This window comes from Seriola lalandi, unplaced genomic scaffold (genome assembly GCF_002814215.2).
Source record: "Seriola lalandi dorsalis isolate HSWRI2012SDOR001 ecotype SW California unplaced genomic scaffold, Sedor1 jcf7180002054893, whole genome shotgun sequence".
In the NCBI taxonomy this organism is placed as follows: Eukaryota; Metazoa; Chordata; class Actinopteri; order Carangiformes; family Carangidae; genus Seriola; species Seriola lalandi.
In genome coordinates this window covers 335213-446048 of record NW_019525445.1, presented here as the reverse complement: position 1 = coordinate 446048, position 110836 = coordinate 335213, and the positions used below count along the sequence as shown (strand labels likewise).

At 39.6% G+C, this 110836-nt stretch overlaps 8 protein-coding genes across 12 annotated transcripts; 4 read left to right on the top strand and 4 right to left on the bottom strand.

Annotated features, from left to right (window-relative positions):
- Positions 1-6575: 6575 nt before the first annotated feature.
- Positions 6576-22952, top strand: LOC111672112 (cationic amino acid transporter 3-like). Of its 2 annotated transcripts, none has more exons than XM_023429409.2 (12): positions 6576-6702; positions 15050-15681; positions 15868-16029; positions 16614-16797; positions 16895-17010; positions 17661-17883; positions 17970-18109; positions 18502-18604; positions 18920-19149; positions 19337-19503; positions 19751-19859; positions 19952-22952. In XM_023429409.2, exons 2-12 carry the CDS (start codon positions 15315-15317, stop codon positions 20104-20106), a joined length of 1956 nt encoding a protein of 651 aa, XP_023285177.1. In that variant the 5' UTR covers positions 6576-6702; positions 15050-15314; the 3' UTR covers positions 20107-22952. The 2 variants fall into 2 exon arrangements, with proteins under 2 accessions (XP_023285177.1, XP_023285178.1); XM_023429410.2 differs by lacking the exon at positions 6576-6702 and adding an exon at positions 7626-7716.
- Positions 22953-23702: 750 nt separating this feature from the next.
- LOC111672066 (ras-related protein Rab-39B-like) lies at positions 23703-29050 on the bottom strand. Its single transcript, XM_023429351.2, has 4 exons — positions 28767-29050; positions 27542-27774; positions 26880-27150; positions 23703-26736 (listed from the first exon to the last, which is right to left on the bottom strand). Exons 2-4 carry the CDS (start codon positions 27754-27756, stop codon positions 26581-26583), a joined length of 642 nt encoding a protein of 213 aa, XP_023285119.1. The 5' UTR covers positions 27757-27774; positions 28767-29050; the 3' UTR covers positions 23703-26580.
- A 12254-nt stretch (positions 29051-41304) lies between these two features.
- Positions 41305-47795, top strand: rab38c (RAB38c, member of RAS oncogene family). The gene is made up of 4 exons (XM_023429350.2): positions 41305-41748; positions 42437-42567; positions 44005-44142; positions 45640-47795. The coding sequence occupies exons 1-4, from the start codon at positions 41556-41558 to the stop codon at positions 45799-45801; spliced, it is 624 nt and encodes a 207-aa protein (XP_023285118.1). The 5' UTR covers positions 41305-41555; the 3' UTR covers positions 45802-47795.
- Positions 47796-49513: 1718 nt separating this feature from the next.
- On the top strand, positions 49514-77073 carry LOC111672115 (phosphatidylinositol-binding clathrin assembly protein-like). 2 transcript variants are annotated; one of them, XM_023429414.2, is made up of 19 exons: positions 49514-50501; positions 58605-58747; positions 60532-60607; positions 61061-61163; positions 61836-61929; positions 62019-62130; positions 62661-62767; positions 64133-64174; positions 66009-66094; positions 66408-66510; positions 67059-67192; positions 67478-67575; positions 67846-67959; positions 68080-68110; positions 68255-68396; positions 69837-69860; positions 70264-70320; positions 70477-70596; positions 72399-77073. In XM_023429414.2, the coding sequence occupies exons 1-19, from the start codon at positions 50372-50374 to the stop codon at positions 72411-72413; spliced, it is 1731 nt and encodes a 576-aa protein (XP_023285182.1). In that variant the 5' UTR covers positions 49514-50371; the 3' UTR covers positions 72414-77073. The 2 variants fall into 2 exon arrangements, with proteins under 2 accessions (XP_023285182.1, XP_023285183.1); XM_023429415.2 differs by lacking the exon at positions 64133-64174.
- A 149-nt stretch (positions 77074-77222) lies between these two features.
- rbm14a (RNA binding motif protein 14a) lies at positions 77223-85614 on the bottom strand. 2 transcript variants are annotated; one of them, XM_023429401.2, is made up of 8 exons: positions 85522-85614; positions 84693-84872; positions 83506-83690; positions 83020-83202; positions 82790-82899; positions 82227-82529; positions 81908-82131; positions 77223-81622 (listed from the first exon to the last, which is right to left on the bottom strand). In XM_023429401.2, the coding sequence occupies exons 2-8, from the start codon at positions 84851-84853 to the stop codon at positions 81133-81135; spliced, it is 1656 nt and encodes a 551-aa protein (XP_023285169.1). In that variant the 5' UTR covers positions 84854-84872; positions 85522-85614; the 3' UTR covers positions 77223-81132. The 2 variants fall into 2 exon arrangements, with proteins under 2 accessions (XP_023285169.1, XP_023285170.1); XM_023429402.2 differs by having other exon boundaries at positions 81926-82131.
- A 362-nt stretch (positions 85615-85976) lies between these two features.
- LOC111672105 (uncharacterized) lies at positions 85977-90855 on the top strand. Its single transcript, XM_023429399.2, has 6 exons — positions 85977-86152; positions 87400-87603; positions 87749-87863; positions 88545-88617; positions 88830-88921; positions 89349-90855. The coding sequence occupies exons 2-6, from the start codon at positions 87400-87402 to the stop codon at positions 90626-90628; spliced, it is 1764 nt and encodes a 587-aa protein (XP_023285167.1). The 5' UTR covers positions 85977-86152; the 3' UTR covers positions 90629-90855.
- A 399-nt stretch (positions 90856-91254) lies between these two features.
- On the bottom strand, positions 91255-103155 carry dpp3 (dipeptidyl-peptidase 3). Of its 2 annotated transcripts, none has more exons than XM_023429396.2 (19): positions 102891-103155; positions 101061-101219; positions 100746-100890; positions 100530-100619; positions 100184-100321; positions 99726-99800; positions 99499-99589; positions 99107-99237; positions 98637-98767; positions 98195-98253; positions 96747-96941; positions 96474-96586; positions 96276-96368; positions 95889-95951; positions 95616-95740; positions 94593-94713; positions 93417-93596; positions 92941-93103; positions 91255-91991 (listed from the first exon to the last, which is right to left on the bottom strand). In XM_023429396.2, the coding sequence occupies exons 1-19, from the start codon at positions 103091-103093 to the stop codon at positions 91849-91851; spliced, it is 2418 nt and encodes an 805-aa protein (XP_023285164.1). In that variant the 5' UTR covers positions 103094-103155; the 3' UTR covers positions 91255-91848. The 2 variants fall into 2 exon arrangements, with proteins under 2 accessions (XP_023285164.1, XP_023285166.1); XM_023429398.2 differs by lacking the exon at positions 102891-103155 and adding an exon at positions 102603-102667.
- A 938-nt stretch (positions 103156-104093) lies between these two features.
- On the bottom strand, positions 104094-108497 carry LOC111672103 (uncharacterized). Its single transcript, XM_023429395.2, has 2 exons — positions 107407-108497; positions 104094-106091 (listed from the first exon to the last, which is right to left on the bottom strand). The coding sequence occupies exons 1-2, from the start codon at positions 107840-107842 to the stop codon at positions 104344-104346; spliced, it is 2184 nt and encodes a 727-aa protein (XP_023285163.1). The 5' UTR covers positions 107843-108497; the 3' UTR covers positions 104094-104343.
- Positions 108498-110836: the final 2339 nt, after the last annotated feature.

The window sequence follows — 110836 nt, the reverse complement described above, 5'->3', positions numbered from 1 at the left end:
GGGGGGTGCTGTGTTGCACAATATGCACCTACAGTCATTTCTCCTATTGTGATATTTTCTGTGATTATAATATTGTGCCATTACAGGAATCAGTGCATCAGTAAATTCTCTGCAAAGAGCATTATTCATATCCACTTATAGTTTTAACATGTGTGAAAACTGTTTCTCATGTTTACCATCTCTCTCTTTCTCTCTCTCTTGTTGCAAAGACAATACAGACTGCTGCACCTGCCCCGTGTACATTTATTTCTACATCACGTCATTATAAAGCTGGTGGAAATGTCAGAACTGATAAGTATCAACGGTGTAGGAAAAACACAACTATTGCTCCTGGATAAAGTTAAGAGATCCAATGTATAAAACCTTTGATGTTGTGTCTTCATTCAGTCATTCCACATACTATATGTGCATTATTTTTGATTCAGTAATCAGTGAAAAAGAAAACATGTTCCATATATCCTTTTGTCATTTTACCATAGCTAGATTTTTTTTACAATGATGGTTATGTTTTCTGAATGTCTTTTTAATTGATTTGATCAAGTTTAAAAAGGGGGTAATTTCTTGCTTTGATTCATGTTTTCTTTTGCTGGCAGAGATGTGATTTTGATGATAACCGCCCAAAATCAAGCAACATGTAGCATCATGAAAAAGACAGAAACATGTCATTCCAGTCAGTATATTTTCCCCTGAGTTTTATGTTCTGTACATGCTCTTAGTCAGGCTTGTTTCTCAATTACTTGTTTTAACTCTGCTGTTTTAGTTACATCATCATGCCTACATTTGGGCTGTGTGTTGTCAAATCAGCTATTGGGAATGTTAAGTTAGGTAAAATAACCATATCTAAGCACTGTGACAAGAGGTTCATTATATGAACAATATTCATTGTTTAAAGGCGTAATCAGCATCTGGTTTATTGATCTAAAATGAGGATTATTCTGCGCTTATTTTCAGCTGTTTTATTCTTTTTATCAATATTATTGTGAAGTGTATTAATACATGTTATCATTGCAGTTCCACTATGGGTGACGAGGAACTTCCTTGTTACTCCTGTCCTCCAATTAAATTTCCTGCTGCCTGCTGTGTCATGTCTACATGTCTCTTTTCAGTTTGGAGAGGAGAGATGGAAGCAAAATCACTAAAACTCAGCTTACAGTTAGTGATTAGTGCGTCACACAGAGAGGCAGTGAGACGGATCAAAAAGAGTCACGGGAGTTGGATGAACGGCTGCCGATTGGCAGGTGACCTAATTTAACAATGAAATGTAAAAAGAACACGAAGTTGGAAACAAATACAGTATTACACCTTGACCTAGGTAGGAAGGGACTGTGAAAATCACTGGTGTTGCAAGTGGGACCGAACTTTATATTTCACTTTGTAAAAAGGCTTCCCAGCATTGGTAGTGTTCTGGCGTTCTTTAAACCCATGCTCAGAAAAAACACAACATGTCAAAATAATGGTAAATTGGTGCAACAGGTTTAAACCTTATTATCTAAATGGAAGTTGAAATGTGTGGCACCAATGCACATTTTGATAAAAACCAATGAAGTAACACAACTTTTGTGCTTGGCATATGGTAAAATGTAGTGGTGGAAAGTAACTAAGTACATTTCCCCCAGCAATGTAATTCAGTATTAATTGGAAAAAATTTGAAATTTTTTCTATTTTGTGCAAGTTTTAAAATTGTAGTCTACAACATTTCAGAGGGGAGTAGTACTCTTTTTTTTTTTTTACTCCACTACATTTGTGTGAAACTTTTGGTGGAATTAATTCAGTAATTTCAGTATTTTCTTTTAAAGCAAAAATGCCAAACATTTTCTATTTCTAGCTTTCGAAATGTGAAGATTTAATGCTTTTCTATGTCATAGTATATGATTGTAAACTAAATTTGGATTGTTGTTTGAATGAAAAAGCAATTTGAAGAGCAGCTTTGGGCCTGAGAAACTAGAAGTGTTTTTCACTACTTTCTCACATTTTATAGACAAAAATAATTGAATTATCGAGAGATTAACGTACTGATTAATATATAATTAATTCATAATGAGCATCTTTTCACTGCAAAATGACAAAATGATGAATTCCTTGAAAATAACAGATACATTGCCAATGAAAATAATTTATTTTCAGTCTTACTATATTGAAAACTATGATTAAAATTATAAATTCAGGGTGAGAAAAAATAAAGACCTCTGATGTGTCTTTCAGACACCCTCTTATCCCCCTTAATAATTTTTTGTACAGTCAGTAATAAACCTGGAATATTTTGGCTGCTTTGACTGCCAGAACAATGCATCAGCTGACACCTAACATGCTCCACCTTCCTGCAGCAATGTGTTAAATAACTTTCTGAACTTTATTTGTGGCTCATGTAAACAAATCAATAAACAAAATAAAGCTTTTGTAGTGTGTAATTTGTGCATTACAATGTCAATTATTAATCCTTTAAACAAAAAGATTTAACCAGCCCACAATGCTAGTGCAGCAATTAAAAAACAGCTCATTAGTCTGGAAGGAGGTATCATAATAAGTACAGGTTTTGGCACTTAAGTGGCAACACTGGGTCTTTTTGTTTCACTAAACATGAATCTTAAATTCCTCTAATCTTTTTCTTGTTGTCGTTCACCCTCAGGAAATGCGGGGATTAACAGGGCAAGGGGAATTCTGGCCACAGGTGGATTAAAGTTGTCCCAGAATAGTGATCTTGTGATGTAGACCTTGACCTGCAGGTAATCCAAATTAGACAGAACTGTAATTGGACACAATTGTGGCTTCCACATGAATATGTCAAAAAGGGAATTATAGACAGTAGATTCATACAGTGCACAACCTGTGTTGCCCTGAACTACACAAGGTCCCATATAAGAAAAGAAGGCTTCAGAGCATGTACAACATTTTACATCCTTTACCTTTACACCCTGGATGGAGGAGACAAAAAATGAGAAACCCCTAGAGGAGCGACCGAGGAGGGTTCCCTCTGACACAAATATGCAATACATGTGTATGTATGAATAGAAAGAAGTAGAAAATGAATTAGAGATTTTTGTTTTTCTTCCTGAATACATTTTGAATGAGAAACAAAATAGGAAAATGCTGCAGTTCTGTGACTACACATTTAATACATCTTAAATTACAGCACACCATTCACAAATGTTATTGCGATGGTTATGAAGATTAATCTTCTGGTAAACTACAAGATAATATTGTTTTGATTCTCAGCGGCTATTTGAATCAATCATATATAGAGCACAACTATATCTTCAAATCTGGTGGAACAAGAACAGAATGAATAATGAAATCAGAAAGTCTGCGGGAAGCCTGGGATACATACACCGAGCCTGACCTTCCTCATCAGCAAGTAACTGTGACCTACAAAACTAGTGCGCTTTGATGTGCTGGCCTTGTCCTGAGTAATGAAAGTGGGCAGACAGGATGGGCACAGTGGGCCAAGGCAGAGATTAGGTGGTGTTTTGTTAGCAGTTCTAGCACTGGAGCCCAGTGTGCAGCCATGACGCTTGTTGTGTTTGCAGAGACACCCAGTTGGGTTAGCTTGATAAAGTGGAAGTAAATTGAAAGAGCAACCCAAAGCAGTGTGACTGGGCAAGGACAAAAGGTGAGACGAGTGGCTACTATAGTACCATTGGACAGAGAGTGATGGGTTGAAAGGGAGAAAATGAAATTTATAATTCCATTTCATTTAAAGTTACGTCTCTCGCTATTGTCAGTACATTCAGTCTTTCCCAGGAACAGATCCGATAAAAACAGTAATCCAGACCTTTACACATAACGAAGAAGACAAACACACATCCACTCACACAGAAGTCCCCATTCCTTAAGTCACTGCAGCCCTTGATTTCTCTTTTTAGTTCTATGTTATCAGCACAAACATGTGAGATACCTTATACAGTGGCCACCAGTGTGAACATGTTATAAGTAAAATTATTTGCTCAACAACAGTCACAATCACGTGTTCCCTTGCATGGCTGGATTACCCATCAGGCAAAGTGAGCAACTGTCCTTTGTTTGGAATATGCAACACTAAACCACAATATTAGTTAAGATGATGAAGAACTTTAAGGCAGGTTCATCACCGGTCTTATCTATCAGGTGTTGTAATTAGACACATTACAGAATGTTGAATTTTTTTTAAATTTGAGTAATTTATACATTTCACTCATTTTAACAATCCATTTCATTGCCTTGCAACACATTCAAAGTATGACAGCATGACTGCACAAGTTAATAATAATGTCTCATAATGTATGTCTGCTGGGTGGAGAAACTCCCTGTGCAGTGTTAGCAAGTCCAATATAAACATACCCAGTTCCACAACCTTTTCAGATTTCAGGCAAAACCATGTTTTCCATCTGTATAAATATTACAGCGTCGGCTATGTGACTGCGATCTGTGTGTTTATGTGTGTTTGATATTCCATAGCTCAAGTGTAAAAACATTACAATAATAAAAACGTATAGATTCTCTGATGTATTCTCAAACTCTTGTTTCAACATCTACTTGAATGTTAATATATTTTTAAGAAGTCAGTGAGTCAGTTGATACAAACTCATGCAGTTTGGCCAACCCACTGTTCAAAACAACACAACCTTATTTTAAATTCTGGTAGGCATCCCATTGTTTCCAAAGATACCAAATATTACTTTTTTGTTGTGGTAAATGTGTATAAAATGATGCGCAAGACATTTTGAATATATCCACTAGACAGAATGAAGAAATGAAGAGTTTTCAGAAGCTGATACAGAAGACACTGTGGACTAAGATTTGTCTACTTAAGGGGAAGTAAAAGAGGAAAACTGTATGATAAGGGAAGTTTTAAAAACTCCGAGGTCCACAGGAAGAGCAGGTTTTGTGTAATTCCATGGTTCAGCTGTAGAGCTGAACTGACCTGCAGCCAGCTCCATTTGCTGATACATCCACTATTTATCAAATCATAAAAATGAAAATTTTAGAAAATAAAAATCTTAATTTTTACTGCTACTAGTAAACTTAAGAATGAAAACCATTTATTCAACTTCTTTTGACTTAAAAACTCTTAAATTTGAGAGATCTCCAGAGGTCTCTTAAGCTGGTTAAGGGTAGATCCTCGATGACTGGAGCACAGAAAAAGATTTGTCTACCAAAAGCAGAATTTTATATGTTCTTGCAAAAATAACCACTGAATAAGATTATGTGTTTCTGCAAAAAAAAAAAAAAAGTCATTGTTATTCTCACAAATAATGGAGTCACCTTTAAGAGTCAAGTATTGGTCAGGCTATATTCAGCAGTGACATTTTGTTAACACTGTGAAGGCACTATTTATTATTAACTCTGATGCCATATAGTATTGCTGTTGCATCAGACAGGAGTATTTTGAACTGAGTCTCTCATTGTTGGGATTTGTGTGCATTTACATGCATGATGTCACAGAATTTCATCATACACAGGCCAGATTTTGGTGGTGGAACATAACTAAGTACATTTACTCAACTACTTTATGTTTCCAGCTTCTCAGATGTGAGCATTTGTGACTTGTACTTTTCATATTTGAATGAATTTTAATTAATATTTGATAACTTTGAGGTTTGGAATATGAGTTGGACAAAGCAGGCTTTGTGACACCATGTCTCTGGGCTCTGGGTAATTGAGATGGCATTTCTCATCATTTTCTGAATTTTTACAAATCAAACTATTAATTGATTAATCGAGAAAATGAGGAGACTAATCCATGAAGAAAATAATCCTTAGTTGCAGCCTTATATAAAATAGTTAATAATGAGCTTCCAACTACAACAGTAAAATTTTGCTTTACACAGTTACACACAATAATAACAATAGATAATATATTATTATTATTATATGATAATAATCTTGTGATGTATTAGCCAATATAAAAGTACAACACTGGGGTAATTTTTACTTTTAATATTTCAAGTACATTTTACTCATTATGAGTAACATTTTCAACATAAGACTTTTGCTTGCAATGTGGTATTTTTACAGTGTGGTATTAGTATTATTACTTTTTAAGTAAAAGATCTGAGCGCTTCTTCCATCACAGGCCAGATTTTGGATGAGATTTTGGATGGTGAGGCCTCAGTCAGTGGGTGACACAAGAATACAATTTTGAAAATCAAATTGTTTGGACACCACCACTGACCCTTCAGCATGCTCAGGTCACTGGGTGCATATACACATGAAAGAAAACGTTTAGTTTTTCCCTCCTGCTCTTTTAATCTGCAGGGACAAAGCAAGAGCGGATATAGAATAGAAGCTGGAGCCAGGTCCCATACATAGCTTTCACAGTGGGGGGGGTGGGGGACGCTGACGCTGACTGTCCATTTATGGTCATTTCTACTACGGGAAAACACACACACATACACACACGCACAGCACGCGTTGTTTTGCGCGCATTCACATTTTAGTTTTATCTTTCTCTTTGTCGTCCAAGCTCTCTTTTATATTGACTACTGTATATATTACTACAGCCTTATCAGAAACCTAAAGACTCTTACGCCTCATCCTTCCATTCATGAGTGGAGAGCTCCACCTCCGCTTGCGTCAGTTTGTTTATACACATCCCCGCCCCTCGCGGCTGATAAAACTCCGCACACACGCGCGACCGAGCGGGATATTTCATCAGCGACGACGGCAACAGCTTTCCTGTCTTTTTGTCTGTCTCCTTTCACTATTGTCAACAAGAAGACTATAAAGGTAATTCACTTCATCTTTCATTGATACAACAAATAATTTTCTTTATCTATGTCGTGTTGTAACGAAAGCTTTTTCCGGTTGTAACGTGTACTCACCTGGTCGTAGAAAGTGGACTGATGCAATCCTCCTCGTGTGTTGTCAGTTGTGTTGGCGCAATATTTCTTTAAAAGAACATAACGTCCCTCATATCCACCAGGTGTTTTATGGTAAAAGATAAAATAGCAATGTATCTATCGGAACGTTTTACTCACATTTTCCGTTTATTCGGTGTAGTTGACTGAGGCGACTTAATTTGTCTTTTGAGCGGGGAATCAAATGATTTAGCCGACCGCGCACACGGAAATAAATAGTAGAAACGGATAACTTGATGAGAGGTGGCCATTATGGGAAAACGTTTAAACCATTTTCTTATTTTTTGAACACATGACTGTACACGTTCCGTGTTATCACCGGAGGTTTCCATTCATTGTTTTGATCCTAGCCGGCTAGCATAAGGAGAGCTACCAAGGCGTGGGATGACCGTAGTGCTGCTTTCAAAGACCTCCGTAAAACGCCATTAATTATAATAGTTAAATTAATTTTCCTCAAGCAAAATAGCGTGTTTCAAAAGAAATCGATTTAATTGCATGTATTAATTGTGCATGTGTTCATATCAAGCACACACATAAGTACTCTGCAACTGAAAAGACTGATGCATTAAAACCCGCAGCAGTAGGTTAACTACTACGAGTGTGTGTGGTATTTAAAGCTACAACACTAACTACTGGTGCAACATTAGGTTTAAATACAGCCATTACATCATCTATTGATATTGTTCATAATGTAAGCAGTATAAAATACTGATGACTGTCGCTTGGTTATGTCGTGACACACAATTGGTGATTACATATTTCCGATAAATCTGAAGGCAACATTAGCACCACGCGAGAGCCGATCTGAGCCACGTAGCTGGCTGGTGTAGTTGTCCCTGACAGATGGACAGCTGAGCATCACCCAGTACGGTTGACACTGCTTGTGAGTAAGGATATTTTTTCAACTGTCGATTAATTTAACTTTTATATTAACCTTGACTTCCAACAAGCGCGGCGGTCGTCAAAGTGAGTTATCCTTCCGGGTAATGTCCACTAGCATGCTGTGCATTCAGGGTGTCACCCATGCTTCAGTTGCATCAGCCGGTTGAACGCTTATTCCACAATTTAAAAAATGCAGTGAAATTCTCGTGGGTAACACAAAAGTAGATATACGGAGTGTGCAATGTGCCTTAAACCTGCTAGCTGGAGTAGAAAGGTTGTTGGACTAACCAGGTAGACAAATGCCACGTTAGTTACTTTCTTAAATCCTGGCTTGCATTGCAGTAATTACAACCCAGGTCGACAGAGGACAAAACCTTAACTGTGAAGCTAGGTTCGTCAAGTTTTGTCTTTGGCTGTTACAGCCAGAAATTGTTAATGTCTTTACTATTGACAAGTTGGACAAGAGCAGCAGACTCAGATTCTCCATGGTATTTACATTTTGCACACGTTAAAACACACTCAGAGGGGAGTGCACATATACGCCCAGTTGCCAGGTTTTCAGGTACAAAAAATTATAATTATACAATCTTATACAAAAACCCTGCAATAAATCCTGTCTTTATGGTTGGAGGTTGTAATAGTAGTTTTTGAGAGGTGTTCATTCGACTTTATGGTAATTTTAATACAGTTGAAATCTGTTGCTTTATTCATAGAGCTGCAACAGCCGGTCTATGAATTGCTTAGTCAATTGACAGAAAAAAAATCTGCAACTATTTTGATAATTGAATAATCACATTTTTATTAATGTACTAAGAAAAATGGCAAATATGTCTTCACTGAAGCATTCTTCATACATGATAATAGACTGAATATCTTTTGAGTTTTAGACAGTTGCGCAGAAAAAAAATCTGTGAATTGTAGTTTTACATTACATTATGTTGTATAGTCAAACAAATACTCCAGGAAATACATGGCCAATTAATTCTCTAAATATTGTGACCATTACACCAGAAATACAATTAACCAGGAGTAGTGTCAGTTTCATAGCATGAATAGTATTGACTTTTTTTAATTGATTTGTCCTCAGTACATTATTGCATCAGCCATAACCAAGTGGATGAATCTGCCTTAACAATATAATGTTTTATAGGTGGAGGAGGAGGAGGTCTCTTATACTGAAATTGTAACATCCTCTTGAATATTCCCATCTATTTGAATTACTGATAGGGATGGCAGACCATTTCTTGTTAGTAAACAGAAACTTTGTGTGTGTGTCAGAACAGGAGGGATGTGCAGCAAACCCTTAATCACCACTCTACATCTTAGGGCTGATATGATCATGGTACATTTTCGCACGGACCGTCATAGATATTTGGGAGTGGCATATGGGGCAACCTGGTTTCAAATTAGTCACTTTTTCAAATTAGAGTGTAATTGCTTGACATAATTACATTGTGTAATTAAATAATTGCAAGTAAAACTGTTATCAAGTTTTTCTGCATATGTGGCCTCATCTTTTGTGCCCTGTGTTATAGTGATAATTGTATGTACACCAAGACAAAGCTGATGACTGGTTGTCCTCTCCATATAATGTATACCTCTGTTCTGGTAGCTGTTGCTGTTAGTGTTACAGTAGTGTTGGCATTGGTCATGGGAAAGTGAGCAGATTCTTAGTTTGTCACATTCCATTTCACAGCGAGAGCAGTTTCTTGGCAAGAGCAGTGGCATCCGGCCAGGTGACTTAAAGGGTCGTTCGGTTCGATCACAGTGGTCGGTCTGCCCACTCATACTTGCGCACAAGTTCATACACGTACATTAACAAAACACACACAGCGTCAGTGTTGAACTGCAGTAGTCTTTAAACATACAAACGCATATTTATGACTCACAAAACTTACTGTACATAACTGAAAAAACCCAGAAAACCATTATGTTGTTGATGCCTGAAGAATGATTCACTGACTCTCACTTTATGGTGAGACATGATACAGTGTTCCTTGCAGATTAATGCAAGGTTACATTTACACCTTTCAGCAGTTACATTATTAATATTAGGGATAAGCAGATAAAGGCTTTCAGTGAATCTACACTTGAAACAGTATTTCCACACACCTTTGGACACAACAAACAATAACATACAAAATTCCTTTTAGGTAAGGGCGTATTTGGATTTGAATATTTATTTTGGTACACACAAATATATATGTATAAATGCTATGTACACGTAAATATTTAGATATATCTATATATGGGAAAATATTTGTTGCAGTGCACAGCCAGGTGAGTTGAGGTCAGTTAGGATCATCCTTATTTAAGGGAAGAGTTTCAGTTTTTACTCTTGAAACAAAAGTTGATTATGTCTGGGATAAATAGCAGCAGGTACAAAAATTCCTTTGTCCCTCACATCAATACATTTGAGAATAATATCAGGATTTTTTTTTTTTTGCAGAATTTTAATAATAATTCCAGTTTCCATTTAGTGATGGATAATTAGAGATTTGACAGTGACCTATAGGAGATATAATGTCACTGGTCTGGTTATAGAACATGAGAGCTGCATTGTTGTTGTTGTGGTTGTTGTCAACAGTGGCAGTCAAAACAAACCCATGTGTTTATATGTACAGAACAAGAAGCAGCACCAAGCTATAATGAGGTTAGCAGGTTTGTTACTTCTCCAAATAATCCTCTTAGAGTCTATGGCAGCAGTTGGGAGCAATGCTAAGTCAAGCAGCAGGACCATTATCCCTGAAGCCTGTTGTAACCGGAGCACTTTTTGGCCCAAGTTGTTGGTCATAGTCCTCTAAAATAAAGAGCTCTTTAGTCACATGTTTAAAATTTGAATATACTCTGGTTGTGTTGTTGGTAAAGATGGTAGTAAGATAGTAAGAGACGGCAAAACAGAAATCAACTTATCTCCCTTTTTTACACTTAACCTTTTCTTCCTGTTTAAAGTTGTGCATTCATTTTTAATAACAGGAACAGAAAATGGCTGCAGGTAGTGCACTAGTCCTTTCATGTGGGTGTGTGTGTGTAGTTACGTAGTGGAGTTTGCAGACGGAACACTTGTGAGCTACACCTCTGTGCAAAATGAGCACCCGCGTGAAAACCACAAGGAAAAGATTAGCAGGCAGTTGATGTGACAGAGACATCGACTGACGTTAAGGTGCCTCTAGCATCGCTTTAATGAGACCACCCTTAAGTGAGGTCATACAGCAATCTGGTCAGCATTTTTCTAACTTTAAGTTGGGAACTGTGCCACAACTAGGAAAGAAAGACAATCTTATTTTGAAAGAAAAATTCCCATAGACATTTTCCAAAAAAATTAATATTCCTTTACATCTTTAGTTAAGAATAGACCTAACGTTGAGTTCTTTTGGTGTTTTACTTGCACAGTTTCAGTTGCACTTTTGTCCTACTTGACGAATGTATGTGCGGTGTTGGGCGAACCCCCGAGGAGATCACAGCCAGCTGGGCACAGTAGTTTAGTAATAAATGTTTATTGACACGACATTGACACTCTCAGATCTCAGTTCCTGGTGTGCAAGTGGAAAATGCTACTGGAATGTCACACCAAGTGGGGAGCGGGAGCATTTCCACCATGTACCAGTTTCCCATCAGTCTTCAGAGGACTAAATGTTTATTGTTGCAGTTGTTGAGTGCTCGGTGTTTTTTTTATTTCATTGTTTGACAGTGTTTGTCTTCTTCTTTCAACACTTAACTGTACTAGGCAGGATATTCTCTTTTGAAATGCTAAGACTAGAAGTGCTTTGATAAATAGGTTATGTTGCCTTTATGGTATTAATAGAATATTGTTATTGTACTGAAACATTGTGAGCGCTTGTATCCTGTGTGCTATGAAAAAGAACAGTCCAAAATGAGACCATAACATAATGTACAGCTGAATGACTTTTTTTCTCGTTTTTTTTAAGTTGCCTGAAATACTTTGTGACCTGAAACTTTGTATAAACTGAACTTGTGAACCTTTTGCTTCAAGGTTGTGGTGTTAGATGTTTCTTTGCTATTCTCTTTTACAAATGAGGAAGCTTCAGAAATACAAGCTGGTTAGTAACCCAAAACAGCCACTTTGTATTTTGCATATCACTCGCTGTGCATGTTGTTGTCTTTTGATAAACCTTTTTTTTTTTTTTTTTTTTTTTTTAATAATCTTGGTTTTCCTGACACTGTTGTGTGCCATATCCAATTTTACTGCAGTTTCCATTCAGTACTTTTCATATCTTAAACCTGATTCCAGCTCCATCTTTCACCACCGTCTGAAAGTACCTGGATCTGGAATTGGTGTCACCTCCCTGAGCACGGATGAAATTTAATTTTTCTAACGAGAAACACAATAGAAGGCTAACATAGGCTGAACTGGTGATAACTGCTTCATGTTAAATTATGCTTCATTAAATCCCTGAAATGGAAAAGGGATATTGTCATGTTCTGCTTGAAGCAGTACTTTTAACTTTGGCTTTAACTAGACACGAGGATGGAGAAAAACAGCACAACAGAAAACAGGCTCTTTGAAAAGTAAAAGTAGTCTTGCAAACGATACTCTTTGCCCCCTCATCTTTAGTTTCCCACTTGTAATAAGTTTGAAAGGGCATTTTCCCCCAACCTCTGATCCAAGTAGACAGCCACACTCGCACATCCACACAGTCGGCCTGGTCTGTGTTGCTGGTTTAGTGTTTCACATCTTCTCTTTGCTGCCTGACTGGTGAAGTGACTGATAGGCCTGAAATGTCCGTCTGCCTTCTCAGCATTCACACCAAGGAATCGGGTGTCATTGCATTAATAGCCCCAGACACTGTGCAACATTGCCTTAGACTCCGCCCCAAATCCTGACCTTAAGCCTCCCGGCAAAGCTAATCCTTTGCACTTTTACAAGTTTCAAGAGGAATACAACTTCATGCTGAGATAAATTCAGGGTACTGAATTTATGTAGTGAGGCATAAGAATAGAGATGAATGTTTGTTTTGTTTTTTGTTTTTCTAAAAATTGCTCCAAAGTGTTAGTTTGAGGATTGAAGACATAGATACTAGTCGTTCTGAGTTAAATCTTTTGATTGCTAAAAAGCTGATTCTTATGTATTTTCCACTTTGCAGGATAGTGGACTTATTTTATGACACACGATTGTAAGTCAACCATTGTCATGGTCTTTTTACCTAAACTGTTAATGGTTAGTCATGACAATGGTAGTGTAGTAGTAATAAAACTAGTGTAGCATTTACAGATAAGCTAAACTTGCCTCGCCCTTGACATTACAAGCATGGCTTTGCCTGCATGTACTAACAAGTGTATTACCTCAAATAACAATCAATTGCAACATTACCTTACATTACAAAGCTTTGTACTGTAGCTTTTCAGACAACTGAAAGTCCAAAAGTTATGAAGTCAACTTTATTCAGTAACATTTTCAACTTAATTTTAATCCTCCCTTAAAAAAAAAAAACCCAAATATATCCATGACATTAGCATGACGAGTTCTGGCTCCTGCTTTCTGTCAGAAGTGACTTACTCTGGAAAGTTAATTATTTATAAAACTAGGTTTACAGTACATAAAGAGGTGTACACAGTCTATTTTCATGGGTGTTAATCTCAGCGGGAGCAGCTGCATAACAGACGAAGTTGCATCAAAATCTTGGTTTAGCATTTCATGAAGGTAGAGTAAACCCACTGGCCTGACCTGTTTAAATGCCAGGATTTTTGTAGTCAAACCCCACAGCTTGAGGTAAAAAAAAGAAAAGAAGAAATCTTATGTAACGAGGTTTACAGATTAAAACTTTCCATATTACCTCTAACAAATCCAAATGTGGAAGTATTGATGGATAGTTTAATATCATAGAGCCAATTGCTTAAAATAACTTGGTCACTTTGACTGGTCCACATTTTATGCCTCTCTGGTTGTGCTGTGGCCTTTTGCCGTCACATTGCAGCATCATTCGATACACACTCTCCGTCCAGGAACCTAAACCTCCAACGTCAGATAGAAAAACAGTGTACCTGTCAGGTCAGATTTGCTTTGCTACGCGTCCTTGGCCTAGTATGACCTGTTCTCATGTGTCTATATGTTTGTGCACATGTGTTTTGCAGAAACTGATGTAATCATTATCATTTAAACCTTTGCTGAACTTGACAAGCTCATTACTATTGACGTAAATCACGTTGCTGTCGTCCTTGAGGATGGGTTTTGTCTGTGTGTTCTCTAAACCTGCGGCTTCAGATCATTGACAATGAATTGATCAATAATCTTTGGAACTATGTACTGCATTTTGATTAAGCAACAGTGACGATTAACACATCAACACAAGTTAATGCTACTTCGGGGAGAAATAGTTGGTTATTTGACATGTTGTAGTTTTTATACAGGGTAAGGGTCAGTTTTATTTTATCTGTGTATCAACCTTCTCCCAGTGCAGCTGGTTCACTTTATCGAGCTGCTGGTTCATGCTGTCCCCATCTCCCCTTGTTGATATTAGTTTGCAGAATTCAACCATATCGTCTCTTCACAGCCTCTGACTTTCCCAGGCTTCTCTCTGTCAGCCTGTATTTGCTAAAAAAGCAAAACAGTTTGTAGAGTGCCCTCTCTCGCAGTAAGGGAGTGGTTGGGAATTATGCTAGGTGTTCTTTTGTTTTTATAGGGCTGTGCATTTTGACGAGTTTATTTGTCAAGGCAAAATTAAGATTAGATTCAAGCCTGGTAGAATAGCTTTAGGCTTTCTTTCCTCATGGGGTCTCTCTGTGCCCCACTGCGTGTCATGATGTGTTACTAGGCCGTAAGAGGGTGAGGTATGAATTCCTGGAAGTTGTGTAACTGGTATTTATACAGGTTCTCATGTAGTGAAATGCGTTTTTTTTTAATTTTTTTTTTTATTGTCTCTCCAAACCTGCCAACTGATTGATTCTCTTTTTTGGTGAAGAGGAGAACAATATTCCAGGAAAGTTTCCAACATCTCTGGTGCCACCTGTGTTCACGTGAAATTTATCTAAAACCTGCTGAGACATTGTATGTGATATCAGACTACACAAATAAACTCTACAACTTATGCTACAAAGTTGTAGAGTTTATTTGTACAGCCCAGGTCGCAGAGAACACGTCCTACAATTTACGATTTCTGTGAGCATTTCAGTGTTTGTTTTTGTTTATTCTTTAAATCCCTGCCACAGTTTCCCTGCAGTTTGAACACCTTTCCCTGGAAAAAGTTCACTGTTGGAAAGAAAGGATAGAATAATCTCTCTGTGCAGTGCCAAACACAGAGCTTTGAGAAATGTAAGCTTTGGCAATTACTGAATAGTTCTCTGTTTTGAGGCCTTGTTTTCTTGTTTCTTCACAGGTCCTAATCTGCTGCTACAAAATACTGTGACCAAAGACCTTCCACTTCCTGTTCTGTCTGCTTGAGTAAACCTAAGTGTGAACACACCTACACCAGTGGAACAATAATAAACAAGTACTTGGTTTACAAACCCCATCTGCCCAAAGTACTTCTACTCTCAGTCTACTCACACCTGTTCTGTTTAAGCTGCGTCATTCACACACCCACACTAGAAGGATTTAAGACACATAGCCTGCTTCAGCGCCCACACACAGTCACAGCAAATATGGCCAGCAGGCTGTCCAACTTTGGCAAAACTCTGCTACGTCGCCGGGCATTAGACTGCTCTGGTGAAGAGACCAGATTCGCCCGCTGCCTGTCCACCCTGGACCTAATTGCCTTGGGGGTGGGCTCCACACTTGGTGCCGGTGTCTACGTTCTCGCTGGCGAGGTCGCCCGAGAGAAGGCAGGACCCGCTATTGTCCTCTGCTTCCTCATTGCCGCTCTGTCCTCCATGTTGGCCGGCCTGTGCTATGCTGAATTTGGCGCCCGTGTCCCCAAGACGGGTTCTGCATACCTTTACAGCTATGTGACCGTTGGAGAAATCTGGGCCTTCATCACAGGATGGAATCTCATCCTCTCCTATGTGATAGGTGAGCTTGTCTAAAGTGTCAGTGGAGGTATTACAGTACTTTTCATGTAGCAACAGAAATGATCCGTTTAATACAGTTTTAACTGTGCTAACATCCCCAGTAAGAATAAAGAGAACAATGGAAAGGACGAGTCATATCCGGTCACCACATTGTTGACACACCTTCATTTCTGTCCTTTCTTTTTAGGTACGGCCAGTGTGGCCAGGGCATGGAGCTCAACCTTTGACAGCCTGGTTGAACAAAAGATCTCTGGCTTCTTTAAAGCCTCCATGGCAATGAAGGTGCCTGGGGGCGTGCTGGCAGAGTACCCCGACCTATTTGCCCTCATCCTGGTCCTCCTGCTCACTGGTGAGTTATCCCCTGTCTTCTTCAGTGATTCCCAAACCTGGTGGATATAACATGATTAATACAAAGGAAAAGAGAGATTTTAAAAGATGTATTTCTTATTCAGAAATCTTTTTTTTTGGTTGACCTGCTCCCTCCTCACAGACAAACGCACCCTGTGACAATGTGACAAAGGGTTGGTAAACTCACATTGCTTAACTTTAATTAGTCATAAGCCAAAAAGGTTGGGAACCACTGATTTGATTGCTGTGAATAGAAACCCAGTGAAACTGCCTAAATTAAATCCACTTATATAAAACTGGGGCATCCGATTGATTATTGCAGTCCATGCAAACATAGCCATTGTTGGCATATCATTAAAAAAAACTTTGCATATCAGCCTGAACAGTTGTCACAGTAAAGCTGCAGCTAGTGTGGCATGCCAACAGCAGTGTTATGAGGAAATAATTGATGGATTGGTGTTGCTGACTGATGGTACGTTGGAAGTGATGAAGTACGAAAACATCCACCCACATAGCAGGACATGTTGTTATTGGAGTTGAAATATGAATTCTCTCTTCCTCTCCTCTTGAACTTTCTGCCTGCAGGACTTCTGGCGTTTGGCGTGAGCGAGTCGGCGCTGGTGAATAAGATCTTCACAGGCATCAACCTGGTGGTTCTGGGCTTCGTCATCATCTCTGGCTTTGTGAAGGGGGACGCAGCCAACTGGAATCTGACGGAAGACGACTACATCGGCTTTAGAAACCGCACCAACAGCAGCAAGCCGTTTCCGTCAGTATTTAAAATCAAAGTTTTACTCCTTCTTCTGTGTTTGATTGTTATTCCTGGCCATGAAACAAACTGCGTGTCTCTTCTACTGCCACTTCAGAGTTGAGGAGGAATTTGGCGAGGGTGGTTTTGCTCCATTTGGCCTCACTGGAGTTCTGTCTGGTGCTGCCACCTGCTTCTATGCGTTTGTGGGCTTTGACTGCATCGCCACAACAAGTGAGTTTTCTTTTAATATATATTTTCATGAGAAACAAAAGTGTCACTATAAACAGTGGACAGACAGTAAAATTCTTGCCTAGGTATTTCCAGTTGCTTCCCACTCTTTGCAAAAAAAACTGACACCTGTGTAGATCATTATGATAAACGATATATAAACGAGTCTTTGTTTGTACAACATGATCGTGGCCTTTAAGATTATGATCAATCACGCGCATGCAGAAAATCAGGATGTTGGGGTTGTTTTGTGGCTTATTTATTGTTTGTTGCTGAGCTTTTTATGCGACACCTGTTATCAGTGGGAATGTTTCCACAAATACTTGTGCACATGGGCACAAATGTTTGGATAGCACACACAAGAGTCAAAACTGCTTTTGATAATGGGTTCTCATTAGGTATTACGTAAATCGAGCAGGGGTATTTCCACATCATATTTGAACAGTGCTGGGCTGACGCAGCACCTGTTGCCCATATTGAATGGCCATGTTACGTAGCCTGAAGTGAGAGTGTGTCAAGACTCTCAATATTTTTCAGGTGCTGTGAAAACTGCAATGCATTAATGTGATTTATGACCTTTGAACAAGTATAAAATCTTGGTTGTCTGACCATCAAGTAATCTTTTTTTTTTTCTTCTTTTTTTTCCCCTTCAGGCGAAGAAGCAAAGAACCCCATGCGATCCATACCTATTGGCATCGTGGCCTCATTGCTGATCTGTTTTTTCGCTTACTTTGGTGTGTCTGCCGCTCTGACCCTGATGATGCCATACTACGAGCTGAACACCCAGAGTCCTCTGCCTGAGGCCTTCAGCCACGTGGGCTGGGCTCCCGCCAGATACATTGTGGCTGTGGGCTCTCTCTGTGCTCTGTCCACCAGGTAAGGAAGGACATTTTTTCTTGTCATGATGTGTTCCTTTGCATATCTCTGTAAATCTAACACAAAAACTGTTGCTCTTGTCTCAGTCTCCTTGGCTCTATGTTTCCCATGCCTCGAGTTATCTATGCCATGGCTGAGGATGGGCTGCTGTTCCGTGTTCTGTCCAGGATGAACACTCGCACAAAGACCCCTCTCCTGGCTACCATCGCTTCTGGTATTGTTGCAGGTAAGCTCACATTTTTCACTTTTTTGAGTGTGTTTATCTCTATCTTTCCGGTCATGCTTACTCACTGCTTTTGGCCGACAGACTGTTTTTGCTGTGTCTATCCCGTGCTGTCAAGTCTGTCGAGGGTGGTTGTTTATAGTTTTCCAGGGTCACAGCTCTGTCTCCTGCTTCAGCTCTCTCTGACAGCTTGTCCGTTCAAGATCAATAACACTTAACCCTTCAGAAAAAGTCTGTGAAAACCCCAGAAACTTCCAATGTTTTGTTTTTTTTTTGTCCATACTTTCATTGTGGGCAGTCTGAACTATTGAAGCATTACTTTCTTCCTCTTTCTGACTGTGAGACATGGGTTACACTATAAATTACAGAAAATCTTGTTTCATCTCTCCTTACAGCTCTCATGGCCTTCCTGTTTGACCTGGCTGCTCTGGTTGACCTCATGTCTATTGGAACTCTGCTAGCATACTCTTTAGTGGCCATCTGCGTCCTCATCCTCAGGTAAGCACTCTCTACCAACACAGCCCATCTAGCAGCTGCTGTACTAATGCCACTGCCAAGTACCAGTTCAAAAGCATAGTTATATCATAGTGTGTATGCAGCTAAAACACAAGGGGTCACAGATGCTTCACACTAGCTCTCATTCACATTAGTACTGGACTTAACTGGGAAAAAGAATGTTGCACAGAAATGTTTTTATAAATTTTTATGAGAGCTCATATTTGTACACAGCCAATGTTTCTAGCTATAGTGGTGATTTTTCAGTTAAGCCACTGTACATTTATTTTTAATTGACACACCTTCCTTCCTTCACAGGTACCAGCCAGGCTCCCTGGCTTCATCCAGCCAGATGGAGAAGCTGATGGAGCAGGTGGAGGGGGAGAAGGTGGCTGTAAGTGGAGTAGACAGTAGTGATGAGTACGGCATGGAGACGGAGGAGAGGCCGCTCAGAGAAACCTTTACCGTCAAACTGCTCTTCTGCCCGAGTGGAAAAACCCCAACGCAGACATCTGGGAACATCGTTTACGCTACCACTGCTATTATTTGTAAGTATGTCAAGGAGGAGGCTAAAGGTAGAGCTTGTGCTGACTCCTGTCAGCTAATGAGAATAATATATATACATACATACATTTGGAGCCAAAAGTCTACCCGACTTTTGGACCTGACTGTGTATATATAGTAATATGCAGCTGCAACTGGTATAACTAACTTTCTCTGCGCCTCTATTTGTAGCGGTTCTCATCACCATACTGTGTGTTATCCTGGCCAACTACCTGACAGAGCTGCTGTCCGGGCACGCAGGTGTCGTGGTGCCCTGTGTTATTTTGACTCTACTGTGTGTCGTCTGCCTCATCATCATCTGCAGGCAGCCTGAGAGCAAAGAGGCTCTCACCTTCAAGGTAAGCCCAGGGAGCACAAGCTTTTGCGTTGCAGAGAAGAGATTTCTTTGTTTTGTCTTTGTTTTGGGAAAACCACACTGTTGCATCAGCAACTATGACACTGATTTGGAAGAGAGGCTAAGATATCCACTTCTTATTTGCAATGTCATTTTGGCACACCATGTTCTCTCTCTGTCTCTGCTACCCAGAGAAGAACCAGGTCAAATTTGAAATATAATTATGCTGACTTTGTCTCTGTCCTCTCAAGGTCCCTCTTCTTCCCTGGTTGCCCCTCTTCAGTGTTTTCGTCAACATCTACCTCATGATGCAGCTGGACTGGGGTACATGGTGCCGCTTCACTGTTTGGATGATTATCGGTACGTTTGAACATAGTTCTGTTTTCATTACTTGTGCTACACATTCATGCAACTGGTTAGTAACTTCTCATTGCCTCTCTCCTCACCTATAGGTTTTGCCATCTACTTCTTGTATGGTATTAAGAACAGCAGTGAAGCTGCCAACAGGTCATCACCACGCAAATATGAGCCCGCCCTGCAGAGCAAGAGCCCGATTTACAAGGGCGCTCCTGACGACAGTGACGTGGAAGCAGGCAGCAGCCCCTGATACAGAGTGACATAGACCTGGGAAATGTTGCAGAGCATCTACACTCATTTTGGCAGTCTGGTTGTACTGGCAGCCAAATGCTGCAGTGTAGGCAGCCTGGAACACAGGCCTGGGTTTAAAGGGAGGAGAGGCAAGAAAACGCCACACACATCTTACCTCTGATTTGGAGGCTGATTAACTTGATGGCTAGACACTGTGACAAAGCCATTTTTTGGCCCATGTGTCGGTTTTAATCTGTCTGTTTGTACTTAGCCTTAGCCCTCTGGAGATATTTACCTGCCTATAACACATGCTATCAATGGACCGAACTAACAGATTCATGAATTTCTGTTTTGTTTTTTGTTATCTGAAGCCGTTAACTGGAAAAATGTTACTCTTGAGCTGTATTTCGTCAATGCTTCCCCTCTGTTATTATATCGGTGTGGCTGTGAGGAGCCACCCGGCCATTAGGGATGAAAAAGTACTACTGTGTACATCACTAAAAAATTATGACTTAAACCAGTGACTTTACAAAGGTCAAGACATTTGGATCAGTGAGCTAAACTTCAAGCTGTTTTAAGAAACATGATTATCATACGGACCAACACCACAAAGTGGCAGAGATAATGAGTTGCTTCTGGTGAAGTACAGTCGGCATGTCTAGTTCATTGGTCTTTGTTTATTGCACCAGCCTGTTTGTTTGTGTGTCAACAGGGTAGCACTGAAGCTGTGTGGTTTACAGTGTCAGTCAGGGCCTCAGTGCAGTTAGGTCAGTAGCACATGGTTGATGTTGGCGTCGTCTACGCTGCGCAGTTCGGTGTCTAAGGCTGAAGTACATGCTTTGCAGATTGGACCAATTTTAAATACACTATTGCCCTTTTGCCCCCATGCTCCTAGAGAACAGCCATAAAGTATGCGTACAGTATAATCTTAAAATAGTATGAAATGAGTCTCTTTTAATTAATTATGTTATGTTTTTATCTCACATGTAGACTCTGCTGAAATGGTATTTGTGGCCTTTGTTTCAACCAGAACCAGGTTACTAAAAGGATTTTGTTGAGGCCAAAACAGGCAACAAACTACTTCCTGAGCCATAAAGCCTTGAAATCCATAAACTGAAGTAAATGCAGCAAATGAAATCTCATATCTACTATACTGTCTGGTATTCACTGTATTGTAAACCCCATCCAACTGTTATTCCAAAACGGCCCTGCTGGACATGGAAATTTATATGTATGAATTTAAATCATCCATATAGTTTATTTGGTCATTCTAGATTACATCCATATACTATCTGTCTATTTCAAATGCTTTTAATAGCTGTAGCCAGATATTTCTGCAGATCTGAGGATAGATTTATATTTAGGAGGTACATTAATTGCATTGTTTTCTTCTAATAGGTCAAGGAACAGGGTGTTTTAAAAAAATCAGTTAATACACAATGACTAGTTTCTTCAACTGTCATATCCACTTCAGTCTGGGAGCTGGGGGTTTGTTTCTAAACAAGGGTCTGTCTTTCATCACCACTAAAATATCAACTGTATTTTTGTTTTACTTCCTTGTGAAAAGGCTCGGGGTTTTTTCACAAAGGTTCTTGTTTAGTTTCAATTGAAACTTGTTCTTGGCAGCTTTGTCTGTTGAGCTCCCATCACTTTTATTTTTACTACTGTATTTACTTTTTCTGATAGAACTGTTAATATTTAAGTGTTTATAGTATTGTTTGTTTGGGATAGCTTTGTTTTTTGTTTTGCCTTTTTCATATCATCTCAATATTCGAATTAGCTATTCATGTATTTTAATCGTTAACTGTACAGGTTTTAGAGTTGTTGTTTTTTTTGGTCTTTTTGTCCTGTTGCTTCCACAATATTGTTGTTTTTTTTGTTTTGTTTTGTTTTGTTTTTTTGTTTTTTTTCCCTTCTTTGTTGCAAATGTTTTGGTTCACCAAATGATTGAATTGTAATATTTTCTTTCTTTCCTGACCAAATGAACTACGCTTTGGAAACAAATAATGACCACTTAAAGTTGGTCTCTAAATTGTGTAATTTTAAATGTTTTTACCCCCCAATCCTCTGGACTCATTATGTTAACTTATTGTTAATAGCAGTTTTTGTTTGTCTAGAAAAGTGCTTTACTGTAGAGTGTACAGTATTTGTTTAAAACTATATCTTTATTTGTATAATGCTGTAAATTATACAATGACTTTAAGTATAATTTGGTAAGAGGTGGTCTTTGTAAATTACACTTGAAGGCATTTCATTTGACACTTGATGCTGCTGAAATCCAAGTCCCTTTTCAGATAAAAATGGTCCTGATGGAGGCAATATTGAAGCATTTCTGCATTAAAAAGATGTACCTAAACATCTTCACTATTGAGAAGTGCACTAAGGGAAGATTTGGATTCAGCCAGCGTTTCTAGATGATGTGAATCTACGATCTGGTGCCTATAAAACAAACTATTCTGCCTGAGAAAGGCACTGGGGCTGGTAAAATACCTGAGTCTGACTGTGTCTCAGGCTATTTAAGCAAAGTTCATGAGCTACTCTCAAGACTTTCTCTGCAGATTTCAGTGTAAAACTGTTATGTTTTCTTGAATGCCAGTCAATGATGAAGGGTGAATTTGTCATTATAACATTATGTGACGTGGCTGTGACTCATGCCGCACAGAGCTCTTTGTACACAGCCCTTGTGCCTTTCAAATATCAATGTGATCATCTCCCCAATCAATGCTTTCTCATTAACAGCAATGATCTATTTTTGTCTTTCTGTTTTATATCCTGTACATATGGCTGTCATGTATAAAATTAACTGTATTTTCAGTGTTTGTTTTTTTTCTTTTTTCTTTTTTAATAAAACATGATTCATGCTTATGGTGTTTTATCCACCACTTTTTTTTTTTTAAAGAAAGATGGCGGCATTTTCTCACTGAGCTGAATGCCACAGGCTGTTGTAGACACCACCTTTTACTGGTTTAGCAATGAGTCACCAGTGACGAACTAAATTATGTTAAGAATGTAATCTATGCAAGTTACAGCATGACTTTACCTTTGGGCTGTTTCACTATCTTTGCAACTTCCAGCAAATCCTGCAACCATGAGCCTAAAACTAATTAAATACTTACATTATTTCCTATACACATTTATCTGCATCCCATCTCTGTTTTATGTTGTCAATGAGTGGTTTAAGATTTAACATTTTTATGTTTTTTTTCAGGAATAGGCCACAATTTTAACACCTAAAAATACAAAACTGTTTTCTCAGGTGACTTTCCAATTGCATTTCTACAGAAGAGGATAAAAAAAATAACATTTTTCCACATTAGGGCCACACGTAAATGTTTTTTTGTTTTTTTTGTAGAATTCTGACATTAAACTCGAAATTCTGGGATTGAAATCAGAATTCAAAAAAAAAAAAAATTCACATGTGGCCCTAATCCTCTTCCGTACATTTCCCTAAACACTTAAGAGCAATCTGTTTTTACTGAGCAGCACAACACTTCATCACTCATCCCAATCAAAATAATTAACATGTCTTGGAAATACCTGCCTCCAAAATGACATCATTTTTTTAGTCAAGACAGTCAAATGTCAAAAGAGCTGTATCAGAAGTGACAGAAGACATTGAAAAGGTCTCAATTATCCTTTATAGCCAACTGTATAAACTGTGAAAACAGTGTGTTCACAGGTTTCTCACAGTCAGTGGTCACCATTCTTGCCCATATTCACAGTAAGAACCTTGTATGTAACAGCGGTGTAAAATACAAAAATAATGATACAGTGAAAACAAATCTCTCAATACAACAAATACATGTAAATTAGGAACTATTTACAAATCTGCCTTAACATGTCATTGGTGATCCAAAGCCTATCTGGTCACACCACATTGAAACTCATGTGATATTCAACCAAACAGTAAAACACACTCGGCACAAAAAGAAACAAAATATCAAAAACATAAAACATGATATGTTTAAACAGCTCCCCACCCTTCTACTGTAAATTCTCCACCCAGTGCAGCCATCTAGTGGTTACACAGAGTATTACATCAATTGTTTAACTGCACTTATGACCTTTTGCTAAAGTTTAATGGTAAAAAAAAAAAAGAGCAGTCCATTATTTGCACAAGGCAAATCTTTATTAATGTTTCCAGGCATTTATTATTGATGACACATTGAACAGTCAAATTTGTCAGGGTTTGGTTTTAAATAAATTATTTACAGGTTGTGTAATGTGATATCAATGTGTTTCCCACCACCTCACAGTTTAAATGTTAATATTCACAAGATAAATGCACAGTTGTAGCAATGGACAGGAAGCTGGCTGCATGTGCTTAGGCACCTTTCCTCCAAAAGGCACTCAAAAGAGACACTAACCCTCTGCAGTCAAAACAAATACTCACTCACTGCTGTTTCTAAACTGTTCAATGAATTAGTTAATAACATCATTCTGAACTGAAATCTGTGCAACTGTCTAGTTCAATATTCCTAATATGCTCACTTTTCGTGGTTAACATACACTGTCATGGTGCTTAAGATCATTTCACATCCCCAAGCAACAAATTAAACTTCATTCATTCTGCTCTCTCTGATCAGATTCCAAGTACCGAGTGAAACGGTTATTTACATTATATCAAAAATAAATGTTATTTTCTTTCTTTGGAAAATTTCAGTTAAAATGGAGGCATGCACTAATTATAAATATGGACACGATTGAATCTATAAATGGATTGTAGTGTGAGAAGAGCTGAAAGTGTGTAATATTTAAGAGCAGTCTCCATATTCAAATTCAGTTTTCAAAAATATGGAGTTCCAAAGTGTTCAATATTACACAAATAAATAAGTGATTATGAAGTAAATATTCACATGAATAAATTGTGTAAAATGTTTAGGCTAAATTACACAAGATTTTTTTTTTCCTAATTACAGTTTTATTTTATGTCATTTTTTATTTCATAATGGCACTTTTCAGTCAATCATGGCCCCTGCTTCTCTTAAGTTAGCTTAGCAACTTCTACCAAATTTAGCCATTTAGCACCTGTTAAAAAAACAACAAAACAACAACAACAACAAAAAAAACAGTATACAGACAAAGTAACATCAATTTAATTAGCTTGAAAAAGCTCTACATGGTTCCTACCTAGCTTGCTAACTAGCTAGGTGAGGTTAATGCTGTGTTCACATATCATTTAAACCGTAATAATGAACAGCTGAGTGTGACTTCTGAGTTGTAATTCAAAGGCAAAGATAACCACAGAGCTAGAGCGAGCATAGACAGTCTGTGCACGCTCTAGCTAAAAGGTGCTAACTGGCTAAATAACTGAATTAGGGAGCATGTAATTGACTGAAAGGTGAGGTATCTGCTTACAACTATACATGAAGACATGAAATAAAACATCATTTGAAATAAAAGAGCGAACATTCAGGACAAGAGGCACTGCCTTACGTCCCACCATGATCTCCACGACAAAAGACCACATGCTCACAGTACTAATTGTCTGTCATCAGGGATGTTAACAGAGGTTTTACATTTGTGTATTTCACACAATTTATTCATATGATTATTAATTTCTAATATATTTATTGACTCTTAAACACACCGGGGTTTCATACAAAAGGCTTTAAGGTTATATCTTACCTGTTCTCACCAGTAAACCAACACAAGTTAGTAAACATGAACTGGGTACTTAGCATTGTGATAAAACTCCTTGCTGTGAACTACCCATAATGGCTATCAGTGAGCAGCTACAGTGTGCTCTCCTTTCAGCAAACAGCAAATGTACCATTGAACGTTTTCACTGTGCAAACTCTTTCTCCAGCATTCAAACAAACAAAACGCTAACTTTGGTTCAATTTGATTCACGTTCATTATCCTCCACTCTCTCATGTGTTAAGCCACTTGGATTCATAGTGCAGTACAATCAGTGAAGATCTCTTTCTGTCTCATCCCTCTCACTGGATATAGTCTGTACAAGGTTGCAGTATATTCTGAGTATTATGCATGAAAACAAAGTGGCATGGCTCAGTTTTGGCATCACTGATTCAGATTTAAATGAACATAAGCATAAGCATAAGCATAAGCACGCTACGCTGACAGTCTCAGTCTTTCAGAGATGTGCAGCAAGAATATAACCGGCCACTGGAATATGACTGTACACATCAAGAAAGTGGAGTAAAGCTGAAGTGTTGGTAAGAGCTGAGGGTTAATACAATCACACACACATGCACACAAAACAGTGATGGGGTTAGGATGCTTCTTGTGCTTCTATGCCTGTTAGGATCATCAATAAAGTGTCCTAAGTTTGGACAGAGCCATAAACAGGCACCTGAAAGACAAAACAATGTCCTGTGTATAGAAGTAAAGTGTGTTAGCTCAGCAGGGAAGTATTACGAGTCCCACAAAACTGGCCTGAGTGCAGCCATGGCTAGAAAGAGATCTCCTACAGATGGAGTCCACTGAAGTATTTACCACCTGTCCTCCCCACATGCTACAGCCAGGAAAATCAGCAGTAACACTGCCGGCTGCCTTTGGTGACCTCCTCAGAGGAGTGGACGGTATTGGGAACAAATCCACTCTTGACGCCCTCCCAGCCGTCCTGGATCTTGATGTCCCCGCTCCGCACTAGGTCAAAGATGTCCCGCGTCAAATCCACAAAGGCCTGAAGTACATACCAGAAAATCAGAACTGGTGGATTCATAATTATGTAAATTAATTAATAATTTAATGAATGAATGAATTGATTCTATTAGACACTTAATTCTTAAAATCAAGTTTGACGCAAAAAGTGTTTTTTCTTCAAACCTTCTCCACGTTGATGGCGTCTCGTGCTGATGTTTCCACGTAGCGCATCCCGTAGGCCCCCGCCAGCTTCTCTGCCTCCTGCTGGGTCACCTGACGTTGGGCCTCCAGGTCGCACTTGTGACCGACCAGCAGGAATACAATGCTGTGCGGCTGGACGTGGCTCTGGGCCTCCTCCAACCAGATATGGACGTTCTGGAAGGATCTGCGATTTGTGATGTCAAAGAGTAAGAGCCCGCCCACCGAATTGCGGTAGTAGGCTCTGGTGATGGACCTGGATAGATAGATAGATAGATAGATAGCACATTTACTCCTACTTAACTGTACTTTCATTTATAAAAAAGACTAAATAATTATTAATAATTTCCAAAATCAGCTGGCACTGTAGTTTTTAGGAAATGTTATTCAAACAGGAGTAAATGATGCACTTGTCAGGGACTATTTTCAGCTACTGGGTTGGTGCTCTAGTGGATATTTACAGCAGTAAACCAGTGCACTTGACCTGAAATAAACTACAGTGCCCATGTTCATCATAATTAAGAACAGAGTGATAGATTATAGATTTGTAAAAAATCACACTTGAATAAATAAATCAAAGAACAGTGGAAGCAATGTGAGTTTCGCTAATAGGTCATAATGCCATTTTGTGAGAGCTCTATCTTTACCTGAACCTCTCCTGTCCTGCAGTGTCCCAGATCTGAAGTTTGATTCTTTTGCCCGGCTCTATTTCCACCAGACGGGAGAAGAAGTCCACCCCCACGGTGGGGTCTGACACCTGGGCGAAGCGGCCCTCAGTGAACCTCCGGATCAGACACGACTTGCCGACTGTGGAGTCTCCGATGACAATCAGGCGAAACTGATAAAGCCATATCGTCTCCATGTCTCATGAAAATAAAATCTTTGGCATAACAGAATGAATCACTCAGTCAGGGTCATCCATATAAGGGCTTCAAAGGTTTTGTCCAACCCGCAGTTCAAAACCCAAAGATATTTACGTTATTGATATATGACAAAAAAGCATCAAATGCTCACAATGAAAGGTTGGAACCAGCAGAAAAATAATTAAATCAGAAGAAAATGATTTAAAAGTCAAGTAAAATGGTCTTTAAGCTATATGAAATCTAAACATGGTCATAACCCTTAGTTTTATTTTTTCTCTGTAACAATAGCAGTCGTTTAAAGTCTATTGTAAATGTGAAAAAATATATTTCATTTGTAGAGCTTTTTCCACACATGGAATAGCAGGAAATGTGTCTATGTTATGTAAAATATTAAAATATCAATTAATGGGAAAACATCTAGGATTCAACCCATTTTAAAGCTTCTACTAACAGTAGAACAAACAATAAAATCACACTTCCCTCTTCAGAGACAGAGCATGTGTTTAAATAGATTCATGGATCAGATTAAACACAAATGTGCAATTAATCTACAGACTGTGTTGACCACATGTCTTAGACTGTCATGAGGAGAGAATAATAGGCTCAAATCATCTCAGTGTCTACATTTTCAGTGGGGTGATTTAATTTGAGGGGAAGGAGGGAGGGGGAGGCCACTCCTCTCCAACTCAATAAACATTGGCGTAATCATCCCCCATGTGGCTAGTAGACTGGTTGTTATACAGCAATATCACACAGTGAGGCCTTCAAGCTGGCCAAAAATGAGCTTAGTGAGCAGATAGCTGCTAAACATGACTGCTGCTACTTGATATGAGATATTTGCTACTGATTTCTTGAAGGCCTCCAGTGACAGCCATAACAAGAGCCCACCAACTTTACAACAAATAGTGAGGCCCAGCCCTCTTATTCTAATGCCAGTTATGAGCCTTCTTTACTTTAATAATTAACATTCAGGATAGCAATTAAGTAAAATCAATAGATGACTACCTACCTTGAAGTTAAGAGTTCAGTATCTGTAAAAAATAAACCCCATGTCGATGATTATGTCTTCCAAAAATGATACTTAAGACTAGCAGTGGTGGTGTTGTTGCTCACAGAAATAGCCCTCCGATAACATCATATTATTAAGCAGGGCTTTTCTCTCCCATCACTTTGAGCCGTTTTTAAAAAATAAAAAAAGCCTGTTGAGAATTAAAACAGCAGCTGCTGATTAATTTGAGCAAGACTACTGATATTTCCGTGATGATCCGCTGATGAAATGGCAGCAGGACACAACAGCAGCATCACACATCTCCTCCTCGCCCTCATCAGCACCATTACCGTAACTGCACACACAGCGGCTCGGCAGAAATCCCCCGGCTGCTGCCTTCAAAGGCTGTAGGAAAAGAAAAAGAAAACCAAAACTGCAGCCCGACTATGAGGTGAGCGCACATGAACATCATAACTTAATCAACATCGTTGATTTCAACATTTAAGATGACAGACTGCTAATTGCTGCTTAGCCTACTTCTTTTTGCAGGGGTCAACCCAAAAAAAGTCACACTTGGTTCCATAAGAAATAATAATCTGGAGACGGTGCGCACTCTCAAGCCAAGACCCGCTGTTCGCTCTATAGTATTTAAAGAATCAAGATCTAGATTGTATTCACTAAATAAAAGTGGCTGCGTCCGCATACATGGACTGGACGTGCTAACAAATGCGCAAGCTGACAGTGAGCTCTCATCCTGCATCCCCCATTTTTTATTACGTTTTTTGACATTTTTATGCCTTAGTAATTATACTATGAAGTTTTTTGAAAATTTTTATGACTTCCTAAATAATGACGTTTTAAGTCGTGCTATACTGTGAATTTTTTGGACATTGAGAGTGTTGCCTTACTATTAGAAGGTTCTGGGTTCAGACCTCAGAACAGGTACCTTTCTCTGTGGAGTTTGCATGTTCTTAATATTATTTTTTTTAATACTCACTATACTATGACGTTTTTTGACTATTTTATGCCTTCTCTGCTGAGAATGTTTTTTTGTACATTTTTATGCCTTATAATATATTATGACGTTTTTTGACGCTTTTATGCCTTACTATACTATGACTTTTTCAGACGATTTTATGCCTTACTATACAATTACGTTCTTGGGACGTTTTTATGCCTTATTATACCATGACGGTTTTTGACGTTCTTTTTACTTACTAATATGATGTTTTATACCTTATTATAGTATGACTTTTTATTGTGTTTTTTTTTTTTTTTTTTTACAGATTTTTGAGTTTTTTATGCCTCATTATTCAGTGATGTTTTATGCCTTACTATACTATGGAGTTTTTTGACATTTTTATGTCTTGTTATACTGTGACATTTTATGCCTTACTATACTATCACGTTTTCTGACATTTTTATGCCTTACTATACTGTGAAGTTTTTTGATGTTTTTATGCCTTAATACACTATGAGGTTTTTTGACGTTTTTATGCCTTACTATACTATGATGTTTCATGCCTTATTATACTTTGACTTTTTATGCCTTACTATACTATGATGTTTCATGCCTTATTATACTATGACTTTTTATGCCATACTATACTATGACGTTTTTTGACGTTTTTTTGTCTCACTATACTATGGCATTTTTTGACGTTTTCTGACGTTTTTATGCCTTATTATACTATGACGTTTTATGCCTTAACATCCAATGACGATTTTTGACGTTTCATGCCCTACTATACTATGATGTTTTTTTTTTACGTTTTTTGACGTTTTTGTACCTTACTATACTATGGTATTTTATGCCTTATTATACTATGACGTTTTATGCCTTAACATCCGATAACGTTCTTTGACGTTTTTATGCCTTACTATACTATGACGTTTTTTGACGTTTTTATGCCTTACTATACTACGATGTTTTTTTTTTTACGTTTTTTCACGTTTTTATGGCTTACTATACTATGATGTTTTATGGCTTATTATACTATGACTTTTAATGCTTTACTATACTATGATATTTTTTAATGGTTTTTTTTACAGTTTTTTGAGTTTTTTATGCCTCATTATTCAGTGATGTTTTATGCCTTACTATACGATGACATTTTTTGACATTTTTATGCCTTACTATACTATGATTTTTTGTGCCTTATTATACTATGATGTTTTATGCCTTAATATCTGATGACGTTTTCTGACATTTTCATGGCTTACTATATTATGACGTTTTTTGACGTTTTTATGCCTTACTATACAATGGCGTTTTTTGACATTTTTATGCCTTATTATACTCTGACGTTTTATGCCTTATTACAGTATGACTTTTTATGCCTTACTATACTATGACGTTTTTTGACATTTTTATGCCTTACTATACTATGACGTTTTTTGACGTTTTTATGCCTTACTATACTATGACGTTTTTTGATGTTTTTATGCCCTACTATACTATGATGTTTTTTTTTTACGTTTTTTGATGTTTTTATACCTTACTATACTATGGTATTTTATGCCTTATTATACTATGACGTTTTATGCCTTAACATCCGATAACGTTCTTTGGAGTTTTTATGCCTTACTATACTACGATGTTTTTCTTTTACGTTTTTTGAGGTTTTTATGCCTAACTATACGATGCTGTTTTTTGACATTTTTATGCCTTATTATACTATGACGTTTTATGCCTTAACATCCGATAACGTTCTTTGACATTTTTATGCCTTACTATACTATGACGTTTTTTGACGTTTTTATGCCTTATTATACTATGACGTTTTATGCCTTAACATCCGATGAAGTTCTTTGAGGTTTTTATGCCTTACTATAGTATGACATTTTTTGACGTTTTTATGCCTTACTATACTATGACGTTTTATGCCTTAATATCTGATGATGTTTTTTGACGTTTTCATGGCTTACTATACTATGGTATTTTATGCCTTATTATACTATGACGTTTTATGCCTTAACATCCGATAACGTTCTTTGACGTTTTTATGCCTTACTATACTATGGTATTTTATGCCTTATTATACTATGACGTTTTATGCCTTAACATCCGATAACGTTCTTTGACGTTTTTATGCCTTACTATGCTATGACGTTTTATGCCTTAACATCCGATAACGTTCTTTGACGTTTTTATGCCTTACTATGCTATGACGTTTTATGCCTTAATATCTGATGATGTTTTTTGACGTTTTCATGGCTTACTATACTATGACGTATTTTTTTTCACGTTTTTATGGCTTTCTATACTATGATGTTTTATGGCTTATTATACTATGACTTTTAATGCCTTACTATACCATGACATTTTTCGACATTTTTATGCCTTACTAAACTATGGCGTTTTTTGATGTTTTTTGACGTTTTTATGCCTTACTATACTATGATTTTTTGTGCCTTATTATACTATGAAGTTTTATGCCTTAATATCTGATGACGTTTTCTGACGTTTTCATGGCTTACTATACTATGACGTTTTTTGACGTTTTTATGCCTTATTATACTCTGACGTTTTATACCTTATTACAGTATGACTTTTTATGCCTTACTATACTATGACGTTTTTTGACATTTTTATGCCCTACTATACTATGATGGTTTTTTTTTTACGTTTTTTGACGTTTTTATACCTTACTATACTATGGTATTTTATGCCTTATTATACTATGACGTTTTATGCCTTAACATCCCATAACGTTCTTTGACGTTTTTATGCCTTACTATACTATGACGTTTTTTGACGTTTTTATGCCTTACTATGCTATGACGTTTTATGCCTTAATATCTGATGACGTTTTTTGACGTTTTCATGCCTTAACATCCGATGACGTTCTTTGAGGTTTTTATGCCTTACTATACTATGACATTTTTTGACGTTTTTATGCCTTACTATACTATGACGTTTTATGATGTTTTTATGCCCTACTATACTATGATGTTTTTTTTACGTTTTTTTACGTTTTTATACCTTAATATCTAATGATGTTTTTTGACATTTTCATGGCTTACTATACTATGACGTTTTTTTATGTTTTTATGCCTTACTATACTACGATGTTTTGTTTTTTTTACATTTTTTCACGTTTTTATGGCTTACTATACTATGATGTTTTATGGCTTATTATATTATGACGTTTTTTGACGTTTTTATGCCTTAATATCTGATGACGTTTTTTGACGTTTTCATGGCTTACTATACTATGACGTTTTTTGACGTTTTTATGCCTTACTATACTATGACGTTTTTTGACGTTTTTATGCCTTATTATACTATGATGTTTTATGCCTTATTATACTATGACTTTTTATGCTTTACTATACTATGATGTGTTTTAGACATTTTTGGACGTTTTTATGCCTTTATATACTATGATGTTTAATGCCTTATTATACGATGACGTTTTATGCCTTACTATACTATGACGTTTTTTGACGTTTTTATGCCTTACTATACTATGACGTTTTTTGACGTTTTCATGCCTTACTATACTATGGCGTTTTTTGACATTTTTATGCCTTATTATAGTATGACGTTTCATGCCTTGACATCTGATGACATTCTTTGACGTTTTTATGCCTTACTATACTATGACGTTTTTTGACGTTTTTATGGCTTACTATACTATTATATTTTTATGCCTTAATACACTATGACGTTTTATGACATTTTTATGCCTTGCTATACTATGACGTTTTTTGACGTTTTCATGCCTTACTATCCTATGACGTTTTTTGACGTTTTTATGGCTTACTATACTATGATGTTTAATGCCTTATTATAGTATGACATTTTATGCCTTAACATCCGATGACGTTTTTTGACGTTTCTATGCCTTACTATACTATGACGTTTTTTGACGTTTTTATGCCTTACTATACTATGATGTTTTATGCCTTATTATACTATGACTTTTTATGCTTTACTATACTATGATGTGTTTTAGACATTTTTGGACGTTTTTATGCCTTTATATACTATGATGTGTTTTAGACATTTTTGGACGTTTTTATGCCTTTATATACTATGATGTTTAATGCCTTATTATACGATGACGTTTTATGCCTTACTATACTATGGCGTTTTTTGACATTTTTATGCCTTATTATAGTATGACGTTTCATGCCTTATTATACTATGATGTTTTTTAGACATTTTTGGACGTTTTTATGCCTTTATATACTATGATGTTTAATGCCTTATTATTCTATGACGTTTTATGCCTTACTATACTATGACGTTTTTTGACATTTTTATGCCTTACTATACTATGACGTTTTTTGACGTTTTCATGCCTTACTATACTATGGCGTTTTTTGACATTTTTGTGCCTTATTATAGTATGACGTTTCATGCCTTAACATCTGATGACATTCTTTGACGTTTTTATGCCTTACTATACTATGGCGTTTTTTGACATTTTTGTGCCTTATTATAGTATGACGTTTCATGCCTTAACATCTGATGACATTCTTTGACGTTTTTATGCCTTACTATACTATGATGTTTTATGCGTTATTATACTATGACTTTTTATGCCTTACTATACTATGATGCTTTTTAGACATTTTTGGACGTTTTTATGCCTTTATATACTATGATTTTTAATGCCTTATTATACTATGACATTTTATGCCTTACTATACTATGACGTTTTTTGACATTTTTATGCCTTACTATACTATGGCGTTTTTTGACATTTTTATGCCTTATTATAGTATGACGTTTCATGCCTTAACATCTGATGACATTCTTTGACGTTTTTATGCCTTACTATCCTATGACGTTTTTGACGTTTTTATGGCTTACTATCCTATGACGTTTTTGACGTTTTTATGGCTTACTATACTATTATATTTTTATGCCTTAATACACTATGACGTTTTATGACATTTTTATGGCTTACTATACTATGATGTTTTTTGACGTTTTTATGGCTTACTATACTATGATGTTTAATGCCTTATTATAGTATGACGTTTTATGCCTTAACATCCGATGACGTTTCTTGATGTTTTTATGCCTAACTATACTATGACGTTTTTTGAAATTTTTATGCCCTACTATACTATGATGTTTTTTTTTACGTTTTTTGACGTTTTTATACCTTAATATCTGATGACGTTTTTTGACGTTTTCATGCCTTACTATACTATGGCGTTTTTTGACATTTTTATGCCTTATTATACTATGACGTTTTATGCCTTAACATCCGATGACATTCTTTGACGTTTTTATGCCTTACTATACTATGATGTTTTATGCCTTATTATACTATGACTTTCTATGCCTTACTATACTATAATGTTTTTTAGACATTTTTGGACGTTTTATGCCTTTATATACATGACATTTTTTGATATTTTTATGCCTTACTATACTGTGACGTTTTATGCCTTAATATCTGATGACATTTTTTGACGTTTTTATGCCTTACTATACTATGACGTTTTATGATGTTTTTATGCCCTACTATGCTATGATGTTTTTTTTTACGTTTTTTGACGTTTCTATACCTTAATATCTGATGACGTTTTTTGACATTTTCATGGCTTACTATACTATGACGTTTTTTTATGTTTTTATGGCTTACTATACTATGATATTTTATGCCTTATTATTGTATGACTTTTTATGCCTTACTATACTATTATATTTAAATGCCTTACTATACTATGGCGTTTTTTGACGTTTTTTATGCCTTACTATACAATGATGTTTTATGCCTTACTATACTATAACGTTTTATGCCTTAATATCCGATGACGTTTTTTCATGTTTTTATGCTAATCTATCCGATGACGTTTTTTGACGTTTTTATGGCTTACTATACTATGATGTTTAATGCCTTATTATAGTATGACTTTTTATGCCTTACTATACTATTATATTTTTATGCCTTAATACACTATGACGTTTTATGACATTTTTATGCCTTACTATACTATGATGTTTCATGCCTTATTATACTATGATGTTTTATGCCTTAATATCCGATTATGTTTTTTGACATTTTCATGCCTTACTATACTATATTTTATGCCTTATTATAGTATGACTTTTTATGCCTTACTATACTATGTTGTTTTTTTGACATTTTTTGACGTTTTTATGCCTTAATATACTATGAAGTTTTTTGACATTTTTATGCCTTACTATACTATGACATGTTATGCCATATTATCCCATGAAGTTCTTTGACGTTTTTTGACATTTTTATGCCTTATTATACAATTATGTTTTATGCCTTACCATACTATGATGTCTTATGCCTTAATATCCAATCATATTTATTTTACGTTTTTAAGCCTTACTATACTATGACGTTTTTGACGTTTTTATGCCTTAGTATACTATGATGTTTTATGCCTGATTTTAGTATGATTCTATATGCCTTACTATACTATGACGTTCTCTAACATTTTTATGCCTTACTATACTATGAAGTTTTTTGAAGTTTCCATGCCTTACTATACTATGACGTTTTTTGACTTTTTTTTGTCTTACTATACTATGATATTTTATGCCTTATTATAGTATGACTTTTTATGCGATACTATACTATGATGTTTTTTTGACATTTTTTGACGTTTTTATGCCTTAATATACTAAGACGTTTTTTGACATTTTTATGCCTTACTATATTATGACTTTTTTTGACGTTTTTATGCCTTATTATACAATTATGTTTTATGCCTTACCATACTATGACGTCTTATGCCTTCATATCCAATCATATTCTTTTACGTTTTTAAGCCTTACTATACTATAACGTTTTTTGACGTTTTTATGCCTTAGTATATTATGATGTTTTATGCCTTATTTTAATATGATTCTATATGCCTTACTATACTATGACGTTCTCTAACATTTTTATGCCTTAATATACTATGACGTTTTTTGACGTTTTTATGCCTTACTATACTATGACGTTTTTTGACGTTTTTATGCCTTACTATACTATGACGTTTTTTGACATTTTTATGCCTTACTATACTATGACGTTCTTTGGAGTTTCCATGCCTTACTATACTATGACGTTTTTTGACTTTTCCATGTCTTACTATACTATGGCATTTTTTGATGTTTTTTGACGTTTTTATGCCTTATTATACTATGACGTTTTATGCCTTAACATCCAATGACGTTCTTTGACGTTCTAATGCTTTACTATACTATTATATTTTTATGCCTTAATATACTATGGCGTTATTTTTTGACGTTTTTATGCCTTAACATCAGATGACGTTCTTTGACATTTTTATGCCTTACTATACTATGATGTTTTATGCCTTATTATACTATGATGTTTTATGCCTTAATATCCGATGATGTTTTTTGACATTTTCATGTCTTACTATACTATGATATCTTATGCCTTATTATACTATGACTTTTTATGCCTTACTATACTATGATGTTTTTTGCCTTATACAATGATTTTTTATGCCTTACTACACTATAACGTTTTATGCCTCAATATCCGATGACGTTTTTTGATGTTTTTATGCCTTACTATATACTATCACGTTTTTTTAACGTTTTTAATGCCTTACTATACTATGATGATTTATGCCTTAACATACTATGACGTTTTTTTGACGTTTTTTGACGTTTTTATGCCTTACTATAGTATGACGTTCTATGCCTTATTATACTATGATGTCTTATGCCACATTATCCTATGATGTTCTTTGAGTTTTTTTTTACATTTTTATGCCTTACTATACAATGATGTTTTTTGTCGTTTTCATGCCTTATTATGGTATGACGTTTTTTGACGTTATATGACTTTCTATACTATTAATTTTTTGGACGTTTTCATGCTTAACCATACTATGACGGTTTATGCCTTATCATACAATGATATTTTTTGAAATTTTTACATCTTACTGCATTTTTTTTACTTTTTCATGCCTTAATTGTCAGGTTTTGTAGCTTAAAGGACACAAATGCTGACAATCCAAAGGATTATGAAAGAAGGTGATTTATTAAACAAAGAAAACAAGTCTTGAATACAGAAAACAATCCAGGCCGGGAAGCCAATGTCCAATAACCAATACACAAGGAGAACCAAGGATATTCAAACATCAAATCTATACATGGGAAACACTGGAGTAAAAATCACATGGAAACTTCAAAAATCATAACTGAAAACATACAGACGTGCCACAGCAAACAGGAATAAATAAGACGAACTTCTTCACAGAGAAGTGGACAGGGAGGAGAGGAACAGGGCTAGAGAAGGAGCTGGGGTTCACAAGGGTTCAGCCCTGAGGCTGATACTATGACGTTTTTTGACGTTTTTATGCCTTACTATACTATGATGTTTTATGGCTTATTATAGTATGACTTTTTATGCCTTACTATACTATGACGTCTTATGCCATATTATCCTATGAAGTTCTTTGACGTTTTTTGCCATTTTTATGCCTTACTATATTATGACCTTTTTTGACCTTTTTTGGCGTTTCTATGCCTTATTATACAATGATGTTTTATGCCTTACCACACTATGACGTCTTATGCCTTAATATCTGATCATATTCTTTTACGTTTTTATGCCTTACTATACTATGACGTTTTTTGACGTTTTTATGCCTTAGTATACTATGATGTTTTATGCCTTATTTTAGTATGATTCTATATACCTTACTACACTATGACGTTTTTTGATGTTTTTTTACATTTTTATGCCTTATACAATGATGTTTTATGCCTTACTATACTGTAACGTTTTATGCCTTAATATCCGATGACGTTTTTTGATGTTTTTATGCCTTACTATATACTAATACGTTTTTTGACGTTTTTAATGCCTTACTATACTATGACGTCTTATGCCTCATTATCCTATGACGTTCTTTGAGTTTTTTTGACATTTTTATGCCTTACTATACAATGATGTTTTTTGACGTTTTCATGCTTAACCATACTATGACGGGTTATGCCTTATCATACAATGATATTTTTTGAAATTTTTACATCTTACTGCATTTTTTTACTTTTTCATGCCTTAATTGTCAGGTTTTGTAGCTTAAAGGACCCAAATGCTGACAATCGAAAGGATTATGAAAGAAGGTGATTTATTAAACAAAGAAAAACAAGTTTTGAATACAGAAAAGAATCCAGGCCGGGAAACCAATGTCCAATAACCAAAACACAAGGAGAACCAAGGATATTCAAACATCAAATCTATACATGGGAAACACTGGAGTAAAAATCACATGGAAACTTCAAAAATCATAACTGAAAACATACAGAAGTGCCACAGAAAACAGGAGGAGAGGGGAGGAGAGGAACAGGGCTAGAGAAGGAGCTGGGGTTCACAAGGTGGGGTTCACAAAGGTTCAGCCCTGAGGCTGAACAGACAGGCTGGGGAACTCAGGGGGGATGGCCAAGAGGCAAGACAGACTGGGGAGAATGCAAATCCGAGGTTCTGCCTTCACCCTAAGGTCTGGAGACCGACATCCAAGACCAAGTTTCTCCAGAGAAAGAAGCTGAGCAGGAGGGCACCAACCAAGGCGGGCCAGGTGGAGCCTTACTGGAGGGTGAGCAGGATGCTGGTGTTGCAAGCGGAGCCCCTCTGGAGGGCGAGCAGGAGACCGGAGTTGCAGGAGGAGCCCTTCTGGAGGGCGAGCAGGAGACCGGTGTCGCTGGAGGAGCCCTTCTGGAGGGCGAGCAGGAGTTGGTCGGACTAGTGACTGGGGATCAGGAGCAGGAAGCGGCCAGACCAACCAACAGGAGATCTGGAGCAGGAGGCAGCCAAGCCGTTGACAGGATACGAGGAGCAGGTGTCGGCCGGACCGCCAAATGGGAATCAGAAGTTGGCCAGACTGCCAACTGGGAACCAGGAACCGATGTTGACAAGACCACTGAAGAGACTCGAGGAGCTGGAGGCAGCCGGACCAACGACTGGATATAAAGAACTGGTGGCAACCAGACCAGTGACTTGAGATCAGGAACTGAAGTCAGACACGCCACCAACTGGAGATGAGGGGCCGGAATCTTCCGGACCACCAACTGGAAATGGGAGGGAGGCAAGGAGGCAAGGTTAATAGAACACAGGTGAAACACATTAGTGCAGGGCAGACAATCAACAAGGAGGGAAACAGTACAAAGACAGGAAGTAAAATAAACACAAGACACACACAGGAAATAATACAAAATAAAACAGGAAATTAAACAAATGTCCACAAAGTGTTCAAATTTAAATAGTCAAACAAAGTCCAAAAGTGTTCAAACATGAATAGTCATTACTATAGTATGATTGACATATTTATGACATATTTGTCCCTATATCAAGAGTGATGTTACCATATGTGTCATCTATAAGAGGATATATTATATGACATATATACATCCTCTGGATATATGAAGATATAATTTTATATGAAATACTCATAGTAAAATGCAACTTTATTAAAACAACATGCTTATTAAAATTCTATATGTTTTGTTTAAGATTTTATTAATAATCTCTTAATAATCGTCTTTCTATAATGAACATATACTGACCGGCTTTGGGATGGATATATATTTATGTATGTCTATAATATAAACCTATAATATAAACAGACATAATAAAATACATGTTTCTATTAACTAGACATATATGTCAATATATGATATTGTTCCCATTTCTAACAGGTTTCACATGTAATTTTTACATATAGGCTATATGCTGTACTGTATACATATGATTTTACTTCATGTGGACATTTATTTCATATATGGAGATTCAACACATGTATATATATTACATTTGTGTATGGGCATTTCTGAATGTAAATTCAGATCTATGTTAATAAACCATTTGGTTGACAGCATTAAATAGTCAATCTCTTTGTTTTGCAGGGGTGGGGGGGTTGTTGTGTCTCTATCAATGTTGAGACCAAAACTAGGTCCTCGGCCGAATCAAATTCTGCTTAGGGCCCCATTAAGGGCCGGCTCTGACGTTGAGGGGACGTTCGCTAGAGGTTCTCTGAAGGTTATACAAAGAATAACCTCCCAGAAAACTTTCCTGAATTACCTCAAGGGGGCGTTCGCTGCGGGATCCAACGAACGTTCTCGCACTCGCAGAACGTTCCCAGAACCGAAAATTGTTAGCTGGGATGATCTTTTGTTATACCCTCTAATAAAGTGCCCATCAGTACTTAATGGTTAAATATTAGAGATTATTAGTAACTCCTGAGCTGTATTATCTAATTCCAGTTACATTTAGAGAAGTTTATATTAGCTCTCGATCAACTTCAACAGTAAAATGCTGTTTACAGATTGTTGCATGTGTAATAATAATAATACAATAATATAATATATGGTAGGCTTGGCTAGTCTAGTCATTTTTTTATGAATTAGGTCATTTTGCATAGTATTTTTTTTCAAATAACGACTGTACTTTTACTGTGAGTACATTTACTGTATACAGTTGTATTGATACTTAACGCTTCGTTTACGAGGAGTCATTGAATGCACCACACGTTATAGGCTGTTGTACTGAAGTTGCCCACAGGAGCTGAGAGTCGGCTGTCCAGTAAACTGATACAGGCTAATGTGCGGAGGACTGCAGCGACCGCAGGCAATCTTGACGCTTCTCTCGCAAATCTAAGTGATTTTGGATCCTATATTTTTTTCTTGGACGAAGGAAAATGTTTTAGTTTAAGATTTTTTTCTACTATGACTTTACTATCTACCTAGTTTAGAGTTTTTCTGTGAAACCTGTGACATCTGCAGCCTTCTTAAAGTTTCCATAATTCTACTGGGGAGAGTGTTTTTTAATCTGCAGAGCTGCAGCCATGCAGCAGGAGCTTTTATTTAAAGTCCTGGTCATCGGGGACTTGGGAGTCGGAAAAACGTCCATCATCAAGCGGTACGTCCATCAGATCTTCTCCCAGCACTACAGAGCCACCATCGGGGTGGACTTCGCCCTGAAGGTGCTGCAGTGGAACAATGACACTGTGATCCGGCTACAGCTGTGGGACATAGCAGGTCTGTCTAACTTTTTTAACTAGTTAAAGTGTGTGTGTGTGTGTGTGTGTGTGTGTGTGTGTGTGTGTGTGTGTGTGTGTGTGTGTGTGTGTGTGTTCTTGGATCTCTGGAAACAAAAACCTTTTGTTTCACTTTCAGCAGTTGTGAAAACCTGTTAGTTGTTAAAGCTACTTCTGGAAATAAGCTTCATAAAGGAGTTTAAGAGCATTTTTAGGAAAGGAAGTGTGTGTGTGATAAACCAGTACAGGAAGATAATATTAACTGGTTTCCAGTACAGTTAACTCCATTAAGAGGGTCAGTATGTTGAAATAAGACAGGAAAAAATAACTATTTTACTTTTAGGACTTACAAACATAAACTTAACTTGGTAAGATGGGGATTTTTTGAGTGAGTGATGTGAACTCGGTGTGTGTCTGTCCACTGGATGCCTGGGTCCCTCCCTGTCATTTGATGCCTGGTTGAGGAATGTAGATCTTGTGCCTGGCTGTGACTCAAGTGATCCCATGCTCATAATATCAGTCACATGATGGCGGCTTCTGTAGAATAAACACACACGAACACACAAACTCATACTCCTACAGTATATCTGCCACTGATAAACCATGCCGTGAGTTAATTTAATTATATGGGCTTGAAAGGTGTCTTTACATGAACATGTGTGTGTCTGATGGTTGTCCATCCGTCTTAGGACAGGAGCGGTATGGGAACATGACTCGTGTCTATTACCGGGAGGCGGTGGGAGCACTGGTGGTGTTTGACGTGACAAGGGCCTCCACGTTCGATGCCGTGCTGAAGTGGAAGGATGACCTGGACTCCAAGGTCAGACGACGGCTCCGTGAGCTCCAAAAAGTCGACCCACCTGTGGTCTACAACTGATAGAGATGCTTAAACTGAGGCTTTCTCTCTCTGTCCTGTCTTTCTGGCCCTTTTTGTAATCGTCTAAAAATCATATTATACCTGCACATGGGCCAACGGCCACACTACAACAGTTTATGTTTAATTAAGTTTAATTTACTCATTTTGTTAAATGTGGTCGGCATAATGTTTTGTATTTGAGTTATGTTGTTGACGTCATTATTAAACAGAATTGATCAAGTTTTATGTCAGATATGTCGACCGTGCTCTATATTAGCTCCTTTACCCTTCACCCTGAACCACCCTGAGGTGGTTTGATTGTCAAGAGTAACAATGGCACTGTTTCTGGAAAGAGATGAATTTAGGAGCAGCTGGTGAAACCAGCTCCTGAGTTTCACAAGCTTTATTTATAAAATGTCAGGCAAATATTCAGAGTACATTATTTGTGAAACTGTGGGGGACATATTAAAAATGAGAACATGCTCAGAACAGTTCTTAGAGGCACAATTGTGTGACAGCTCCAAAGGCCAGGACCCTATAAAAGTACAGGTCTTAATTAAATCTGCCATGCTACTGAAAGGGTATAAGAGGTATCAGAAGTGCTCAAGATGTCAGTGTGCTTTAATCACATTGCTTCCCCTCACACCTTTTTGACACTGGACTTGAGGGGGAATTTCTGTAAAGATGTAAAGAGAGATGAGAAATGATAATCGTTCAAATACTTTCTCAGCTCAGAACACCTGACCGGCTGCTGCGTGAAAAGAGCATGATGGTCGGATTAAAGGTTTTGAAAACTTACAACGAAAAAACTGTCAGTTCGGCTAAGACGCTATTCAACCATCCACATATAAACTGACAGCAAAAAGTGGCTTGATATCTTTATAACAATGTATCAAATGTAATAAACAAACAAACATATGAACAAAAAAGTGACTATGTGAAACTTGTCATTAATAGTGATGAAGTTTCAGCTCACTGTTCAGCTGTCTGTAACTTTACTGTTTTGTTCTCTCCGCTCTCATAATGTTGTTGTTTGCTGCAGCTAAAGCAAATGATATGTCTATGTTGTGTTCCGCTGGCTCCAAGTTATTGAAGGTTTAACTCTCTGAGACTGAGGATTCGACACACTTAGTTCAGTCACTTTTTATGTGCACATCCGAGTCCATGAATCAAACTGTCATGATGGTTTTTCATAACACCTTCTGAATGTCACGTGAGCACACTAGTTCTTTTTTAGCACACTGACATGTTTATGTTAGAGGACTATTGAATACATACTTTACTTAGAGATAGATAAGATGGTAGATAAGGGTATATTTTACATCAAAATGTTATATAGTAAGCTATATGATGGTACCGTTTGTACAACCGTCATGTAATCTGTTTTTCTTCTTTCCAAAGGTGACTCTGAACCATGGCAGGCCAGTTCCAGCTGTACTCTTGGCCAACAAGTCAGACCAGCTGGGTTCTCAGCAGCCAAAACTCGACTCCTTCTGCAGGGAGAACGGCTTTGTTGGCTGGTTCGAGACCTCTGCAAAAGTACGAGAGGGGAGACGCAGGACGTGTGACTTTATTTTTAATTACTGCTGCAGAGTTAGATCAATGCCATAGATATATTTTCCACTGATCAGTTGGTATACAAGAGATTTCTATGCAAATGTAGGCCAGTGATAAAAGGTTGTAGGCCTTGGTTGATTTACCAACAGACTAAAGACTAAAAGACTAAAGATTAATTTAGAGCTAAATCAAATAGTTCGTAGTCATCTGTCCTATACACAATTTACACATTCAGATGAACTACATATTTGCTAGTCAGCAAGCCAACTCTGTAGTGCAGGTACTTAAAGTTAGAGAGCATTATTTAATGAGACAAACAGGGGAATGTCTGCAGCCTAGTGTGAATTAGCCCTCTGCTTTTTCCTCTCATTCAGAGTCTGTCTAATGAGTTACACACCAGAGTGCGAGTCGGAGATGGTAGTGTAGCTGGTGAACGCAGAAGCTCAGCAGACAGGTCAAACAGCTCAGCACACAAAGAATTACAGAGAGTTCGAAACAGTGTGTGACATTGAGGCTTCTCCTTAGTTCGGTGTGTAAAGCTAGAATGAAAAGACAAAGAAGTGTTTTTCATACTCTATATTTTCCATTCTGTCGGTGATTATGACATACAGGAGACACTCTGTGAACATTTGTAGCTTCTGAGGGAGAAAACTGACATTAGGACACAGCAAACAGCACATTTCTGTCTACCTGGCTGTCATAGCATCATCAAAGCAAAGCGAAAGGTTAAGAGCGGGAAGATACAAGCATAGAGCATTCACTCGCTGCTGTCATGGTATTAAAGGGAGACCTTTGAAAGAGCAAATAATACACAGCACCTCTTATTAAAGAAAAGTAGAATTCTTAAGCAATAAATCACACTGCTGAAACTCAGACATTTGGTCTAACAGCCTGACTTGGTCTAATATGAGTAGCGTGTAGTGGCTGATGTTAACCAGCTTTAGACCTAACTGACATTTTTGAGTCTGTTGTGCTGCTGTTACAGTGTTTTAACAGGATAGATAAATAACGGTATTTGTTTTTTATCTCTCAGCCATTTTAATGGTTTTATTACAAAAATAAAACTAGAATTACTGCTGTGTTTTTGCAGAACATCATGGTGTCACCGTGAAGTTGACCTTTGACCGTCATCATTTCATCCTCTTTGACATTTGTGTTAAATAGTTTCATAATTAGCCTATTAATTTGTGAGGTGTGGCCAAAAACATGTTTTGTGAGGTCACAGTGACCTTGACCTTTGACCTTTGACCACCAAAGTCTAATCAGTTCATCCTTGTCCTAGTTAATGTTTGTGCGAAATTTGAAGAAAATCCCTACTTTCATGGCAACCCAACTAATAGATGTCAAGATATTTCACTCTGTCAACCTCATGGTGGCGCTACATGAAAAGTCAGGGGCTCACCAAAGTCAATAGGATTCGTCCTCTGAGCGATGTGAATGTGGCAAAGCATTCAATGGCTGTTTTTTTTCCCCTCACAGGAGAACACAAACATCGAGGAGGCAGCACGCTGCTTGGTAGAGCACATCCTGAACAATGAGGAGAGCCCGGTGGCAGAACGAGACCCCGGCTCCCTCGTCCTGTCTGGATACTCTAACACCGCAAAGGATCATCTCAACTGCTCGTCATGCGTGAAATGGTGACTCTTTAAAGACCAGTCGCAGACAACCGAGGAGTTAACACCTGTGAGGCCTCGGCCACAGAGATAAGTTTGGCTCAGGGACTGTTTGTTAAAAGAATGTGTCCATGTGCTGTGTTCACACTGCAGGCCAATATGATACCTGGCACACAAAATAGAGAGTTTTAATGACGTTTCAGACATGATTCTTGTAGATTCTTAAAAATTTGTATGTTTTGTTTGTAATTTATGGTAAAAGAAAAGTCTGAAATTATTTAAATTCTTGGAAGATATGCATTAAATGTGATATGTGTCAGATGTGTGGCAACCTTTTAGTTTTATAGTTGTAGATAAAAACTAATAACACAGGTTCATTCGTTATTTCTTTTCTGCCATGGACTTTGTACAGACTTATTTTTTCTGGTAAAGGTATTAAAAATATCTTGTTGTTACATTTGCACAAGAAAAAATGGTACACACAGTATTTAATATATACAGTTTCTGCATGATTCTCTTTGCTTGCTTTGAACATATCTGACACTGTGACCTTGACATTTGGCTGAACTGCCAGCTCCCAGTGGTATGGGTTTTCTCACTCTTACATAACGTGGAAAAAATCCAAATTTTGGCATTTTTCTCTGCAGTGTGGACACAGACATAAAAAACATTAAGCCTTCTCACATTCTTTGCACTTTTGTTCAGCCCACTTTCATGCCATCTCTATTAAGTCAAAGGATGTGAGGGAGAGAAATTAAATCTTTAAAAAATCTGAACGCAGATGAAACTGCAGTTCTGAAGATGTCTCTTGAATCTGCATATTGTGGATTTAATGTAAGTGCGCCTACATTAAAAACATCTTCAATTGCATTTGAGTTTAGCTGAGTGTGAGGGAACTGACTGTACCACAAGCTGTCAAAGGCCTGAGAGCCATTTTCTATTAGTTTCATCAAAACTGAAACAGTGTCTCTGTCCACACAATCCCCACATTTGAGTGTGACCTGTCACAGATTTCACAAATTACCTCTGCAGAATCAGTTTACTGGTTCAAAATGAAGGATTACATTGCAATTTGACCAGATTTGTCTGCTCATTCTTGACCTTTGAAACAGTTTGACAAAAAAAAGTACACAGATATACAGCATAACAACTGGTTATCATGGTCACATGAAAACTACTGAGCAAACTACCTGGTGAGAAGACCATGATATGCAGTTGAAATCTCAGGAAAAAAAGCTGGAAAGTGGACCACAGGATCCTTTTCTTTGACATACAGAGGCTTCAGAAATTATTTAGACACCTTCACTCGTAGCACAGTGTATTATGTTATGGAATGAATTTAAGATGGATAAAATTGATTTAAAAAAAATAAAATCTACACTCAGTAACACTGAAGAAATTGAAAACATGCTTCTATAAAGTGACTGATAGACTTTCCAAGAAGAAATGTTAACAAATGACAACTAAGAGACATAAAACCACCATGAAGAGACGCAAAACAACTGCAAAAACACACAAAATGACTACAAACAGACAAAATGTCCCCAAAGAGACAAAAGAATCAGGGCTCGAAATATGAGTCTTGGCACATTTTTACTAATTTTACAAATGTGCCCCCCTTCTCTGAGTCTTTGTCCCAGTCTGCAGATTGTCTCCCCTCAATCTTCAGAGACAGTCGTCATGGTGAGTTTGTCAAATTGTGATTAATGTTGCGTGTTTTTTTTGCTCTTCTGGGAGACGAGGTTTAACCGGTTCTACTTGCATGAAATGAACAAATGTCTAGTGACTTGTTGAGTTTGTGTTGACTTGTGTCCGACAGTTTACTAGCCTCCTATCTGTCATTACAGAGGTCAGAGCCTACTATCCATCTGCTGAACAGTACAGCCTTGCTTCATTGCAAATGTGATGTAAGAGGAATCCTTTTGTGTAAGATTAATACTCAGCATCTGAAGGATGCATTCTATGTATTGATAACTGGACTTTTCATATATAAAGACATTTTCTTTCACACTTGATCATGAACTGATGGACTGGAAAATCTGTTCTTCCATGCTACAGAGAAAAACACACAAGAATCCTCTGAGGGCAGAAATAAACATAAATGTTTTAGAGATAATGGAGGAGAGGCAATTTAGCAGATATGTCCATTAAATGGACTGTTTAATTAGTTGATAAAACCTAAAGGCTATTAGTGAATTGAAAAGTTCTTTAATTAGGAATGGCAGTGGTGAAGTGTAAACCGCTTTATGAAGTCTGTGGTTCTTCTAGCACTACTCTGTCTTTTTCCACGATGTAGCATTATGCATGTATGTATGGTTTCTCTCCGTGATTCCCATTTTTATTCCAAAATTAACATAAACATCCTGAAAAGGTGAATATTTTACTCTAGATATGAATAACTTGACTCGCTGTCAAACTGTTGGCTCTATTGTTGGTACGAGATGTTCTAAAAACCCTAAAATCAATGTCTTTCCAGTCAAAAACATGATATGCGCTACTCTTTTCTGCACAGCAAGGACAGAACAGCCTTTGTTGAGTCTGCCTCGAGTGTTGTTTGATATTCCATGTTTTCAAATTAGGCATCTGCTTTATATTTTACTACACTGCCTTTGATGTGTAATAGCCTGGCCTTGTAATGCAACACATTTGTAACTGCGTTCTCTGTGGACCAGACTACATGCAGTAAAAAAAATAATTAAAAAAAATAATCTGTGATGCCATGTACACTGCAACATACATCTTCAGCAGCTTCCACTCAGCTTCTCTGCATGGATCAAAAGACATGTCACATCCACTCAGCTCAAATCAACACGTGTCACCCGAAAAAATACTGAAATCATGTGATTCACAAGGAGAGCAAGAGGGCTGAGACAATTCATCAATCGATCTGCGCTCATTTTTATAATCCTCCCTTGCTCTGACAAAATAAAACTTCTGGAAATGTCAAAATAATCGGTCCTTGACAGCAATATCTCCTGCTGTTACATATACTTAAAAAAGCAACTTCCCTCTGAGGGATATTGGACATATGTCCCATAAATATGCCAAATAAAGAGCAGTGAAATCAATATTAATACACTGCTGAGTAACAGAGCTGTAGCCAAAGTCCCTGCAGGGGCTAGCTTTAGTTGTGTGAGTATTTTTGTGTGTTTAGGGAGAACATTTAGACTTATACTGGGAATGTTGGTGGAACTAAATGAATCAAACTGGAACATTCCTGGGAAATTATTGTTAAGTTACAAGAAATGTCAACAAACTGTGACCATCACAGGAATGATAAAGGCTTGCTGGGGGGGGGGGTTACAGTCACATTGACGTAGGAATGTTGTGATGTAATTAAGAAAAACATAATATTACTACTGTAAAATCATAAAGATAACCATAAAATAGATCACAGCAGGGATATTTTAAGTCATTATAGATAGACAGTAGGAATCCTGTTGAAGCAAGCATCACACAAACATGTTGTGTTGATAACATCATGGATTTTCCTCCCTATGTGTCTACATTTCATTGGACAGCAGGTAATCAGGGAGAGTTTGCACATCACACTCCGGAGTCTTACACACACATGCACCGAGGTGATGAACCAGCTGATGCCTTGCAAACCCGGGGCAGCCTTCTGCTTTAAGATGCCCTCCCCGGAACCCGAGAAGTGGCCCAATCGCCCTCCTTTCTCAGTCACCTGATTCATGTACTGCCATTTTACACACAAGTTTGACTGACAGGGGGGAAAAAAATCGGAATTGGCCTATCGGCAACCTGAACACAGAAATACACCCTTTTGTGAGAAGATTAAAAAAGACAGGCGATATAAAATAAAAGCGGCTGAGGTTAGATGCAACCAGCGCGGGGTGCTGTGTGGATCAAAAGAGGTGTTTGCGGTCGGAGCTCTGCATAGATTCAGAGAAGAAACCGGGTGAAGAAGAGGAGAAAAAAAAAAAAAGGGGGGAAAGGACAATGCTGTTTTATATCGTCTTTGAAAAATGAGTCTTCGGTCATAGGGGATGCCGCATAGATTTGATACTAATCACCGGTAGTCTTTCGATTATTTCGGATTCAGCTCTCGTAAAGGCGCATCCCGCCGGCATCTCAGCGTTGTCAGCGGCTATTTCAGGGATACATAGCAGCTCACTGTACATTGTCTTATATTATTTTACTGAGCTGCTTTTTGATGCAGGCCGCGCTAATTATACATTGATTTTTTTCCCCAGCTTTTATATATATATATAAATATATATATATATATATATATATAGGTTGATAAATCATTTCTGCAGCTGGACCATCCTGATGCCTTCGACTGAATATTAAATGGTTCCCTGGATGTGACCGTCTTATGTTTTATTTGGCCGCCGCATGAATTCTCCCACCGGATCCTCGTCGGTGTACGCTGCTGTCCTCCTCCTCGTCCTCCTCCTCCTCCTCCTCAGACGGCCGATCCTCGCAGAGGGCACTACCCTCCTCCCTGCCGCTAAAGACATTTTGATCGTCCTCCCCGTTTCCCCCCACCCGGACTCGACCATCACTCCGCCTGCCTCCTCATCCGCCACCTCCGCCACTACCACCACCACCACCACCACCACCTCCTCCGTAACATGTCGGGACAGTCTTTGACGGACCGGATCGCCGCCGCGCAGCACAGCATGACCGGGTCTGCCATCAGCAAAGCCGTCTGCAAGGCCACGACGCATGAAGTCAGCGGACCCAAGAAGAAACACCTTGACTGTAGGTTAAGCATACCATCACTGCATACGGTATAGATAGCCTGCATGCATGCATCAAGCTACCAGCATCTTTCCTCACAAAGGATAGCTTTTATAAACAGCATCTATTATGCTCCCCCCTCTCTCTCTCCCTCTCTCATCTGGTTTGCATCCTCTTTAATTAGGCACCATTACATTCCCTTAGAATAAAATTTGATTTACGCCGCAAAGCATACACTACAATGTATCTGGCCATTAAAGCGAGCAGTAAATGTTAATATATGGCGAGGGGCAAACAGCCAGGCACTATCTGTGCATGTCATTCAGGGGAAATAGGCCACTCTGGTATAGGCTAATCATATTGCAACCATCCGCTTTACAGTGTACAGGCCTATTCATTATTAACGCCACTATCAGCAGCAGCAGCACTATTATCCTCTGGAGACACTTCATAGCCAAATGAATGTGCGTTATTCCTGCAGCATCACTAACATTTTTTCTTCATTTGCAGAATCTCACGTTCAAGTTCACTGTCATGTCCTCTGCTGCAATATTATCATTAATGAATGTGTTAGTGCTGTCAGTCCTGAGGTGCTGAAGGCAGGGAGTCACACAGTATACAGTGTGTACTGTAGCTCTGCTGGTGGGTGTTACAATGAGGCTGTTTTTTGTTTTTTTTGGTGTCAGTACAGATTCTTTATCTCTACATTCTGCTAATTACCTGAAGCAATTATGAACATAAGAAGATTTCTCACATGCAGATTTTTGCCAGTGATTATTAGGTTAGGTGGCTTTTCTGGCTTACTATAATTACTTGACATGATCAATAGAGAGCACGGGTAATCAATGGTGCTGCCAGTCAGACTAGCAGGCAGTCAGTCCAGACAGACAGACACACAGACAGACGGGCACATAGCAAGATGGCTAATCAAGAGAAAACGTGGATAAATCAGTGAGAGAGAGAGAGAGAGAGAGGAACAACGAGGCAGGTCGCCAAACAGCCTGAGAGTCAGTCATCCAGCTACACACCCAGCCAGTCAGCCGGCAAGTTTGGCAGTGGATTAGTCAGTTATGTCCACGGCAGAGGTGACACTGGGAATTCTGGGCTCCCTCACAAGATGTGCCACTGGGCGCTTCAACACAATACATCTAAATCAGGCCTGTATCACTTTCCTTGACTAAAACAACAACAACAAATAAAAAGGGCCACTAAAGCAGAAAACACCCAGTGGGGGGGTGTTTAAAAGGTCCAGAAGCAAGTTCATATGTGCATTTACGAAGGGGGGGGGGAGCCATTTAATGACTCTTGAATTGCAACACTGGATAATTACTGCTGCTTTGATTTCACACAAATCTCCTTATCTTGATGGTGACCACCACCAAAGGCTAATTATTCAGGATTTCAGTGATGTTACTGCTGTGGCCATTTGTGAGACTCATGTTTTACATTTTGGTTGTTGATCCATCCTCAAGAGGGGCAGTCTGGAAACCCCTGGTACAGGTGGAAGTATGACTATTGACTTCATCTCTGAAGAAAACCAAGCCAATTGATGATTTCAACTAAAGTATAGCTAAAGGCAGATAATATTAATCAGATATAGTGCATCAAGATATTGGTTTATTCCTGTGCTTACTACCGAAGCCGCAGTTTTATAAGAACATATTACTGCAGTTATTAAATGGTAGAAGGTCGTCCACCTCTCTCACCTGTCGTGAGTCAGAGCCTCTCAGAATCTATGAATCAATGTCTCTCAACTCAAGGATGAGAGCAGAAATTCTGAGCATTTACATGATAAAATGTAATCTGTAAAACATTTTATACCTCCGCTCTCAAGGACAATGACATCTCTCTCAGAATGTGTCCATTTATTCTGGTCGAAGTGGTTACATGAGGCATTTTTTTTGTTCTGATCCGACTCTTATTCTGGTCATTTGTGGAATAAAAAGCTCCATGCCAGAGCAGAAACTGTAGGCTTGGCTCAATTCACCCCCTGGAAGCTTGAATTGATTTTTTTAGTTGAATGAGTGTTTTGTACTTGAGCCATTCAGATGCAGCTGTTCTAACAGACACAGCTAGCTTCCACAATAACACACTTTCTATTTCCTGTTAAGAGGGCCTCTCCTCTCTACCCAGGACATGATATAACATCCAGTTCTCTCCCTGGCATTTATTGAGAGTAGAGGCTGCACTTAAGGTTGGGGAAGGGCGCAGGAAGGAAGTTTGTTTGTAATCAGGAGGACAGTGGCACTAATCCCACAACTGTCTGGGAGGACCTTGGTGGGGAAGGGAATAAAGAATGCAAGAATGCAAAGAAAAAGCAAATGATGTCTACAGCTCTCAGGAGCTCCAGATGAGTCAGCTGTACAAGACTGTGGGTCAATGTCAAGTCTGAGAGTTCAGATATGTGTGAACCACGCTCTCTTCGTGCAGCGCACCCACCGTCGGATTTGGGTCTTTTCTTGTTCAGCTTTAAATACGGTCATAAAATAGGCTCATAAAAAGTGACAAACACTTGTTCTGTATTCTGAGTGAATGAAGAGTGCGTAAAAACCCTCAGCAGGAACTGTGCCAGTGAGTGGAACAAAATCAGTGGCAGAATAAAGTGAAACCAGAACTTCTAGGTTCTGTTACAGAAGCAAGAAGACCTTATTCAAAAACCCACAAGTGTGGTGTGGCTCACTTCATATATTTAGATAAAGATGGCCATTTCCTAAAAAAATTATCTACCATCGTTGTTTATTTCATCTGTCTGGTTTGAGCAACATTTAATGAACAGTATGACCCATAAGGCCCAGGCTTGACAGAAAAAAGAGTCCATTAGTGAGTCATGGGGGTCGCGGTTAGCTCAGACATAGGAGGACAGAAGAGCAAGCGGTCTGGAGGTTTTTTAGAAAGCAGAGATTAGATGCTTAATTAATACAGATAAAAAAAAAATTGCATGCCGATGTAAATTTTCATGGGAGCTGTAGTTTTTTCTGTTTTTGTTCACAATGGTTTCAATGTCTGATAGCAGCTGCTGTAATGGATGCTGATTTGTCTTAGAATATGGAAAATAAACCGCAGGAATATACTTCATTTTTTCAGAAAGACTATATCAATGAAACGCTGAATGAGCGATTGCATTGGGTTACAGACGCGATTGGATCAGAGGCTACACTGAACGTGACGTCACGGCATCGTAAGTCAGAAAAAACTACAACTCCCATGAAGATTTACTACCACTTACAGTATAAAGTCAGTTTTCAAAAATTTTAGCTGTAATATTTCTGATAGAAATGTTAAATAATCAGTTATATTAGATTAAAGCGAGCCACATCACATACTGTTGTGAAAAGCCTTTGTTCCAGCGCTGGATTGTTAGTTAACTGTCAAATGTCCAGATGGTTTTGAATGAGATTTTCTTACTGCTGTAACAGATTGTGGTTTCACACCGGCTCTATAGGATTAAACAAACAAAGATAAACAAACAGAGGTTACTGGCAAAGTTGCCCATCAGTGGGATTTAAAATCACATCCCTCAGAACTAATCCAAGTTTTCTGTTCAGATCAGAAAGAAAGAAAGGACGCCAAAATGCACCTGGGCAGTGATTCTAGATTGGTTTACTTAATCTGAGACCTCTGATAAATACAGACAACATTTCAAGTACCTTTAAAATACACTCAGCTTGTTATTGATCCATCCTTGCGAGGCACAGTGGAAAGAAAAGATGAATAGCTGTGCCATTTCTCCAAATACAACACATGATAAATCAAATGCAATGCTAGTCATTCAGAGTGAGCAAACCCAGGTCTCTTTTTTTCCCCCCTATAGTGTCATGACCTTGACAGACCGGTTGGTGACATAAACGACCAATGTTAATTATATACTACCTATAGCAAATGACGAGCATGACACACAGAGTAATGGGATTTCACTTTCACCAGGCAATATTCTGCATGGCTGAGATAGTAGAGAGTGGCAATAGAAATTTATCAGATATAGAATAGTAAGCACGCCTAAAAATGACCTTCTGCCCTGAAAGCACAGTCTGTTGTGTTATTCAGCACATGATTACTTTGGTTGCGAGTCATGGCTATAATTGCGTTGTACCATAAATGTATGCAAAAGCAACAACAAAATGTGTTGACGGTAATCACAAGCTTTTTGCTCCTCAGAAGCCACATTTATGTCCTTTCACACACACACATTTCACATACTTTCCCATAAAGTAAAAGACGACATTGAAAAGAAGTTGAAATGACTCACATTTGGTCTGACGTGACAGAAAATAACAAAATGAATGAGAATCAATGAAAACCCCTACACATTTACTCCCACATCTACTGTATGTGTCGGTATAATCGCGTAGTCTTGCAGTTCTGTTTCAGGTCCTGAAAATGACTCACTTTGCATAAAGCCAAGGTCTTGAACAAAAAATGTATTACATTTTACAGTTAGTCTCTTTATGAGGAGAACTCCCTCCAGACACACATACTTTAAAACACTCATCTTGTATTTTTTATCCTAACTAGCATTACAAATGTCTTGAATTTAATTTGAAGACACCATGTTGTCATATTATCCTTTGTATAAATGTTTTCAAACTCATATCCTAAAGCTTAGTTGTAATTGTGTTATTGATGTTGGACTGCAGTTTATCAATAATCCCAGTTGGCAATCATGCAGTCAATACTTCATTACATCCCTCTAGCTATCTACACCATCACATGTCAAAGAATACATTCTGGATGATGTATTATCACACAGAGGAATATATAGAGGTGGGCTCTATTATTTAGGTGCAAGCATATAATAGACATATGTGCTTTGCAATTATTCAGCTAAAAGTAAACAATAAATTTAAACCTGAAATAACTGATGTTTTTTGCCAACACTGACATATCAAACAGCAGCTTAACAAACATCCAGCAGTAACACAACAACATTATCATTCATTTGGAGTCATGTTTCTGGCCACCTGATGAATATAAGTTCAATTTACACTCTCTTTTAGCTCTGTTTTTGGTCTCAACCAACTCCTGAGGGAAACATCTGGATCTTTAGCAGCTAAAAGTTCCAATATGTTCACCAGCTAGTCGCTAACTCTGTCTGTCTGCCGTGTGGTGATAGGCAGGTTATGTACAGTGAGTACGTACAGTGGGTTTTAGGAGCTTTTTCTGATGAAAACAGCTGCATGCTGATATTGAAAGAGTCGCTTTATAAATATGATAATAGCCACTTTAAACAAGCTTTGCTAACCGCCCCTTGAGCATACACAAAGTGGTACTTCATGCTAATGTCAGCATGCTAGCATACCCTTTTGTCGTCGTCCTTTAGTACTTTTATAGTAGTCATATCAGTATCAGTATCTCCACCAAGATAAACAGTATTTCTCGTTGGTGAGCATCTGAAGAGACAATAAATAAAATATTGCAGCTGACGTGAGACTAGCCAATTTACCCAGCAAGTTAGCTCTCAATTAACTTCCCTGAAACATTCCACGGTTCTCTGTAAAAACAACCAAAACCACATAAATTTTAACCTCTGGTGCCACCAGGGCAACAGTTTAAGGATCACGAAAGTCTTTAGGATCCATCCTCTGGAGACCATGAATGTCTGTCTTAATTTCACGGCAATCCATCCAGTAGTTTATGAGATATTTCAGTCAAGCCCAATGCCACGGACCAGCACTGTCATCTGCAGCGCCATGTTGCTAGCATGGTGAAAAAGTGTGTGGCATGTCCACTTTACGAGTGCATTTATGTGTGTTCACTTTTGACAAGAAGCATTAATTAGTTTGAATCAATGTGGTACCATTAATTATTGAGCCTGAAGGAAACAAACACACAAACAAACCATTAACGATGTGAAAGCATGACTGAACGCCACCATTACGACACGCGATTGCTATATTTATGCCCGGAGATTTAATTATGAGACGGGACTTTCAAAAACACAAATTCAGAATAAAAATAGAAATATATGAAGTGGTGATTCTGGGTTTGTGGCTACTTTTGTGTACAGTCAGGTGTAAATATGCTTTATAGTGATGTAAATATCAATTTTGATGTTAGTGTTGCTTTACATGGATATTTTTTCAAAATGTGTTTGGGAATCATTTTGTTCATTGTTTTCTACACGTTTCCACTTTCAGATATTGGATGTACTCAGACCCTTGACTAATATTTGGCCTTAAATCAAGGGACCAAATGTCATGACATTAATGCTGTAGAGTGAGACTCTGACAGTCTGACTGCAGTGATAATTCATGGCATTCAAAGCTGCGCGAGTCGATAAAGAGTATAATCAATATTGTTGCAGTTATTACCGGCCGTGTCGCTTTCATGCTCAAAAATAACACGGAGAAAAGATGAGCAGGATTGAAACATTAGCTGCAGTGAATTGCTGGTGCTTTGGGTGCCTTTGACATTCATTAAGCATGTAACTGTGGTATCAGCCGGGACTCTGTGGTATCCAGCGTTTCAATGGGCGCAGAAAACATCACACAGCTTTCAAATAAACCCTGATAACCTCTGATCCTGTGAAAGAAACAGACTGAGGATTTGCCTCAGAAAGAAGTTTTCTCTCAGTAACTCTGCCCACAGCTTCTTTCTCTGTCTGTCTTTGAATACAAGTTCACTTCCACTCACTCCCCCGAGGTTTCACTGGCTGCATCACTGCCTTTTTATTTTAGTTCCTTTACTTGTATCATTACAGTATTGCATTGTATATTGCCTTTGTTGGTGGTGTGCTTTTCTTGACCATCTGTTGGCAAATTCAACTAAAATTTCCTCCCATCTTGATTTTTTTTTTCATCTGACTTTATCAACTTTGACATTTGTTATTTTCTCACTATGTTTTAATGTTCCTTCACTAAATGACATGTGGTTTGCACCAATATTACCTGTAATCCTATTCCTATCTCAGTTTTGCCAATACTACTGAGCAAAAATATTGAGATAACTGTAATTGGTTTATCCAGGAAAATAACTTTCTGTAACTTCACTTCTTGAATCACAGCCGGAATAATTTCTCATTTATTGATTTGCAGAATATGCAGTATACAATATATAGCAACAGGGCACATAAGAAGGAGCATATTTGTGCTATTTAAAGCTTGGTTCTTTTACTAGCTAGAGTCAGTAAACCTTTGAGATTAAACAGATGCTGAACATACTTTACATTTTGATCTTTAGCCAAAATCCTTAAGGAATTTAGGGCATTGTTCCTACAATATGTCCCAGTTGTACATTTACTGCTGAATTCTGAATTCTGAATTCTGAATCACCTGTCATCTGTAATTCACTATTTTGGGGATATATTGTTGTAAATATAAAAGTGGAGACTTATTTCTCTGCCTTTAAAAGAAACTATCCTGTTTGCATGTTAGTTTTTTCATTTTAAAAACACATACTCCGCCTGCCATTTGTCGGACCTCTGGATCCGACACACAGCAGATCACTGAGCTATTTCTCTTTTAAAATGTGTTTCACATTTGCACATTTGCTTTGAACAGGCAATTTACACTCTGGGTGTGAGTCTGAGAGGGTAAATGTTGGGGTCAAGTCAGATTTAGTCCATCACCGCTCACAAAGATGCTCTGGAGGAAAATTCAGATTCATTATTCATAATCAGTTTATTCATTTGATGCTTTCTTTTAAAAATGATGCATCTCTTGTGCTGATTGTGCTGGATTAGAATTGACCTTGTAATGTAACTTTCTTCTGATTGGATGTTTTGTTGACATTTTGGTGGAGTAGGTAGGTAGAGCTGCTGGATTACAGCCAGTGAATGGATTTTTTGATATAGTAGCCCTGGTTCTAATTCATCTGTCATTTGTTCATTGATTTGTGTGCTGATATTGAGTGAGTCAAAAATAATGCACCAGTCAATATGACTTCATGAGCTCGCTAAGGTTATAAATGATGGTTTTGGCACGTGGCTGTTGCTTTTATTCACAGTGACTCAATGTACATGAACAGGAGTTTGTGGACACAGTGGTAAAACCTGCAATTTAACAAATGATCTCTAACTTGGCCAAACACCTTTATCTATGATTCTTGTTTTACTAATCATTTATTTATTTATTTACTTCTTTTTTCAGATTCATTCATACTGTTTTTTGTTTTTTTTCTATCCTGCAGACCTGATCCACTGCACCAATGAGATGAACGTCAGCATCCCCCACCTGGCAGACACACTGCTGGAGCGCACAGCCAGCAACAGCTGGATAGTGGTTTTCAAAGCGCTCATCACCACACACCACCTCATGATGTACGGCAACGAGGTGAGCTGAACGCACCGATGTATGGAAGCCCAGAAAGGACAAAATGAGAAAATAGTAATAGTTTAAAATAGTTTATCGTTTGGACATAGCAGGCTTGTTTTACTGTGATCAAAACAACAAGAGAACAATTATTTTTTTGGATAGTCGTACACAATTATTAGGCAACAAGTACTTACCTTCACATTTAGAGTTTTAAGGTGAACAGGTATAAGATCTGTTCCTAGATAGCTTTGTTTAGTTAGTGGTAACAGTGTTAGACTGCAAAATAATAGTTTATCAGTTAACTATTCAATCGTTTGGATAGAAATCTTATCAACAACATTTTAGACCATTTATTAATTATTCAAGTTATTTATCAACAATAAAATGCCAAAAATGTACTTTATTTACTACTCACTTTGAAGATTTGCTGCTTTCTTCTCTGTTTACATCACTGTAAATTGAATATCTTCCCTTGTGATGGGAATTCTTTTATTTATTTTATTATGCATTCATTATTTCATAAAATGAACAATTTGTCTATTTGTGGTGAAAACGATAGGCGGATGGATCAATAATGAATTAGCTGTTGTTACTTGTTGTTACTGCATCCCTACACTAGATGACAAACTACCATTAAAACACTTTAAAATGGGGTCAATGAGTGGATGAAACAAAGACATTTCCTGGACAATTCAATGCTCTGCACAACTATGTCTCCACACACACAAACATGAGAGAGAGAAGCCGACGCACGGGTCATCGACCTATCCAGACACTGACATTTCGCTCACCAGGTTGCGGCAATTTCTCTCCAACTCTTGCAGCGAGTTTTCTTTGAAGCCGTATCTTCCATGTGTCCAACATGGACTGATGAAGTATCCCCGCTGACATTTCAATGGCCAGTGTGGCAAATTGCCTCTCTCCACTGTTCGCACCACGAGAGCAACAACCAAAAACATCAAACATGTTAAATGATGAGCGTCTCGGACTAGAAAGAGAGGCTGTGGCGGCAATTACAGCGGGCATGACGACCCACTCAAAGTGTGTAAAAGCAACAAAGCTTTTAGTGACACAAGTTGTGACATGGTGTTTTGAACATTTGTCTGGGATGCCTAAACTGGCTTTGGCATTTTCAACCTGATCTGAAAAAATATGTGGTTTAAAGCACCATGACGTGACCATGACTTTATGTCCTTAATGTGATGTATTTCCTTACAAAACAGGACACTGGAATGGGATTATTGATTACTCTATGCGAATGGGATATCAGTTAAAGAAAGAACATGATAGGAGGGGCATATTGTAACTTTACTGGTTAGAATTTCTTTTTAATACCGGGGCAGGATGAACCAAAACTCACCTGGAAAGTCAGCACTTGATATTCCAACTAGGAAACCAAACAAAAATAATGTTGCAGATGAACACTGACAGATCAGGGCAAAGATGGATGGTTTCAGTGAAGGATTGTTATTGTAAAATGTACAAGCAGAACTTCCATTCTTCAAGATGCTGCATTATCAGTATTGGGCATTTGATTTTCTGCAAACGTCAGGTTGTTGTGAATCATGTGATTAGCTGTAACTCTACTTACGCAATCGGCGTCAAGCCCAGTTTTCCAGTGTCCATTTCATTACTTTCAGTCAACAAGCTTCTGTGAAAGACTTGTAAAGCTTCAAATGAACTCTTCACTTGGCATGGCATATACACTGCCAGTGTGTCAGCGTGGACATGACTTGATATTGTCGGGGAGCAGTAGCAGATAAGACACTAACCCTTTCTGTTCTCTCTTTTTTTTCTGTCAGAGATTGATGCAGTACCTTGCCTCCAGAAACACACTCTTCAACCTCAACAACTTTCTAGATAAGGCTGCACTACAAGGTGATTTAATGCCATTTGGCTGTTTGTAAACTCAGCAGTGCTGTACGTCCAACAAAATGACTTTATGTCGCACTCTCCCCGGCTCTGTAACACTATCAATAAGCCAATTTCAGAGCCTATTTCAAGGGGAAAGCCAGAGACCAGAATTGCAGGGCTACAGACAAATACGCTCTTTATTTGTTACAACAAGCTGCTGAAAATGAAAAAAAAACAAAACATGCTCAGTGACTTTGTAATTAAACGTTTTCAAAAGTGAACATGAATAAATAAATAAATCTCGAAGTAATGTGGTGCCAGGGCCTGTTTGACACATTGAGAAAAGCAGATTGCTCATAAAGAAGTTAGTACACTTCATATGAAAAGGATTATGGGTTCTTAACCTGATTTGAAAATAGGACAAAGTGATCAGTTACTAACTGCAGCGCCCCCTCTCTGCCCCCCTCCTTCCTCCAGGGTATAACATGTCAACTTTCATCAGACGCTACAGCCGCTACCTGAATGAAAAAGCCATGTCTTACAGACTAGCAGCGGTGGACTTCACCAAGATGAAGAGAGGGTAACAAACACACACACACACACACACACACACACACACACACACTACTGACATACATGTCATGTATACATTGGGGAATTATGGGTAATTAACCAAAAAGGATGATAATAGTTGGACCAATTGTATTTATATTTTCAGGCTCTACTACTACTACTTGTATGGGATAGTTAAGACATCACAAACATTATCTCTTTATGTCTTGTGTTTTCTTTGTATTTTATTTTACAGCATGTTAGTCAATGTGCTTTATAAATAAACTTGATTTGATGTGATGTGATTTGATACTACTATGTAACAAATAGATTCAGTATTTTTCCTTAAAGTGAGCCTGTGTAACTTTGGCCACAAGTGGCGGTTATGGGATAAAGGTAAAAACAAAAAAATGGTAATAGGTAATGTTACATTAGCACAAATAGAAAAGAGTCATGAAGTAAGTGAAGTGAAACAGTAACCACCTACAAACCCCTGTGCAATGGTTATAAATTCCCCATTTTAATTAGCAGGAAGAAGAATGTGTTGTCATTAATTTCAAAAGTTACATAGTTTCTTAAAGATGTGTTTATTTCTGTATTATTACTTCACCCTTTTGGGTTTAAAGGCTTGTTTTAAAGTCCTGTGCGTGTGTGTGTGTCGCATTTGTGTTTGTGCGCATGTGTTCTTGTGTGTTGCCAGGGCTGAGGGTGTGATGCGCACCATGAACACGGAGAAGCTGATTAAGACTCTGCCTATCATTCAGAACCAGCTGGATGCACTGCTGGATTTCCAGGTAAAACATGTGACTGATACTGGATTCTGAAAACCTGTATCTCGATCTGATCTCACACAGCGTTTTCCCACTGTCTGTCCCTCCCCCAGCCTAACTCCAACGAGCTGACCAATGGAGTGATCAACACAGCTTTCATGTTGCTCTTTAAAGACTCCATACGGTTGTTTGCTGCCTATAATGAAGGGGTCATCAACATGCTGGGTAGGCTCATCTCTAATGAGGTCAGGGATGTATTTATGGCGTAATGTCCCCCTGATGTCGAGATCACAAGACTGTGACTCCACTCAATCCTTCTTTAGGGGGAAATCAATTTTTCCTGCTACTATCTCTCAAAGTTCAATTAAAGACTATAAAGATCACCTTCTTTCCTCCCATTAATTATTAAGCCAGCGAGGAGGAACAGACCATCAGACTCTTTGCTATGAAGTTCATTAAATGATTAATTACTTAATTTACTCGATTTATATAGTGACTGGGAGTCTATGTAGAATTTATTTCATCACTGGATCTCCAGGCATATCAGGATAAATCAATAACAGTTTTTTTTAGCTTTTTTTTTAAAAATTGTATTCACTTTTTAACATTAGCATGTAGCATCTCAGTGTGTTAAATTAAATATTTATAAAGTATTTGTCGCCAATCATCAAGATAAAGTGAACATTTCCCTCTTTTTCTTTTTTGGTGAATAAATAGTGACGCTCTTACACTGATTGTGGTCTTCTGATACACAGAGAAATACTTTGACATGAAGAAGAACCAGTGCAAAGAAGCTTTGGAGATCTACAAGACCTTCCTCAACAGGATGACCAAACTGTCTGAGTTTCTCAAAGTGGCAGAGGTAATGTCTGTTCGTCCTGCTGGTCCTCATCCTCAGGAGGAGGAAACAGAGTTAAACACCCCTGGAGAGGGCGGGAATATATCTGTCTGGAGCAAAACTCAACAGCCTCTTCCTCTAAACTTGTTTTCTATGTGAATATATAAATATCCTTTTTTAATTATCTAATTTAAACTCCACTCTAACCTGTTGAGAGTTGCTCCAGACGTCTGTTACCTTTCGGATCTGATTTACGGTCGATATTTTCCAAGCTAAAACTGACCGTAGATCAGCGTCCGGGGGGCTTCTTCTGCCTAATCTTCCAAGTCTTTTTTTGCATCTAGATTTTCTCCTGTTTCTGTCCTTCTCTTACCCTGACCTGGGGAGGGGGTTACTCCGAGACAGTGATTAATGGCTGAGTTTCAGCCAATCAGAGAGCCACTCATGTAGAGCTTCCAGTTGAGGGACCCCTCGTGTGCTGCCTGTTCACATGCCTGCACTGCATGCCCAAGCAAGCTCTTCTATCTCTATCTCTGTCTCCTCTTCCTCTTATTTTTATTCCCTCCCTTTTCTTAAAGAGTATGGTTTTCTTTCTTTATTATGGCTGTTATCCAATTAACAGTTGCAGTCCTTGCTAGGCTTCACAGTGAATATCAACAGTTTTATCCACTGCGTAGCATTATCCCGTGCGCCATCTTCAAAGGCTTTCTCACTGCTTGGTTTCGTTTCCCATTTGGAAGAAGGTTTGGGGATCTCGATCCAAAGAAAAGAAAAAAAAAAAAAAAAAACTACAGACTAACGTTGACTTTAAGGACCCATTCATTTTACCTGTCTAACAAAATGTGTGTTTGTCTGTTTGTGTGTCATCTGTGTCCCTCCCTTCTCTTTCTGTTCAAAGTCAACATTAGTTGAGTGTCTTCCTTTTGGATGTTTCTTACCTCGCACAGTCATGTGACCTGTTGTCTGCCCTCTCTGCCCTGCCTGTACAGTCAGTCGGTGTGCTCAGCATTCATTTCAAACCAGTCTCCAGATATCAGTGTGCGCGTGTGCGTGTACTTATAAGTGTGTGTGCGTGTACATATACTGTATATATAGGTGTTTGTATGCGTGTGCATGTGCCCTCCTCCCCTCCTCCTCTGTTGTCTTTTATTTGTTTTCCTTTCCAGCCACTGCATGAAGTAATGAATGCTTGGGTTTGATTCTTCTTTCTCCCTCCTCCTCTTCCTCCTCTTCCTCCTCTTCTTTCTCCTTCACACGCCTCTTCCCTTTTTTTACTCTGTGGTCTGTTGGGTTTTTTGGTTTACTCCTTGTTTTATTATTACATTGGGTTTATTTTTATTTTGCCTCCCTCCTCCCTCCCCTACCCCTCCCTCCTTTTTTGTGACACAGCGAGTTGGGATAGATCAGGGCGACAGCCCCGATCTCACACAGGTCAGTCTACATCTCATCTCAATCAGTCAATCAACCAGTCAGTCAACCAGTATATAAATCCGTCAAGTCAATCCCATAATGCTTCATTCTAAACGCTCCCGTTCCCTACTCACCCTACAGACCTGCCCACACTGCAGCTGCCCCGTCCTCCTCCTCTCTTCTTCACTCTCCTCAACTCCTTCGCTTTTTCTCCTTTTCTGTCTGAACAGAGTCTAGAATAGAGAGGAAACAATAAATGAAGACCTGCAAATAGCCTTGAAGCATTTTTTTCCCCATAATGCATTAGTGCAGGGATTTCATTTTTTTTCTCCTATCTGAATCTTTGCAGAACAAATTTTACTCTGAGGTAAGATTTTAAGATTTTGAAAACAGCATTTCTGCAGCTGACTAAAGTTTTTTTAACCTCTTTTTTTTTTTTTGCATATTTCTATTTTAAATGTCCAAGACTGGGGCTTAGTATCTGTCTGAATTTTTCCCCAGTGTAAATATCAAGGCTTGTCTCTTCACTCAAAGGCTTATCATACAAATAAGTCAGCACAGCTTCATGGAATAGGTTTTTTGCCCTCATAAGCAGTGTTCAAATCATTCTCCTGAAAAGATTATGTCCCTTTGCATTAGCTGTGGGGAGAGCAGCGAATGGTTTCTATTAAGTAGGTTTCTGCAAATATGACTTGGATAGGTGTACATAATGCCATCATAAGTACTGCATATCATGCTAAAGGCCTCAAATGGAACGTATCCTTTTTTTTAGTGGAAACATAATTGGATGTTTACAATATCACCAATCATGTAACAAAAAAGAGAGAAGGGCTGCCTTTTTTAAAATGAATGTCATGTTTGTAGTGCTTATGAAGACCTTATATGCCCTTATTCAACAACATAGTGACCCATGCCTATACTGAGCTCTAGATATGTGTCTGTTTTACTTTTAAACTTTTAGCATATTCTAGATTTCTCTGAAGAAGGATATCCAGAATTCGCATTTTACTCTCTTTCCCCCTTAAAATAAGTATATGAGAAATCTTTTCTTTGCTTGTTGTGTTTGCATTGTGTTCTCTGGCGCTGAAATGTGAGGCTCTGGGTGAAAACCGTGGTATCACATGTTGTCAAAATGAACCCATCCATCCTTTTTGTTTTCCAGTAAAGAGTGCCGGCCAGCTGCTCAATGTGTATACCTGGTTTTTCACCAGACGTTTACATTTCACTGAGTTAATCTCCTTGGCTTCCAGTGGGATTAAAAAAAATATGGTTCTCAGCTCCTTTGTTTAGTTGCTACTTAATCAAATAAAATCAAATGAAAGCAACGTTAATCAGACTTTTAACCTAAAGTGGAATCCACGGGTTAACTCTTTAATTTTTGGATTGTGATTTTCTTTATGTGTATGCGTGTGTGTTATGAGAGCGTTTGTGCACTGCTGGCGTCTGCATGGGCTCGTTAGATGGTTCAGAGATGTGTTTGTTGTCGTGTTTCTCCTCTGGAGCCCTGCAGTGATGATGCTCTAATCTGCCCTGACCTGTCAGTCCCGCTGTGGACTCGCTTGCATGATCCGGGGCTGATGTGTGCATGCTGGTCAACCAAACCTGATGAAACCAAATGCAAAAAAAAAAAAAAAAAGTACACAGAGCTGTCGTAGAATAGAAGACGAATCTGAAAGTGATGTCTTAATTTCGCTGCTGCTTTGTGTGTGCGCGTATCCAAGTGTGTGAGATCAAATGAGGGGTGTGACGAGAGGGGGAGTGAGAGAAAACAGTGTGTCCCACTTTGACTGCTTGGCTGTGGTTCTAATATTACCCCCTCACCTTCCCACCCCTTTACCCCCCCCTCCGACCTCAGGCCCCCAGCTCTCTCCTTGAGGCTCTGGAGCAGCATCTAGCCTCTTTGGAGGGAAGGAAGCTGAAGGACCTCTCCACAGCCAGCAGGTATGATCAGATTAGAAAGAAGCTCCTCAGATCTGCTGCACTATATAATATTAATATTAATATTATATAGTGCAGTCTGGAAGTTAAATCAGGGCATCACCAAAGTCATTAGACTTCATCATCTGAAGCCTGCCCAAAATTTCATGGCATCTCATATTTGTTAATATATTAAAGTGTGAAGCAAAGCAGTGGACAGACAGGCCGACACTGAGATGGATCGCCACAAACATTCATGTTCCCCATAGGGTGAATCCTACTGACTTGAGTGATCTCCTGACGTGTGTGTGTTTGTGTGTGTGTGTCTCACCCTCAGATCCAGCACCTTGTCCAGTGCAGTGTCCACTCTCTCCAGCACTGGGATCTCTCTCAGCCGTATGGACGACAAGTCAGACGACAACAGACTGCAGCAACACAAGGCGAGACATTTGCGAGACATTTTTAGACATTTTAAAAAAAACACCCACACACACATAATGTAGAGAGGCGTAGAGAGCTAATACCACATATAAACAATACTGTACTGAATGAAACCACATTGTGATTATTCCCAGTGCAGATACCTTTTTTGCAAATCATCTGCTTGTATGTGAGGAAACACACTGAAATTGTGTGAGCTGTGTACACACAACTGTACCCTCAAGTCTTTTTCTTTTTGTCCCCCACACCGTTGTTGAAGTTGAATGAACAAGAGCATTAATCCTGCTGTACAGTGAAATACATTGTCTGTACCTGGCTGCTGGCCCACAGCATACACAGCTGCACAGAGAATAGAAATGAACTGAAGTCTAAAACACCTTCTGCAGTGTATTTTTCATTCAAATAACGAGGACACGGGGAATGGAAATAGTTATAACAGCTGCACTACTTAATATGAGAGATATTTGACATCCTCTTTTTGTTTTTCCAGAGGAGTTTAACATTCTTCAACAAGCTCAATCATTTTCTGTTGATGTTTTCCACGCAGGAGGACGGTCACAAGGCGATAGACATTCAGACGCCCAATGTTTCACCCAGCACCCAGTCAGTGGGCAGTGCCAACAGCAGCGGAGGGGCAGCAGATCTCTTCTCCAACTCACCCATCGTACCCGTCAACAACCAGTGAGTCCGTAGTCCCATGCAGTGTAAACAGAAAAATGCTATGAGGGAAAGGCTTTTTTACATTGTAGAAAGACTCTTTTCTTGTTTCCTGATTTGTCTGCGAACAGTAGCTTTCAGTTTCGTTGTTTCATTTTATCCCTTTATCCCAGTTCTTCAACAAGAGACTTCTTGCTTTTTATCTGTCACAGTAAATAGCATTTTTTTTTTTTAAATGGACTTTTCTGGTTGCATAAAAATGAAATGAGAAACACAACTGTGCTCTCCTCTCCCCTTTCCTTCCTGTAGTGTGCCAAACCTGACCAGTGAGCTGTTCACCCTGCAGCCAAACTTCACCCCCATCCAGACCACACACACTGTGCCCAACAATAACAATGCCTGGGGAGGTAGGACCGCATACACAACCAAACAAACAAACACACACACATATAATCATGCAAACGCACAACGAAGCGTGCAAATAAATGCCCACTCACGCAGTCACACACACACACACACACACACACACACACACACACACACACACACACACACACACACACACACTCTGCTCAGGGCTGGATAAGCTGTGACAGTAACGCCTAGTTGCTTCATGCTCTTGACTCATTTCCCCTCTTTTCTCCTGTCATGTTACCATGGTAACCTTCGGATGTCAGGTGACCTGCTGAAGCCAGCCCCGCCCACTCAAATTCACAGCCCAGGAGCCCCGTTGCACTCTGGGAAAATGCTGCCCAATGATTTGGACTCTTCATTAGCCAACCTCGTTGGTAGTGAGTACACAGCATCTCTGTCCAAATATTCAGCCATCACCTCCATTTTTCTGTCCTGTTATTCCTGCTTCCTTTCAGTTGATGTTTTGTTTGTTATTGTCTTTTTTCCTCTTCTCTCAGACTTGCAGTTTGGGGGGACGCCAGCTAAAAAGTGAGTGGCTTTTCCTGAGTTCAGCAAAAAACTGCTGTCTATCCAGTTTTGTCATATGATCATGATTTCCATTTTGCATCATCTGTGTACCTGTAAATGCTCTATGTTTATGTGTGTGCGTGTGTGTGTGTCCGTGTGCATCAGGCCGGAGCTCCAGTGGAGTCAGCTGGTAGAGAAAAAGCCAACAGGAGGAAGTGGCTGGCAGTCAAAGGCCATGTGCACCAGCACCAACTGGACTCACACCACCCATCCCATGGCACCTGCACCCATGCCCGTCCCTCAGATGGTAAATCAAAAGCTACATTCATGTGGTCATGACGGGTGTGTAGGGGATGTCATCTCCTCTCTGGTGTTTTGAATCACGTTGGCTGATTAAACATGAGCATATACAGACTTGATTGGCAGTTTCCTCATTCTCCTGTTAGTCATGAGTGGGACAAGTGACATTATTGTCATTGGGTTTCCTCCAAAACCTGACCAGTGCAGTGCTGATTTATGCCTACTGGGCTTGACTTCACCATTTCAGTCCAGCACACAAAAGAGCACATGCCACTTATGTCGACTGGAACTGATGGCTGTGTGCAGCTATAAAAGAACCGTGTGTACTATGAGCGGTGTAAACAAGCACATATTTCACACGGTTTGTTGCAGTGGAATCCAGATGGAAAAAGCTACTGTAGTGTCTCTGCAAACTAGTAAAAGCTATGAAAGATGGAATTAAAGTTTAGCACTACCTTCCTCTGTTATACCCGCCGCCTCATATGCCACCTGCACACCATTTAAACGGATTTTCCTTCCCTTGCCTTGTCATGTTTGGCTGCAACTTACTTTTACTGATTCACCTGACAGTTATTTTTTTCAATTAACGAATTAATCACTTTGTATATAAAGTGAGAAAAGCTTTTTTTTTGCTTGAAAAATTCTTTAAATGATTATTTGATAATGAAAACAGTCAATAACTCATTTTCTAATTGATTAATTGTTTTAGCTCTGTTACGAGAAAATGAATCACCTTATGTAGTGAATTTCATTCCATGTAAGCTACACAAATCTTATGAAATAAAAATGCGAACACACTAGCAGCACAGTGAGATTTCTGGCAGTAACAAAATAGAAACTTCAAAACAAAATCAACCAAACATTTAACTGTCTATATTATAGAGAAGCAAGTCTGTAAATTGGTGTTTTTGTCAGTGAAGCACTTACTCACAGAAATCTTTTGAAAAATAATTGTATGCGGTGCAATCCATCATTTTGTCAGTGAAGTCAATTTCTCAAAAGGATATATCTCACTCTGGATTGAAAATCATCATATACACCTACACAGTGTGAGACCACTTTCAGACTTTCAGACTTTTGGACTGTATATATGGCCTAATGTATCTTTGTGCTGCAGCTAGGGCTTTTGAAGGAGCTCCCAAATGAGACTCTGTCCTTTAGTGCTCCGCTCTAATTATCTACACGTCTCTTCTATTCAATCTGGTTTCATCTTTTAATTTTCAACTGATTGACCTCTCAACTCAAACCGCTCATTTATTGAGCAAATGGCTCGGAAAGCCGGTGGCACGACTTGAATAGAAAGTAGAAGTGAGTGGACCATGAGAAATGGACAAAGGTCTGGTTTATCTTCTCTACCCATTTGGAGAATAGGCACAGGCATGGTTTTTATTGTTGTATGCAGACATGTTAAAAACTAGTCTTTCTTCTTTTCTGTAACCCTCCACAGAACGGGATGATCTATACTGGCTATGTAAGTACTTCTTTTCACTTCACCTCCCCCTCTCTCCTCTTTTTGCACCTGATTTCATCCTGTTCCTTTGCTTTGCTTTTATTAACACAAAATGAACTCTTTTGCTTGTTGTGCTGCCTTGGGATTGTTGTTTCATCCCAAGCGGTTATTACAGGATGCAAATCCACTACCTCAACTCATCGTTATTAAATGTTGCAACTCTCTTTGTTACTTAGGATTAGGTGTCTTGGTGGATGCAAACAAATGCAAATGTTTGAGAAAGTAAAAATATTTCTGTCTTTATTTGAGGGATATCTTTGACAGGTTAGACATGTGGCTGACAGTATCAGGATTATGTATGTAACTGATTTTTAGGTAAATACTGTATTGGCTAGAAGGTGATCGTTTGTGTTTTTCTGCACAGGCTCCAGCACCAGTGGCTTTTCCTATGACGACACCCCAAGTGCCTGTGTATGGAATGGTAAAGGACAACAGCTTCTAGACTAATCTCAGTCATACATTCACAAATCTTTCATTAATATGCTGCCGGCACTGGTCTAAATCTAAATCCACATTATCCTGTTTATTCCCCACCTCCTTCTTGCTCCTCACCTGCACTGACCTGTCGTCTCACCAGCTCCCTCCTCAGATGAGTCATCAGATGGGGGGCGTTCCCATGATGCCCCCACAGCCTGTCATGTACAACCAGCCTGTCCTGAGACCTACCAATCCCTTTGGACCCATCCCGGGGACACAGGTAACACACACACACACACACACACACACACACACACACACACACACACACACATTAGTTTATATGCCATGTAGTTAAAGCAGTAGTTTTAGTGCTATTATTATGGGCCCATTTTGAAACTTGACTCAATTCTGTAGTATGTAGCTTAAAGGAACAGTTTGACATTTTCAGGAAATGCTTAATTTGCTCTCTTGCCATGAGTTAGGTAAGAATAGCAATACCACGCTAGTATCTGAATAATAAACCATAAGGTTTTTGTACGGATTAAACAAATGAGATGTAAAATGTTAGTTAGTGAGCTTTAGAGGTGCAAGCAGGTGGATTTTGTTTCCTTCAGATTGAGCCAGACTAGCTTTTTTCCAGTCTTTATGCTAAAATAATCTAACTGCTTGCTGGCTGTATCTTTATATTCAGTGTACAGACATAAGAGTGGTATCAATCTCCAAATATAATTCTCTGCAAGAAAGTAAAAAAAAAAAGAAAGAAAAGGAAACAACATATTTTTTGAAGGAGCTATTTTTAAGTTTTGCTAGTGCTACATAGCCAGCGTAAGCATTAACAACTGTTACTTAGCAGTCTGAAAGAAACATTGTGAGTTCAACATCAAACATTCCTTTACTCACCAAGAGCTGTCTCCAGCGGTGGAAAGCCACATCAGTGTTGACTCTTGTCTCTATCACGTCCTTTCTTCTACTGACGTTAGCACGCTAACCAGCTATCCCCGGCCCGTCTCGCCACTTTCCGATAGCGAGTCACTGTAACCTCTAATCTGCCACAAAGACGTAGCGCTGCTCAGAGGACATATTATAACCTGTTGTATTATAAAGACGACGATGGCTGAAGCTCTTGTCAAGCAACAATCACCACCACCTGCTCCAAGGCAAAAAAAACAGCAGCAGAAAAAACTTTAAAATATTAACTTACAAAGGAGCCGTGTGTTATGTTATGACAGAAACCCCTATGTTCGACCTGAAGCTTTCTGTTTAACACCCACATAAACATGAGGTTCTTGCCTATCTCCTCTCAGGAAATCAGTTTGGCTTTCAGTAAATCGAGCCATGCTTAGTAGACAATAAAAAGCGAGAAACAACTGAAACTGAAATTTGACTGAATATTGGGCTGCGCTTGCTTTTATGTTTTGGAATGTGTAGCTCAAATGGAAGATGTAGTGTTATACCTAGTTATCTCTGGGCTGCTGAACACTTCTGGGAAATGTAGGAAATTTCCAGCTAAAGCAGAAATAGACAAGGTGCAGAACAATAAGAGCAAATAAGACTAAATTAATTTATTCAATCTGAAAATGGCTGGGATGTATTGCATATCCTAAATTGGTATAAAAAAAAAAAGAGCACAACAACAACAAATTGTGGAATTTTCCTTTAACACTAATATTACATCTATACTTCATGTCTGCAAGTCCTCTGGAACAATTGATATATTCATATATAGCTATTTGTAATGATTGGTAAAAAGCGCTCAAGCTGTGGACCCCTGTCGAAGCAGCATGAATCATGCCAGATAATTTTAAAATTGACCAGCAAGTGTGAAAAAAAAGCGTTTTTCCCTCTGAGTAATCACCAGCTGATGCAGCCGCAAGACTCTCAGTAGAGTAAACAAGTGGATTTTGACCAATTATTCAAAACATAACAGAGTAATATAATTGCTTACTTAGCACTCACGCCCCTGAGAAGCTGTTTTCTTGGCACTGCGGCAGGTAATATGCTTGTCAATAGATGCCTGATCACTTGATGAGGTGTTTTGTTGAACTAAATTACTCTCCATTCTCACCCCGTCCTCTGCAGATGCACTTCATGTAGGGATGATGTTGTAACCATGGCAGCAAAGCTGAGAGAGAAAAGGCAAGAGGAAAGAGATGGAGAGAAAGATTCCAAGAAAACAAATCCAGAACCAAATCCAGTGCAGGAAGAAGAAAGACGAGGACAGAGAGGAAAAGGGAGGGGAGAGGAAGAAGGAGAGAGGACCAGAGGACGGATAAAGGATGAAATGCTGATGTCTGTTTCTGTGTCGACTGACCCTCTAATCTCCTCTCCTCTCCCCATGTGGCTACTGATCTCTCTGTCTTTGAATCTATAATGCTGGGGCGCCAGAGGCTCCGCATCAGTCCCACTCATCCTCTGTTTGATTTGCCAATTCAGATGGCGAATACGACCTGTGATGACACTAGAAAGACTGACAGCTCTATGGAAGTGCAAAAGCTCTATCGCCACTTCCTGACCTCCTCATCCAGATAATTTCCTGTATAAAAACTTACCCACTTCCCTCTTCATCCCACAACTGAATCAAACTCGGGAGGACGCACGTCTCTTTCTCTGATTGGATCGTTTGCTGGCACTTTACTCAATGTGAACTTTGCCAAGGGTGTATGTCTGTGTAGGTGATTTTAGCATCTTGTTCAGATTGGCAGCGTGCTGCATCAACATTACCGTTTGAGTCTTTTTATGAGCTCCATTTGTTCTGAATTGCCAACTTCACATCAAGAATCCGACGTGGAACGATAATTAGCGGGCACGCTTGTGTGTGTGTGTTTGTGTGTGTGTGTGGATGGACGTAGCTGTGTAGGGTATGTACTGTATGTTTCTTTTGGTATCTGATGTCATTAGTGTTGCCAGGTACCAATGTGTTACTGCACTGGAACTAACTGATGAAAGCACTGAGCCACACCCAGGCATTGCATTTGGATGTAAACAAACCTCTTACACTAACTTTGCTACTTGGGGATGTGCTGTACACACTGTATTTTTGTTCTTTTTTCCTCCTCTACAGCTGTGCAATATCATGCAACCCTGTTACCGTCTTTTCCACCCATCTGTAGCCTGTTTAGAAGCTGTTTCCTGCTGTGGTGTTGTACCTCTTGTGTGTCCACATCAGGTTTCTGTACAGAATTACGTTTTCTTTTGGGTTTTTTTCTATTTAACTTGTTCTTTTATACCCGTACTGCTCTAAAAGTAGTGAAAAATGCACTGAGAGCCAGATAGAGACGTGACTGGATATTACGGAGGCGATTCTCAGTCTTGCCAATCAGAAATGGTCTAGCTCCCAAGTGTATGATGTCCTCCCTGTCCTGAGCATTCGTCCTGTCCAAATTTAGTCTCTTATGAAGTCCTGGATAAGGGTAATTACCGCAGCAGATGTCTCACCTCCACTTGGAGGAATAAAAGACATTGCTAACACAGTGATAGGTTTGTTAATGTAGTGTTAACATTTGTGGACAGGATAGCTAAAGGTCAGTCAGGAGTCCAATGAGGACCAGACTGTCGGAAAGCAACTGAGGGTAATGTCTGTCGATCACGACCCTAATAACGCCTGCAGTGACGACATATAGATTAATTCAGACAGCTAGAGGCGGGCAGGCTTTAATGAGACGTAAAATGTTAATGTGGCTTTCCTCGCAGATCCAAGGTCAAGTTAGACCCACAGACAGACGATATATATATATAAAAATATATATATATATATAGCACAAACCTTCGAAGAGGGGACAATGCTCTGCTGCACAAAAACCTAAAACCATTGCTGGGATGTACAGTTGAAAGGGGCAATAATCGATTGGGGATGAAGTCGTTTTCTATTGATTGTGTCTGTTCTATGTACATGTACTGTACGTGTGTTTGTGTGCACATGCCTTCCCATAGAGATAAACAGGGTCATGTTCCTCGGTAAGAGATGAAAGGTCTCTAGCGAGCTGGTAGCGTGTACTAACTTAGCAGTGAGTGTTATTGTGACTGTGTGTCAGTCTGTACAACGCAACATCAATTTAAGGTGGCTCTAGGATCACTCATCTGCTGAAAAACGCAAAAAAGCCCCAAGTCATCGGACCTGGAACCTCAAAGTGAATCATAGGCGAAGCTCTCCAGACAGCTTGAGCTGTGCAGGGTGGTGATTTCTAACAAAATCGTCAAGAGAATTGCAACTGTACGGTGGTGCATCGTTACAATCCACCCTGGAACTGTTAACTGCTGGCTTTGTGAAAAACCAATCTCCCTCTGTACCTGCAGCTATGACTCTACTACCAGCGGAGAGAGACTTCTGTGTTAGAAATTGTCACCAAGCAGACAGATATTCTCTGAGGTTTCTAAATAAGATGCCAGCTGACATTTGGATATCTCCTTTGGAAAATTGTTGTTTCATTCTCCCCCATTATTCCTCGTTCCAGTGGTTTGTCTTTCTCCGTCAGCTGAATGCTCTTTTCATTGTGCACTTCATTCCCACGACGCAGCTCGATCCATCCTGGGCCAACCTCTGACTGTTACTGTGTCCTCTGTATATAGGTAATGCCGTTCATGTGTTTTTAGACGTGCTCTCTCTGTAAAGTGATTGAAGCCCCATTGGATGACGTTACTGTACGTGGGACAATTTATTGCTGTATCTGTGTTTGAATGGTTGTATTTTGAAGGTGTCTTCATCCAGGGTTGGGTGGGGGTGGGTGGGGTTGATGTTTGTGATGTTTGTGTCCATCTCGAGGAGGAAGGGGTTTGGGTTTGGGGGTGGGGGGGGTGTCAAGGGTAAACTATCACAACTGGTCTATACCAAGAGTGTCTTCATCAAGGAAGTGGACAGGACAGGGTCTGTCCTCTTCGAAACAGGAACATTTTTTTGCACCAAAGTCATCATCAAAGCGCAGCTTCTTCTTATTCAAGGTCATAATGGATGGATGATATCAGAACTCAAAAGGATTTTTTTGTTCTTTTATTTTTAGAGACAAAAAAACTGTCTTTTTTTGCATGATTAAGTGTCGTCTTTTTATTGGCTTGTGTGCCCGGTAAAAGCATGACCATTGTGTGAACTCTCACTTACCGGTGTGTTTGGAAAATGTTAAGGAAATTTCTCCATGAGATTTTTTACTTACCTCTTGACATGAACGTTCATTGACATTCATAATCAACTGTTTTACAATGAAGGGTCTGTAACTGTTTGAAGGCTGCCTCGCATGCAGAAATGCAACTTGCAAGTAACCCATCAAACTTCAAACCCAGTTACCATAACTGCATCTTTGTAAAACACCATGGATGTCAATGCCAGTTATCACCTAGCTAGCTAGACATTGCAGTCTTGTAAAATCGCTCTTTATTAAAGCGTTGCTATTTTCAATACGTGTGTTTGAATGCTCGCTCCTTTTTCATACTACGCCAGCAGCATCATGGGAGATAGTGATTGAAAGTCAAAGTACTGTAATATGTGTTTGGTCTGGTCCACATTGTGTGGTGTTTTTAATGTGTTTGCTAAGTCTTGTCCTGTCTGTTGCAATCAAATGGATTTATTAGTTCCCAGTCATTCTTTAAAGCACAGACTGGTTTCCCGAAACCAGGCTTGGATTCAATAGAAGCTTCAACTTTATTTTGAGACGATTTCAGAAAACCAGGCCAGAATGTGTTAAAACCTGAACAGGGGGTTTTGAAATCAGCTACATTGTTTTCAACCCTACTGTTTGAGTGCAGATGGGCAACATTTCCATCTGTCAGTCATGTCTCTGCACACTATATTTTTTTGTAGCCATAGTTTAATTATCAAGAATATACCTATCCTTACTTTTCCTCTACCCTGCTAAATCAATGTAAGAGACACAGCATAATCACTTAAAGGCAAACTAATAATTATAGTATTTAATCTGGGATTTAGCATTGGCAGTTTGAGAAGACCTGCTTCAATAGATGCGCTTACTAGAAAGTTATTTATCTCTAATATTCAGTTTTCCTTGACTCTGCAAAAAAGTCCAATAAAAGGCAAAAAATCTCTGCCCCAGTATATACGCAAATAGTCAGCGCACACAATACTTTGTACACAAAGCATTGTGTGTGCTGTACTCTTAACTTGACAAAAAAGAATGACACAGGAGGTGAACATAAGTCAAGAGGTACTTACAATAATGGGTTATTTGTAGTCTTGTATTTTCCATAATGGAAGACTCCCAAGACATCATCATCTCCTGACTCAAGTGTCTGCAAATATTCAACAGGGATCCTCACAAAATAGACCTTTGTATTCATCACTGAAGCTACTTCATGGACTAATCTGGCAGCTGGAAACCAGATATACATGTTAGCAGAGCAGAAACTGCATTTTCATGCTGTTAGGCCAGTGATCTGTGAATGATGTCTATGCAGTTTCATGCTCCACCCTTTGAACATTTACATACATACTGTAGGTCTACTCATCACATTACCTCAGTATACTCTCATTGTGTATAATGTATTCACCACACTCATTCATTACTCTAGTGTGCATCTGTAAACTGTTCATTGTTGTTGAGGCCATGAAACTCAGCAGTGTCCATGCAAAAGTCTTGTTAGCAGGGAGTGAGGTTCCATACCCTCAATTTCTTCTCATTTTCTTTTTTTGTATATCAAAGTGATTGAATTATCAACAGGTTTGGATTGTTATCAAATTATTGGTTTTTATTTGAAAAGCATAGGTTGATGTTTTTGGAAGAAAATGGAATAAAACGTCATCTGATGCTGAGCTCTAATAGAGTTATTTGATGCCTCCTCCACAAACACGTTAAAATGAATGATAACAGTAATTATCCAGCACCTAAGCACTGATTCATCATTTGCCAAGTTCTGAGAAGGAAACTCACATTGTTAATTATTCACACAAAGAAGCTAAAGTTCAGTTGAAATTCATTTATTGATAATTAAACATTTCAAAGAACATAGGACAAAATGTAATTTAAAACAAAATGATAATATTTGTGTTCATTGTCATTCATACAAGTTGAATGTGGCATCAAAAATCGCTGTTTGGGGGGAGAGGGGGAGTCGAGCGTTGAACCAGCAACCGATCCTGAGCCAGGTTATTCAACTCTGAAATGGAGGGCCTACAGATGTGCTCTTAAGCAAGGCACTTAACCCCAAAGTGGCCCCAGGGGCACATTTACAAAAACTAAAACAACGCATCCTACCTAAATGTCCCACGTCCAGCTCTGGCTGTGATTGCCTGGTACTCTTGAGTGACAGGCTGTTAGATACGGGATGTACTAACAACAATGTGCCTGCTTCAGAAAGGGTTCAGTTTTAGACTAAATGATGGTGTACATGTCCTCAAAAGATGGGTGTGTGAGCAGTCAGTATGTTGGGAACTGGAATGTATGAGCAGAGTATACTTGGGGGGATGAGGGGTGGGGTGGGGGTGTAGGGATATGATCAGGAAAATCGAAAGCATGAAAAAAAAGGTAATCTCCCTTTAAAAATAGATGAGAGATCCATTTCCAAAAAAATCTGAAATCCTGACAAAAAAAAATCCCTGACGACAGGTGAGGAATAGAAGGTATGGCCAAAGGTGTATCTGTATGTGTGTATGAGTGTGTTTGTGAGTGTAAACGCGTGTTTCGGGGCGGGGCAGGAGTGTGTGGTCTGAGTGTTTACCTTAGTGGGGGGACACCCCATCGTCCACAGCAGTTTCAGGCCTAACGCTGCTGTTTTCCCCATCCCACGCTACAGCTGCGTGTGGCGTACGTCCAGGGCAAGGGCTCAGTTTGGCTCCCTCCCACTCTAGCTGCAATAATCAGCAAGAGGAAGAAGGTGGCTGGAGCAGCAGCAACAACAAGGCATGCAACTAACAGATCACATGGAGAAGGTGGAATAATGTGGAAAAGTAGAGAGGCTATGTGTCACTTAAACCTAGCACAGCACTACCAATGCAGGTGGCGAATAAGAAATAGGATGAGTAACTGGTGTGTGGTTCAATCACGAACGGAACAACTACTGTAAGTCATATAAAATTCAGGTGGAATCAGGTGTGCATTAGTATCATTTGCACATGTAGTCTGCTTTACATGAGTAAAATGCAAAATACATATAGGTATAAGTGTGGGATCGGACAGCTGTCTAGGTGTGATATGAATGCAGAGAAAGCAAGTGATCCTAGCCATGTGTCAAAATGAACTGTGTTTCTGTTGAGATCAGAAGAGGGAAAAGGAAAAGTCACCAGCCCTTCTCACTGCTGCTCGGGGAAAAAAACAAAACAAACAAAAAAAATAAAAAATAAAAATCAGCGGCCTTTACTATATCCAAAACAACCATCATGTTCAACTGCAGCACCAAGACTGTCACCTCATGTCCACTCAGTCAATAACCCTATGCTACACAACATCACCAACACGCCACTGCACTGCATTTAGGAAAGATGCACTTGTACCCACTCTCAGCTCGAATGATTTCTCTTTTTTCCTTTCTTTTTTTTTATTTTTTTTTATTTCTAGAATCTGTACTTCAGCTTGTATCCAGCGTGTTCAGTTCATACCCTTTGCCACAGTGGCTCAAAACACTCATGACAGTACTTCTTTTCAGCAATTCAAAAGTGTCTGCCTTTTTTTTTTTTTTTTACAGCCTGGTTAGAACAGCTCAATAGTCCCATTTCATCTCGTCCATACTCGCTATCTTCCGCTGTTCAGGAAGAAACAATCACTTCATCTTAATATTAACAGTCAATGTTCTTACCAAATGTTGGTTGACATTACTTTTTCAGTTTAAAATAAGGTTTCAAGTATTTACAGAAGTACCAATTTTTACATTTTCTAGTATGAAAATTAGCTCAACTTTCCCTCTAGATCGCCAGTGATTTCCAAAATGTGCTGAAGCACAAAAGCAGCCGCAACTGGAACAAAACTAACAATAGAAAATCAAAAACCAATTGGAAAATGAAGTATCCCTAAAGCTCAGATTCTTTGAACGTCATTAGCCAAACAATATTTGCTGCGATTCCTCTGGCTTTTATAAATTCAAATATGTACATACAAAACCAACAACGACACAAGTCCTCTTCTTCAGGCTGGGTTCTTGGTTTCAACCAAGTATTAAAAACCATTTAACTTGGTTTTCGCACAAGATGATCTAACAGCAATTCAACACAAAACTGAAATAGACACAAATGAATGTGAATGATTACAAAATTGCTTTGATTCCTTTCTCATGTTTGAGAGGCAAACACTGACCTTGGACCAAAAACTCTGACAGGACATATTAAACTCGTCAGAGTGGTACTTGTGTTTGTGCCAACTTCAAGAGCCTGAACGAGAAAAAAACAAGCAAGGTAAATTATATCAAACTGCTCCAAGAGAACATCCAAGTAACCTACTTCAATTCAATTGCTGAAAATATCCATTCAGTGTTTTTACCCTGTTGTTATCAAAGTCATTTCAAAAGTTCTTGGCTATCCCTCCTAAGTATAAAACTTCAGCATGCACAGTCATGGACTGGTAATATCTATCTTAAGTTAAACTAAATCCCAATCAAACAAGATGCCTGTGTGTACCAGAAATTTACTGTGGAGGCACACACCAAAAACAGGCAGGCTCAAGAAAACCTTTTATGCCAGCAGGCAACCACAAAATCACATTTTGATACAAACTTAAGTGGGCTGCAACATAATCTGATTTGTCTACAATTCCAACTAATCGATTTGTGATTTTTGCCACATCAAAGATTTCCATGACCCAAAAAGCTGAAAGGGTCAAAAAATGATACAACACCAATATGAGTGTGAATTGCTTCATTAGCTTTAAAGACCTGTTAGCTCAGTGACATAGTCATAAGACAATCCAGTCAATTAACACACATTCTCATTCATCATCCAGGTGAAGGGTCTTCAGCAAAAATGGCAACAAAATCAGCCTGATGCACTGCTGAAATGTCTGCAGTTAAATGTCTGGACAAACAGGCTGTTGAATAGAAGAGGATCGATGTGACAGAGTTCCAACTAAGGCCTGTTACATACTCCACAAAGGGTGATCCTACAACAACACAAGTGTGTGGGCTCGAATGTATATTTGAAATTGGTCATCGCACAAAGAAAGAAAAGTTCTGACAAGAGGACGTTTTTCTGTATCCTGTGAACAAGTCAAGAGTGAAAGATGGATAATTTTCTCATTTTGCCAGGGCAAGAATTCATCTGTTTAAATAACCTCTCAACTAGTTATTTAGTTATTGAGCGGTATTTTTAGTCTTGTGCCCACATAAAATGTGATGATGCAGTTTAAATTTAGTATCAATGTTGGACTGCACATTTTACTATGCAACATTGCAAGGGAACCTCCATGTTTTTATGTGGAGTACGTAAGAGGCCTTGATCCATCACCAAACAAAAAGCTTCTCTGTATCCAACCCTGTCCTCTGAGTCTAATTTTGTCCAAAGAAACATTTAAACTTCCGTAACATTCAACAAGGATCCAGCTGTGCCTCTATAACATCTAACCGAAAACTGAATATTCCGATATTAGCTGTCCCACTCATGTCCACCTGTGTCCACTTGTTAACTCAGATAGTCACCCACTTAAAGTCCATTAGCTGACAGGCAAGCTAGTTACAGACTAGGTTAAAATGTACAAAAGGGGAGATGCTTCAGATTTAAAGCAGATTCCCACATTCAAATTACAGCCTTGCTCCCTCTCCAATTTTCCTCTTTAAACTGTCCCTTATGTAAATACACACGCACGCGCGCATGCACACACACACACACACGCACGCACAACCACAAACACACACACATCTGCAGTTTGGAAGGAGTGTGTGGGGAATGGGACTATCGATAAGGGGGTTCTGGCGTGTGGTAAGGGTAATCATGGCGCTGGGGCATGGGTTGCCCGTGTGCGGGTGTCTGCTCATACGGTGTGGATGTGGAGTAGCTTCCCGCTGCTGCTGCGTAAGCTCCCGATGAATCATATGCTCCGTAGCCTCCAGATGCATCATAGCCCGTCGAGGCATCGTAGCTTCCCGACGAGGCATCGTAGTTCCCAGATGAAGCGTCGTAGCTCCCTGATGAGGCGTCATAACTTCCCGAAGCGCCGTATGTTCCTGGTGCTGCGTAGGGTCCCGATGCGGCATATGTTGGGGGTGCTGTGTATGTCCCTGGGGGTGCAGGGGCTGTGGTGGAGGCCTGTGTGGTGGCTGGTGGAGGCGGAGGAGGTGGCGGAGGAGGATTGGTGTAGGCATACTGGAGGTACTGGTACTGTTGTTGGTACTGTTGATACTGTTGGTATTGATGCATTTGCTGGTAGTACTCTGTGTAAGACCTGGAGTGCAGGTTAGAGTTGAGGAGGTGAGAAGGAAGTAGAAGAAAGCAGAGTAGAAACAAAGCAAAGTTAATCCAAGATTCACATGTGATGTGAAATTATGAACAAGTGGATGTGTTTCATTTAATGTCTTTGTGAAGCATTTTGTAATCACTGATATTTGCAAGTACCATTTAAATAAACTATGAATGTTGTTATTATGTTTACAATTGGAGGCAGGTTTGAAATGATTACTTTTCTTCTGCCTCCATCCTATATGTTTTATTACAATGTGTTAATGTGTACCTAGCAACAGGATCTGACCCTTCAGGAGTGGTAGTGGCAGCTGCTGGTTCTTCAGGAGCTCCAGGTGGTGTCGGCAGCAGGGCGCGTCGTTTGGGTCGTATCTGAGCGAAGGAACCTGGAACAGGGTCGGGGAGGAGGGGGGCTCGATTTCCTCTGATTGGGCTGCGGTCCCGCTCATTTTCTGATGATGCTGCCTTTCTACCTGCCTGTTGCTCTGCCAGAACCTTGTCAGTAAATATACATAAAATGTAAAACATTGTTAGCAACACAAAAATATACATGGAGAACATTATACATTTTAAAATAAATGTTAACAGACCTTCTGTCCCTCCTGAAAGAACTTGGCTCTTGCTGCCTCAAAAAGCGTGGTTGGATCTGGTCCAGTCTGTGGTTCAACTTCTTCAACAGCAGCAGCAGCAGCAGCAGCAGCAGCACTGGGTCCAGAATTGTGATTGGCCAGGTCGTGGTACACCTGGTCAGCAACGGATCCATACACCTGGCTGGCAAGAGCACCGTATATCACCCCGTCTGCACCTTTAGCACTTGTAATGCCCTTCAGAGCAGCGTAGGTGGGGTCAAAGGATGTGGTGTTGTAGAATGAATTATGGACACTTTGTTGAACCTGTAAAGACAGACAGAAAACACCAGCATATAACAATTTGGAAATATAATCAAACCTGATCTATCTTAACAATACAAGAGTACAACCTAAAAGGTGTGAGAGAATTTTTTTTTTTTACGATGGATCTGACTGATAACAAGTTCACTACATAAGTCACGGTTTATAAACTCATGAGCTGTTATATTTTTTCCACAACTGTCTCGGTTTTCAGAGATCATTATTTAGAGGTTTCCCATCATAGCAGAGAAGAATGAACTTACTTGTATGGGTAGTCCTGCAGCAGCTGCTGCAGCTGCTGCTAGCACAGCTGCTTGACTCTGGTGATGCTCTAGTGATGGCGGTGGTCGGGGAAGAAGACCCTCTCTGCCACCTGCAAGGAGGAGGGAGCAGAAAACACAATGGGAACATGGACACGAGCTGTTTAAAGCATTCAATTACATGCAAAACATTTGCAAAGCGGATCCCTCATCTCCACTGGCTTTTACACTACCTGCAGGGTTGCCTGAATTTCCGGCTGTTACAATCTGGTTGATCAAAGGTTGGGCTTTGGACAGCTCCACAGCCAACTGACGGCCCTTGAACATGGTCCCGTTGAGAGCATCAATAGCTGCCATGGCTTCCTCCTTCCTCTCCATATGCACAAAGGCGTAGCCAACATTTGAGCATAATCTGGCTGTAGAGTGAACAGGGAGCAGCAAGATCAGTGTCAGCATTAGGCTGATTTCAAAATAAAATGTCTCTCTCATATTTTCACTGTCACCTTTCATTTAACTTGAGGATTTGTCTAGATGACATTGTGTTACCAGGAAAATGTATTTAGAAAGTTGCATTCTGGCAATACTACTGTTACCTTATACTATTCTCAACCAAAATGGCTGGTTTCAATTCATTACAGAACCAGATTTCTAAAAAATTTACCAATCTAGCTACAAAGTCTGTTCTACCACCTGTACTGGTGACAGGCTTTCTAACGCACCTTTGACTTTATCACAGTCTAAAACTCTTCCGAAAGTTGAGAACAGCCCGTGCAAGTCATCTGCTGAACATGTAGCACTGAGATTCCCCACAAATACTTTAGTGGAGTTGGGTGGCCGTGCACGGGATTCCTCGACCACCAGGGGCCTGCCTCTGTACTCTTTGCCATCAAGATGCCGTATAGCCCTGTAAGAACAAGAATTATCTTTATTACCATCATCAGAAAACACAAACAGTAACAGCAGACATTTCTGTCGCTTAAAAATGAATAAAACAATTAATGTAATAAAAGATATAAAACTATTAAAAACTAAATGCTGCCAGTCTTGCATTGTTTTTACGAGCGATTTCATTTTCAATGGAAATTACCTGTATTAAATGACAAATATCCTTAAGAACTCCAAGACTCAGCAGTTCACAGTATTGTTTGATTGTATAGTGGCCCAGTCCTTACTGTTTTTAGCCCAAACAAAGCCTCTGGTATCTCAGATGCTGCATCCTGTCAGTTCTATTATGCAAGCTTTAGACCTTTATGACACTTTTCTAATTTTGGTGTGGATCAAGGTCTGTCAGCCCTGTTTTTAATCAGAATTCTAGTTACCTTTTGATTATGCATGAGAGAGCGCTCAAAGCTATATAAGGTTTTTGGGTTTTGTCCTCCGCACCTCAGGTAAAGTGTACTTTTTCAGTGGTATACCTGCTATCGGAGTCTAATATTAAACAAGGAAGAGTTGCTTAGCAAGCTGTCACATTCAGGCTCTTCAATAAGAACGTAAGAGATTACATTGGGACTTCAGATTATTGCTTTAACACCAACATCTACATGGGAAAGATCAAATATTATTTCTTTTAGTACATACTATGTATTTACTGTACAAACTTGTAGCTTCAAACAACTGTAACAAAGCAATATTGTGAAATTATACTCAGATGTACATTTCTGTAATTCTTCATAACCATATCCAACAGCATCTTTTTTTTCATGTATGTATAGATATTACATGTATAGTATAGTAGTGCATATGTTTTTATACTACTCATCATTAGAATGTATAAGCTTAAAAACTGACAGCTTGGACTGGTTTATCTGACAACAATTTAAAAAATGACACGTCTCCATTTCACAAAAATATGTAAGAAGAGCATTTCATTCATCATATCAAAAACTATGGCGGGACAGTTGAATACCTGTCTGCTGCCCCCTCTCCCTTCAGGGTAACAAAGGCATACTGTCTGAGTAGTGAGCAGGTGTTGATTTCTCCATACGGTGCAAAGAGCTTGTTTAGCTCGTCGTGAGTTGCATCTAAAGGAAGGTTGCCCACAAACAACTTCACGTTGTCACCGCTCATCTCTGTATCAACCAAGCATCTGCAAGAGAGTAAACAGGACGCATCGGTTAAGTTACATACTTTCGTTAACGTTAATTGGTTCGTGAAAATAAATAGAAGATTTACGATAATGAAAAATAACGACTAGACTAACCATAGCTGATTTTACTCAGCTGGAGTGATGATATAAGATGGGGTTATTATTTATAAATGAAGTTATTACACTGCCATCTGGTAAGGGGTGTATTGCCGTTAGCTATTCGATTATTATTAGCTAAGCTAATTAAACCGTTAACTTTCGCGGCTAAAATGTATCCAGTCAAGTTAAGGGCAGTTTGTGAGCCCGCTAGGTTAGCTAATGATGGACATACGATGTATAAACAGTAACATAAATTGATTATGTCAAATGATGTGAGCTCAGTTGCATGACCAACAGTTAGCTAAAAACTACTGGCCATCTTGTTAAACGACAGCATTAATGATGTAGCTAGCGTTAGCTAAGCTAGGCAGCTAACGCTAACGCTAACGTAGTGGTTTTATCGAAGTGGATGAAAGCGTTTACTTAGGCTAGATGCTTACCACTCGTGGGAGCTATCTTAAAGTATATAAGAATCATATCGCGTTTCAAGTTTTGCTTAAAAAGGAGGAGAAAGCATTAATTATGCCAGCACAGTACACAGACTACTTACCCAACGCGGTCCCGGAGCTGGAGTATTTCAAACCTCACATCCGCCTCCGGTTTCTGAAGAAGCAGTGTCTGCCACTGGGGCGCACTTTCGTCAAGTTTTGCACAAAATGATTCTTGACACAGGCTCACAAAATCACAAAATGTATGCCTCTCATTGCATACACATATATGTTTTGTTATTATTATGTTTTGGATTGGGTATATGGCTATTTAACTAAGAGATTCACAGTTTCACAAAGATCGTGTTTGGTTAGTTTGCTAATATTATGGCTAAATATGCCACTGCAGCAACACTGTGTACCCATAGTATTATAACCCATAATAACAATAGTGCTCTTCCGTTAAACTTACTGCCGGTCTATTTAGTTTAAAGTTGAATCTAGTTTAGCTCTAGTCCATAACTTAAAGTACTGTGACATATATGTTTCCAGGTAAGATTAGGTGGGAGGGGAGGAGGAGCCTCAGAGGGGAGACGTCTCCAGTCTAGACCTGGGACCACACGTTATGACAGGCCGCATGGAAAGAGAAGTTCACTTTTCATCGTAGTAGACTTGGATCATGGAAGAATAAGGAGCAGGCAGTCATCAAAAAGTGGAGCCGGAGGATATTAAAAGAAGAGCCAGGGCAAAGAGGTAAACAACGAGCTTGGTAATGATAAAGTGAGAATCGTATAGTACACACGATTTGATCTGACAAGTTGTGTGATTTCACAGCAGGAAGACGCTGTGTAACATAGTTTGAAGAGGAAATGTACAAGGAAAGTTTTACAGGAATGCACGCTGCGGATCCAGACAGATGTTGACATGTAGACTGCAGTGAGAAGGCAGCTTTGATAGGGTGGAAGGCATATTCATAACAATACCCTTAAATCAATCTAACAATGCCGGTTGCATTTATTGTTTTTAATATTTAATGTTACTTTAATTCATTTTGTGGCGTTTGTGTGTGCTGTCTGTGTGGTTATATTTTAAGTTTGTTTCCTGTAGCCTCTAAGATATGTTTAGGCTACTGCACTATACCAAGTCTGGACTTGCTGTCCCAATCCAGGCAGATTTATAACACAGGTGTGTGTCTGTGTGTGCCTGCAGTAATCCTACCCATCTTCCTGTTCTGAATGTGACCACTCAGATATACAGACGAATGACATATTAAAGAAAAACCTGAATAAATGAGTGGAGAAACATAACAGATGCAGATGCTTCCACATAGTTGCACTGCATGTTACAGTTAAGCAGCTTACATCCAATCATGCTCTGTGGCCTGTATAACAATCCTGAGCAGACCCAGTTGATTCTGATTTTGTACCAAGATGGAAGGGAAAAGAGCTTCAGTCGCAAAGACTGCTCAAGTGGTTTGTGCTTCAATAGTAACAGTGACATCAGCATTTACATCTGTAGGAAAAACATCAGTAAATAGGGCTGCAAAATTTTGTGGTTGACTGCGCGTGTTTAATGCTCGTGCATTAGTGTGTTATGTAAGGAAAAACATGTCAATACAGGATGTGATCAGACTGCATCGACAATTACATTGAAGGGATATTATAGTAGGGTGGCAGTGCATAAACCCCTCATTACAAAGATTAAACCACTTTTGAGAGTTCAGTTGTGCACTGGTCTAAAGAGATGTGGAAAAAAAAGGGATATGGTCAAATGATTCATTGAATGGTTTGATGAGTCAGAAAATGATACCAGATACCAAGGAGCATTGAAGCTGTTCCAACAGCACGTGGTGCTCCAACACCTTACTATGACACTTTGTTGGTTTTTCCTTTAATTTTTCATCTGTTTGTATAATAGCCAGCTTTAGCATAGGGGGTGCATGACCAGTTGCGGGACAATTAACAACAATGTGTGTATTTTTGTTGGGCATGTGTGTGTAGATGGCACAGCAAGAAGAACCTCTGTATGACTTCCCGGAGCCTGCCAAGCCATCAGTGCGCAAGTCCTTGGGGCATCAAAGGGGACGAGGCTCTCTGAGAAGCATCAGCGTACTGGACCGCCTCCTGCTCACAGTTCCTGTGTGGCTTCAGATATCGATCAACCCCGCCACTGCGCTGCACATACTCCAGAGAGAACCTCCTGGGGTTAGATACACACATTCAGTACACATTTAAGAAAATCACTAGCAGAATGTGTACGCACCGTGTTTATCTCTCTTACCTTCTCGCTCTCCATGTCCTACCTACACACACTCACTTGCACTCAGTCATCAGTTGTGTTGTCCTGCAGACATTCCTGGTGCGAAAGTCTCGCACATCCCAGAGGAATGTGCTGTGTGTCCGTTTGGCAGATGACAGCGTGCCGTCCTTCGTTCAGCAGTTTGGCATCAGGGAGGAACACTGCAGTAAGAGCCTAACACTCCTGAACCCTCATGAGTTTTAATACTATATGTGAATTCTGTGTCTCACCCCAAACTCTCAAGATGAAATCTGCCCTCTTTGGAACAGAAATGCACATGTTAAAACATAAAGACTGGTGTGCATTATATGGTTAAAATGGTACATTCTGCCAGGCTTGTTTAATTGGTATCATATACTATATATACTTATTGAAAATGCATGAAACAGGAGACTGTTTTCATTTAGTTATCCCAGCAAAACAAAGAGGTCATCAGAGCTTTTATGTTTTGTTGTACTGGAATTATTTCAGTCTAGTGAACCTTATTCACGTACACTTTACAGTAGCTTACTTGCATATATACAATAGCATGTCTGAAACTTTATATACATTCTAAAATGACTGGAATTGAATAGAAACCAATGGGTGTCTGGAATTCAGGAAATCAATTAAAAAAAGTAATTGTAAGCTATATAAAATGGTTTGTAGAAATATACCCAGTGTGTAGTTATACTAGAATAAAACATGCAAACTACTGGTGCAATGCTACATATGACACGTACAACTAGCTTGCAGATCACAGGGAATGAAACAGCCACTGTGTCCCTGTTTAAAGTCAAATTTAATTACTAACTACCCATCTCCCTCTCCACAAATCCCTGCACCTTTGAATTGTTCTCATCCCCAGCTCTGACTCTGGAGACTTCAGCCATCAGCTTTCCAGATCTCCCAAGACTAATTTCCTTCTATTGTGTCAGCAGGTAAAATTTAATCCTCCTCATTCTCATTTGTGCCTCCTTTGTGATCTCTTTTTCCATAATCTCTTTCAGTTTTCTTTTTCTACCTTTTTTTTCCCACATCTTTTGGTTTATAATCACATTTTTTACATCTCTCTCTGCATTTATTGTAAATATATATTGATCTGCAAGAACAGATGTTAGTGTTTTTATCATGTGTTGTCTGTGTGTGTCAGAGATGTGTTACCTTTCCCTCTGGAGCTTCCTGAAGCCATTGCAAAGGCAACATCCCACAAGGAGCTCGAGTCCATCTCACATATGGGAATAGGTTAGTGTATGCACTTCCTTGTTTCCTCACACCTGATTTTGTAATCACAACCTGGAGAACCTGAGCCTTCAAGGGTGTATTTACACAAGGCTTACACACACTTCACATACAGTAATTACCACCCAGCTGCTGGGTAACAAACATAAGCACATGAGTAGACAGGGAAGCTTGTTGAAATTAAGTTTTAGTGATGTTATTTTAGTGATTGTAATATAATCGACAGTGCATACTGTATGCCAAAAAAAACAACCTTTTTTTTTATTACTTTTTCAAATGAAATATCAAACAGAAAACAACACATTAAATTTTAAAAAGATTTACCCAGTAAGTTATGTCCTTTTCAGGTCAAGACACTATATAAGAAATAACCTATTAAGTGAAAATCACAGTGTCACTAAAATGAAAAAATATCTATATTGTTTTCTAGAATTTTGGAGTTCCCACCTAAATGTCCGTGGGCCACGGGAGGCACCTGAGCCCCAGAAGGAGAATGAGGAGAAACCAGACACTGTAACCCCGGCCCCGCCCACTGCTCCACCACAGAAAAGCTCTGAATCAGCTCCCCAGCCCGACTCAGACCATCAGATCAAAATGGTGCTTGAATCAGACACTACAACCAAACAATCACATCCCAACCCCACTCTGTTCCACGAGTTTTGTCCCATCGCGACGCGCACCCCCAGAGAGTTGGACTGTGGCTCCGGCCTGGGCGCGCTGTGTTTCATCAACCCTCTTTTCCTGCAGTCTCAGAACGCTTTGTCCAGACGGCGCATGTTCAAACGCAGCCTCAAGGTTCGGGTTTCCACAGAGTCATCGACACTACTGTCACCTCCTCTTGCTCCGCCACCTCCACCGCCTCTAATGCCTAAAACTAAGAGGAGATGCAAAGTCCAGAAACAGGGACAAAGAGCCGCCCAACCCAGTAAAGGCCCAGGCCTTTTACATGGTGAGAACCCAAGTCAAGCCACTCAGAGTGATCCCACAGCTCCGGACACCCAACCTCTGTCACAGACACAAGACACTCCCAGCGAGGCCCAAATGCAGCCTCCATCAGCTGCTCCTCACTTCCAGCCTGAGATGCAGGATCAGGGCCAAACACAGATAGAACCTGGCCAAACTCAGGAGGCTACAGCTCAGATGCCAGCAGTAATGGAGAATCTCCCAGATGACTCCGACTACATGCAGCCCTCTCCAATGATCAGTTTCTCCCAATATCCGTCACTCTCTCCTTACCTCTCCCCAGCTGTTTCTCCCATGGCGCCTCCACTTTTCCCTAAAGTATCTCCATCCCTCTCTCCTCACAGCTCTCCTGGCATTTCTCCCTCTCTCTCCCCTTATCAATCCCCATCTCTTTCTCCCAAGGTCCCCTTTTCTCTCTCTCCGCATGACTCACCCAGCGCTTCACCGTCTCTTTCACCTTATCAGTCCCCATCTCCTTCTCCAAAGGTCCACTTCTCACTTTCTCCCTTCACCTCTTCACCCATCTCTCAGCTGGCAGAGGAGGCTTATCACACACCTGCTACCCCTTCAAGACCAGATAAGCAAAGATCAGACAGAGACGCTGAGGGAGAGGCAGCAGGTGCAGATGAAAATAAGGATGAAGACGGTGACACTGATGAGGAGCTGCATGAAAATGGGAAGGAGGAGGGTCTGGTTTTACGGATGAATGCTGCTTCTCTTAATGACAGACAGCTGCAGTTCCTTTAGCAGTCATGAGGGGGCAGCAGAGACTCTATCTCACTCACCCCACAACCAGAGTAATGGTACAAGCCTCTAGCAAACAAAAATATGAATTGCATTACATGATATCATGAAGCACTATGTAGAATTAGAGTAGATAATGTTGACAGCTTCCCAGTGCAGCAGCGTACAAAGACATTTTTAGAGAAGATAAAAATACTTTGTATTAAATGTTTTTCAGTACAAAGACAAAACTTCAGTCGCCTTCATCCTTCAACTAAATGTGTCATTTTAAAATAGGTCCAAGCTGAATCTTCAGGGCTATTTGTTATCTTCTTAAAATATACTGAAAGTCAATCTCAGGTTGTGAGTGAATTTCATTAAAACGAAACAAGACAACAACTGTTCTATTCTCTGGTAGAAAAAATACAACTATGATCTTATTAAACAAATTTTATTTGTGCAGATTCAACACCACAGTTGAGTTTTTTTTTTTTTTTTTTTTTTTTTAGGGCTTCCAGACACAGCAATATTTTAATTCAGTCATCTATTACTTCTTCAACCAAAACTGGCAAAAATTAGCATAACCTATTATTGTGCCTTGCAGTTAACATTATGCTGTCTTAAGCTTTCAAATAATCATCAACACCAAGAATGGACAAACATTTAATGTGTTGGACAAGCTGTAAAGATGGAATATTTTTTTAAGCCAAAAGTTCGAGTACAGACAAAAGACACGAAGATCCGTGAAGCCAATTTTTGACCTTGCTGTGATTAAAAAGTGAAAACTACCTGCAGTAAGTTGACAGGCCTTTATACCCAAGAAGCATTTTAACCGTCTGCCAGCATTGGATTAATGGACAGTTTTCAATACTTCTCGTTAGAAAAATATGTTTCCTAAATGCATTTAAAAGAGTGATGGTGTCAGACTAATGAGCTTATTTATTTGTATTTGATCCAGTTATCAAAGACAGACCTGATGCTTTAAGATTCCGAGTCGTGGCTGGAAAAACTGTGGCTGATGTCTTTGGCAGATGTGTTCTTGTCCTATGGCTTTATTTGAAGTATGAAACATTAATTTAGTCTCTTGTCCTCTAAAAGGATTGGAATCACTTTGCAGTTTTGTGGTTTAACATCCATTAAGTATCACTTTGCTATCACATATGGCTAAAAAAGAAAAAAAAAAAAAAAAAAAAAAAAGGTCTGATTTCAGCTGGTATTTTTGAAGCCTGTGGAGCACATGTCCATCAACACCAGCACTGGGTGTCTCTTTTGCTCAGCTCCAGCAGGTTGGCCTCCACCTTCTCTGCGTCATCTTGGAAGCGCTCAGTGAAGGAGCAGATCAAACCTGCCGCGCTGCCTTCATATTCCACCAGCTCTACACTGTCCCCTGGAAACCACACACAGAGTTAGACACAAACTGAACACTTAACTCAAGAGGCTACAACTGCTTCTGCATATGTACAACCTCAACCTGTCGCTGCAACGTTTTGAACAATCTTTAATGCTATCAGTAAACATAGCTAGTTATAAAGTATTGATGAGATAGTGATAATATAAACGTATTTAAGAGATTACAATCGAGTGAACTGAAACCATTTGTTCTTGGAGCACCAATTTGTGAGAATTTATTCCTGTAGTCTTTCAAATAAAAGTTTTAGAGGACAGGGGGGCGTGTTATGCTGGAAAAGAGGCAGTTTATATGTTTTATTTTATTCAGACCATATTTAAAAGGAAAAAGTGGTTAAAGCAATTCCCAAAGGTCACACTCTAAAGATATGGTCACATTACTTTTCTGTTCAGCAAATTTGCATTGAACCTGACCTCGAAAAAAAGACGTGATGTCACATTTCTCATGAAGGTATTAAACTGCCATCACAAACTGTAAAGAGTGTGTCAGAGCGATGCTACAGTTTGTAGTCTGGTAGTGTGATAAAGTACTGAACATTGTGATAAAAAAAATACTAGAAGAACAACTTCTCGATCTCTGAAGACAGTACATTAGTCTGTAACATCTAGACGGAAATGTGAGGTGGGTATAAAGTCGGCGGTCAAGGCAAAGAGAGATGTAATAATCATTTAAATGTCGAGATAAAAGGTACAACATTTTCAGTCTCTCCTGGAAGCCTATGCTTGAAAATTGTCAGACATATTTTTCACAAAATAGAATCAGCTGGGCAAATGAATTCCCAGTGAATTAGTGAAAACCACAGCAATATCGCAGGTGCAGTCAAATTCAATGGCAGAATAAATACAGATATGAGTACATGCGTTTGTACGTGTGAATCCGTGTTAATGAACATGAGTAAACCTCCATAACAACAGATAAAGGTACGTACCACTGACTCTGGTGTTGGCCTGGACAAACATCTTTCGAGCTTCCTTCCTCAGCAGCACCGTCTCCCGGAGACGCAAGAAGTTGTGAGCGCCGCTGTCGCTGACGGTGGAGTAGCCGTCGTAGAGAGCCCTGCCTCCTTCCACATCTGCTGTCGACTTAAAGACCTACAGAATAATCAACAGGGTTGTCATACAGAGAGATGATTAACAATAATATTCACATCACTTGATTCATAATGTCACTCGAGAGGTGGATTAGATTTTCAAAGTGATAGGTTCTGATCCAGTTCTGTTGATCTACGAGGACTAGTCCATTAGAAACACAGATTTCACTCTCAACATCAGCTATTGCCATTAATATTTTTAAAAGAGTTGGAAGAGTAACACTAGTGGACTAGTGAATCATATTTGTTTTTTTTTTTAAGGCAAACACGTTTCTTTTTCTGCCGTCTGTGCAATTGGACAAGTAGACACATACCTGCAGTTTACAAAGGAACCTGTGGATGGCGTTCTTGCCCACAGTGTGGATCTTGCTTCGGTCCAGTGTGATGCGAGCGTCGGGCTTGCCGTCCTGTCCAGTGACTTCCTCCAGGCCCACCAGGCCCTCCCCGGCCTCCAGCAGAACGCGCAGGATCACGAAACGAGCCTGCATGTGAGCCTGAGACAGACAAAACACACACACACACACACGCATGACATACACTGTATACACCTCCTGACACTCATGTTAACACTGAGACATACTTACTATAAGCTGAATTATAAAACAAACAGACACATCGGACTGAGCTAGTCAGGTTGTCAGAAACAGATGGTTAATGGTCTGTATGTTGATTCGTCTTGTAAACACTGTTCATCCAACACTATGTATCTCTGAAGTTCTATATAAATGAAACTTGTGATTCATCATTACACACTGCAAAACAGGGTCCATATTTAACAAGCTGCTGAAAGTTAAATCTTGGACTTACATGTTAAATAAAACTAAAAAAAAACAGAATAAAAACCATTTATCCAATGTCTTGAGTTAAAAATGCTCTTAAATTTAGAGAGATATCCAGAACTTTCTTAAACTCATTAAGTGTAGTAAAAATAATACATTAGCTGAAGCAGTATAAATAAAAATAGAGTAGTTTTAGTCCAATATTTGCATTTGAACATTTGATATGATGTTGCATCAGTTTTATTTTACATTTAACAATGGTGCAAACAACAAGAATAACCCTCATACTTTATTCCATACATATTTATACTTGATAAATATAGATTTCCTTATATAGTTCGCCGTTATATTCCTGTGTTAATTATTCCTGAAGATTTAAAGAAAAGAAGAAGAATAAAGATTATATATATTCTTGCAGAATAACATTATTTTTGCAGAATAACAGTATTTTTTGAAGAATGTACATATCTGATGTACCCTCAGAGAAGGAGTAGACAATCAGACATTCGATTGTGTGATCACTTGAGAGTTGGAGGAAGTCACTTAATATAAATGTGTCTTATTGCTCACACTCAGCCAAGAACCTTTTCATACTTAAAAGTGCTTTAAATGTAATTGTCATAAGTTCGATAACTGCAGGCCCTACATAACTACAGATAAGCGAGGAAAGACAACGTATGATGGAGAGAAGCACGTGAGCAGACAGCTTACCTGTCTCCAGCTTTTGCTCTCAGGTGTGTAGAACTCCAGGCCCAACAGTCCAGCTCTGACCATACTGAGCCAGTTGATGTACACCACATCCTCTGCATCCTGGTCTTCATGGCCAAAAATACTATCTCACACACACACACACACACACACACACACACACACACACACACACACACACAGTAAAAGGATGAAAGGATGAGACTGTGTGTGACACATGGAAAAATAACATCATCCCCTTTTTAGAGCTGGCCTGAGGCAAAGGCAAACTAATGGACTGCTTAGGGCTCCCAAAGAAACTGAATATACATTTATTCTTTGGCTTCTTCGGTTAAATTGTTTGTCAATCATTGATGAAGAGGATTTGGGGGCTAGAACAATCTTTTGGGAGTATAACAAATTCTAGCCCTGTATTGTTAAGTATTCCTTTTTATTTGTAAGAAGTAAGTCTTTCATATGTAAAATGTGTATTAAAAACTGCATACTTCTCTAGTCTATATCTATACAATTTTAATTTTTCCTATTGAGTTGTCTTGCATTCAAAAATTACATCCAATAGCAAATTACAGCAACACTTTGTTCATTTTGAGGCATTCCAGTCAAATCTACCATCATAAATAACACTCAGGTTTACCAACCTAGATATTACTGACAGCATTAACATAGATCAGACAAGAGTAATTGAATGTCACTGTGCAAAAAGAGCATGAGCATCAACAGCTCTGTCTGCTGGCAAAAGCTCAAACATAAATGGGTTGATGACGCCTGGGATTAAACAAAAAAAAAGAAAGAAAAAAAATCCCCTTTGTCCTCATTCTGAAACTGGGAGTGAGAAATGAGGCATGTGCTCTTCAGCAGCTGATGTCGGCATCAGTACAGTTGCTGTTTCTGCCTACTTCAAACTCTTGAAACCAAGCCTCACAAAAGTCAATCCCCACCCAGCCACCAAACCACAGAGCTGAAAGCCTTAATTCATTTACATCTATATGAGATTCACATATCAATAACAAGCAATACAAGATATACCTGAGCACTGGTTTGTTGAGACACAGATAGAGTCCGACACACTCGGCGCGGCATTCTTCATAGGAGGAGGCAATCGTGGAGAATTTACTGTCCCATGTCTCGCTGCCCCGATACCAACTGGAGACCTGAAAGACACATTCACACCTTCAGTCACCGGTATGTCTTGTTCACCAGCTGGATGCAGAATTAAAAGTTAGCATTAGTTTTGATCCTGGCAGGAAGCAGGTATGTATACACACACACACAAACACACAAACACACAAACACACTCACCTTTTCTCCGGTCTCTGGGTTGATCACCTTGCTCTGGTCAAAGTTGAACTTGCCCTTGTCGTCCTGTAGAAAGAGACAGAGGACACACAGAGTAAATAAAAACGACAACAATGAAATTATTTCTTCACTGGTGATTTTTCAATCCAGCATCAGTAAATTAAACATTTTTTTAGAAATCAGGATTTAGAAATCAATAAAATCTAAATCCTTCATTTCTTTCCTCAACATAACATAGGAAGATAAGGGCAACAGATCATATCAGATTAACTGCACCATAACACATAGGCAGGAATAACATACTACACAATCACTTATAATTATAATATTCCTATATAATGAAAGTTGTGTGATATATTACAATATATTAATACAATATGTTTGACTGACCTGGACAAACAGCTTTCCGCTTCCATGGCCCAACAGCTCATGAAGTCCAACCTGCACCTCAAACGATGGGCCCTTCCACTTGATGAACAAATCCTAGAGCAAAAACACACAAACACACAAGAGAATGTAAAATTATGAGAGTGTGTGAGACAGACAAGAGCTGGTGCGTAAGAAAATTGGGAAGCTGTGTGTGTATACCTTGTCACCCTCCTCCAAGAAGGTGAGTTTTTCTTTTTGTGTAGCATAGGCTACAGCCAGCACGTTGCCTAGTGACACGTTTTTAAAGCCCTCCGACTGTCTGATGTCATCGTCTAGACACAAAAACACACAAACACTGTTTTTCAAGTGTAATGCTGAAATTCAGTGCGAATTGTGCTTTAAAAATGCACAAAAAAAATCAAAACTTAAAACCAAGTGAAAGAGTGTAAACTTGATGCTATTCAACAGTGACAGACATCTCGCTGTACGTACAGTTGGGGATATTGATGCCAGCTGGTATTCCACTCCCAGCAAAGGTGAGAACATCCAGTGAGGTGAAGTCAGGTTTAAGGAAAGTGTCCTTCTCAAACTCCCTGGGCCAAGGCAGCTGAGGAAGCAGGACTTCTGCTGAGCTCACCAGCTTGGCAAAGCGCTCGCTCATCGCCTTGTTCACCACCGCAACAAAACCTAGAGGCGACACAACAAGACCAGAGTTAAATAGTGATTTGATACCAAAAATAAAAACCACTAAAACAATGACTAATCTCAAAGAAAAACTGTCTTGTCCATTTGACAAATAACAGATGAGTCATATGAACTGTCCTGAAAATTAAATTATATACACATACACCACCTTTCTTTCCCTTTTTCATGAGCTGTCTTCTTTGAAGGTAAGTAAAGTTACATTAACAACAGCATGTTGACCGTGGACTTTAGCCTGTATTAATGGCCGAGTACCAAAACAGTGTAATTTAGGGTCATCCCGAGTACTGACAGGTGGGTAACATTAGCTTTGCTATGATTCACAGAGCCAGATAAGTGTATTTGTTTTGTTGTTGAGTTCAGTCTTTCTTGCACTTCCTTTAATGGTGGAGCCGCTTTGAATAAAAAGCATATGACAGCCCGCTTGGAGCTTGCCAAACAGCATTTAAAGGACTCAAAGCATGAGATTCTCTGGTCTCATGAGATACAGCTCCAACTCTTTTGGAAGAACTCCAAAGATTCTGTCTGGCAAACATCAGGCCCTGCTCAACACCTGGCTAATACCACCCCTACGGTGAAGCATGGTGGTGGCAGTGTCATGCTATGTGGGGTTCGGGGGGGGGGGGGGGGGGGGGGGGGCTGCTTCTCAGCTACAGGGAGACTGGTCAGAATTAGGGAAGAATGAATGCAGCCAAATACAGAGAGGTCCTTGAAAAAAAGCTGCACGCAACCTTAGACTGGGGCGACAGTTCACCTTTCAGCACAACAATCACATCCAATCAGACAGAGCTTGTGAGATTTTGCCAGGAAGAATGGGATAAACTGCCCAAATCCATGTGTGCAAAGCTTGTAGAGACTCAAAGCTGTAATTGCTGCCAAAGGGACTTCAACAAAATACTGACTTAAAGGTTCTGAATACTTTTATAAATGAGAGATCTTAGCTTTTGATTTCTACTTAATTTGCAAATAAATCTAAAAATGTGTTTTCACTTTGTCCCTATGGGTTATTGAGTGCAGATTGTGTTGTAAATTTAATTTTAAATGGATAAAATTGCCAAAATATGCAAAAAGTGAAGGGGTCTGAATACTCTACACAGTCACGGTATATCTAGTAGAGTTACAGTTTTAGTAGCTCAGTCATAATGTTAATTTCTCCCAATAGTCTCCAGCACTGTATTACACCAATAAAACCTAAGGAGGCCCAGGGTGTCACTATTCTTGATCACAGTGGTAGTTACCTTCAAACTCTCCTCTGGAGCCAAATGGGTCTCTGTAGCTCTCTATGAAACCTATATAACTGAGAGAGAGAGAGAGGGAGGAGGGAGTGGAGGAGTAAAGAGGAAGTAAGAGCAGAAAAAGAAAGAGTTTGGTGATTAATACAATGGAGTAGTATTTAAGAGTCAGGGCAAAGGCCAGAATGAACTTGATAAGGGAGTGAACAATCAAGAAATATCAAGGATTTAAACCAAGATCAACGAGGAAGTGAAAGGTGCTGTAACAAAAGACAGATTTCTTTTCTTTGTCTTAAATCAGACAACACTAAGTGTGAGGAAATCAACAAGTTGTGAGTTTAATGTTTTGATTTCCAAAATACATTTGGAATTAAGCAGATACAGGATAATGGAACAACCTTCATTGTGGACAGCCCAAATGTTTAATATATGTATACTGTGGGCTCACCTCTCAACAATTGGTCCTTTGTCTTTGATCCAATAGCGTGATCCCTCTTTATGGGCTTCAACTGAGCCAAGGTTGAAGCTGCGCCTGTACTCTTCAATCATCTTTCTCTGGTTCTCGTTGGCAGCGTAGGCCTGTGTTGATTATTTGGAAACAGGACAAGAATTTCAAAAGTGGAACGGTGACGGGAAGATTTGTTTCATGTTATCAACTCATTCATTCGCTTCTACACTCCTAAAGATATAGTATAACTATCTTTGTATTCTCACCTACCATTAATCTTACTGATAGTTTATCAACGCCAAAAAAACATAATCGTAGTTTATTGTAATCCACAGCAAAAATTGAGAAACTCATATGGCTCTATCAACTTCATATTGTAGTGATTTTGTTACAGTAATGCTGCTCAACATCTGGGTGAATATAGACTAAACATCGACTGCATGACCCCATCGGATTCCTCGCCGTCGCACCTGTGCTTGTTGGAGGTTATGGCAGACTTTCTCCATCAGAGGAGCATAGTCTCCTCTCTTCACAGTGAACTCTTTGTCTTCAAAGTTGAAGCTGCCGCAGCATGACTCGCACTCCCCATCCACTGCACAATCTGTGAAGCCGTAGAGTTTAATTTATCATTGACTGTGAAGCATCATCAACAACTTAAGTTACATAAACTGAGCTCTCATCATTATGCACTTGAGGTCACAAGCTACAATGTCTTCAGCATAACGTGTGAAGTCATGATCTGTGATACATTTTTCACATTCAAATATTCACAAGTGCAACATGATTGGTGAATGTTGTAAATGTTTATACATATTATTCCGATTCTCTTGTAAAACTTAATTTACTTCACTGCAGTTCTGACCTTTCTGCACAGCTGAGGCCAGGCGCACCTCATAGCAGGCTTTCCCTCCATTGTCCTTCTTAAACAGACGGGTGTTGTAGGCAGACAGTTTCTAGAGACAAACCACAAGACAAGCCTAATTAGATTGAAATACGAAAACGAGAAAGACAGGTTGAGCCATCAAAATGGGGGAAAGACGTAAGAGAGGAATCTGAAATATATTCATTTTAGGTGTGAATTCAGCTTACTTTTGAGTCAAGGAACTTCTGAGCCAGCTCAGCATCCTCCAGACAGCAGTTTCCTGAGAAGTAGGTGGTAATTCCCTAAAGAAAAGAGAAGCAAAAATACTTCATGAGCCATGAGTTTTCTCATAGGGGTCACAGTGGTGGGTCACCTGGAAGTTTGGGGTTCACTGGCTTCCTTAAAGGCACATCAGTGGTGTTGGCAGGGAGGCTAAAGACCCTAGCCCGTCGACTATCGGATCTGCTACTTTTAAAAATACAGTATCTACCACAAGTAACATCTCAAAAATGAGAAAAGGGGAAGCGGAGAGGAAGAAGAAATCATGAGACCTTTTGGATTCAAACAGCTGATAAAGAGACCAAACCAGTGCTTAATATGAAGAATTTCATTTTCCAGATCTATCCAGTCTTGACAACACAATAGATCTTTCATCCAAGCTGACTTGAATTCACTGAACTCCCACCTTGTCGCCCAGCCCCAGCTGTTTTTGTCTGTCTTCCAGGGAGTAGAGAAGACACGAGCAGCTGTCCCACAGAGCCTCCATCTCAGCAGACTGCTCCTGAAACGCTTGGCTGGCCCACACCAGAGCCTTCAGCTTGTCCTGTGTGGACATACCACAGATGCAGAGAGCTTAAAAATATATTGCAGCGGTGGTAAAGGAGCATTACAGATCACAAGTACCTTATAATATACTCACATGCCGGTGTATTCAGTACACTGAAGCTTATACCGACATGTTTTTAATGCTGATGTGTTACAGAAGTGTCGATTCAACAGAAGTTGACACCAGACACAGCAGATCTTCTTACCTTAGGCAGATTTGGGATAAACTTGGTGTCACCGAAAGACTTGTAGTTTCCCATGTTGGCATACAGACCTGCTGCATACACCAAGAAGGCCTGAATTTCACACACAAAAATAAATATGATAAAAAATAATTTTCATCAAGTGTGTGGCATAATGAACAGCTTTATATGTTTGTACTTGGCGGCAATAAAAAGCCACAGGCCATAAGAGATCGATACCTGGTACTCCTCAGAGCTGAGTCCAGCTGCTGTAGCGACCTGTGCCAGCTGTGAAGGCGTCTGCTTCCTGAAGATTCTCTGCAGCAAGACAAAGATGTCTGCAGACTCGGGGGATGTCTGCAGCAGCACTGCCAGACCGCCATACCTAAGACAGCCAATGTTTTTTTTAGTCAGCAGGGTTTCAGTTCCTTAATAAACTAAGTCTAAAGTCTGTACTCTTTAATACAGGCAAGATATTACTTTCAACATTTAAGACCTCTATTGATTTCAGTAGTGTTGCTTTGAGCTTGCTACATCCTGAGATTAGTAACATACCAGGCGGCACGTGACAGGTAGTGGGCATACATCTTCTCCTGAGGTGAAAGCAGACGGAAGGCTTCACCACAGTCAAGTGCAGAGACCCCAATGTCATTTGGGAGGTAGTACTGAGAGTCCACCATTTTTAGTCTGAGGTTCAGCACTGAGGATAAGGAACTGAGAATGAAAGGTAGAGGGCAAAGAAATGAGATAGGAGGGAGAGAGGAAAGTTAGAACCAATTGCATTGGCTTTTGGTTTTTTAACACAGTGAGCCCTGGGAAGTATTTGCACACCTGTCAAGCAGCCAGTGTACTGTGTAAACATACACATATCAGGATTGTAATATTATATAAATGGCAGCTGATTTGCACATTCAGTAGTTGCTGTTAGTTAGTTAGGTGCACTGAGTTTAACCTAATGCAGTCTAATACAACAGCCCTGCAACAGATACTGAATGATGAAGATTATAATGTTAAGTTTTTGTTGAAACTGATTTAGAGAGGTTTTGATTCATCTGTCCAGCTGTTTCTGGTGCTGTTGAACTGTAGTGCATTATGCAGAAAGGTGTTCCTGTTATTTAGCACACTCTCATTGATATACTGCAAATGGGTGGATAAAAGAATAGTAATATATGATACGATCATTGAATCAATAAAAACTAGAGAATAACCATCAACATTTACCAGAAGTCTAGTTGTTTTGTACAACTAACAGCCCCAAACCCTAAAAATATTCAATCTAGAATCTTGAAAACACAGAGAAGGACCAGATCTTCATCTCATTATAAACTGATAGCCAAAATTATTGACTATTATGTTAGTGTCCATCCACTAACCTACAAATTTTAGTTAAAACAAAATTACTGATTCATTGGATGGATTCTGCTGTTTATTGTGTTTTGGGATCTCATAAAACACTTGATATCGCTGAAGAAGCAGAGGAAGAAACTGCAATGACTGAAGTAGTGATACTGTTAGGATATTGTTACAGCACAATGAGGTAAGTTAACAGCTAGAGTTAAGATTGGGACGCATACAAAGGTAACATATATACTAAGAGCTTATTCAAATTACATCTGTCCAATGGAAATAAAAGTTGCTGATCCTGAACCTTGATCTATTCAGATAGCTGACCGTGGCACAGATTTATGAAGAACCAGTTAACAGTAAATCACAGAATCCAATTTTCTCTTTCACTTTCCACTAAAACCAATAATAGTAAAAAAGTTAAAGACAAGGATTTATATGCCGAAAGTAACACGTTTGTGTGCACCTTTAAAATAAGCAGTCAACTAACAGCAGGACAACACTAAAACCACAAAATAAATAAATACTAAAAAAACGTTTGGACTTCAGGCTACTGCAAACAGCTAACTCGGGTTAACGTTAGCTCCTAGCGTGCATGCTAAGCCGATGCCTTGTGCTTAGAGCATTTAAACACACTGCCATAACTTCTGTAAGGAAAACATTAGGCGGCAAATATTATGCGACCTATTTCTGTAAATGATTTGCTACTATTCAACGCATTTTAATAGGTATATCAACTCAGCAGCTTGTTACCGTATTTTCTTCAAACAGCTCCAGCAAACGTCAAATTGCAGTCTCACGCTGTACACTTCCTGTATTCATTCAACGTTAGAACCGCCCCTCAACCAATCACAGCCTGTATTTTGTGGTCGATAGAAATTTTAACGAGTAGCATTGCCGTACTGTACGATATGCTTCCCAACGAATCTGATCAAGAGTAAATGTGACATATATGAGCTCTAATATCGGTGCTGTAGACTCCACTAGACAAGACACAAAAAGATGTATAATGGAAATGCTCTGGTAGACTTGTATAATTACCTATGTTTCCTCCAATGACGGGCACATGACGAGGTGGCCGAGTGGTTAAGGCGATGGACTGCTAATCCATTGTGCTCTGCACGCGTGGGTTCGAATCCCATCCTCGTCGGTAACCTTTTCCACAACCGGACACGTCTCCACATCTTCCACCCTTGAAACACACTGTACGTCGGATGTGAACATAAATAAGAGAGATAAATCATATCACGCTCACTCTGCCAGGAACGTGGTAGGACAGCAAATGCTAACTTTTATCCCCCTCTAGTCTGAACGGTCTCCGCCCCCTACTTCCTCCACTTCTTCCTCTCTGAGGTTTAATGGCAGCTGCCATCCTTATAGTGTTGCATTTCTGCCATCTTCTGGAGTTAGTCGACCCCTACAGCACACTCAGTTGGCAGTTTAAGTACACCTAGGTTAAACTTTATGAAGGTTATAATGTCCAGTTTTGATTCAAGTGTGATTTAATTTTTAGTCTGTTGTGCTGTTGAACAGTAATGCATTATATAGAGAAGGGTATCTGTTAATTAGCCAACCCTCACTGACATAAATGGGGTATAATAATATAATAGAAACACCTGTAAAAACACAATAGCATCAGAGATCCTGGCTGCAGTTTCTCTCTGAAATATGGTTCATGTTAGTTAACCTGAGCTGACAGATCTCTATACAAGGTGGCATGTGGTTACCTACTGTACATTAATTTACAGAACAGACTCTTTCAATGCCTGTCGATTAGGACCTTATAGACAAGCCCGTTTCACAGTGTCAGGTTTGTCAGATTTCTCTCATCAGCATTTCTTCCCTATGTCCTTTCTCTCTGAAAGTTCCCACATGAATGTGACCTCAGTGCCTTGTTTTACTACTGTCGTGATTTTTAATAGTATGTCCTGAAGACTAGACAGAAAGGAGAATGACTCACTACAGACTAGACTCTAAATTCTAAAGCTATCAAAATTGGCGTGCAACAGTATGCAAAATTGAAGTGCATTTGTCCTCCTCTTTCTACTCCACCCCTTTTTTTTTTTATTGTTATTGAAAGTGAAAATTTGGCTTAGGAAAATCAAGTCTTTAATTTGTTTTTACACACACGGAGCCATAAAATCATAGCCATGCATTCTTTCCACACACACTTCTATTTGTTCATCGCCCTAGTTAGGCACTATTTCCTTTTATAACTTAGATAGGCTAACAAACCACACAGCATTTCATCAGTTTATTGGTTTTATTGAATTTTAAAAACATGATGAGAGAGTGAATTATTTACAAAGGGTGTGCAACAGGAAGTATTAAGTTTTCCTTGATGAGAGCCAGTCAGCTGTACTCCATCCAAATGGTAGTTTCAGTGACTAGTCCTCCATCACAAGAGAAATGTTAACAGACATCTGGGCGTTCAACACATCTGTGTGTGTGTGTGCGTGTGTGTGTGTGTGTGTACGTTTGTTTATTTTAGGGTTCATGCTTGGGCTTTGCCGTCCCTCCGGTCAGGAGGCGTTGTGGGGAGTATCCAGCGATAGCAGTCTGAGAAGCTCAGGCTCTTGTCCACAGCACAGCTGGTGCAGTAGACGATCCCCAGAGCCAGCATCACTACGAGGAACACACACAGCGGCACCAGCAGGGCCACCAGCAGCCAGCTCTTGTCGTGTTTCCGTTTGCCCTCAGCAGAGCCATCTTCTACGTCCGCTGTGCCGCTGACATCATCTGTACTCTCCATCTTAGACCCCTCCCCCTCCCCAGTCCCGGTGGCTGACCCGTTTGCAGTCTCAGCTTCCATCCCACCACTAACTTCCCTACCTCCTGTCTTAGCCTCATTATCAATTTCGTTGCCTGTGTTATATTTTTGAGTTGGGGATGGGGCTGTCTGATATTGCTTTGGTGACAGGTCATCCCATTGGTTCAGATAATTGTCTCGCCCATGAGCCATGTCAGGAGAGAGTCCCTCAGGGGCTTCCGTAAGCCAGTCAACGTCAAAGTTAGTGTCAGCTTCAAAGTTCGGGTCAGGGGTGAACGAGGTGGACCAGGGCATGTCATGGTTAGGGTCCACATCAGGTATGTGAGCGGAGTCACTGGGGTCAGGGGTCAGGGTGGAGTATTCTTCATCATCTGGCGAAGGCAGGCAGCTAAGTCCATCTGACTGCAGGTCATAGCCATTGTCACAGTAGCATTGGTACCCACCCATATAATTCAGACACTGCTGCTCACAGGGCGACTCCCCCACGCATTCATCTACATCTACACACTTTCCGTCAGCGCCCGACTCGTACCCAGGGTTACACAGGCATTTGAAGGACCCCACGGTGTTTTCACAAGTGCCTTCACAGCTGCCCTCATCGAGGCACTCGTCGATGTCCACGCACTCGCCCTCATCATCTGGCTGGTACCCGGAGTGGCAGGTGCAGTGGAAGGTGCCTGGGATGTTGACACAGAGTTGCGGGCATGGTTCCTGTTTACATTCATCTACATCAGAACATCTGCGGCCATCTGGGCCCATTTGGTAGCCAGGGGGGCATGTGCAGCGCATGCCCCGAGATGTCTCCACACAGTTGTACTCACACCCCATATCCACACAGACCTGATTGATGTGGGGCTGGTCGGTGGGACCGGCGGAGTCGGAGGATAACTCAGGGGGGTCAGTTTGGCTGAGAGGGTCAGGCTTGCAGCTGTACCCATCCTCATCTATCGTAAAGCCCTCGGAGCAGTAACAGTAGTAGTCTGTGTCCGTGTTCTGGCAGAACTGCTCGCATCCATGGTCCTCGCTGCACCAGTCCTGGTTCTGTGAAGTTGAACCGGACGAGCAGAGGGGGGCATCCCTGGACCAGCCCACTGTCTCGTCGTCTCTCTCCATGCACAGTACAGTCTGCTCAGCAGGAGCATCTGGGTCCGAGCTGTCTGCAGGACATGGTACAGCAGCTACAGACCCATAGGGCACATGGGTCAGCAGGGCACTGACAAGGTGAAACGGGGTGGTGTAAACAGCTGGACCTCTACCCTCGTCCTCCAGTGGTGGACACATTCCTTTGTAGTTGTACTGGCAAACGTAACCATCCAACGGCACCGCGCAGGAGCCATCGATCCACCGGAAGTTGTCGCTGCTCTCACGGCCGCTCTCCGAGGTGTAGACAGTCATGGCCGCACAGCGAGGGGCCGCGCAAGTCCCAGGGGTGTCCTCACGAAGCCAGTTGGTGAACTGGCCATCCTGGTCTCCTATTTGAAAACAAAGACAAGGACCAGGTCAGTAAAAGTACAAAGTGAGTCTTTTTAGCTCTCCTCTTTTATTTTTAACTGTCTGAAATGTCTCTTCTGATTTTTTATTTGCTTTTTTAAAATACTATCATGTGTAGAATAAAACTTCATTCATTACTCAGGGTTTCATTCATTTGGGGGTGGGCGTGTAGTAGTATACATTGCTATCAGATGCATTGGCTTTTTTGATATTGCCACTAGGACTTGCTTGCATATATGGGCTTTAAAATGCCAGTTATTTTGTAGCATTATTATTTTATAGTCCCTCTATTGCTTCAATTGGTGAGAGTAGAGAAAAGGTGAAGGTGCAATAGGTGTCGAGTTGCTCTTTTGTTGAACTTTTGGCAGACCACACAATGTGCATGGTATTTAGCCCCATAGTAAACACTACACTTTGAGTGTTTACTACTATAAATTGAGTGTATCTCTATCATCATTCACTGTATTAACACACTTGACCCACAAAACTCACAATGGATTATCCAAGGTCATAATGGAGGTTTTTCTTGAAAGACACACCACTGCTGAATGTAGTGAATGTAATTAGTCAAACTTGTGAGCACCACATACAAACTTCCATTCACATGCATTGTACTTTCTACATGGTAGAAATATAAGCAATGTATACCAAAACTATCTGCATGGCAAGTTTTTTTTTCCGGGTAAACCAATTATTTAAATGATGATAGAGGATAAAAACAGGTAAGTTGACCACATAACTCTTGTAAACTGAATTTCTTTTCTTAGTGAAGACAGGGGCAGACACACTGAGTGATAAAAAAACCCATCTGGTTTTTAACAGGCGAGGTTTGTGTAATGACTAAATCAGGTTGAGGGGTAGCAGTGAGGTCAAAAGGGGGTTGAACTTCCACTGTCGCGCCAGCTCCGTCTCTGTGAAACAAAAGCAGTTAATGTAATAACCATCCAGTGCAGAGCTCTGGGGGCTGGCCCGGGTACCGAAGTCTGACAGAGAGGTTACATTTTTGGCAAGAAATAGTTCCAGAACCAATTTAGTCGAGAAGGTAATTAACTAAGTAATGAATTTCTGACCACATCTAGCCTCTGTAATGCTGGCCCATAGATTTTCCATTAGATCATAGTCAGAAACCTAAATGCTTAATTGTAAGACAAAATGTACCATTAGGTAGTTTTTTCTATTTTAGGAACATTTTATTTGTGCTCACTTATTAAAAAATCCAATAAAATGGTTGATATAGTGATGGAAGTCAGTATTAGGAACAGTGAAGGATGAAATGTCAAAAAGGTGAGACTTTGCCTGTGACCCAGACGAATCCTCTGAGTGGCCGGGTGGACGAACACTGGCGCGGAGGTCTGTGCAGCCCAATCCACAGGCGAAACCTTAACTTGCTCCCCTGTGCCTCGATGGCCGAAAGGAGCTCATGGACCACACCCGCTGCCTCGTGGGTATGCATCGTTGCCAGGGTCCCACCTCGCTCCCGGCAGCTCCGCCCAGCCTCCCTGAAGGTTCTCTTCTGCAGGAAGACAGTGTAGCATCCCTCCGGGTGGCAGAGTGCATCTTTCTCCGCCAGCTGAAGCCTGGCGGCCGGCTGCTCCGCCTCTGTCTCCCTCAGCCTTTGGCCTTGGCTTCCAGGAGCCAGACAGACCACGAGCAGCCACAGGACACACGGGAGACTCATGCTGCTGCAGCTGCTACTGTTCCTGATGGTCTTTTGCATCCTCCACCAAGACATGAGTTTTAAACTAGGCCAACATTCAAATGAGTATCCCAACCTGTCTATCAAAATAAATAACCAAATCGTGGAAGGTAACTGTCTTCTCTGACCTCCTATACAAACAAACCTGACCCAATTTCTCCCACTTCAATTAAATTAACAAAGTGCAACTTGCCGCCCTTGAATTTTTCTATCCTGTTTGTGTCTTTAAATAAATAATCTGGTCTAATTGACCTTTTATTCAAAGTAATCTGAAGCAGATGAGTCCAAAACTGACATCTAATTACCTTAATTTACCTCAGATTGCCCAAGCCTTTAGACAAATAACCCTACAATGCAAAGTCGATCAAACTCCATTCATCAGCAAACTATCAGGGTTAGGGTTAGGGAGTTCACAAGATACTATATAAAACTAATATAAGCCAATGCAGTCCAGTAGAAAGTCCAGCTGAGCCCAATACAGGTCCAAAATAAAGTCCAGTGAAGTACCAGTGGAGTCCAGACCTCAAAATTTGTTGAATGGAGCAATCTGCCCTTCAGTTAACTCCAAAAGTGTTAAATACAGTCCATCATGAATCTGATGAATTTCAGTGACAAAAACCTTCTCCTGTATCTGATCCTGCTGGGGCTTTCTTGCCTCTGCAAAGTTGGCTCTCTGACTGAACCTCAGAAAGAGAGAAAGATGGGGGAGGGTGGAAAGGGGGGGGAGGCTACGTAGAGGAAAAAGAATTGTGTGTTTTTGGAAGAGGGGGCTGGTAAAGTGTGCGAGTGTATAAGGGAAGGCTGGAGGGGTTGAGGGGTTGGAGTGGTGGGGTGGTGGTGGTGGTGTCTGTGTGTGTGTGTGTGTGTGTGTGTGTGTGTGTGTTGGGGGGGCGGCAGAATTGAAAACCCTCAGAGAGTTATGAAAACCATACGGCACCATTCTGTCCCCCCATCTTGCCTATGGCTGCAGACACACAGACACACAGACACACACATACACACTGACACACACATACACACACACACACACACACACACACACACACACACACACACACAGCCTTCAAGCATGCTGCACAGCATCCACAGGAGTGGAAAGTGTTTGTCAGCTCTGTGAGATGCAAAGATTGTCTCCCCCCTCTTCTTCTTTTTTCTCTTCCACCTTCTGTCTCTCTGTCTGTCTCTCTTGTTCTGCTCTCATTGTTTTTGTGTCTATTTTTTAATCTCATCCTTTCTTCATCCCTGTCTTTACATCACCCACTCTGTTTCCTCTTTTTCTCTCAACCGCCCCCCTTCTTTCTTTTTGTCTTTCTACCAAGTCTATACCAGCTGGAAGTTTTTTTACAGCCCAATGGAAATATTTGAGTATGGAACAGGAATACCTGTTGGACCCTGCATAAATGTGTTTGTGTGCATGTGTTTGTGTGTGTGTGTGTGTGTGTGCGTGCGTTCATTCTTACACTGGTATACAATAACTTTGTATGGGCACAGATGTCTAATTGTATGCATGAGTGTTCTTCAGTGTGTGTGTGTGTGTGTGTGTGTGTGTGTGTGCGTGTGTGGCTACCACTCGGGGGCATGAGGAGGAGAGGAAACAGGAAATGCCAGATGTGCATCAGCCTGACCTCTCGGTAGCTGGGGAGCAGGGGTGTAGACTAGGGGTACCTCCACTGCCGTCACATGATCTGTCCGCCATGAATGGTACATCTTGTGCAAAGTCAACGAAAGAAAAAGAAAAAAATATCATCTTTTTCATTTTCCTCATAACTATATATATTAAACGTAACCAATTAGTGTGATTTGGGGGTTCAAACAGGAATGTCACAGATTTGAATTTGCCCGTGACAAACAAGTGGGCGAGAGACTGTAAATGAAGGTCTACCGCACACAAACAAGCTGAACTGTTCCCGAGCAACATGAGTGGAAAAGTGCTTGGGCAAACAATAGAAGTTCATATCAATGCTCATCACGTTTGTTCTCTTTGGAAAGTGTGACAGCACTATTCAGGCAGCTTAGTGTTGTTATTATACGCTGCAACTTTCCTCCAGGACAGCTGCTGTTCAACGCAGCCTTAAAAATGACAGCAACATTTCAGCGGCTGTAACCTCTTTAATACACGGATGATGGGATGGAAAAGTCATGCTGTATATGTCGTTGAATCAGTCATTAGCCACAGCCAGTGAGTGTGTCCAAGCCTGTGTTCTCCCTGTGTACAGCAGATGAGTCGGCTGGCTGTGGCGTGTTGGTTTTGGCAGACAGAATATATACAGTCTAACTGTTCGGCAGTCTTTTCCAGTTATGTAACAACTATCGGAACCAGAGGGAGAACAAACATCAAACCTCAGGATCCTGGAGAACCTAAAGAGCCTTTTGGTCTTGTTCCCCACCTCCTTCCCCCTCGTTCTCCTCCTCCTCCTCATCCCTCATCCTCCTCTGGTCTTCCTTTGCTTTTCTTTTTCTTGGACTACCCCCATCCTCCTCTCCTCTCTTCCTCTCCTTGTTATTCTTTCATCCCTCGCGTCCCTCCTCTCTTTTCTTGTTGCTCTCCTCCCTCTTCTTATCTCCTTGTTACTCCTCTCCCCCTCTTCTCTTTAAGTCTCATTAGCCGGGCTCCCGAGTCAGCAATCTCTCCCCCCAGAACGCCTGCTTTTTACCCCAAACCCTCAACTCTCAGTCTGTTTATTCTATCATTCAGCCCGGTTAACCCCTCCTCCTGCTCAGACAGCCACGCCCCCAGAAGCACATTCCAGAAATGTAATTGATAGAACAGACAAAACTTCTCCTTTCCATAGTCCTGCACTCCCCAATTCCCCCCTTTCGCATTAATCTACTTACAGTACCTCCAAGCTGCTTTATCTCCCAACCCAAAGACCTCTAATGGAACATACAGATTTCTTGATTTTATATTCTCCACCTCCCTGGTCACAGACTACCTTCTACCTCCTTGACTCCTAGCCACTTGCCACATATCGTTACTGGCTCTAATTCTTTCTCAACTTCAAGCTTCCAAGCAGCTGAACTGTATACTCC

What these genes read in the sequence shown, in the direction of transcription:
- LOC111672112 (XM_023429409.2), top strand. Translation starts at nt 15,315, where the DNA reads ATGGCCAGCAGGCTGTCCAACTTTGGCAAAACTCTGCTACGTCGCCGG. An exon ending in CTCTGTGCTCTGTCCACCAG is followed by an intron (nt 17,884 to 17,969) that starts GTAAGGAAGGAC and finishes CTCTTGTCTCAG; the next exon opens with TCTCCTTGGCTCTATGTTTC. An exon ending in CGCTTCTGGTATTGTTGCAG is followed by an intron (nt 18,110 to 18,501) that starts GTAAGCTCACAT and finishes CTCTCCTTACAG; the next exon opens with CTCTCATGGCCTTCCTGTTT.
- LOC111672066 (XM_023429351.2), bottom strand. Translation starts at nt 27,756, where the DNA reads ATGGAGACGATATGGCTTTATCAGTTTCGCCTGATTGTCATCGGAGAC. An exon ending in GCAGGACAGGAGAGGTTCAG is followed by an intron (nt 27,151 to 27,541) that starts GTAAAGATAGAG and finishes CTATCTATCCAG; the next exon opens with GTCCATCACCAGAGCCTACT. An exon ending in ACGCCATCAACGTGGAGAAG is followed by an intron (nt 26,737 to 26,879) that starts GTTTGAAGAAAA and finishes TATGTACTTCAG; the next exon opens with GCCTTTGTGGATTTGACGCG.
- rab38c (XM_023429350.2), top strand. Translation starts at nt 41,556, where the DNA reads ATGCAGCAGGAGCTTTTATTTAAAGTCCTGGTCATCGGGGACTTGGGA. An exon ending in ACAGCTGTGGGACATAGCAG is followed by an intron (nt 41,749 to 42,436) that starts GTCTGTCTAACT and finishes CATCCGTCTTAG; the next exon opens with GACAGGAGCGGTATGGGAAC. An exon ending in GGTTCGAGACCTCTGCAAAA is followed by an intron (nt 44,143 to 45,639) that starts GTACGAGAGGGG and finishes TTCCCCTCACAG; the next exon opens with GAGAACACAAACATCGAGGA.
- LOC111672115 (XM_023429414.2), top strand. Translation starts at nt 50,372, where the DNA reads ATGTCGGGACAGTCTTTGACGGACCGGATCGCCGCCGCGCAGCACAGC. An exon ending in GACCTCTCCACAGCCAGCAG is followed by an intron (nt 66,095 to 66,407) that starts GTATGATCAGAT and finishes TCTCACCCTCAG; the next exon opens with ATCCAGCACCTTGTCCAGTG. An exon ending in ATCGTACCCGTCAACAACCA is followed by an intron (nt 67,193 to 67,477) that starts GTGAGTCCGTAG and finishes TCCTTCCTGTAG; the next exon opens with TGTGCCAAACCTGACCAGTG.
- rbm14a (XM_023429401.2), bottom strand. Translation starts at nt 84,853, where the DNA reads ATGAGCGGTGACAACGTGAAGTTGTTTGTGGGCAACCTTCCTTTAGAT. An exon ending in AGACTGTGATAAAGTCAAAG is followed by an intron (nt 83,203 to 83,505) that starts GTGCGTTAGAAA and finishes TTCACTCTACAG; the next exon opens with CCAGATTATGCTCAAATGTT. An exon ending in TCTTTCAGGAGGGACAGAAG is followed by an intron (nt 82,132 to 82,226) that starts GTCTGTTAACAT and finishes TTTACTGACAAG; the next exon opens with GTTCTGGCAGAGCAACAGGC.
- LOC111672105 (XM_023429399.2), top strand. Translation starts at nt 87,400, where the DNA reads ATGGCACAGCAAGAAGAACCTCTGTATGACTTCCCGGAGCCTGCCAAG. An exon ending in TCCTTCTATTGTGTCAGCAG is followed by an intron (nt 88,618 to 88,829) that starts GTAAAATTTAAT and finishes TGTGTGTGTCAG; the next exon opens with AGATGTGTTACCTTTCCCTC. An exon ending in CATCTCACATATGGGAATAG is followed by an intron (nt 88,922 to 89,348) that starts GTTAGTGTATGC and finishes ATTGTTTTCTAG; the next exon opens with AATTTTGGAGTTCCCACCTA.
- dpp3 (XM_023429396.2), bottom strand. Translation starts at nt 103,093, where the DNA reads ATGATTTATCTCTCTTATTTATGTTCACATCCGACGTACAGTGTGTTT. An exon ending in TCAGCTCTGAGGAGTACCAG is followed by an intron (nt 100,620 to 100,745) that starts GTATCGATCTCT and finishes TGTGAAATTCAG; the next exon opens with GCCTTCTTGGTGTATGCAGC. An exon ending in ATAACCTCCAACAAGCACAG is followed by an intron (nt 98,768 to 99,106) that starts GTGCGACGGCGA and finishes TAATCAACACAG; the next exon opens with GCCTACGCTGCCAACGAGAA.
- LOC111672103 (XM_023429395.2), bottom strand. Translation starts at nt 107,842, where the DNA reads ATGTCTTGGTGGAGGATGCAAAAGACCATCAGGAACAGTAGCAGCTGC. An exon ending in AGGATTCGTCTGGGTCACAG is followed by an intron (nt 106,092 to 107,406) that starts GCAAAGTCTCAC and finishes GTTTTCAAATAG; the next exon opens with GAGACCAGGATGGCCAGTTC.